Consider the following 131,445-nt stretch of genomic DNA (forward strand, 5'->3'; position numbering starts at 1 on the left):
GACTGTATTATTATCATCATGCGCGCTACGACTAAACTATTTTGTTGCTTGTCTTGAGAACAGTAATTAAAAGACAAATAATATTTTAGGTTTTAGTAGATAACGCTGAACAATTTAAAAGTAACATAAATAATCTGATGACAGTATATTATTATACTTTAAATCGACTCCTTATAGCGTTTCATCCTTACGTATATTCGTGTAGGCCGTCCGATCCGCTGCAGATTTACCATAATATTATACACACAAAAACTAGTGGCCGACAGCCCACCAAATATCATCCTAAACTCGTTTTCTACGTCATCAAATTTACAATGGCATCGGCATCTACGATTTTAATGCATAAATACATAATACAATACGTTCAATGTTCGTAGATCGTTTTATATTTTATTATTATTGTGATCTGTCGATGTTTTGTAGAAAAAGAGGTGATGGTCGTAGTGTTTTTTTTTTTTTTTAATTATTATTATTATCTTTTAAACGGACGTAAACGTATTTTGCGAGATATTTGACTATTTTACCCCGCTTAATTTATACTCGGAAATAGCATTAAAAAAATAATTACAATAAAAAATACAACAAAAAAAGTCAGTATTTATACACATTGTTTTGAGCTCTCGACAACCCAACACCGTCATATTGTTCTTATCGACGTTTCGCGACCTGTACAACTAACAGCAGTGGTTTTTTTTTTCAAGTAGATACGTGCGTACAATATGGTTATTATTATTATTTGCATTTACCAAGTTTACCTACGCAAAATATTACAGTATCATGTAAAAGTATCATAATTTTTGTTGTTGCTATTGTTGCTGACGTTTAGATACCACGTTTGTTGCCGTTGCATACCTATTATCCTTATTATCTCTTTGGTCACTTTGACGATGCGATCAAATGTGCATATATTATAAGTCGTACGTAATATACAATATGTATAGTGTACTCACTGGCATAACTTTATGAATCGTTTAGCGAGGGGAGTAAAGGGTTATTGTGATATGAGATAAACATCATCCCACACACCGATGACCATGTCATAAACATTTCATTCGGTTAGAAAAAAAAAGTAATTTATTATGTAAATAATAAACATTCAAGTCCCATATATCATACTATATCTTTGTAATTAACATTATGTACAATTTCCTGAACTCGACTGAAACAAACACAATTCAAATACATGTACACCAATAAAATTTGTTTTCTGAGTAATTAAAAAAAAAAAAAAAATACAAACAGCGGATGGGGGAAGGGGAAAGCTAGCAGTATTATTTCTATAACTTAAAAGTCAAAAGTGAAATACAACCATACATTAATAATTTTTTGTGCGCTGTCTTATTCAAACTCGATAAATTAGGTTAAACGTGATGGAATTCATAAAAACGTCTAATTATATACTTTATGTACATACTTTTGTAAAATAAATATAAGTATTTAAATATTTAATAAAAAAAAAATTGCTATAGTTGAATAAGTTTTATGGAAACCGTTTCAAAATTGAAACATTTTATAAGCTAGAAAACTTAAAAATAAAATTGTATAAAACTAGTCAAAAACTGTTTGAATAAATATCTTTATCAAAAACTATTTAAGCCACTTACAATATTATAACACATACATTTCAAATTAATTTAAAGGTTTTCAATAATAAGCATTGAGCTAATAAAATGTTGGTCACGTATTAAATTTGAAAAGTACTCGGTAAGTCACATAATTAATCAATGTCATAAGGCCCTTTTTAGATTTTGAAAATGGTTTCTATGAACGGAAGAAAAAAAAACAATTTTGGAAAAGTGTTTGGTCCACTTTCAAAATTGTTATTTCAACAATATTATGCTTTTATTATAGTTGTCAAATTCAGGAAACACTAACTTTTGATTACTTAAATTAAAGAGGTTACTCTCTTTAACCACGTATACATAATACAGTTTTTGTTATGAGTCATACTTATGACTTATGACTGTAGTACTATAAGCCGAAAGTATTATTGTTTATAACATATAATTAAATTGTTATACCTTAATAACTAGGTACAGTAAGAAACCCCTACGGGGTCTATTTCGTCACGGTGAATGAGTGACTTGCAGACCTATAACTAGATCCAAAACAAGGTGGTCACCAACCGGATTTGGTTATAATGAGCTGGGGTTGACAAAGTCTGGTCGACCTGTTAACAAAGCAAACAGACTGAGGAAGACCATCCCTAAAATCTCCACTATAGACTAACGATTGACCCCTTAGGACAATGTTCAGAAATCGCAGCGGAGATGAGCGTAATCCTTAAAAAAATACCTAATTAGAACAGATAATGAAACTCATGTTACAATTATAGGGGATTTGGAACCTCAGATTTGGTGGTGGACGTGAGTGTGGGGTTAGTCTCGGATGTCATAATTACCTCAAAGTATTGTCCTCTACATTGCAGATACTATAATAAAGAAGAATATTCGATTAATTGCTTTTCAATTCAAAGTACACGAATTTCTAAAAACTAGTAAAATTTCACTAGTTTAGAATAAAAAACCATCAGGTACCTATATTAATTATATTAGGTACTTACAATATAACGGAACGTAAAATATAAGAAAAAAATAATATAATGATGTTATGCGCCATATATTATGATAATTTTGTCAAATTGTTTTTCATATTTGAAAATCTTTTAAGTTATAAGTATAAGCAAGTATCACGAGAAATATTCACGGCGTAGTAATATTGAACGTCTGTTTTTGTTTTTAATAATTGAATAGTTTTTTTTTTTTTTTAATATTGTGTAAGCTGTTGACAGTGAATTTATGATTATAATTTTTTTTTTTTTTCAACAAGCTTATTACCAAGGCTAATATTGTTATGCAATAAAAAAAATTAAAATATGCATTTAAATGTTTATAAGATAAACACAAAAATATAGTTACAAAAAAAAAAAAATATTTATTTATTAAAATACATCAGTGATTGGCTGTTTTTCTTAATATAATAAAATTGAGAAATAAAATAAAATAAAATAATTTGGAAATAAAATTATAACTCGCATTGAATAGTTGAAAATTTGAAATACGTGTAATACATGTACCACAGCTACGACCATAGATTCTTTTAAATTTTTGAATATAAATGATAGGCTAATTGTGTTTATTTTACTCCGTGAAACTATACAATCTATTGTACCGTAAAATTGTAATTATAAAAATAAAATTTATGTTTCACAAAAAAACAAAGTTTTATACTTAATCAGTAGCGCTAGAATTAAATACGAAATATTAATATTAAATTATAAATATTAATTACAAAATATACTATAAAACATGCATTTTTCGCATTCTCACAATCGAAATATGCAATAATATTAATTTTATTCAACATATGAAATAATATGCATTTTATCCAAAATATGCAAAAACATGCAAAATAAAAATACCGACATTTATCTCATCATGAGGTGATTCGTAGACATGACTGACAAAATCAATAATCAGAAGTCGCAAAAACAAATATGCTTATTACATTTCAGTTATTTTTCTCGTAGTTAAATGTATGTGTTTTATTTATTCGGCTTACAAACAACTGTTAACGCATAACTCGAGAAACTGTAACAGCTTATATTATTTTACACCAATAAATCAATTGGTAGTTGGTACCTACCTACTTACAACTAATATAGCTTACTAAGATGAAGATTTTAATTGCACAAACAGGTTTAATAGCTTTTTAGTATAAATTGTACGTTGTTTCTCAGTTTCGTATCGATTAGATTTTAAACCAAGACATTTTGAAATGCTTCCAAATGTCAAACATCGATTTAAATAAATCAACATAAATGATTGTCTTTCTATATTTTAGGTTCATGGCGGGATTTTTTTAAAATTTTTTAAGAATAATATCATTGCTTTTTAGAGCAATATAAACGATTTAATAATATAATATAATTTTGAGGTTTTTGAATAAATATATACTTATTAGTTATTTAGTTATGTATTTATTTATTTTATTTATTAAAATATTATACTGGTTCGGATCCAATTATACATTTAATAAAATCGAAAAAAAAATTACAACTTTAACTACTTATCCAAACATTGATTTTAACAAAATTGATTTTCTTATTTTATTGTGATTTAATAACAAATGACAACAGAATATATAGATGGAATTTTGACTTGTTATTTAATGGTATTTGAAATTGTCTATAGTTTTCAGTAATTTTTCTTCAAATGATAACAAAAATATATCCACTTCGACAAAAAAAAAAAATAAAGATGATGATCATTTAATACATTTAAGGTTCGTCATAAGTAATGAAATTAAATAAAAAATTATGTAAATCCACAATAATTTTTAATTAGGGTTAATTTAGAATTTATAATCTAGGAAATTTAAAAAAAAAAATGTAGTTCAAAATTTATAAAACGTTTGATATTCATACCTACGATCTTAAAATTAAATACAAAGTTTATCCACATACATTTTTATTATATTGGAATTAAAAAAAAATTCAGCTTAATCCCAAAAATAGTTTTAAAAACGTCTCAATTCTAAATGTTGATGAAGTATAAATATTTAGTAGTAAAATAATGATTATTAATCAAATGGTTTTCTTATTTTGTTGTTATCTAAATACCAAACAGTTGATACCTTTTTTTCTATAAATATCATTAAAAAAAAGTATTAACTCTGCCTAAGTACTCATCAAAATATTCATTTAATACAAAGTCAAAAAACTTATTTAAATTTTAAATCATTACCATTTAATTACTTTTTTTTACTTTAATTATTATTTCCTTTAAATGTTGTATTTTTTTTAAAAATTTTAATCACGGTTTATGAGAAATTTCTGATTTGTAAAATAATTACATTGTTGTTTATACAATGTGTATATTTTGCATAAACTAATAAAAGTTTGAAAATAACAGATTTTTTGTTCAAATGTTTTAAATAATATTTATTTGTGACGTAATATTTTGTTCTGAAATATAATTACGTTTAAATTGTTGATTGGACAGAAAGTTTTAAGAAATAAAGTATTATTTTCTACAACAACAGAGAACAGATAAGTATTCATTGTAATTTATATTTCATAAAGCTCGTTCATTTAAAAAAATAAATAAAATATAGTGTTTTATTTATTCTTTTTTATTTAATATGGTCTCCTCCTTAACCAACTTCATGGACTATCGTCATTTCAGCAAATTATATTTTAGGACAATGGAGGAAACAGAAATATGAAAATAAGTGATCGGCGAAACATTAATTTAATTGGAATTTATTAATTGATTTACACAAAAACTGCAGTCGATTTCAAAATAATTAATTCACCGCGAGTTTTTATAATTGACTTTTGAACTTATCAGATGTCATCTGGAGAATTACATTTTTATATTTTTTTTCCACTCGATACATCCAATTGGATTTAATGGGGAGAAAAATTGTATTATAAAATATACCGGAACAAAAACAATCATAACGACGGTTATCTCCGTATCATTGTCGACGTGAACCGGCCGGTGGGAAAAATGCAATATGCGGCATCCCATTTTTTGTAATAATAGTATAGTATATAAAATAAAACTCCAGTGAATAGGTGTGTGTGTGTGTGTGCGTGTTTGTGTACAGATGATTAAATACTCGGGAGACTTTATTGCCTTCGTAACGTCGGAAAACATAATATACCTAATTATACCCACCAACCCGCAGTGACATTTATCGTGTAAATCCTATTTTGTCATAACCCATAAGTTTGGTTTAAGATGTTGGACGCTAAGTCTTGTGTATATTGCAGGTAGGTATATATATATATATATATATATATATATAGGTAATAAGAGTTACGAACAATGATGCAGAAAACCTGACTTTTCTGCGTTAATATCCGTCTCAAAAGAAGACGCCATTTGAGGGTTTACGAGTGGTGAATGGTCGAGGAATACTGCCCCCCCCCAACCCACCGGCGTCAAAATAATATGTTGAAAAATAATTTTTAATATTCTCATACGTGTAAGAGTCAAATAATTATCGTTACACTATAATTGCTGATAATAATATTATGATATTATTTTGTATTCTTATGTTCCAACACGAGAAAAATGTCGAATAATATACACCATTGTGTGGAGATGTATTATGTGCTTTCCAGCGCACAACTTTCGACCGTTTCGACAACACACAACGATTATCGGATAAATTAGTGTGTATATAATAGTTCTGGGCCGAATCAACGATGTATCATAAAATGTGCGTACGTTTCCGGATATTCATTGCCCGCAACGCATGCCTATTTTGCACAAACGTAAACAATGATCCCGTACCGTTGTATTATTGTTCACATCGCGGGAATGGCGGACGGCTAATAGAATTCGGACCGAAAGAACATTCCAAATTCAAATCGCGACCGAGCCGGTGGGTAATAATAATCACGACCGTCATCGAAGTTATTTACTACATTTATTATATTGCTTAACGTTTTGTGCGAAAAAAAATCTTATACCATATGTACAACTATTACCTACGTAATACTTATTATCGATGAGATTTGCACGAGTAAAAACCATATTTTTATAACCAAAAAATATTTTAGACAATTAAAGTAAAGTTAATGTAAAAAAAAAAAAAATGGTATTCAGACATAACGTCGAGAAAAATTCAATTAGGTACCTAATAGGTAATTTTAGAGTTGACTCGTCTTTAAATTAACTTAAGAAGGCGATGATGATGATAATATATTCACTGACACGAATCGTTGGCTATTTTAGAATATTTCCTATACGTTCAATATTTTATAGTAGTTTTTGATGTTAGTAAATTATAGAATATATATATTTTCAATAGTCAATAGAGGGAAAATTTTTGTTATATTTTTTTTTTTATGTTATCGAATATTATTTTAGCTACATTATTAAATTACTTAAAATGTTTACGTAAATGATTAACAAAATATTTAATAACTAAAATACGCGTTCGTAGTTGAAAAATGTATTGAAACTAAATCCAGTTTATACCATGTATACTTGCATTCCCCTTCGTTTTATATTTTTCTGAATAATATAATATCTCGGCGGTACCTACAGACGTTTGACCATTATTCAAATATTGCACTTCGATAATCACGGCGAAAGTCACCGTTGCATTATGTACGTATAATCGATCGAAGAGCATTGATAAATCGTCGAATTGAAAAGAAAAACGGTTCTATACAGCACAGCAGTCTCGTATACACAGATAATATACAGTATCATTACTAGTATGCTGCGTGTATAAGTCGTTTTTCAGCTGCTTTTTTTATATATGTGAAAAAAAAATAGTAAAAAAAGGGAAGGAAAAAGCGAATAACGATTTTCCAGTCTTTCGAAACTTTATTATTTTCTATTCTCGCCGTGTCTAGGCTTTAAAGGCGTATGTAATTTAGACGTCCCGTTTTCTCTCCGCACCTTTGTCACACTCATATACGGCATCGAGAGGCGTCAGACGTAGTCAATCGTGTCATGTATCACCGTTGAGAGTACGTCATAGATTATAATATGACGGGGTTAGTACGGCGTGTCAATATGTTACACTATGTTACCCTCTACCACCCTACATTGGTCGTGTTCTTACAAACCAAGTCTACCGCCGGTTCGTTTCAAGAACGCTCGTTAAGAGAACGATTCGCTGGTATTCGAATAAGTAAAAGAATTACATTCAAATCAGAAAAAAAAAAACTATTAAATATTTATTTACAGTTTTTTTTACACACGTTTTACTGCAGAAATGAATTCTCCTGGTTCTTATCTCCGTAATAGATGCGATTTTACATGAAAGTTTCTCACATATCCCATACATTTAGGGTTTTTGTTATAGCTGTAGTATATTCTTTGAAAAAAAGCAATCATCGACGCTTACATTTTTTAAACGATAGAAAAATGTATAATAGTATCATATGACTATATAAAAGACACATAATTGATATAATAATTTACTCATCGATGACCGAAGTTGGAATTATAACATTACAACGATCGATAGCAGTCCTCAGATCCAAAGTAAGAAAGCTATATTTCGTTTTAATTAATTGATTATTTCATCAACGAAGAAGATTACGCGTTTAAAGCAAAAAATACGGAACAACAGAGTGACATTTAGTAAGCACTAAGCATGACATAAGCATAAATTAAGATAAAGAAAATACGTTTAGTAATTAAACGTTATAATTTAAAACGAAACCGATTTTATAAAAATATCGGTTAAAAAACATTAGAAAGTAATAACAGCAGTAGGCACGTATACAAAAAAAATTTCGGGGGCTTATAAAATTTAGAAATACAAATTGTGCCGCAACAAAATAAAACAATTTTTTCCTCGTAACTCAAAAATATTTCGATGGGGGTTTCAACCGCAGCCATCCCTGAATACGTGCCTGAACAGCAGTATAAAGTAATTATATAGACTAATACAAGATATAGATCATATCTAATTGGCGAACTATGAAAACACTTATAGCACGTGTGCACCGGATAAAGTCAATAACCGTACAGATAATATAATATCGTTTGTTTCTCTCGTACAAATAGAGAAAAATGCAACAACTATAAATTCTGGTAGGTGCAGTGTAATGCAAAAATCGACAAGCGGTGAGATTATAATACAAGACTGTACACTTGATAAATAAACACTTCCACTCCCATTAAAAATAAAAACAAACAGCGTATCCCCCAGGCGTTTTAACGGAGAGACGGTCGCCTTTACTGTTATATCACGCGCGGTACGTAGGTCTGTCATCTGTCGTCTGTCGTCCGAACCGTTTCCAGCCTACCCTCGTCTCGTACATATTCGGCTGTAAATCATAATATGCTATAGGCGACAGTATAGCACCAGGTCGTTTACCCGAGTTATGTGCACTGTTATTATCAAACCTAACCAGGAAGTGACAAGGACTCGACGATACGTATATATATATATATATCACGTTACCCGAGAATACGCGATTTGAGGAGCTGAAGGCAATAAAGATATACAACCGCGTAAATAAGGCCATCGCGTACGATATCGACTAGAAAAAAAATATTATAACGAGAGTGGACATGATATTTTTTTTTTTCGTGAAGTGATAAATTTAGATAGAAAATAAATTGACGGGATAGTGAAAGAAAAAAATATTTTTTTTTTTTTCAAAGTATCATAATCATAGCACATTGATTTGTGAAAATAAATGGTTACATACTAATGTGATATTGTGCAATATATTTTGTATTATAGATTATTATAAAATGTTTAATCACATTGAAATTTAAAAATTAACAAATTTTATGTATAACTGGACGAGAACAAAAATATTAATTTTCTTGAAATATACCGATGTGCGATGGTGGTTATCTAACTGACTATATGTATTCAAATTTGTAAGTTGATCGGTCGAATATTATATTATTTTATTTAATATTAATATGAAAATGCCTAGACATCATCGTACGGATATATTGACGTATTTTAATTAGACACATAGTCTATCGATACGTGTACGTTATTAGGCGAGGTACCCTATACCCACGTCGTGTTATGGTTGATTAATGTTGTAATATACAGTTGGCGATGGGTTTCAGCTTCATGACGTCCTGGAAACTATTGATTTGAGTTTGTACATGGAAAAAAACAGGGATAGTGGTCGTTACCGTTTCACTTTCACGGTGTTTTATTAGACAAACGATTGTTTGGGGACACGCCGTGGTCTGTATTAAAAAGTATAATGCTTATGTACACGTATGTGTGTGTGAGTGAGTGTGTGTTTGTGTATTCGATCCGTTCGTCCGTACCGACATGGGTCATCGATCGCACCGAAATAAATTATGAAAAAGTCTTATGTGCTGGGTTGGATTGCGAATGTGACAAATCGGTCGTGCCGGAGGAAAACTTGCGTTCCACTAGTGAGAATAATTTTTCAAAAAAAAATAATCGCCGTCATAACAGACATTGGCACAACTCGCTACAGCTGACAGAGTCGCGTGATGAGGTTTACCACTTGAGCACGCACACTACGCTTATTTCGAACGTTTCGACGGACTGTGTGCGTACTATAACACGGGGAATGAAACCGCACCAATTGATTGCTCGTAAACGATGAAATGGCCAACTCTTGCAGGACTCGCCATATTATTGTAACATAATTTTATCATGGCCGCGACAAACGAAACAAAAAAAACCAAAAAGAATCGATGTAAAGCAGACGATATTTTAATCATCAAAACCGTACTAAAATATCACTCTGAAACACACAATATTATCGTACTGCGGCGTCAGCGGGGCGTACGTAATTCGCGCGTCCACGATAATATTTGCAACTCTACGGCGTTTTAACAATACGGCGATGAGGGTCTCTCTCGAAATTTTCGGAATTAGTTACTCAACATCTGATCATCTTAACGACAGCCGTCACAGTAAATAATTATTTAATAATCTTCGTCTAGTTATTTAAGACTTGGAATGGTTTTATATTATTCTGGGACTTGGATCATGCAACGTTTGAGTGACGTTATTCGTTTTGGTCTTGTAACTGACAAAGCCTCGGCATCCGAGCGATTGGCTGACAACCGTGCACTCACGTACATTGTATTATATTATTATTATTTGTTTTACATAATAATATACAATAAAACGATAGTCGTGTGTTTAAAAAATACAATTATGACAGAGGTGTTGGTCTCAGACGACTTTCATTAGGTCGGGTGTTTTTCATTAGCTAATAATAGTAGCGATATAGGATACGGCTGGTATATTATTACAGGCCTTAGAATAATTATGTCATAATATTTTCTATTCAAACTTTTTGCCTTTCCATCGATGTACGTATTAAATCATACACTTTGTTTTCCTATTGTAATTGCGATTATTCGCATAATCGTTTTGTACCAATTTATTTTCTGTGTTTATAATGCTTATGGAGCCTATGTACGCGCAAAGTCATAAGTTAATTTATTTTTAGCCGTTTTTTTGTTAGTTTATCTACTTTTTCATTCCCCTAAATACTGTTGGTCCCGGGCATCCGAGCAACAATGATGTTGTTTTTGCAGTTTTTTACTTCTAACATTACTTTTAATTTCAGGCCACTTTTGTTTTCGCTGTTGATTAAACTTATAACAGAGCTTAATGAATCTGAAAAAATTATGTAATTGTCGAGTTGTCTGCAGTTTTGTTTTTATGTGCTTTATTGCTAAATGTATTGCAGCCATTTCAACAGTGTGTACGATATTATTTATCAGTATTTTGTTAGATTGGAAACTGTATGCGATTCAATAACTGTCACAGTACCATTTTCGGTTTTCAACGAGTCACAGTGAATACGATTATTATAATTATTAGGAATTTCTTCGATAATGGAATTTCACATTTTATTATTCATGATCGAAGTTGACACACGGCGTTGTTTTCATAGTTTGTCAGCTTTGCATATCGGTTGTATAAATTTACTGTTATTGTTAGTGCACCATAAATAGAATAATGGTTTTTAGTAATATATTGAAATTGGTATGGATGATTTAAGTGAAAATTTGTTTCGTCTGTATTTTAATGAGAATTTTTCTACCAATTATCAGTTATAAGAGAATTCAGGCTAATTATGAAGGAACTTTTAAATAACCTTATTCCAGATTGTCGAATTTATTATTATCTCTAGCGTTTTAAGCTTATAGAAATTGTAGTTGAACCGTAAAGTATTGAACTGTATTCTATCACTGATCTAAAGGGTGCTTTATGAATAATTCTATAAGAGTATCTAAGTTCACTCTAATTTTGTGTTTGCTACTACTTTAATTAACTATGTTAAGTCTTTTGTATTTTGTTTTTGCATTTTGCATTATGTGTTTTTTCTATGCGAATATTTTTCCTGAATGTAACTCTTATATATATTCATGGTTCTGGTTAAATGCATTTTCTTGTGAATATTTACTTTAGTTTTTTTTACTGTACAAAATAACATTTCATAATGCAATTTGATAAATAACATTATATATTTTTGTCATTATTATCTATATAATAAAGTATTTAACATTTGCACGTCCAACCCAAACTACCATTAATCAACTTAATGGGTAATTGTTACAATATGTTTCGTTATCCTATATCTGTTTAATAATATCAAATTTCGATTAACAATAGTGTTGTGCGGTTTGGCGTTTCTTGAAATTATACATTTTTAAGTAAATATTAATTATTCGACGGATAGTAACTTTAAATCATCTGCTATTTATAAAATCATTTACTATAAGTAAATTATACTGTACGATAATTATTTTTATTTTTTTTTTTTTTTTAAATAAACGTTATCAAACCGATAACTCTAAGTCATCCGTATGTCGTATCAAATGCTATTTCAAATATTTTAAAGTGCATGTATACTCAGAAATAACATGACGCGTTTTTTACATGCAAATATATCGAATATATCAGTATATAACTCAATATTTCTATCACTAGTAGTATGACTTGCAGTGTTTTCGTAATACATTTTGTCCCTTCATTATAATATATTTTCGAAAATATAACATAGGTATTGACTTTGTACATGAAATATACTCATATATCTTTATACATCAGTGTCATTATTATTCGGACTTCTAATATTTTAATTGATTATTTATACTGTTATATGTAATCAGTTGTGTATTATGTATTGTATTTTACTATTTAATTATGGTTAATTCAAACAAAATATTTGTTCAACATGGAGTTTTGATTTAATTCGTTATTACTAATCGATCAAATACCAAAAAGCAGCTATCAATACTTTATTTATTTATTTTAAACTAAATATTATTATGCACACATTGAATACATCACGACAATCGAATACCATACAAATCACTGTATTCATTTAATTCCTAATGATAATAATCATTAATGATTAAATAGGTTACTTAAATATATATATATATATATATATATCAATTATATACTATTTTATACTATTTGTATTATAACTATATAAATACATGAACAATAAAAAACTATATTAAGTGGCAAATATATATTATTAATAATGCATAATGTTTTCAATTTTTAATTTGCTTATATTTAAAAAAAAAAACGAGTAGCGTATGTACATAATGTATTAATCGCACACAAAAGACGTGTATTACAAAAGAGTGTTAATAATATGTAATAACATTCAATACACATAAAAACGATAAACGCAATACAAATCCAATACTATAATTTTCAGTCACATTCAAAATTAACTTTATAAAGTGACTACAAAAAATTGGAATTCGTTATGACAATAATAGTTAAAATTCAAAATGCAATTTAAACTTATACAGCATAACATTATATGATTTGATCATCGAATCACTTAGTTTTGAAAAGCAGTGTATACGAAAATTTTGAGAGGGCTAAAAATAAACGATTTGACAATACTATTTTTGCGTAAGTACAATGCGTTGTTACTCCGAGAAAGATTGTGGTTATTGAAATGAAATAATATTTCAAATTATGATTATAAATAATAATAATATTATATTGTTGCAACTTAAAAAGACAATTTCTAATATTGGTTTTAACTTATAAGCTCCCTCTTTATGTATATATATATATATATAAAACGATTTTATACAAACTAAAAATATAAATAGCATCCATAATAATAACAAAATCTATCGTGTTTTGTGACGCAAATACGCGTTCTGCTGCTGTAGAAATCCTAATTGTTAATATCACTATTTACTAGATCGATTTCACTCGACTATTGGATAACTGTCGATAATGATTATTTTATGGTACAGAAATTTCACAGAAGTCAAATATTTGCCGGCCGTCGCAAAGCATTTTCCGCGCAGTGGCGTATTTAAGATATTATCTGGTAGGGGAAGTGATATGAAATTTGTCCAAACCTCACTGTAAATAGATTTGGGATGACCTATACTCTCGCAAATCAAATAGTTTTAAAATTGTGATAACATCATACAATAGTAATCACAGAATACGTTGAACAGATTACACTTACCTAATCCGTTAGACGAGAGGTCAAATATTTTTTTTTTTTTTTTTTTGACAAAACAAAAAGTTTAATAACTATTTCGCAATAGCATTATATTTAAATTATATAAACGCCCAAGAGCATGGAGTAAAATATAATAATTAGATTTTAAATTGAGAAACACAATCATAGATACAAAAATATAAATTAATACAAAGTTATCAATTACACGGAAATAAGCAATATAAGAGTATTATAAAATAGTAAGTATTATAACGTTATTAGAATATGCTGTTGTAATTTATACAGAATTCCATTACAAATCGGTATAATATTATACGCGTGTCATAGCATGATTGGTTATTACTTGGTCACATTATTTTAACAAAGTAAGTACAGTTATCGTAATCAATAAAACAGAATCCTATTTTATATTTTTTAAACTCCTCTCACCATTGATTCCATAATCTGGACATTTTCGTAAAAGTACTGCGCATCATATACATCGTTATACATTACAACTATAGAGTGGGCGCCTTAAATTTTACAAGATACAATATACTGTGTACATTTAGAATATGTATCCAATTTTTATATTCTCGAAATTAATATTGAGCATTTGGGTATTATAATAGTTATTTAATATTTGAATTTCGACTACAGTAAAGTGTCTACCGAATAACTAACGGTGGGTATATTTTCTGAACTATAAAAATACAATTCTAAAAAAAATATTTTCTTAGAACTGAAACAGTTGTAATAATAATAATAATAATAATAAAAAAGGCTGGCGGAAACCATATTTCTCCTGTAAATACGCCACTGTTTTCTACACATCATGCCACAAAGGATTGAAGTCCATTGCCGTCGTTACTACCTACTGCGCGTATCTTTTAAGTGTACGATTGCGCGGAATACTTTGATTTTTGGTACAATGTTGCCAAATTTATTAATACGATTCCGCAAGTTTTTTTTTCATCTTTTATCGTAATGTTGAGTAGCCTACCTATACGCATGCACTCTTACGTAAGTAAGTTAAGTTTAACATCGTGACTTCAATGAAATATGAAGCAAGATCTAAGATTCAGATTAAAATTATTAAGGTTCTATTTTTTTATTTTGATAAAAAATAAATTTACTCGTTACAAATGATTTTATAAATATTGGTAAAAAAGAGTGAACAATTAAAATAAACAAAAAAGACAGCTTTATGAATTAGAATCGTCCCAGAAAAATGTATACAACTACGAACAAAATTGGATACCTAACATGATTGTACAAACTATAGAAAATCACAACTATTCGGTATAGAACAATGTTAAGCTACAATAGGTATTTAATAAAGTAATTATTTTTATTTCATCCCCATTCCCCACAAACGTTTATTTTATTATTTAAGCCTTAAGATTAAATTTCAAGCGAAGAGCTTCTGAGCCCATTTATACAAGACCCTTAAAATTTGTTAGAACTAAACATAATTAAAATGTCATGCAAAAAAGTTGACGAAGACCATAAGAATAGCAATGGACGAGAATGTAGGAGATTTTTTCCCGAGTCGTTTCCAAGATCTTTAAATATCATATTTTAGTGGTTGAAAAAATTGAAAAATAATTCATTTAATTTGTATTGAATACAAATTTCGATAATATTTCGGATAAACTTGTGAGAATTTCAATTTTATAATGAATAACAAGTTGATAATTGCATTTAATATTTTGCTGATGAGACTTTTAATAATGTATCCACCGACATTTTTATTTTTTACAAATCCATACCATCCATAGTATAAAAATGGTTTAAATTTAGAGATGGCGTCGTATATTTTTATTATTATTATTATATTTTTATTAATAATACACATGAGGCAATATGGCAATTTTTAAATCATTTTACGTATTAAATGAATTCATCATTTTTAAATGTATGATATTAAGACTTGGACTTTGAGAAAGACACCAATGAATCACTTATCAGCAATGTCAGTAGTCACATTAGTTAATTAGTCGTCTTTTTCATCGTGGTTAATTATTATGGCATGAGGTAAGTTCATGATAATAATAATAAAAACATATTATTATAACTGAATATATAATAATCAATAATAATATTGTATAACTAATTATTATAATACATTACATAATAAACGATAAGGTGGTCATCCATTTTATTACCATTAATTATTATAAAATAATGATAAGATAAAAACTTAATTAATCCAATACGAATCTAATAAAATTGTGAATTTAAGGAGTCCTTCTAAAGAAGTGACCAAATTATATTCGTTCAGAAACCGTATACTGCAGTTATCTTATCAAAAATTATCTCATCTTTGTTTTTTTACAAATAAAAAGTCCTACCCCATATTACCAATCGCACTGACTGTCCTAATAATCAGATAAAACTTTCAAAATCATACTTAAATTCGTCATGAAGTTAACTCAAAAAGTACTTTCCACTTTTTTTCTAAATTAAATTCTCAAGCCTTTTGAAATTTTTATTAAATTTAAGTAAAGAAAAAAAACAATTTAAAAATGTAAGAAAGTTTTTTTTGTGTACATCTTATCGAATTATAAGTTACAATTGGCAAAAGTTAAAATATACTTATAAGTTATGATAAAAAGAAAAAACCAAAAATACCTAGTTAATATTCGTATAGTAGCTCATTATTTACATGTGCATTCACGTGCAGGAATACTACGCTATATTTTCTTTTATGCGGTCGCACACACTAAGGAATAAGGATCACTTACTATGCAGTATGTACATATTTACAGAACTTATACGGATACAATATTAGAAAATTTCTGAGAAATAACTGAGTGCCTCCTGAAATTATACATATTTAATGAACTGCCAATGGAAAATCCCTAAATTTATTGCTACAATGAGCTCCTTAAAATCGTTTTGTACCGGATACCCTTAAAACATGAAATATTTAATCACATAATCATTACATGTCTTAAAATGAATGGGCTAGTCAAGTGTAAAAATGTTTTTATTTTACATTTTTTATAAAATAACTTATAATACAAATAATATCCTAATTTATTAAATTTACCATTCATGAGGGTTATTGATGATTTTGGACAATTGATGAAAATGCTTTATGGGCTAATTTTCTTTCACTAAATTATATTGAGTGTGTTTGTGGAATTATACTTAACGTTTGTCGGGGTTTTCACAACTACGAAAATGAAACAATTTAAAAAAAAAAAAAGTTATTAATAAATAAGCTATGCGTAAGTTATACAAATAACAATACACCTATAAATTAATTAATATTTCAAGTAAATTCAGCCAGAATAATAAGACTATTTTTTTTTTTTTAATTTATTGTAACATTTTTCTTTTTAATATCATATACATAATATTACATATTTTATTAATCATTTAATTACAAAATATGATGGTATTATTTATTAATTATATTTTCGATATATTTATGTTATTTTATTATTTATAAATATTATAACTATTATTGAGTTCATATAATGTATCAATTATAGTGACTTATGCCATTTTATTTAATCTGATAAAATCGTGACGGTTTTTACTCACCACCATATATAATTTATCTCGTCCCAAATGTATGTTATTCTAATGTGTCTTCCCAAAACGTATGTACTCATATTATGAAAAATGTAATATATGGGCAATCGTACTATGCCGGCCAACCGTACATGACAGAACCGCAAAAATTCTAATCATCCATTTCTATATTATTCGTAATTTATATTCCGCATTATGATGCAACTAAATTATGAAATAAATTAAGTGGTAGAAATATTTAAGCGGTTCAAATTTTTCAACCCTAAATACCTAAATAATTTAAGGCTCACGGTTTTATTTTTGTTTCGCGTGGTCATAAACTTACTAGGCCGACTCCCAGTTTTTGTGACAGTTTTAACACAATGTCATTATATTCATTGGATTTCTATTTTTTAAACTAATAAGGCCCGTTAATAAACGCAGTGTATAGCGTTCATTTTATTCAGTTAGGACCGCGTCAATTATAATGTTATGGTTGCGTGTTGATAATATTATTATTTGTCGTAATAGAGGAAGTTGACGTTTTTTAGCTAATTAATAGAACGAAAAAAAAAATGTTTTCTCGTCGTAATAAAACCAATTCTTCAAACTCTCGCGACTATAATATTATTATACTACGCGCCACAGCGATTTTGTCATTAATTATACAGTTATTAATAATAATAATATGATGATGATGATGATGAATGATATTCTATGCGAAACTTCAAGAATAATGAACAGCGCTTTATATATTTTTTTCTTCAGATACATACTATAATAATGAAAGCAACATAACAATAATAATTGTACACGATATATTTTGCAAATAGCATGATTTGCTGCTTAGAAAGTATGAAGAGAACAAGTATTAAAAAAAATATACAAATGCGCTGAGTTGTGTATTTTCAAACCGAAAGATTTTAAACAATTGTTGCGAAAATCGCTTATATTGAAATTGGAAATGCGTTTAAAATAATTTAATCACAAATTGTTTAAATATTTAATAACATTATTATTTATTGTATTGGTAAAATGTTGGAATAATCAATTCTCGACAGTAGTGTACTTATTTTGCCTTTACAAAACGCCGTGTAAACAATAAATAGAGTTTAATAATAATATATAATATTATGAATCGAAAAATAAGACTTTGTCACGATTCTGGTTATCTGTATGCCTGCGCCCGTATTTACAAATGAAAACGTGCAATATCGATAATAATATGATATAATACATAAGATATTTAACATGGATTTAAGCGTTTTATTACAGTAAAATATAATTAGAATTTTTAATACAAATTCAACTTATCGTCAGTCGTTAAATCTTGTTTGATGTATTAAGTACATATTAGTAAAGCTGGTCTGGAATTATGAACGTACAAGCTTATAATTTAATAATATTATTATGTTATATAATTATAATTTTCCTTTTTATTATATCTATTTACAATAGGTAAAATACATTAGCAAAACGATGTTTTACAGTTAAATTATAATTTTGACTTTTAATCACTTCAATTATATTGTTAAAATTAGACTTTATAATTACTTTATTTGTACCATAGATTATAAATCATCTCAAAAACTGTACCAATGTGTGATAAATATTTTTTTTTACAATTTATTGAAAGAGTAGGTCTACAAATCAGAATTCGAAAAAGATGCGTTACTAAAGGAATGTATTGGGAACACCACTTGGTAAATCAGCCTGTATAATAATCAATTGTGATCTAAAGTGTGGGACGATCTGTCTAAATAGCGTTGAGCTTCACAGTATAATTTGGTCAAGATTAGGTCCCGAATACATTATTAACAATTTTTTCATTGGCTCCATTGCGTTTCTATATCTATTAATTGTGTACATAAACTTGGTTTAAGGACTGTTAAATGTAATACTGAAATGGTATAATAATTGTAAATTTAATTTCATAGAACTTGGTGGTTTACAAACATATTTAATAATATGATTCGGTCATTAAGGAATTTTTTCTCAATATTAGGAAATATAATATTATTGCATTTTATTCATTTTTTCGAAAATAATTATTTAAGATATTTAATTTAAATTTTAAATGAATAAGTATAAGTCAAGTGCAGATTAGGTTTTTATAAAATCAAAATTACGAAATGGTTTTCATTTGAGTCATTAATGAATTCCGTTATTTCTTAATTTGATCATAAAAACGCACACACGCACAGACACAAATACATACAGATACACATTATAAATTTACTCACAAAGAATGTAAAAGATAACTTCTCTTATGCTAGTTTGTATTTATGGTGAAATACTCGATTTTATAATTGTTAGTCTTATAACGGTTTTTATCGCATAGAATTCTGAGTATGTGTTATGAACAGGACTCGGACTTATAGCACTTAAAATCTTTAAAATAAGCGCTTAAAAACATCATTATAAGCACTCAAATAAGCATTTAAAAACTTAAATTTTAGCAAAGATATTAAATCAAAAAAAAACAAATAAAAAATAAAAATGTCTAAAACTAAATCTTTAATATTTTCAGCGTTCACGTGCATTTGAATTTTGATGCTATATTATGTCATCAGATGACGTACTAAAATTTAATTATTATTATTTTTTTTAATTTATCTATATTAATTGTATTAAAAAAAAAAAAACATATTTACCAATTTTTAAATTCAGTTTCCATGACAAAACAGATATATTTTACAAAATTTCGTTGCGTTTATTTTTTTTTAAGGTTACTTTATTGAATTGTTTGTGAACTTTTAAAGTATTTAACTGCGTTTAAAAGCAACGAACCCGCTGAAATGAAATTAGTTAATCTGGAATAATTATAAAGTAATAGTAATTGTTGTTGACCATTCGTCGGAATTCATTTCTGTCGAACTTTTCTGGTTTTCGCGAGTCGGCAGTACATTATAAGACTGTTGTGGTCGGCAATTCACAACAACACTTTAGGTATACAATGCAGTACCACTGTCGTATCATCGTTACCATTGCAATTTAATATTATTCCGTTATAATATATGTACGGCAAATGGATTATTCGTGTTCGGTGCAACGCGCAATGACGTGGAATATCATTTTATTAGATGGGGTACCGTTCAAACAGACCATTGGTTACTATATATACTATTATATTACTGTATATTATAGGCAGCGAGTAAGACTTTTAGTATACACACCCAAACTCCACAGAAATGTTGCACGGGGGGGGGGGAGGGGTCGCTAACCGCATAATATTACTGATGGCGAATGACCAACCTTTTTGTTTTTTTACTGTGCCTTCACATTAAACGAATACAAATAAAATATAGCGAAATGCAGTAAAATATATCTAATATAGAAATTTTATTTACCAGATCCATTTCATCCCGCCCGTGCTCTTTTCATAGGAAAAAAAAGCAAACAAAAACGTTAATAAGTGCGTTCAATCGCTCACTGATGATCAAAAAGTGTATGGAGAACTGCACGTTGAAACATTAACTAATTATTTTCATAAATAAAAATATTTATGCATTACAGGATTCGAAATATATACGCAGACATTTTCGGAAATGTAATATTATGATTCAGATTATGAAACTAAAAATAATGATTTCCATTTGAACGTATAAATCATAGCGTTTAAATACAATGAACCTGCAATTGCCAGCTATTATGTCGGTATACGAATACATTTCAAAGTTCACCGGAGGTTTATAATTTGATATCATGATATTGAGACAAAAGTAAGATATTTATGTCATGAATTTTGTTAAAATTGCTTTTTAGATAGAAAAGGTAGTAAAAGCTTATAACTAAAAAAAATATGGTGACAATAACCATAATATTTTCGATATTAAAAATCGGAAATACATGTTACCTGGTATAGGTACTGTACAGATAAAGGTATCGAGTATACCTCGTCTCTGAGGAATAAGTTATTGTAATGTATGTGTTCAATTCAAATTCGACGTTAAATCATTTCATATTAAACATTTCTACATATCTAAATATATTATTGTTGCTATTTTAAAGTGATCCATTAAACTATTAGTATATGACATCAAATGTCATTGTGTGTATACAATTTTAATATAATACATAAAAAGTTTCAAATGCCCGTCAACATTATTCTTAAATTTTTACAAATTTAAAAAAAAAATCATTATTTTTTTGTTTAAATATCTATTGTAGTCTAAATTTGAAATTAAAACGATTACTGATTCTTAAAAAACGTTTCCTGTAGAATCTAATAACACTCATTGATAAACTCTAAGATATCTCTTAACACCTCAAAACGTATTGACATAACTTAACCTAACGCATAAGACATTAATATTATTGTTTTTACAGAAGGAAAATGAAGTACAATATGTACATTAAAAAATATTACGTGTACAGCATTGGAATATTGAAGATTAAGATAATAATATATCATAGTCGAAGAGCCATATGACAATCACAGAATTAACAACACCCACAATGTCAACTATGGTGTAGTCTTTATAAATTATTAGAATTTATATATAATAATATGACAAAGTGTGATACGGCTATAAAATGATTATCAATAGCCTGATTAGTAAACATACTAAACGAAAATACCGTGTTTTAGCCACTATTGAACAAAATTATCATATAATGCGGCCAGTTACTGTTTTTTTAGCTTATTTTCATTCCTAATATATAAATACACATATGTTTAAGTATATTATTTATTACGAAACCTATTGCGTTAATGGTGTTTTTGTTAAGGAATCAAAAAATGTGCCTTAAAATAATGGACATTTTAATATAATAAATTTATTTTAAAAATATTGTTGTTTACCTTTAGGAGGCCAATGTGTGTAATATGTATGTAATTATACGTCATATTTAACCCAAAAAGAATCGAAATATTTTAAAAGTTCGGAAAATTTCATTGTGTACACTGTACAGTAAACGTTAATAATGAACATTTGGTAAAAATTTAAAGTATTTTGTTACATTAAAAAAAAATTGATTTTATCAAATACCAGTTATATTATGATTCGAACATTACTCTTTTTTTTTTTAGTCATTCAGATAATTTTTACTTTTGACTCCCTAAAATACGTTTTAAAAATTTTAATTTCGGTCAGGTTTTATCAGAAACCATTATTTTAAAATAAATCGTTGATACAGACGAAGTGTCAACCCTGATTTAACAATTTCAAATTAAAAGTCCTGGCAAATATGACATTTTCATTACAACCGAACGCGTGTACATTAGCATTTTTTTTTTTTTTTTTTTGAAATGGTTTATTTAAAAATGATTTCATCCGCAACAACCCCATAATACGTAGTTCGCCCACATCATTAAACCAGCCAATGCATTAGCCGAGTAGATCGGTAAGCATAATTGTATTATTATTTCGTCCGGTCGGGTTGAAAGCGTTATTATAATATTATCTAATATCATCATATCTCTGCTATCGACTCGGACGGTTCAGATCGGTCAATGGTGGAACTACACGGTATTGGTTTATAAACTACGGTAAGATAGACACACACAAGTCCTCGGATTCACGATGCAGATCGGACAGGAATGTTTTTTTTATTTACGTATCCTATTATATTGTGTGCAAATTGCGGAGTTATTTTTAATTTTTATCGCCGTGGCCTACTCTGCGGGCCGGTCTCTAAATCCGTCATAAAAAAATATATTTCTTTACTTTGTACACGCTTAATAAACCACCCGGAAGATTAGTCGACAACAGAATATGACGTTTTATGTACCAGCTCTCGACGATGATATCATAATAATTATATTATTTATATTATATTTTATTGTGTCCCGGACCGGTCGCGTTATACCCGCGTGTATTAATGCGGTGAGACGGGCTGCATGTGGCGAAACGACTGTAATTCCGAGGGTGTTTTTACCATATCACGATAACACATTACATATTGCGAGCATTCGGTTAACGGTGGACCACTAGCCGATCCGAAATTAAATTACGAGACTGCAGAGCGTTGTTGTAGTACGACGGGACGTTCCGCGGAGTCCGTACAACGGTAAATCGATAATCGATCCAATTATCCGGAGTCGGAGTCGAAGTCTGAGTTTGCGGAAACGCCGTGCGTTAAACGTCAAATCGTCCGCAGTGAATTCTGTGTATACGTGTGTTGTAATTTAGCTGTACATGGTTATAATATTATTGTATATAAATTATACCGGTCGAACGTTCTGTACATGGAGAACATATGTATTATCGTTCTGCGGGGAACAACAATAATAATAATAATAATAATATTGTACTTGACGATTTACTTTATTGTACTGATTTTTGGCCGTGTATTAATGAGTGATCACGAAAATCCGATTATTCGGGAGGGGAGAGGAATGGGTACCTATTTGTTGTTCTAAAAATCTCCACCCCGACCCTGACAAAAAATATACTTATGTTTGATCGGTAATAATATTCTTTATAAAACTTATGAAATATAATTATAATTAAATTAACTGTATGATACGAGAGATGTTATCAACTGCAGTAAATCAAAAACGATACGTTTTACTAAACCTAATTTGTTTTTTTTCATTTGAATTTCACTCAGGGTAATAGAAGACAATTTTTTTCTGGTACTTGTTGGTTTTTTATTGACAAAATGTATTATGACGTCATACACAGAAATATACAACTAACTTTTCAATTATGTTCACGATTGTCTTATAAATATGCAAAATATTTTAGCCGTTACAATTTTAGAAAATAGATTATCAACTCTAATTGTTTCTCATTATCGGCAAACATCGAATTACATCTTCGTCGTTGCCTTAGATTACTATAGCGTGTCATGATGCTTCATTTAATTATAATTATGTAGTTTGCTCGAGTATTCAAAGTTAATCACATCCATCTAAATTCCTTGTCCTGCCCCGCTTACCGTCTATCGTTGTGCTCTGACTTGGAGATGATATTATTGCCACCTATCGCTATAAATCTATTCATGTAGACATTGCTAATTAATAAAATGAATTATAATCTGAATTAATTGAGATTCAATACCGTTCAAAATAATAACGATTTTCGAAACTAAATAAAGCTCGAAATTAAAAATATAGTACAAAAAAAAATGAATTACGGTTTTAAATTGTCAACTTTGTTCTGTGCTTAGATAAAAAAATAATAAAAATAACAATTATTATTTTAATAAAATTATAAAGTATATCATGCTATTTTTCAATTTAATATCCTTTAATTGTTTATATGCATTGTTATGTGGGACAATATACCAGAATAATATATAAACAACCAGTTTTATCATTTATTTTCTAAATTATAATATCAATATAACAAATTTATTAAATCATTTCCCAAATTTTAATTTTAATTAATACTCCAAATACTTTCAAAGCACAAATAACCCGAATTAAAATATAGTTGGTAAGTGACCAAAAGTTTATCAATTTCAGTTTTTAGTACCCGTTTTCATTTTAAAATTCCAACACCATACTTAGAATTTCGACTGCAAAACACTAATCAATAATAATTACACTAGAAATGTATTAATTCATTGAACTGTGTTGAATCTATTTTTCAATACAATAGCATCATACAATATTCAATAGTAATACACAGTTTTTGGACTTACTTAATCACTAATAAGTTTTTACTTTAAATTAAAAGATCCATTAGTCATGTAACAAGCTTGTCTTAGTCTAATAACTGGATTTAAATCATTCAAGACTGAAGACAAATGTTTCGTTCGGATATTGATGGCAAATAAAACTTGAGTATACCTCGAGCAAGTGCACGTCAGATTTTCACCAATAAATTTTTAAAAAACCATATGTGTTAGGACAAATTGTTTGGTTACAGTATTGAAACGAAAAAGTAAATGTCGACGAAGATGATGATCTACAAATAAACAAAATATTACCTTAAAAATAGTTCATCTACTTATATTCGCGGTCTACCAATTATTTTTTATTTCTTCTACTTTTAAATAAAAATTGTATGACGAGACGAATACAATTTCAAATGTTTAACAGGCGCAAGATCAAATAATTGTCTTAACGATGCATATTGTTGAATATTTTTTAAAGGCGATTAATACAACAATAATATTGTGATAGCGATTAATACTTTATCATATTGAGAAACCAAAAGGCTGGAACATCAGAGAGGTGCCTATTATGAATATAAATAATAAAATGCATTATTTAGTCGTAAGATAACTGTGTTATAATTAAATATAAATATATGATTTAACTTTAGTAATGTAAATCAAAAATGTAAAATTAACGAAAACACAAATTTACTGATTACAATTATCAGTCAATTTGCTAATGAAAATAGTGACTCCACCACTTTTAGAAGAGAATTACTTCTCCCGATAAACGTTTTTCCGATGGAAAAAATGTACTTTGGAAAATGAGAAAAGTATAGTTAAACTGCAGGTAACAACCCCATTTCACTCACGCACCAGTCGACTCGTTTTCCTACTTTTACCGAGAATAGAACAGAATAATTAGTATAAATTCTTGACATGATAGGAGGGTTTGGAGAGAATGAAGCGAAATGCCTACTGTCCCCCAGAGACTACCCTGGTATAAATATATGCGCATTACGTTTATTGTGGACATGTAAATGGTTTAAATTTAACGTTTATTACTTACGCACATACAGTAAGTAAATACTAAATACAAAATTAACATTGACAAAAACTTTGAACGAAGTTGCCCTGAAATATTTTGAATATTATTTAAGTTAAATATTCAAACAAATAAACTCTTTTAAGACGAAATTTAATATTATAATATCAAATTGTAATCTACTAAAGAAAAACTATTTTAAATTTAAATGCTGTTTTAGTGTTTCTCATAATATATCAATTTGAATTAACATAGTAAATATAAATAATACCTAAGGCTTAGGTCCTGAGCACTTTAACTGAGCCTGTGCAGTACATTTATTCGTTAACAGTTGTTTTTTTAAATTGAACAAAGTTACTTATCTTATTGGACTATATATTTGGAATGACATATTTAATTATTATTTCAAAGAAAAACCACCAAGTCGTTTGGTTATTAGTTATTCGCAGGACGTGATCGAGCACGCTCTTCGGTTGAATAATTATATAATTATTAGTTGAATTTAATTGTTGTTGCAACAAGGCTATCACGACTACCCCGTGAACCGAATTTATATCCAACACTATCTTCACATTTTCGCCTCGCACATCTGGCTTATCGTGATTGCCGAGATATCGGAATTTATCAATATTAAAAATATTACTATTTTGGTTTTATTTTAAATTTGTATTGTATATACGAGTGGTTTTAAAAAATGGTATATTACTCACAAATTATTATATCAAATGAATCAGTAACCAGCCAATGAACTAACCAATGTCAAGACAACCAAATTTCAATGACTGCATAAGGAGATTTCAACGAAGAAAGCGGAGTTGTCGAGCATTTTCCTAGGTACGATGACCAATGATGAAAATTAGTTGATTTGTTTTAACCATATGGTCAAATTTATTAAATTGCATTTGTTTTTGCACAAAACTTACTTGTTTTTCTTTAAAAAAAAAAAACTTTTTACTCTTTTTTGAGTATTTAATCTTAAGTGTGTGTACTGAGGTGTTAATGGTAAAAAAAAACCTTTTGTAAAAAGTATACTAAGACACCGTTATACTCACTTTCTCTTCTAGTACTCGTTATAGTAGTCAGTTATTTGAGGAGTAAAGCGACCTTAGAGTTATATAGTGTAAATCCCGGGGGGCCTTGTTAAATTATCCTTTTGTGCAGTACTCGTTATCGTGGTCACCAAAAGGAGAATTAAATAAGCTTTTACCGAAGGTGTCAATATTGACTCGTTTGACGGTTTGGGAATCGGAAACCGAAAAATATCTCTTATATACGTCAAGCCTATTGCGACACGTTTATAAGTTTATAACAGCCAATAGATAGATATATTTAATAATTTCATCGGGAATAGTGGATATATAGAATAATTTGGTGTTACGCATAAACCGCCTTTTTAGTGGAGATTTCCGAAAAAAAAAATGAAACTCTTCTCACTGTAAAAAAAAAAATAATTTTAACGTTTTTTGTAATTGCTTATTCAAAAATAAAATATCAAAATTTACTACGCAAATCAATAATTTAGGATTAGTAATAACGATACAGTATTTAATTGTGCCCAACCACGGATCAGTGAATCACGTACTTCAATTATTGAGGATCACCTTTGAACATTGGACGACTGGTGAAAAATAGAAACAAAGAGGAACTGTATAATTTGTAATCTCACTATGTCGAACTACTCAAACTTACACGAAATAAAAATTACTATTTTTAAAGATTATCGTAAACATGCCACCATAAAACACGATTAAATATAATATTAAAATTTAAATTATTTATGCATTTTTTACAATTTAAATTATTTTGCAAATTGTTTTTAAATTTGTTTCAGGCTATCAACTGCATTTTTTCTTTTTTCTTTCGGGTTATTAAATAGTAATTTATTGAAATATTTTATGGATGAAAAAATATTAAATTGAATAGAAAAATAGGACTCACTGACAAGTGACAAGACGGTACCACCATATCGGCCGATTGCCCGACCGATTTCTCTCCGCTCAACACATACATTATTATGTTGAACAAAATCTTTTAAGCGAGAACCGACCAATTTTCGCATTGAATAAATAATGTGTATAATAGAAGACGTCACATTTTCATTATCAAATAGCATTAGAAATAAAAAAATTCGTTGATGTAGCGTTTTTATTTTTTCAATAACCGATATCAAACTTAGAAACTGCCGAACAAAATATGTTTACAGGTGATTGACTGTTTGGAAACCGTTTATTACGTTACCAGTGATAATATAAAAAGGCAACGTCACGGTTAAAGTTCCTTGTGTTTAGGATAAAAACGCTGTCGTTTTATTATAAATAACGAGTGGTGGTCGTGGTCGGCGCACATCGGGGTTCCGCGACGCTATAGAATTGCAAACGTAGGTACGACGAGAAATCCTCTTAAACATATTAACTAGTCATGTATAGACCGCTCTGTGCCCGCACCCACCTACTACAACACTCGTCTGGAGTTACAACACAAACAAGTCGCCCATCAGTTATACATATATACCTATTACTTATATTTATATAACTCGGCATATATATACGGCTCTGCTGCGCGCGTATACCTATTTCAAAAACAATATCGTATAATAACCTATATCTAGCCACCCGCTAGGTATATACGAGAATATTATGTTTCCCCGGAGTCGTGTGTATCAAATAAAAATATAAAACATGTCCGTTTAAAATATTCAAAGGTACGTGTTCCAAATACATTACGCGAACTCCGTAATGCGTATATTATATAATACACAAGTGCCCCCGTACGTATTCACATCGCTGCTACAACAGGTATGTATATGTTATATCAAAAATATGAAAATTCGGATTATCGGCCGACGCGGTAACTGCTTTCGGTTCATTGCGATACGCCTATAATATTATTTGCAATAGGCAGTTTTGTCGAATCCTCCAACATTTGAACCGTACAAAACTAATGTATAGAGGTCTCAGGTCAGCGAGGTATGTGTGTGTGTGTGTGTCGATTAACGCAATATTATCATTCATCGTGAAAAAACGAGGAAAAAATTTAAATTTAAAAATAATTATTAAAAACTGTATTATCGTGCTAATAATACTGTATGAAAGATTCACAGTATAAAATTATAATCTTTTTGTTTATTTACTATTAGTTATCGCGACAATTTCATTGTTTCATTATTATTATTATTATTATTATTGTTGTTGTTTTTAATAATTCAATATTTCCACTGTATCAGTCCAAAATCTATCTGAACTTCGTTGTGCGGCAAAACAAAATACGTTTTTGTCGTCAATAGAGTTCCATTAAAAGTTAAAATTAAAAACATAGTATTGTGTATATTTGTGTTCCGCCCAAGTTAACACGCAAGGTTATAAAATAACATCATGAATAATACATTTGTTATTTTTTTAAAGTAATAATATCATTTCTTCGTTGACTTAATAATAATGTTATGGAAAGTAATTCTGTAAGAGAGTAAAAAATAAAATAATCATTAACCAATGGCACTATAAGTAAACAGTTATTTATTTCTTGGAAAACGTAAAATATAAAAACTAAATAATAATAAAACCTAATTATAAAACCATTACCGTGACTATAAACAACAATTTCCATCAAATCGATAAAAAAAATGCGTCGATATTATCCGAAACGTTAAATCAAAATCCGTTTTATCGCGGCAATAGAGTAATATTGATAATTATTATTTGTAATTACCTATAAACGTTTGACGCTACCCGTTTGTAGCCGGCTCGGCAATATATCGTAATATCCAACCACCGGAGCACTACGACCTGACAAATTAAAATACAACAAACAAACCGACTCGGCGCCAACATTGTTGTATGACCTACTTTATCAGCTGTCGTGGTGCGATTGAATTAAAAAATATTATTACATCGTCATTGTTCACGATCGCATATACCCACATAATATTATACTAATATATCGAGAATGGATGATTTAAATGCTCTAAAAACAAGAAAAATGCCTTAAAAAATCCTATTTAATGCACTCATTGAAGACTTTTTTTTGTTTAAAAAATACTCTTAAAATTATTTTAAACATTGAAAAAATGTGTATGATTATATAAATTTTTATTCTTAGGTATTATTTATTCCTATAATTTTGATCATCTTCTAGTTCTCCAATCTTCTTTTTACTCTGAAAATTATTTCCAAAAAAAAAAATATACAATTTAGATATATACATTCGTTATACTTTTACCTTGTCATTCATAATAGCACTGTGTAATCAGGTGCTGCTTAATTTTTATCGAATTTAATCAATTTTTGTATAAAAATGACTTAAAAACATAAAAAAAAATGCACTAAAAATGTAGAAAAATGCAGAAAAAAAAACAAAAAAAAAGTTATATTTTTTAATTCCTTAATGTATGATGAAATGAACTTTATGCTTGGAAACAATGTTTTCGGAAAAAAATGCTATTTGCATTCATTTTAAATCCGTTCCCCACTAATATGTATGCGATCGGTGCCGAAGTGTGTGTGGTATGCGATTAGTGTAATCGGTATAAGAGACTCTAAATGGTATATTATAATATTATTTTAAATAGGTTACATGATGTATATTATTATGTAACTGGCTACCTGTAATAATATTCTACCCACCGGTTTTATCGCGACGGCCAGAACATTATTATTCGTTATGCACCACCTGTAATAAACCTCGAGTCATATGCAACGAGCGCCGGGCATACATATTTCATACGCTGAAACCGCGGCAAAATTCAATGTTATTATTATTTTATAAACCCACTACCTGTGATGACGACGACGACGACGACGATGATAATAATAATAGTAATGGTTTCCGTAGCGAGGCATAGTAGAAACTATAGATAGATATGAACGGATTCGAAAAAAAGTCGGCTGAACAATATTGCGACGACGCGAAAGCGTAAAACCCGAACATTCCGTCGTTGCCATAATGTGTCATAAGACGCATGTGTGGTAGGTATATAGGTACGAGAAAAAAATCAAATAAACTTGTTGTTCTTTGTCTACGGATAAATAATTATTCCATACAAATAAGTGTGTATAGTATTGTAATATTTTAAACTATAAAACACAATAATCGGTTGAAGTTCATTGATGGTTTAGGATCGTTATTCTTAGACGAGCGAATTTTATTTTTTATTTTATACTTACAGTTGCACATTACTTCGAAAATGCTGCAATTTTATAAATGCATTACATAAATAAATAATAATTAACAATAATAACATTTCATCACTTTTTAAGATCTGAACAACAACAATTTACTTTCAGATATTTGTATAATGCAGTTTGTTGCAGCAAATATTCCTTTGCATAAACCATGTATTCATATTGCAGTATAGAAATATTTTTTTTTAAAACACAAATAATAAACCAGATGAAAGCATTTTAATGGAATTAACATAACAGATATTTATAAAAATGTAATGGACAACGTGATATCGGAAATAACAATGAACGTTTGCAATGTTTACATAAATGTGAACGAAACGACTAATCCGAGGAATTTGTATACAATTTTTTTTCTCATATTTCAAATGCATTCATCATTAAATCAGATGAGTTGCATACAGTAAATGGTGTATCTAGTTGCGTGTAGAGCAATAAGAAGTTGCAGAGAACTAGAATTCACCGATTCTGAAATTATTTGTTAGTTTGTTAATTCTTCGTTGAAATTAATATATCCTCGAAAAAAAAGAATGCTGCACGTTGAAGCTGTAATCTACATGAACAAAACAGTAAAAACATTAAATATTTATAAATTGATTCATATAACATATAAATACCATATTAATTCTATCATAGCTCACGCAGTTAGTTTAATTATAGAAAAGGTTCGAGAACTTAATCCTGATATTAAATATTTCAAATATAAATACATTTGTATATTTTATATAACTTATTTTGATTATATCAGAAAAAAAAATCTTTCTAAAAGACTAAAAGTGCTAAATATACGAAATTAATTATTGATTAATTTATAACCACAAAACCTATTATTAAAAAATAAGCGACTTGGTTAAATTCTGCTCTTTTTTACGTAAATCATTTTGCGAAATTCAAATTGTGGTAGAAAGTTTAAAAGACAATACTACAGTGTACAGTGTTGAAAAGCTGTAACAGCTTGTACAAAATAATGAATTTGAATGTGCTTTAGCATTCATACAATTACGCTTGTCCAATGTGTTCACGAATCTTCTTGGAAGAAACGAATATTTTCGATTCAAATGAAAAACAAATTTAAGATGATAATTTTAATGTATATGTTATTTAAAAAGCTAAATATTGTATAACTTTTAAGTTATTCTAAGTCTCATAAACAGTTTTATCTTATATTATATTTAAATCCTACTTAATTAAATTTTTCGTAAATACGCACAACTAGTGTAATAGACTTAGTTCGTTGTTATTCTTTAAAAAAACATATTTTAAGGAATATAAGAAATGTTATTTTAAGAAAGATAATTTTGATATATATTTGATTATCAATTTTAATTTAAAAAACAACAATAAATTATCTTTTATTATATTATATCAATTATGTTATACGCCTATCGGAGAAATTGAACTTTATCTTATAACTTTTGCTTATTATAGTGCGATTTATTTTGAAATTTGTACGTATTTTATATTGTTACAATTTCAATATATTTTTTTTTCAATCGATTTAGATTCTACTGCCGCCATCCGTGATGCCGAGTGTGATATCTATATCTACTGTATTGATCTAATCTAATTAAAAACGTGACAATATATTTGTGCAGTCAATGTTTTTTGTTCACTAAATATTCATTTATTTTACTATCGTATCTAATAAAGTTATACATATACAAAAAAAAAAAAAAAAAACGGAATGATCAGTAAAAATAGTATTCAAATGCACTGCACACAATTATATAGGCACTACAGTTCGAAGTTTTAATGCAATCAAATTACATTTACGTAATTTGTTTTCAAGTTTATTCGGGTTCATTGCACTGTTAATTAATAAAAATTTAAAAACCAAACGTCAAAACTTTCAACCAGGTGTTGCTGATCGTTGAAACATGGCGGTATTGCGTGCGTATGCGCTGGCGCTCGTGCCAAACGACTAATAATGGGATTAAATCTTTGAAAGGTCCAAGCATGTTGTAATAAAGCACGTGAAACGGGCAGGGTGGATTTTACGTTGCAGGTGCCGGGCTAGGACCTCCATACTTCTTACCGCCCTATGCAAATTGCACTAATATCTCATGTAAAATTAATAACAACTTGCTTTAATTAAACACGTCGTAGAAAAAAATAACGTAAACTAAGTGTGCGTGTATATATATATATATATATATATATATTTATAATGTGTATAATAATTAATAATAATTAAAATATAAAATATTGTGTTAATAGTAATAATTTCTGTTTTTTTTCTTTAAAAAAGTACGTATATTATATTAAATAAATGTTAAACGGGCGCAGGTCAACACGGTGAAACTTTTACAGTGATGAAAACAGCGTTGATGGTAAAAATGCGATAACGTTAATTTTAATTTATCTGTATGTACTACCACGTTGTATAAAATTATCATATTCATCTAATGATGTTAAAAAAAAAAAAAAAAAAAAAAAAAAAACTATGAAAAGTTACGCACTTACGGTTTACGAATGATTGAATGTCCACAATATGGAAGGAAATAATTATTGAAGTTTAAGTGTTACAATCTATTAGGAATGAATCGATCAGCAAGGACTCTTCCAAGTACTGAACGTTAGTAATAACGAATGCACTGGAATCGAGAAAATTATCAGTAAAAACGAAGCAAAATATTTTCACTGCTCAAAAATTAACGGAAAACCATATTTTTAACACTTATAATTTGTGGTGTCTGGCAGGTGTTATCCCTGAAAATTACCGATTAAATCAAAATTAAATGGACTTTCATTTTATCTTAAGTTCAGCGATAATATAGAAAATATAGTTTTCAAATATTTTCGATCGAAGAAAATTTGGCGTTATTGGAAAATTCAACGTTATTATACACAATAAATCACAGGTCATACACGAACAATTTTTTTTTTTTAATTTAATATTTCTATTCAAATTTAAAGTTTTGATTATATTATGAACGATTTTGAATTCAGTAGTAATATGGTTCTATCAAAGTCAATATTCTCTGATGCACAAAAATTCTATCGTCCACAATATATTTAGAAAAAGTTTATTAATTTCGTTTGACTAAAAAATGTACGACAGTTTTACACATTTTCCATTCAAAATGCAAAAAATATTATTTGCCTTAAACAAAATTTCTTAACCGAACGTCAAAGTCATAACTGCATTTTAATAATTATTAAAATTGAGTTTCCACGTGAGAAATTACCAAATATTCCATAATTTTTTGGTTTATTTTGAAGAAACTTATTTGTTCAAACTTAAGTTTAAGTTGATGGAGATTGTCTACTTAAACGAAAAGTTAACTAAATTCAAAACATTTATAATGAAAGGGTTACCAAAATTCAAAGACAAACAATTCAATTGATGGAAATCCAATATTATTTATGAACTATTATAACGGTAGAACTCTGTTTAAATCATAACAAAATACTTTGTTAAAAAATAATTTTGAATCGCAAAATAATGTCACTCAATACAAATTTGGAGCGCTAACCGATTCACATTAAATTTTCAAATTTTATTCATTAATATTATTGTAAAAAATTATACTCGTATTTTTTTAAAGTCATACCATTTTTAAATACCATCCAACCCTTCGGAATTTATTAAAATAGAACGAAAAGCTAGTTGTAAATTTTTAAACGGTAAATTATATATGTACTTTATTCACTTTTTATGTATTATAATTTTCCTTTTGTGGCTATTGCGGTGAACGTTTTATTGATACCAATGAGAATATAATACGAGTAACCTATATAGGTATTTAATATTATTATTTAAAAATGTGTATTCGGAGAAAAAAATTATTCATATGTTATGTGCTTACTGCTTAATGCGTTTTATATTTCTCCGTACACGGTCGGATGAAAAAACCTTCGGTTTAAAAATAAATTGTACCTTTATGGTATAATACGCTATACGCAGTTATAACATTAAGATAAACGTCAATATAATGATTTTATACGTCATCTTACATACTTTTCGAGGGTCACGAATATTTTTTTTTCGTAGGTATTCAAAAAAATATTATACACTTAAAATTAAAACCCCTAGAAATGGTTCTTCTTCCGTTTGAATAATATACCGGTTATCATATGATACACATGACGTAAAGTAGCTGAAGCGTTTAAATTGATTTTAATGCGGTGAGATAATGTTTTTTTATTTATTTATTTAGGTTTACAAGAATTTGTTCTACTTTAAATCGTTGTATTTAGCTTATACAAATCGTCTAACTACGTTCTACTAAAAATTGAAATTTGGTTTTCTTGTAAGTATTATATTCATTTCTCATTGTTTTGAAGCGAAATTACAATGAATAATTTCTTACGATGATCACCTCATCTCACAACGAGCATACTTTAAGCAGATGCAGATTATATTTTAATCTTTGATAGATTTTTATTTTTGAAATTAACTAGTGTCTTGTTAATTTTCCAAAATATATCATAAATATTACTATATAATAATTATATTTTATTCTAGTATAATAATGATTATATTAATGCGTTTTGAAAATCAAAATATGTTGATCACACGGGGACATAGATAGGCAAAATAGGTGCATTCAAGCCGTGGTTACATATTTACAGTATCTCATCTCAATGAACAATGACGTGATAATATTCATTACATAAAATGCATTTTGGATTTCAATTTATATAATTGTACTAAAATACAATTTAAAACTAGCACTTAATAATGAAGCGTAAACAACGATATACCGCGCGTTCACCAATACATTTAGGGTACACTGAATTTCTCTGTTGGATTATATTGGAATAAATCGATTTTTTTGTTACGAGCTAGTGGTATATAAATATTAAATATACATATTTAATCCATTCCAAACGTGTAAAACAAAAATACATGAAAATATTCAAAAAGTAGCCAATAATAAATAAACAGTTTTATGCATTTTAATGAATCGTAAAAATGTATTATATATTATAAAATTGAAATGGCTATAATTCAGTCAATTGTGGTTTTAGAGCCATGGTTAATAGGTCAAAATTCCTTAAAAAAATCGATTTATCCAAACTTGGTATCTAAAAAATCGGTAGCCATTTAAAAAATACAAGTAATACATATATTGCGCATGCGTGTACCAAGAGGGTTAAAAATTTGAAATTGATCTGAAAATATATATATATATATACCATTAGCTTGTAAAAAAAAATTCGACTTCTTCCAATATAATCTAGCAGAGAAGGTCATTGTTTCTTAAATTAGTGAATGAAATTCATAGAAAATAATAACGATGACATAGTCGACAATAGAAATAGTATTAACATTTTAAAATAGTATTTTGACCTCTCATGACAAAATGGTGATTCAATTCATGAAATGTATTTTTATTTTTTATTTTAATGAGATGATTTTGACAAGGATATTATAATATTTCGATAATTATTAGGAACATATCATTTGCAAACAAGTATAATATACTATCTTAGTAAACTTACACTACTAAATTTGATGAAAGTTTAGGTGTCGTTCAATCAGTATATTTGTTTATAAATCGAAATTCAAACACAGACCAAATGGTCCGGCGTGAATTCGCAGATCATCTGACCATTGTTCCTTCTCCTTTACTTTACCGTTTTATTTGTTCTTAACTAATATACTATGCCAATTTTTTTTTTAACACTTAAAACTTTTTTTTGATAGCAGAAAACGATTTCATAACCCAGGTCATGTTTGTATTTTTTTTTTTTTTTGTCTTATTATCCTCGTTTTATGATATTCCAAACGTTATTTTCAATGTTTTCACAATTATTTAAATTTATATTTACTATTTTGTTATTACAATGTTGGTGTAAAACTATTCCCGATCAGAACACGGGCCATCGCCTCAAATAACGCAAGCACGTGAATACGGCGTTGGCGAACGGGGAATACACGAATCTATAATAACACGAAACCATTTTATTGCGATACTGTATGGATGAATACATAAGATCAGTGGTTCTCAAATTTGCACGACCACGGCCCAAATTTTTCCCTGAAAATCTATTGCAACCCACACGGTTTAACATTTACAGGACCAATAAGTTATACCGAAAAATCAATGTTAATTTTGTTCGTTAATTTTATTACTTATTGATTTATCCTATAAATTCCATAAGCTTATAATTTATATCATTTTACAGATGTATTTTTTATAATGAAGCGTACGCGAAGTGTATGCTTATTTTTCCCGCTGTGACTGATAACACAGCAGCTTATAATTTATACGGTATAAAACAATACACATATCTTAAAATCTATATAATTAAAAAAAATATCCCACGACCCGCCGAAAAATTGACTTACGAACCAAAGCTTGAGAAACGCTTCCTTAGACGTTGCGCAGTCTATAGCAATCGTTATGCTAACGATGACAATAAATCACGTTAATATTGGCGTATTTTCACGCGTTGTTCTCAGACGCAATAATATAAGTCGTTAATAATAGTATTGACCTACTTATGACAGGATCCGCGAAGTTGACCGCCCAATGTAAACATTTTTTCTCCAAATTTTGTGCTTACAAATACTTACAAATGATTTACAAATACGAGTAATTTACAAAATTTGGAGAAAAAAATTTCACATTGGGCGGCCAACTTCGCGGAGCTCCTATGACACGTTCAATTTACCTACACCAGATAGGCTAGACGGATGGTGGACCTATACGGCGTCGTCGTCGTCGTAATCGAACAATCGGATCGTCGGTCGATATGATGTCACACGTGCGAGTACAATAATATGGACGTGGACCGGATTAGTTGTCTGAAACGATATCCTTGCTACCGCTGTATCGGGTATCCGATATATATATATATATATATATATATATATATATATTTCTATTGAAATCCACGTCGGTGTATTCGAATTAATATTTTGACGGTTCTCTAGCCGCGGCGCGCGCAGTGCGCACACACGGTATTATACAAAAGTCACGAGTACGAGGAACGTCCGCGGAAAAATTGACATTATTTGTAGAACTCGATAATTAGCTTTTTGTACCGCATCAATGAAATATGTTTACAACGATTATATTGCATACTTAATTGCGTTCATAAACAGATGAAGGTATTATATATATATATGTGTGTACAGGTACTTCATTATTAATGGGAATGGGAATCGTATTTTTTTTTTTTTAACAGTATAATTATAATGCTACATGTATGTATACCGCTAATCGTCGATATATGGGTCATACGTGCACTGTCCGGACGGTTTATTGCGGATTTATCGTACACCGGTAGCCAATTTAACTTATTACACGATATACACGACTTAACATAACTTTAAAATGTTTTAAATATTAATTAATATTGTTTAACGTCCATCGTGCGCTTAGTTCAAACTTTAACGGCAAATTACATATTATGTAGTGTATGTGCCCAATACATTATTTTAGCGTTAAATGTTTTGTGTCCTGATAAGATAAATTTTATTTAGACAAATTGAAATGAAAGTACTCAGTACAATTAAAAACGTTGTATTTTATCTTCTGGATAATCTCTCTGTGTCTTCATGAATCGACCGTTGTTACTTCTTATAGTATACACGTGTTTATGTTTTTTATATAAGTACATAATATTTTTTTGTGTATGTAATATATTGTATACAATGAACAGCGACATTATTGATGACCAGACTATATAGTTATATGATTCACGTTTTACGACCGAATTGGACGTAATTATGTTAATCAGTTGTGTGAACACATATTTCTGTGTTTCGGTGTTGATGTTGTGTGATGAACTGCAGTAGACAAGTAATAAGTCAATCATTTTATTTTTATTAAGATGTCCGATTTTTTTATCTTATTTTGGTAAATGAAGGTTTTTTTATATAAATTATATCTAATCTAAATTTAATTATTTTAAGTTTAATTGTCCGAGTGCCCAATTGTACTAGTGATTAATTTTCCTAGAGTTTAAATGTTTGCGTATTTAATTGCCCATGCTCTCGATTTTCCACCAAAAAATGGTCGGTGATGAATTTTGCTACGCCCTATTGTCCTAGATCCGTTTATTGGTAAGGATCTTAAATTATTTAAATAATGAGGACTAAAATTAATTTGTTTTTAGGTTCCATTGCTTACTAAATACTTACAAACGATAATACTTACAAAGAAGGAACATTTAGTTTCACAATAGTAGGACGATGTACCATAGTAACACAAATACTACTAATATATGAAAAGTGTCTATTTCTATAAACTCTACAGTTAACTACTGTTTTTACATGGTGTGTGTTGCTAAAGTACCTTACAGTTTATTGTGTGTGATTATATTATTATTGTATAGTTTGTTATGCTAACATACCCAACTACAACCCTAACCATGGTCGTAATTTTATTTCTGTTATGTTTTTATTTTATTTCTTTACTCGACTTAGTTTTACTACCGTTAGCACGATAACCACGTCTTTTGATTTTTCAGGATTAAATGTTATTATAAAAGTATATTTTGTTCAAATTATCCATGTAGGCATTGAAAATAATTCATAATACCTATGATAACAAAACGAAGGGTTGAGTTACAGTAAAAATACTATAAAAACTAAAAGCTTTTTCACCAATAGCAAGAATATAAAATAATTTTTTTTTCAAATAACACTAACATTGAGATGATTGAAAAAATATTATTCAGTGATTATTGTTTAATAAAATTATTTTACAACATACGTCCTATTATGTAATACTTGATAAACTATAAGAGTTGTAGAGCAAAACTTAAGTATCTCTTACTCTTGGTTAGCAACCTTCAAAAAATATAATAATTTGTATACAACACGCATCAAGGCTTTTCAATATAATAGATACCACTGAATTAGTTCGTGTGCTGGATACGAAATCAATAGTATGGATTGAGTATTTAATCGATTGAATATTAAAATATTAAAATTATACCATTTTGTAATAAGGGAAAATAATTTAAATATTTTATTATAGGTACAGTTGTTGCTAGACACGCAATTTTTAATTAGAAAGTAAGCCTTGAAATCTTGAAATGAAACGCAGTTGTAAAAATATATATACAGCATCAGAAGCGCATATCATTAGCAAATTAGTTAAGTTTGTTTTAAAAGATTTATTATTTGGTAAAAGCAGTTCTTTTTGAAGCTTATAAAAAATTATACACAAGTTTTTTTTTTAAATATGAAGCGAGATGGAGTGGTAGTTAAAGGAATAAAGTTGTCATTAAATTTAAATCTAGTACCTACTATGTTTTGACCGACTGTTTTTATTTACTTTTTAATATTTTGTTTTTTTTTTTTACATATTTATAAAGCGATTATAGTGCTTTAGTATAAAAAGTTTTTTTTAAGTGGCATAAACTTTTTAAGAAATCTGTCTTCATTATCATGTTATTGTCTTTTATACTTATGTTGGGCATTTTCAGACTCTTTACAAGATGTGATGCTGTGTATGATTAATTAAGATTAGAATTATTGTGTATAGTTAATTAGAGCTTTAAGACTTGATAAATAATATTTTAGTTTGAGTATGAGCAGAAAATGTAACTTATCATACAATTATTCTGGAATTAAGAATTTATTATGTATTGTAATAATAACAATTATTTCTATGGTAGTAAGAAAAAAAAATGTTTGTATGATAATAATATTATGATTTATTAATTAACCATAGTAAATAATATTTTATGTCACTTAGATTTTAAATCTAGATAAGTCTTAGAGTACTTTGTAAGTTTATAAAAAAATTATATCATACCAAATAGGCAATAATAGTAACCGGTCGATGTATAAGTATATCATTAAAATAAAAAGTTGGCTTTGATCAAAGTTAATAGTTAACTATACATGTTATATTGTTGATATGATTATTCAAAATAAAATAAAAGTAATTTTAATTACCTACCTTTTATTTATGCATTGTTTGTTTTTAAAATTTTTAATTTTTATTATACTCGATGTAATATAATACACTGTATTGTAATATACTTTCTTAAAATTACTAGATAATAGCAACGGTCTTAAATTTTAATAATGATGATACCGTTTTTTTCTTAAAAGATCCTTAATTTACACTTCTATAGTATAATATAAAACATACTACACGCATACTTGATTGTTCCTTAATTTTTTTTTTTGTTTGTCACGTATAAATAAATTTTTACAAAGTATAAAATACTGATACACAATTTTTCATATAACTTGCAAACTTTTAAATTAACACCTAACTTGCTGCTCTTTCGGCTATTACTTCCCATACTATGTAATTTATATCAAATTAATATTTTTTGCCGTGTTTTACAAATGTGTCAGATCTTGTGGCATCACTAAAATACAAAAAATATGTTTTAAAGAGCATCAGCAAATATTTTAATATTGTCTCTTAATATAAGAGATAATATATTGTTATTAATATAGACAAGATTCATTTTGGAATATCATGTTTAGCTAGATCATAATATAATATTATAGTAATCGTGTACTGTTATACTTCTAGGGAATATGTTTTTGGAATTCTACAGGACCATGTTTTGTGCGCACGGTAGTCAACCGTGGTATTTACAAGTAGTTGTAATACATAGATTGACCAATAAATATGTCATTGATATACGCGACTTAGGTAGGTATATAGGTTTTAATAATATCGTACCGTTGTAAAACGTTTCGGAAAACTATAGCTATTACGACGGAAGTGACAAACCGTTGATAAATTTGTGATTATCGTGAAAAAATGTGACTATTTTTTGCGCAATTTCCACGTCTCGTTCCACTTATTTATCACTGCGTGTTTGTCAACGTAAACACCCTGACCTTCCAGCTCACTGCTACAGTAGCTAAGTAGCTACGTAGTTTTCTGTTCACCTCCTGCCTACACTTTATAACACGCATATAACTGTTTCAATATTAAATCAGAATAAATAATTCAAGTTGCAAAACATTGCGTAATAAGTTTAGTTTACTGTATGAAATGGCAATATCCATAACTATTAAATAAAAGTGAAAACATTTTTTTTTCTTTTTTTTTTTTTTTTTAGTTTAGTCAAACCTAATTAAAAGTTATTTATTCAATTAACTATGTGTTCATAATAATAAAGTAATCATTTTCCATTGTTATATTTCAAAAATATTTTGATTTCCATTGCTGTGGACGAAAATGCTGAAACTTCCGTCGACCAGTGTGTGTTGCAGTCAGACTTTGATTACATTTTACTAGTTAGTGTTGGATTTATTCTTACCACGTTCAGTGGACACTGAAAGTATTAATTTTTTTCAATTTTTATTAAAAACGTTCCGTAAATCCTAATAAGTGTCTATCCATTAGTTATTATTATTTTAATAATAGCTCAACCAATCGATAACGCTCAATTGATATTTAATAAGAAATTTATTATTGCCAATAAACTGTGCTATCTCTCAGATATCTCGTAGTATTATAAATTGTCCCCAGGGAATTTTCAATGCTTTCGCGACAGTACTACGAACAAGACGGTAAGTACTTAATACTTACAGTATAAGTATCATTAATCATAATTATTTTCGATTTAGTTTACTAAGATTAATATTGTAGGTTTTTATTTATATATATATATGTGTGTGTGTGTGTGTGTGTGTGTATTTTTTATAGTAAATTATATTTCATTATGTCCGACCACGATTGATTATTACATGATTGCAATAATGAATCATACACAATTTAAAGCAATTAAAAAAATACATTAAATCAATATTAAGACGTTTTAAATGTTATTCGCAAAACTATGATATATAATATATATATATATATATATATTTAATGTATAGAATGCGAAAACAGAAATATCTTTACATGATCACTGATCGGTAAATTTATTAATTTCTAGGATCTACTATGTAGTATTGATTACCGGTTGAGCTTGCTGGCTTCTATTAGTGATCGCTGGCCTTGAGTGTAACACACTTAGGTTGAAAAAACGGGGGGGGGAGGTTCTCGTTCCGGATACTAAACCTTTGTGAGCTATATTCGAGTACATATTTATATCGATGAGTGATGTTTTTTTTATTAACCATTAATGTAAGTGATAGTTGTAATAAAATACGCGTACAGTGTAAAAAATATATAATATTATGTGGGGAGGAGTATTCGGGAATTAGCTGATTGAAAAAACGATAAACACAGTACATAATAATATACTATCGAATATTATTGTTTGACGAATTAAGCGCCTAAACTCCTAAAACACTCGAATTCTGAAGCTGTTTCAAAATTGTGAATATTATAAAAAAAAGCTTTACGTAGATATGTACAAGAGCATCGCGCCAGAGATGTTCGGTATACTCATATCGTTTTGTGCGCATAATATTATTATTTCCTTCTCTCTCTATATATATATATATCACACGTACTTGCGTCATATCGAATACGTCGAGTACGCAATAATTTTGCTCTATGTAATTCATATAGAATTAATATTCTCACGATCTGCTCTGATGACGATCGCAGGCCTACTACGCGTAACCGAACATCCGAAACCCGCGGCGTCGCGGAAAATGATCGGTCGGAAGTCGTGCGGCCGACCAAAGTAGATGATGATGATGATAATAATAATATACAACAATACGCAATAATATTGCATTAACATGTATATATATATATATATATATTATGCTGGCGGTGCGGACGGGGTTTGTGGGTTCGGGGGGCGCATGACGCGGATGAAAGTCAAAACGACGGCGGCGGCGGTATCGATAATAATAATAATAATAATAATGTATTGGAACCTATTGCCGACCAATATACATATATATATATGTATACGTTGTAACAGAATAGGTATATTTGACATCGGGTCTGACGCGCGGTAAAAGACCGGAAAACGACCGTCCGCGAAATCCTATACGCTTTTATGCGTTCCACGTGTCAGCGCCGCCGCCGCCGTCCGTCACTCACTCGACTATACCGCCGCACGGCTACAATAATAATAATAATAATAACCGTCTACACGATGACTACGGCGAACGCCAATTTGTCGACAGATAAACCAATTGCGCGTCACGTCAAAACCGACGTCTGTCGCGCGCCGAATTATTAATAATTATATTATTATCGCGTTTTTCAATTATTATTTCTTTTCTTTTTTTTTATCTTTGCATAACTTGGAACGTTTTTAGAGTCTCGAAGTTTTTTATTTTTTATTTTAACGATATCTTTCAGATTTTTGAAATCCCCGAGTGTACAGAAAACAGAAATACTTGTTTTTTAACGCCTTCATGACGTGTTAGTAGGGTTATTGTAATAGAAACGTTATGCTTACAAGTGAAAATATTCAGCTAGTTGTATCCGAAGGAGAAATCGATATTTCCAACTAAATGTGTTTATAACATTGCGTCAGTGTGTGACGTGTTAATGATAACATTAAAATGTGACTGAATGTTTGAGAATAATCGGTAAATTTTATAGTCGGCAGTACGTACGAATGTTTTGTTTTTAGCGAGGACTTAAACGTCAAACAGTGGTCACTGTTTTCAAGCCATTGGAACCGATATATAAGGGTATGTTGTTGACCGACGAGACTTGAGCAGTTGGGATTGTCAGATTTTAATTTTGAAAACCAATGTAGACGACTAATAATCTATGAGAAAATTCAATTAAATTACCACTTGTTGTTGGATCATTACTGAACAAGGTCCAGTAACGATGATACAAACTTTTATTTTTCGAACGAAAATCTCCCCGTTTCACTACAAATCACAAAGCAAAAATGATGTTTTAAAAAAATTTAAATCCGTATACAACCGTCAAACGAATAAACTTTAAATTTGAAAATATAGTCGACCTCGCTGTAGAATCGTATTATCAAAATTTCTAAAAACATAATTTGAATAAATTATGCAGAAATTTAGCATAAAAATAGAGTGAGCAAAACTAGAAAATTTACCCTGCTGAAACGTAACGACCGGTACAACACGCACATATTATTATAATAATAATACAATATCATAACATAAAATAATGTGTACTACGAGTGTACGACCAACTGTGCAGGTATGTACCACTACCAACCCCACAACATGTATATATCTGTCTGTAATATACTCACGAAGTTTATCAATTATATCGTATTATTACTCGACCCGGCCCCTCAGCCGACGCAAAACTTAAACTCCCGTCTAACACGAATATCGGAATATCATAATAATAATATATAATGGGGCGCTGTGCATAATATTTTAATATGCATCAATGCATTATATTTCACACACGTACACTGCGTGTGCAGTAATAGTCTGCACAAATGCATCTGTCACGTGTACGCGCGCGGCGCCGCATGTAATAATAATATAATATTATAACTACTGTACATACGCCCGTACGACATAATAATATTATTATTCACGTGTACGGCTATGGGCAATAATATAGGTCGGTCTGTCTGTTTGCCTGTCGGCCTGTATAATGTACGCACGCGGCACGTCCCGCGTTCGAACAGCGACGTAAATAATGTCGTCCGCGTCGTATTTTCTGCATTTCGATAAAACCACGCGCATGACATTATAATATGTGTATTACGGTGTGCAAATGAACACGGTTTCTGCGGAGCGTGTCGAAACAGCAACGGCGAAAAAAACCGCACGTATTCGTGTATCTTTTCCCGAGTTTTTCGATACTCGAGCCACGGCTGCATTATAAGCTCGACGTACACTGCAATGGATCACCGCAATTAATTATGTTTTTGGAAGTCCAATATTAAGGAATTCAAAAAGTGTTTCGAAATAATTTTTAATTTTCAATATTATTTATCTCAGTAAATTATGAAAATAAAATAAAATGTATAAAATCTTCGTTTAATTAACAATAAAAATAATAATAATAATAATAATAATAATAATAATGATAATTTTAAAAATACAAATTATTCGTCTATGGGTAAGATACAATTTGTCCGTTGACTGCATGTGATTCACGATGGACCGAAATTTGGTGATATAATATGATCTATACTATAAAGGGAAACCGTATTTGAAAAATAAAATCTTATTTTTATTTACACCCACTTTAGGGGAACCATAGGGTTTCGTAACAACCCCCAAATACATTTTAGTATCCTCCCTTCATCCAACAAAATAGTTCCAAATCGTTAGGTTTGGTGAACTGTGAAAAAGATTTTTATTTAACTATTATCAAAGTTTTATTGATTTTAGTTTAAAATATAGCAGCCAAATTCCCAAACTATACAATTTTATAGAGAATAAATATTATTATGTTTGACAAAACGTTAAGCGTTGTACGAGCCCATATATATTATATATATAATGGTAAACACTAAAAAATAATCGTTTAATTTTATGAAAAGACATTTAAATGATATCTTCATCAGCACTATATTCGCTAAATGTTCTTGAAAAGTAAGCCATAAGTAAAATATAATATGCCAATCTTTATTTCCGTTGTTCTTGGGAGCGTAGATGATTTTTGCATTGTTAATTAAACTGTTTAACATAAACAAATAAATTCGTGTTTAATTCAAATTTTCAAAATATTACCTTATAAACAGTTTCTTTATATTATTATTCTAATTTATTTGTTTAAAACAACTATTAATAATACCGAAATTTGTAAGGCTATTGTTAAAAGTTGTGATACACTGGTAATAATACAGCCTTAATAAACGTTTTGTTATAATAATGTATACAATGTATGTAGGTATATTTTATATATTATATATTACATTGTATGATATGTTTAGTATGTATAAACTATATATTTGAATAACTTAATACTTGTGTCCTTACTAAGAAAAAAAAAAATATGTGAACAATCAATTTTGAAATATAAAAATTAATATTTGAATTATAAGATCAGTACATTTTGACTATTTAAATTTTATACTAGAATTATCAAGTAGATAATAAAAATTTCAATTTTATCCTAATCTTGTTTTCCAATAGAATTACGTAATATATAGTAAAACGGCTATTTGAATTTGAAAATAAACGTAATATACTATATATATATATATATAAAGTGCTTAAGTAAAATAAAATAAAAAATAATTAACTTTATGGTTACAAATTAATTAACTTATTTTAGCGATGTGAGATTTTAGATATTTACATAATTTTAAGACTAATCAACTAAACATATACCCTAAATAATTGTTACAAAGAGAGTACTCATATCGATTATTACGCGACTGCTTTAAGTTAATATACCAACTATATATCAATTTCTTAATTTACTGTATGAATATATATATATATATACATATTGCGGTGTATGTTCATAGTTGGCGAATGCTGACAGTCACCTGGTGAATGTCGACATAAACATCATAAATTAATCAATGTCGACATACACAACACAGTTTTGGTTAATGTTATATAGTGTAGACTATAGAATAGATAACATATAAAATACAACGTGTTCAATTCAATCAATGAATAATACATTATTATTATTAGATAATATATGTATTATTCATTTAAATTATGTTTGTTTTATTAAAAAAAACATTGTCGATCCCTTAGTACACCAGTGATTGATATTAAATTTACTTTGCACACTAAAAACTGATATTTGGCACGTAAAAGAAAATTATTTTAGTTGTTGTGCGAATCAATTATTGTACACAATGTATAACTGCGATGAATGACAATAGCATACTAAATGGCAGTATAACTAGCCCGAGCTAGGCCTTTGCCGAGATATAATAATATAAAATTTGTTGGGTAAAGTAATAAAATATCTTATCGAAAATATCAACTTGTACAATATTATCTAATATTTTATAGGTAGTTTGTATATTATAATATATTGTTATATCGTAACTTTCCCGTTATTATGAGATTAAATTTAAATAAAACATAATCTATATCATCGATATTCACCAATATCGCTATGTAAGTTTTATTATTCACTAGTAAATGCTTAGTACAAACAGTACTCGTTTAAACACACATAAACATTCACAGTAACACAATATATATTTTTCAATAATATATATAAATACCTACCTATACATTATTTAAATTATAAACTAAATAATTATGATAGTTGGTTCGTTACGAATATTAAAAAGAATCCTTTGAATGGTTAAATTATAATTAATATATACAATTTATTATTTTTAGCTTTAAGAAAAATTTAATTTTGGTATTATTTTATTAAAATATTTCAGAGATCTATAAAACTATGCATAATTCTCATAATCACTAGCTAATGGCATTTCAATTATGAGAATAAGACATAAAAATAACATTTCTACAATAATTAACAAGAAAATGTATTTTTAATTTTGATAAAAATATTCTAAAATATAAACATTATTTACCATAATGGCTACGAATATAAAAACATTCTGTCAATAGGACTAATTAAAATAACTTTTAAGATAATGATTATTTTTAACACAATAAAGTAATATAGAAACCAACAATTATTTTATAAACTTAGGAAATCAAATTTTTTATAAATAGTCCGTATATTATAGAGTTTAAAATAAAATAAAAAAAAATAACTATAATTATAATTGATGGCATTGCACACGCAATATTATATTAAGGATTTAATTTATTAAAATTAATTTGAAAAATAATAGCGCAGATAAAAATAAAACGTAGTAGTTGTGTGCTTTAATATACTAAATTCTTAATATAAATAATAATATTTTAAAATTCTTAATACTTATAAAGTTATAAGTATAAGTAGGTATAAAATTGTATGATTAATTAACCAACGAAAGAGTGGTATTGATTAAAATTAAAATATTCCTCGACTATAAATAAAAATAGTTTATAGTTTAACACGGCACTAAAACATATTGATAAGGTTTAAAACTTGGAATCGCTGAAGGATAGTACGCGCGAAAATATATGTCAGAAATTTAAAAAAATTGTATTCGAACCATTCGAACGAATAGTTTTTGAATTATTTGATTCTGTATGCGTAACTGTGCGAATGTCAACGAAATTATCGCGTTTTCCTTGGTAAAAAAATAAGCTGAATGAAACATTTTTGTGACGTGTTGTTTGCGACATATTGACTGTAGGTACCGACGGACGTGCGCAACAGAGTCTCTGCTAGCAAACCTTTAAGGGCCCTGGGAGGCTGGGACCGATACTTGATTGTGGACCTCCAACAATGTAAAAAAAACATACTCCTTATCCCTGTGTAAATACTATAAAATTTTCTGTAATCGTAGTGCACGTGAAGGTATGATAATAATTAACTATTAAGAAACAATGTTACCATTGATTAAATTTACTTATTACGTTGATTTAATTAATGATTGGGTCTCATATTAGGAACTAAAATTCTGTACCAAATCGAACAAAAAATACATGAATTCTATATTACTATATGACAATAAATTACTGCACAAATGAAACAAATTATAATAAAATCATTGTGTATAATATATAAACATATAAGTAACAAAAATAAATATAAAACATACTTAATTTATACTATAATAAATATTAAATGGATAAATAAAATGAAGTCTTCTTTCATAACCGCTCAAAGTCAAAGTTTTTAATAAATCATTTTCTATTGTTTGTATTAAAAATGTTATAATGTAGTATTTTCGTACAAAAAATCAATAAATAATTGTAAGTTAATAAACCCGCAAGCTCTCTTAATTTTTTCCTATATTCAACAGGGGTGTTCCCATAGGGTATACTACATATACGCCGTATACTCTCAAGATATTTTGTCAGAAATATGGGTATACTGCGTATACTCTCAAATTATATACAAAAAAAAACTGGTTTTGGTTACTCAGAAAATGCTACGAAAGTCAATTATTATTTATGACGCTGATAACGGAAATATGACACTTATATCTTACAACTATTATTAGATTCTCAGAAAACAAGAAACGAACTATCGCGTTAGATGATGGAAATGCGTCTGACTCTGAACACGATTAATTTAATCAGTACATCCGTTACCGCCGACTTGTAACATTTTATTATTTTTATAAATCGATTGTGCGTTGTGTGATCTACCGTTTGTGTTTACCGTGAATAAGTTCTTAATTCTTTTATTAATTATTATTTACTAACGTATTCATTTTATTTGAGCAGTTTTATTAATTTATTTAATTGAGTTTAATTAACTATCCTAATCTGTTTTACTGTATAAAGTGTTATTTAAATTTTTATCAAAATATGAGTTCGAATTTTAAACGTGAAAGCGGAACACTTGATAGTTTTTTTATGCCCCGAGAAAAAAAACCTAAAAATGCGACTAATACTGCCATTTGTGCTACTAGTTCACACGAGCTAGTGATGCCCAATGAAGATAATTTTGTTAGTGATAGTCAAATCGATAATCAAATACAAGATGTATGGGATACTTCCAAAATTTGGCCTGCATTATGGACAAAAGAACAGGTAATAGAGTTTCAAAAGAAAAACTCATGGTTAAGTAGCAAAAATGGGAAACTAGGATGTAATAATTGCATTCAAGCTAAAAATAGTATCAATTTTCAAAAATCTAACATCGATAGCAAAGTTCGAATTTCTTCTGAGTGGGTAGGCTTTGAAATCATAGCTGCTGGGTGTAATCGTACAAATCAACTGGCTTCATTAAGAAATAAAATTAAACAACATTCAGAAAGCAAAGCTCATGTGTTAGCTGAAAACATATTGAAAAAAAGCTCAGACAAAGTATTAGATAAAATGTTCGAACGTATATCTGAAGTAGAGATTGATTCCAATACGCGACTTTTTAGAACTGTATATTGCTTGGCAAAAAATCACCGTCCCTTTAAACAGTTTGAAGAACTTGTTCAATTACAACAAATCAATGGATTGGACATGGGATCTTCCTTACATAGCAGAATAACTGCCACTCGAATGGTAAACGTCATTGCAAAGGAGATGCGCAAACGACTTATTTTACGCCTTATACAGTCGAATTCGAAATTTACCATAATGATTGACGAATCAACAACGCTGAGTACCAAATGTACACTAATTTTGTATATTTCATCATATTTTGACGTAGAATCGCCGGTTGTAGCATTCTTAGACCTGATTGACTTAGATAGACAAGATGCTGAAACTATCGAAAAATCTATTTGGTTAAGTTTAGAATGTAATGGGATATCAACATCGTTTGCATTAAACAACTGGATTGCTTTTGCCAGTGACGGAGCAAGTGTAATGACGGGTAAGAAAGCTGGAGTTGCTACTAAACTACGCGAAAAAATTCCGAATCTATTTACCTGGCATTGTTTATGTCATCGCCTCGAACTCTCAGTACATGACGTAATAAAAGATTGTACTGGAGTCTCTCGTTTCCAAAGTCTAATGGACAAACTCTACGCTTACTATCATCAAAGTCCTAAAAATTCAATGGGTTTAGATAAATCTTGTGTTGAAGTAGGCATTGAAATGAAAAAAATAGGTCGTGTTTTGAATGTACGCTGGTCTGCAAGCAGTTTTCGAACTATAAAAGCCATATGGAATAATTATCCGGGAATATATTTACATGTTAGTAAAACACATGATGTGACATCAAATGGCATAAAAAAAAATTAGAATCCTCTTCTTTTTTGGAGGAACTTGGACTTTTTTACGATGTTCTTTCTGAGCTTGCAATGTTATCTTGTATATTACAGTCCAGAAAAACAACTCTAATGCGTGCCCAGTCGGAGATAAATAGAACGATTAGAATTTTAGAAAGTCTGAAAGCTGAACCTGGGGAAAAAGAAAAGGAAATTATAGAAGCTATTCAGAAAGGAATTAACAAAGGTGTCAATATTACAATGACAAAATCAGGAGGGATTAACAGGTTACAATTTTTGCAAAATTTAGTAGACAGAATGCGTCAACGCTTATTTGATGACTCAAAAAATAAAACAATGCTAGAAGACATTCAGGTAAAGAAAAAAACTATTATTTTGATAATTTATTTCAATATTTTGATTATTTAAACAGAATAAATGAATATTTAATAAATCGTCTTTTATTTTATAGGTAATTGATGAAGTGTTCAAAGTAGCAATTAATGATGCAAAGGGAGAAGATGAAGTTAAAAGAGTATCACGGACATTAGGTTTTTCTGAATTTGAAAGTGTAGTTGACTTCCGTTCAAGAAATGTTTTTTCTAGTTTCATGAAAGCATTAAATATACTCCCAACTTCAACAGCTGATTGTGAACGAGGGTTTTCCGATATGAATTTGACAATAACTGATTTAAGGACTAGCTTAAACATTGAAAATGTGTCAGATTTGATGTTCATCTCTATCAATGGCCCTTCAATTGCAGATTTTAATCCTAGACCTTATATTAAAATTTGGTTAAGAGATCACCGTTCTGCCGTTTCCACTCCTAGAGGTAAAGAAAGAAAAGAAATAGACGACGAAAATAAGATGCAGAAATTATTTTTTAACAATTTATTTAATTAAATTTTTTAGTATTTGTATATTTTCATATTTTATTGACTTATAAAGGTAATTTCAAGCTTTTTTTAAAAGTTTGATTTTTTTTTTCATATTTTTAACACATCCTTTATAATTATAGACCACAGTAAAAATATTTGTATATTATTAAATATTCATGTTTATTACTTTTATTTTAAAAAGATTTATGAGTATTTTTAAATACTTAAAAAAAGGTTCTATTTGTATCATTCTACCCTCCCTTGTTTAAATCATGGATCTTCACCTTGACTAGAGTCTTAGTATACTCTCAAAAAAAATATTGGGAACACCTCTGATATTCAATAGTAAATGAAAAAAAGTCTCAGACGAGAAACTTGAAACACGTGTGCGCCCAGAACGCCATTTTACATTTGCGGACGTTTGAGAAATGTTGTCGCCATACTGGCCAGTACGTGATTTTAATCTATAACCTGTATGATAAATTCGACGTTTATTATAATATTATAATTACATTCGTCGTATAATCGGAAATCTAACAAAATTAATTATATATACGCTCATTGGAGACGAAGATATTATGTGAATGTTATAGCCAATTGAAATATTGTATTATAATATTGTGCTATTGGCGATGAACTAAAAAAAAAAAAAAAATAAATAAATAATTTAAAATGTTTTTTTTTCGACTTACTTACTCGGGTATATCACAGTTGCTGTTCTTTAAGGTAATATAGTGCTATTGAATATCTATAGTACTGATTTGTACGCACCAATGTGCTATATGCGCTTTAAAAAATATTGTTAAGTATAAAATGTGCAAAGACCCAGAGCACAGTTCAAAACTGACATCAGTAAGTCGTCACAGGACACTCAAAAATAAAGATTTTTGAAAAGATAATATTAGGAATTAGGAATAATTACGTGAAAAAAAAAATAAAATAAAAATGCCAGGAAAAGTTAAATAAGAATAATTAGGGCAGTTCGTTCTCGGCGAATCGTGTGCGCCGAAGCTTTACCGAGGCATGTATAGTGGGTTTCGCAATAATTCCGATTTTAGCCGTGAAGAGAATATGCGATTACTATTCGCCGTAGTGGTAATTTGTGTACATTATATTTTCAAATCGAATTACCTACAAATCCACAACACTGTTCGGCGTATATAATACTACGGAATTGTCGTCTCATATTATACGCCACATAATGATAGTAACCACCAACGACTCCGCAATTAAACTCTATTGGATTGCTGTCACGGCCTATGTGACGGAACACCGTCGTGATAGTCGCTCGCCCGTGTCACGCTAAAAGTGCGCACATTGATTGCACGCCCGTATATCTACATTGTCACGTAATTCATCTTGTTTGCTACGAAATCTCGTCTCTCTCTCTCTCTATCGTAATATTATTATAAATCCTGCTTAAACACAACCGCTCGGTGTAATTGTACGCCGTAATTTACACGCAGTATTTTCGATGAGCTGAAATCGCCAAGAGACTATATTATTATAATATACTATTTCAGTGTGAAATTAAAGAGATACCATAATAATTATACCGCGTTATCGGAATCTTCTCGTCGTTCTAGCGAAAATAATCTGAATCCCTTATTGTACGGATAGACGATCTATAGTAGGATTTTTGCCGAAAGTAGGTACACCGCGTAACGACGTCGTTTGCAATATCACAGGAATCAAAGAAATAATACGGGAAAAACTGTTATTATGCATAATATTATATCGATAGCGTCGTGGATAGTGTTGAAAATCTTCGGCGGGCGGCTCGAATCGTCGTATACGCCGTATTACGATAATATGACGGTATACTCGTAGGTATACGACGATAATAATACGCGTATACATACGGCCGACCTTAGTATTATAATATAACAAATTTCGGTATACATGATTATCATGATAATATTATGCGTATGCCTCTGCCACGATCAGAATACAGAACGATAATAATAACAACAGCAATAATAGTATTGTAATCAGTCTGCGTTTGTCTTGAAGACGACACGTGACCAGACCTAAACGTGAAGCTTGTACGGTACAGTGCGGTGCAGTGGGACACGTCTCTCCCGGAGCACAGCTGGTTTTGCACGCGCCGACGTCATTGCGCCGCGTGTGCGGCCCGCAAACATCACTATAGTAACAGAGTCTAGTGGGTTTGTGAGTGCTCGCGGAGCAAGAAAACACACATCCGCACATACATATATATTACTGTTCCGAGTCATTTGACCGTTGCGCTCTTTGGGGGGGGGGGGGGGGGGTGAGTGGAGGGACTACGGTGGTATATAACGGTATAATCGAGTTATTCGGCGAGAAGGGAGTTTTCCACCACCGCTGTGGAGAGACTGCCGGAGAAGACGATATATTAATAAACGTGTGTTGCGTACAGGTGTGTGTGTGTGTGTGTGTGTGTATATATATATTATAAGTTACACTCGCCCGTGGGGAGTGCGCGAAGACGATTTTCGATCCCTATCCGATCGTGTGGGCAAGTGTATGTGATGGGTAATATATATATATATACGCGCTTGTGTGATACCGAAACGTCTGAAATCCGCCCCTGTCTGCTTACATACTACATTATGACGGTAGGTATATTATATACGAATACGGGTTGTGTATTATACGAGTATATTATGTTATATTATATTATATAGTCGGCGGCAGTCCTTGAAAACGTTATGCATGACAAGAAAACTATTGAAGAACGTAAACGTAGTTAAAACGGATGATAACGATAAACAAATAGATATAATAGAATTACACTTGAAAAAAAAAGGAAAAGAAATATATACATATTAAGGTATTATAAGGATCGTCGTTAAATAAAAAAAAAATTATGTCAGACGAAATAATAATATTCACTATGTATTAAAACCGTTTTGTTTCAATTTTACAACGCGATCTATTTAATGTAAGACGCTAATTATTTCAGAAAACACTAACGTATTATAGTAGTAGTACGCTACGTGATTTTGAGTCATAACGAAACAACGTTTTTGGAAAACAAAATTATATTTTTATCGATCTAAGTCGAAAAATTTGAGGGATGGTTTATGTCAGTAAATTAGATCTAATCGCTATTTTGGGTGTCAAAAGTTAAAAAAAAATCAGTGCTTTTCTTAATGATCGGAAACAAAAACAAAACAAATAAAGAAAATGGGAATTTTTTTCGACAAAATTGAAAATGACTGTACCAACTTGTTGACAAAGAGTTTATATTATTATTTTCTATACATGGTATAACGTTTAAAATACATTTTTAGGCAAATTAAATATTCGAGTTTTTTTTTCTTATTGTTAACAAACAATATTTTGTTCGGTAAATAGCTTCACTATTGCAATATAAGGTTCTTCTCGACATTTTCTATAAAATAATTTATTTTACATGATATGGTATAATATATAGTTTCAAATTGACATGAAATTATTTGTAGATGTTTTAAGAGCCTATTCAATTTTAAACGTCTTGATGAACTTTAAAAAAAAAATGAGAATATCAACTATCATTAATTTAAAATATAAACACTTCTTATGTTCTTTTCTGCAGTTTGATATATTTTATTTTGTGTGTATAACTTTAAAACAACATTTTAAAATAAGGAAAATATATATTATGTATTAAAGTAATCATAGGACAGGTAATTTTAATAATACCAAACGAGGTATACATTTCTCAATACGATTAATGCATAACAAGAATTTATAGCATAAAATTCCATTTGAATTGATATAAAGGTAAAAAAAAAGTTAACAAAATATTTTTCTTTATGGCGATGATCATCATTACTTTTTTGAAGTATCTATACTTATAATGAAATACTTATTTTACTTATCATCAAATACATACTCTTAAATACTTTCCATAATATAGGTGTATATAGTTTGATTGAGTCTGTACATTTAAAAAGTATATTTTTCAATACTATACTTAGTTCGTATATAGCATAAATATTAACCGCTGTACCTAATAATTCGTAACATAAATTTATTATACTTAATTAAAGAATATTATATCGTATATTATTATTTTAATTTACTTAAATGATAGTAACTTGTTACACGTCTTGCTGTAATTGAGAACTAAACACTAGTATAAACTTAATTATTAGCTTAATTTAAATGTCCATGACAAACTGAAAGTTTAACGCTGGTTTTGCTCTAAAATAGTTGTCCGTATTCCAATTTCCCAACATTATACCAATTTCTCTCGGATTAAAATCATATAATATGTCCCGTTAAAATCCCTAATCTACATATCAAGTGTATAATGATATTAAATCGGAACCCGTCTGCAGTGTATGCGGTGTACGGAATACACTTCATGTGTCGTAGAATGTCAAAATATGGAAAATTCAAAACGTCACGGCTGTGCGTGTGTGGATGTTCACGAGAGTCTGTAGCTCTAGTGGGCCTCGTTCTGAGATCAGACGAGTGGAGAAATGTGTCGACAATAATTATTATCATTATTACAATAACCTGAATCGCGAAAAAATTGTTGCGTTGTTATTTTGCACGAACTGCATTTTAAAAACCTTGACAAAATCTTGATCATTCTCGTCAAATTGAGCAGTCAACGGCTAAACAATTTTTTGGAAGATAAAAAAACTATTACTATCGCTCTCGACCAGTCACAGTATGATAATAATATTATACGCATAAAATCTATTACCCGTTGTTAAAAAATGGCTTCCTCGTGCCGTGGCTGAAGAGAACTAGCCCAAAGTCCGTCCAATTTCAGACGCCGTTTCCTGTCCGTATTGTTTTTACTTGCGTGCTCGGCTTTTCCTAATGATAGCGAGGTATGTACATCATATACAATATAATATTATGTTAATAATGGTAATAATTAAAAATAAAAACAATGTACTAATGATTGGTATACATATTTGTTATTTTAGTAGGCAAGTCTAACTTATACAATTACGATTGTTTTTGGGCGTGACTAAAAAAAAAAAAAAACATTAATTTTTCTTAAACGGCAATAATAATAAGGACGTCCATCCAACATTGACATCTTATATGGTATTATTATATATTGCGTATGAATAGTGAAAAATAAATCCTCATTAACCTCCGACATCGAACAAACATAATACTATATCGAGGAATACAAAAAATTAATGATATTTAAATACATTTAATATTTAATTCATATTATCTGGACTAAACTGAAATATTACTAAAATAATGTAAATAATTAAATTCACTTTAAATATTATTACTGAAATAATAATTAATGCACAGCGAATTACAAAAGTTACAAAATGACAATAACGTAGTGCATACGAAAATAATTAATATAATGTCAATAACGTCGGTCGCATTCAAATTTCGAAATATAATTTGTGCTTTGTGGTTACATTCGTCCACTAGCAATCAGACGAAAAACAAAATAGAAGAAACCGCTGCGGACCATCATAACCTATATTGTTGTATACAACTACAAATACATATTATATTATTGTCCGTGTGAAGAACAATAAATAAATAATCTATACCAACATGGTTATAATTTTTGTTTATCTGAAAATTAACTTAATCTACACAGATACACACCATTAAACCAATAAAAATCGATTTAAAAAAACGCATTGGAAAGTATGACAACTCCTCCACGAACACTGCCAATATACTTTTATGTTAAAATATCCTGATTTTTTGATCATATTATTTATAAATTTTTTTTATTTTTTGTTTGTTTTACTTTTGTGCGTATTTATTTTGGTATTTTATAGCTAATAAAATAATTTGAACTGTTATGAGATATATAATATATATTATCTATAGGCTATAATACTACCGGCTTACACTGTGCTAAGACATATATTGTATAGTGTACGGTAGGCTGTAATATTAATTTCCGTATATTATGATTACGAAACAGTCGTATCGTAAACCTTTTAAAAAATAACATTTTTTTCGCTTGGTAGTGTAACCACGTCCCATATTGTCACGTCTCGTATCACCATTCATACCTATTATACGGTAAAGAATATTTTCCATTATTATAATTTATTACTCAACTTGTCAACTTTCTTCTTGTTTATTTCTAAAAAAAATATATAGTATTATACACTTATATCACGAGACCCGAGGAGATTATCCGGACTGAACCATATCTATAATGACTAGACATCGAGATAGATAATTCAAAAATAAAAATAATCAGTAAATGGCAACTGCGATCGAAGGTGACTTTAGCCGGGAAGCCCATTACCTCGAGCGTACTTCGGCGATGCTCTTTGCCACCGTGTGGTAAAAATGTGTTATGTGGTAGCTGCAGTTTATTATTATTATATTACATTACACAGGCTGTTCAAAGTTGAATAGAATATTTAAGACGAAACGAGTATGACATGTTACGTTATCTCGTATGGTTTATACCAATATAATAATATCTTATTTACCGGTCAATATTTTTAGACACAGATTTTCTAAGCATTTTTTTTTCCATCGTTTCTGTATCAAAGTATTGAAGATTCAGGATATATTGCTTAAACTATGCTTATCGTTATTATAACATTACATTTTTTGAATTTGAACTAATAAACATGTATTATAATTATGAAAATATATAAACATGGCGTATTACATACAATATAGGTATAATGTGATCTACGTCTAACAAGGTAGACCGCATACGAGAGCAGCACCACAATATCGTAGCTCCTCGAAATGATATTAGTAACAATCATCATGATTTGGCGGCAATATTTCTCATTAATAAAAAAAATATGAAATTAAAAACATACTGTAGAACGCGTAATACAATAACGGCGTGACGAGGCACAGGCGTGGCTCCCGGGGAAGACGGAGGAAAGTAAACGTTTGGTTTTCGGAGAGAAAAATCCCGAGGAAGATTTTCGGACCGATATTGGACGAGGGAAAGAGGAGCGCAAAAAAAATAACGAGTAGGCCAATCTCTTCGGGAGAAATAAAATATTATGTCGAACACAATCGGGAGCCGCAGATTGCGGTGGGCCGGACACGCGCGGCGAAGCCACAGCAGATTTTTACGCATTGTATTTATGGAAGATAATCCAAAATAGAAAAGTGATCACTGCAATGTTAAGACGACCGGTAGTGCGTAAAAAACAAAATAAAAAAAAAATAAATTTATATTATATTCTAACCGTTAGACCTACCGCCGTTTGCACAAACTAGCGTATTACGTCGAATACCCCAAAAATGGGACGCAAAAAACGAAACCCGTTACGACGAGGAGGAGGAGGAGGAGGAGGAGGAGGAGGAGGAGTTATCGTGTTTTAATATTATGTATATACGACACGACGGCGATGTTTGTTCACTGCAGAAGGACAGTGGACGGTAAACACGGTAAGTATATACAGGCACCGTAATTTATCACGTTTAGATGTTTCGGGCACAATATTTAAGCAAATACAAACATTATGTGATATCACATTAATAACAATATCGTACACGTGCGGGCGTTTTCGCTCTGCCGCACCGTCGACCGCGGACGCTCGTTTTCGGGGGGGAGGGGCGGCCCCACCTGCCGCAAACGGTAGGTATAAGTGCCTATACTGCGCGCACGCGCACACGGCAAGTATAATAAATTTGTTGTTATTATACGTATTATGAACTGGAATAATATTCGACCGTCGTGGCGTTTTAAATTTTTTTCCGTTAGCCCCAGCGCCCTCCTCTCCTCCGCACGCGCCCGCGAAACGTTAACGCGCGCATATAACGATAAATTATTGCGAACATAATAATAATATCGCGACGAAGAAATTTCTATAATAACCGCACACACCGCCAATATTATTTTGTGCCGCGAAGACGCGCGAAAAAACGAGAGACGCGTTATACGATTACATTCTATATAGGTATATACGATATATTCTGTGTCTGAAATCCCTTAATGTGAGAAAAATGTCCACGCTCTGCTCGGCTTTCGCGTCACCCATAAGCCGTATTATTATTCTTCGATAAACGCGGGTATGAATAATTTTTTTTTTTCGAAAACGAAAGTCGAGCTTTTCGATTTGCGTCGAGCGATGGAATTTATATTTTAATGCTTCACGGGGCAGGCATTATATTTATAGCAGTCTTTGTGTATAGGAAAACCGCGTATTGTACTCCCGTGATAACCTCCGAACGGCCGAAAACATTATATAAGAACTTATATAAATAAATAAACGCGCCGCCACTCCGTATGTGTTTTAATACTATAATATTATATTTGTCGGATTCGCCGGAATCGATGATGGCATTAATGCATGTGATAAAAAATAAAAATGTGAAATCAATAAGCAACACAACATTCGTCTGTCGTCGGTGTGGCGTTTTATTATTGCGTGCACACACAAAACATGATAATATAATATTTTATTATAACAAATAACAATATAACACTGCATCGGCGTATCGGAGAAGTTATTTCGTTCTTCTTCTTCTTCTTCTTCTTTGATTTAAATTTTTTTTTTCTTGTTCTCGTGAAATACAATAAACAAATAATGTGGTAATACGTAAAATATAATAATATTATAGAAGATACAACAACGAAAGCCTATACAAACGCTTAGTCAGGTGTGTGTGTGTGTGTGTGTGTGAGTGATTTGTAATCTGTATTTGACCACGTACATTATATTATTTATTATAATTATGTAACTACAAAATAATATTGTTTCTGTGTTGAAGTCAACTACTATACAATATTATCGGTGCTATTTCACGTTTCGTACTAATAAAATAATGATAAAAATAATAATAATAACAATAACGATAATGATAATGATAATTGGCTATATATTTGGTCATCGTATAATATATTTTACGCGGGAAACAAAAAAAAAACAACAACAACATCTAGAGAGAACGAAAAAAAATCAAATGCACTATATTCACTAACAAAATATAATATTATACCGAAATAAAAGCCAATCGCCTTCGACTCGAGTCTTATATGATAATATATAATATAATATATTATAAGACATCGTCGTCGGGTTGTTCGACCTCATATCGTGTCACTACGTGTTATAATATAATAATAATAATAATAATAATAATAATAATAATAAATCGATTTATTGGGAAATAACGCCGTACAACAAACGTGGTGTTAGGTGTAAATATATATACAAACATATACATATATAACATTTATTATATAATAAATATATTTATATATGTATATGTATGTATATATTGTAATTTATAGTTTATAACATTGCCAAAAAGTGATTGAAACGATAATAAATAAACGCATCGGATACGTTTTCCGGACGAGACGTCCGGGTCCGCTCCGAACCGTCTCGTCCCGAAACGGCCGTTATAAAAATAATAATTATTAACGTTGACGCGCAATAACATTGATTTGTCACCGTCGAATTAACACAACATGTCATGTCTGAAAAAATATAATAAATGTATATTTCGTTTTCTATTTTCGTATGTGGCTCTGCGGAAGTGTCCAAGCCGTCCACCGCCGGCGTCGCGTCTAGGATGTCAGAAGTTTGAAAAACATCAACGCCAACGATATGTTGACGATCAATATGACCAACACCAACTGTTGCCTCGTGAACCAATCCTGTAACGAAACAAAACACAAGTTTAATGCTAAACATCGTAACGATAATAATATCATATCGCCGTCGTCGAAGTAGTAATAATAATTAGGTGTACCGCGTAGACGCGCACACACACTCGCGCGAGCTGACGTTCGAAGGACCTTTGAGGTGGGCGTTTGACGGTCGAGAAATTCCCCGGGGAGCAAAGGCTGACATTTTATTTTTTTCGACTCGGCGCCATAACAGTATAATATTATTATTATAGCGCAGTAGAGAGTTCGACAGCCACAAAGCGGTATTACAATTTTGAATATCACGATGACGACGAATACTTTATTATCGTGTAATGGCGGGTTCGTCATCAGGAGCTAGGGCACTCGGTGGTGTATTTGAGTGGCTAGTAGAATGGGTGTGGGGTCGAGTGAAGGGTTTATTCGTTTAGGTTTTTTTTTTTTTTTTTTTTTGATATTACCACTACTGTCGACTGTCGAGAACACGGTGATTTCTGATTTGCGCTGCCGGTTAAACTCATTACTGAATACAGTAGTTAGCGTTCGCTAAGTTTCGTCGTTGTTTGCGTTACTTATTCGTCGCACGACTCGCTGTATTATTGGATTGAAAAGTTTCCTAATATCTATTGGATGAGTGTACAAAGGATGATGATCAGTTCAGCATTTCTAAACATAATGTATATATCGCATAACGTAGAAAATATAAAAACACGAACTAATCACAGATAGATATATCGAAACGAAATTAATAATAATATATTTTACTGGTCGTTGTGCAAAAGTTTCTATTTATTATTATAATCATACGTAAAAGTAACTGCAAATGTTTTTATTTATATATTTGTATACGAGTAGATAGATAATTACACATAGTTATTATGTTTAATTTGATCTCAGAAGATAATAATTTGTTTAATGTCTGTATACCAAAAATGAATTGAAAAAGTTTAATATTTATGTACATAATTGTAATTGTATTGATTGTATTCTTCAAAAGCCATACGAAAGGATTCTATTCGTTTGCAGAGCAGAGAACTTGAAGATTTTATGCAGAAGTACCTTGCATAGAAACCATTTATTGTTTTGAAAAGAAACCAACAAGGAATAAATTATGCCTGTGAGGAAAATACCAATTAAAATTATAGAATATGTAATACTATTGACTACACGTGTAATTAATTGTATATTCATAATAATATTTTGTTACTAAATTTAAAAAAAAATCATGAATATGTACACTTCACAACTTAAATAAAACGTTTCATATTTATTATGAAATATAAATTATGTATAAAAAACAAAGCAATGAGTCTTATGTTAATTACGTATGTAAAAACGGTAAAATATCTAAATATAGGTAAGTATGAATAGTGTTGTTGCAATATTGTTTCTATATTATTAATTCTACTATGCTCAATGAAGCTGATGTGATATACGAATAAGTATTGGATAAATGTCACAATGATGTACTCAAAAAATATTAACACAATATTAAATCAAGAATTAAGTGGTCGCTGCTGAATATTTGAACGTAAAAGAAACATATTGCACTACGTGTACGAATAAATAATAAATTGGTGTGTATTATATAAGCACGACATTTAAAAGATTCGACAGTCATCGATACATCGTATCCAATACTATATATACGTAGTGATGTTTTAAATTGAATACAAAATAGTACACAATTAGTGACACGGCAAAATATAATAATAGTTGTTGGGTTATTGTACGGAAGTAGAGAATTCGGCATACTATATACGTATGCCTATACATTCGATATCGGTTCGATGGCACTCGGTCGTACAAATGATATTTACTCGATAATGTGCTTATTTGAGCAATAATTTTTTGCTCTCTTTGCTGTTTAAAAATTAAAGTATAAGTGTATCCCGCCGAAATCATTACAATCTTATGTTAATATCAATTATACTGTTGATGACGTCGAGAAGAAGTCGTCTGCTGTACCTTTATACAGCGTATGAAATCATACTCCCCCCTACCCTACTCTTTGGTCCTCGCTGGGTTACATTGAGTTGATATAGGACGTCGGCGTTTGAACGCGTATCATACGCTTTAAGTACCCATTATGATAATATGCTGTTTCAGCGTTCTTGTGAGACTTTTTTTTTTTATATTTTCGTTTAGTCGGTGGACGTCTCATGACCGCCGAAAAACATGTACCACAATAATAATAATAATAATAGCATAAAATTTGTATTTTATCGCATAAAATCTCCCCAGAAATGTAATGATATAGAAGTCGAGATTGCATTTACGTGTTGACACAGTACGTAGAAAATTACGTTATCGTGAACATTTGACGATATCAAAATACAAACTAGTGTTGGAAATTCAATACAATAAACAAAACGTATTCGTCAATATCAAAGACGTGATATTTACCGTATAGATTTGTTTTCCCCTATGGTTTCACGTCGTGATACGCAGCATTTGTGCCTTGTTTGGTTTGGTTCAGTAATATATGTATATATATATATATTTATATATACATAATATATAATATAAATAAATACACTGCGGAGCACGATTGTCTCCGCAGCATACGAAAAATGTATTTTTCGACGGTGCAAAGTCGTCGTCCAATTATTTTTTATTATTTTAATTTTTTTTGTTATTTTCAGATATCGATGATGGATGGGACTGTTGGCTTTGCAGTACGTGCCTTTTTATTTGATCTATTATTTATCGAAAGTCACTATTATAATATGTCAGGTAGTCTAAAAATATGTACACGTGCAGACGTTTCACGTGGTATGGCATCAATCGAATGGTAAACAAACTTCGAGGAGGTATAGCTTTAAAGGTTACGTATATACGAATACGTAAGTCTTAACATTTGTTCAACAATCGCTCGTTGTACAAGGTCGTTGAATAAGAATTATTTGTATTATGTCACCAAACAGACGTTTGTGCATAAATTATATTATAATAATGTTATGAATATTTATTACTAACAATTAATTATTTTTAATACAAAAAAATTAGCCAATAAAAATAGGATGTACAAAAATAGACATGAGTATAATACTGACAGTATATTAAACAAAAAGAAAATTGTCAAAGAAAAGCGGCTTAACGCTTGCTGTCTTAATGCGTTTACCCAAGTGTCATCAAATATTTGTTCATTACTGATTAGCGTTTCATCCGATCCGTATTAAATAAACAAAAACTGCAAATTGTAAATTTAAAATCTATATAAAATTATATATAACTGCAAACTACGTCTACAGGTAAGTACACTGCACAAGAAGCGAGGCTACGCAAAATAAAATAAAATAAAACGCTTATATTTATTTTTTAATCATACATTTATTCGTACATCATACGAAAGTTAAGTAGGTGTGTGTAGTAATAAAAAAATATAATAATTGTAGTGGCTAAAATAACGCACTGTATTTTAATACTAAACTTACAGTTACATTTTAGCGATAAAATATTATTGTAACTTACAACTCATGACTCGTACTTATTTAAAAACTAGATACACAAAAAATAATAATACAAAAAAACCTTGAAGAATATTATGAAATAGTAATATTCATATAATTTATTGATAACTTAATTTCTCGGCTACATTCTTGATTTTATAAAACAATTAAATAACCTATACTACAAGGAGGATTAACATCGTCTAATCTCTGTTATGAAAACTTAGGTACTTGGAACTTAACAGTTTTGATGTTAGCAGACACCTAATTATTTTATTTATATGATAATTATTAATAAAAACATGACTCAATAAAAAATTTAATTAAATTGAAATGAGTAAATGTATTAATAATTATTGATTCTCCAGTATTATTGCACTGAAAATGTTCGGAATATGGATGTAAATAATATACAATTAAAATGAACAAAAATATGCAGTTAAAATTATATTATGAACAAATCGTATTTATATGAAAATATGCTCTAATATGATGATAATAATTGTTAAAAATGCTTAATTTTGTCAAAAATGTATTATGCAGAGCGATTCTGATTTCGCCAACTATGCTATTTTGGTATAATAAATTTTGAAATATGCCGTTACCGTATTTAAGTTCTTGAGATTTTTTGTATTACTTAAGAAGTATTCTATACAGATATAAACTTTTATTTTTCAAATGACTGGTGACCTTTTCTGGCGTAAATAATTTACTGGAAAATTTCTTGAAAATGTTGACGTATCATTATTGAAATTCGAACGAGTAGTTTTTAAGTTATTTAACTTGTTATATACTAAGGATAATGGGTTTGAAAGAAATCGAGACTATGCTAATTTGAAAATGGATCAAGTATAATAAATACAAGATTCAATAATTGTCGATGATTTCGAAAATAATTTTTAAAGACTATTATCCTTTTTTATAAACACTTTTAAAAAGCTATTATTTTGAATTTTTAATTAGGTAATCAAAGTTTTTAAAAACATAATCTACTAAATAATTTAGAGTAAAAAGGGTATCTTATTTGAAAAAAAAATACTTTGTGGTGACACAAAAAACTCCTTAAATAATACAAAATATCTTAAGAGTTTAAAAATATAGTTTTTAAGTATATTTAAAAATTCTTTTTGGATAATGAAGTGAAAATAATAGTAATAATAAAAAAAAACGACTATAAATTGCTGTCGACGCAATTTAACACTGAACAGAATTTTTGATGAATATAAATAAGACTACAAATATCTGTCTACCTTTAATGTCTGTTCTGGCTGAGAGTACATTTTCTATCTACAACAGACTAAATAAATATTCAAGAGCTACTAATTAGTAATTACAATTAATGAGAAAAGGTTTGGCTGTTTGGATAAAATAAATAAAGATTATTTTGAGTTTGAAAATGTAGAATTACATCGTTTATAGCTTTTATAAACAAATCTTCAAAAACAATGACAATTTTAGATTGAACATTGCACACAATGATTTATAAATCCATACAAATAAATAAAATCGAAGTATCTATCTGCTTTGTCCGGATTAATCATCGAAACGGTTGAACTGATTATGATGATATTTTTACAGCAAGTAAACGATTTTAAAGAAGTGATCTAATGTAACCATTAATTCCGGAATTTACACAATCGAATTTTATTCTTCAAATACGAAAGTAAAATGTTTTTTTTTATTTCTGGTTGCCATTGGTTTGGTTACACAAAATATGACAACATATTATTATAGTTTTAATTATTTAAATTTATTAAAACGGTAAAGTCTCCTTTTAAAAATATCATGCTTGTATATAGTTATTTCTTTAAAGGTGGTAACGTTTAAATATATTAACTAAAAATAATAAATTTAATTGTTATTTCAGTAAAAATGTTCGTTAGCGATTAAATTTTGTTTTACATCTCCTCCGTTCATTTTCAGAAAACCTATATTATATTATTTGACACTATTAATATTATATAATATGATTTGGGATGCTTATTAAAGAAACCTATAACCATCACGTATCGGATCGTTTTTATTATACAGCTTCCTGAAGTTGTAGTCAATCGATCGCCCGAGGCAGGCACACGAGATAGTGGTGAGTGAACCGGCACTGATAACGTGCTGAACGTATAACCTACGAATATCACACCGCATAAAGTGTTTTTCATATTATAATATGTTCACAGGTAGGTGCACTTGGTACTGCGTTACACGGAAATTTCGTGTACACATAAAATAATAATAGAGATAATAATAATAATAATAATAATAATAATATGATAGTGGTACGGCGACCGTGGGGCTTGATTACACGACGTCTTGAACTCGGTTATTCCGCGGGACTACAGCCCATTATTTTAACGACGTCATTTTTTTTTTTTTTTTTGCTTTCCGCCGAAAATCCCGTTCCACACCCTCGACCTGCCCTCCCATTACCCCCCAACAACCACCATTGTCCACCAGCTGTGCGCTTGACGTCGCTTAAATTAAGCAATGGTGTGCGCGTGTGTGTGTGTGTGTGTGTGTGCGCGCGTGAGGGAGAGAGAGAACTGCATCTGGTAGACATTAAATTATTTAAGCATATATATATATATAATACGAATTAATGTAAAAAAAAATGAAATTTTTATAGAATGCTGCACCGCGTCACCGTCGGTCGCGGTCTTTATCCGCACAATATTATAATAATATTAAATATAATATTAATATTACGCACCACCGCAGACGCGAGAGGCCATTAGTCATATGGGCAGGAGGAGGGAGTCCACTTAAGCGCCCATCGAATTTTGTTTCGATAAAAAATTACGTGACTCGAGCATTGTTTGAGACAGGGATTGCCATTATAATAATCGTACACTCGGCTTGAGGTGCCCGCGAACGAATAATAATACACAGTTAAACCTAAATACTATGCATTTATACGCAAAAGAAAATTTAAGACGTGTACCTTTGTCGTACTATAATAAAAATGTTTTTTTTTTTCCATTTCGTCAATTGTTTATAGTCGTTTTACTTGTTTTCTGCTTTAATAATCGCGCAATCATGCGACGGAAACATATCATACGGCTGTGTATAATATACTTGTATAATATATTTTTAGTACTCGGCCACAGTTTTTCGGAAAACCGTTATTTATTATTATCGGTGGAGATCGGTCGTTTCAAGCGTTTTCAGCGGTCTTCCCGTGGGTCGATATCACATTATTATAACAATACGAGTGTCCAGACAATTTTGTCAGGTCATTATCGCAGCTCTGTATTACACGATAGCATTGCCCGGCAAACGGCGTGTCTCCTCGATGAAATATATTCAAGTATTACAATAGTGCTGCTGCAGCGTGCGTACAGGCGCGCCCCGAATCGTATCAAAAGTCAATGTATCCGACACTATTCATTGTCTGGAATAAAAATAAAAAAACAATAACAATTACCCTGTCGGACCGTTATTCTGGGTATTTCCGAATTTTTTATTCGTGTATCCTCTTATACGACCATAATGATATAAATAGACATCGATAACGTCCAATGTTTTCGAAATGGGTCGACTGTCAACTGTAAATCATTATTGTACCTATACGCTATAATACGTCTTATGATAAAGTAAAAATATACCTATAATAATAATATTTTAATCCTTAAAGCGTATACAATTACGTAAACATGTTCTTCATTATTATTCAAAAATGTATTTTAATAAGTGGTGATATTCTTGTAAAGGTACGGCTATATTACTATGAAAAATTTGAACGAGGCTCCTACCTCACTGCCTCAACCTGACAAACATTGGCGAATTTATAAATATTACTACTACAGTTAACTGCAATTTCCGGGCTACCATGCCGTGATAACTAGTTTAAGCTTCTTAAAATCCAATCATACAAAAAAAAACGTAGCTGACGTCCTGTCCGTTATTTTATGATATATAGCTGTAACCCCTCGGGAATTTTACAAACTAACCACCATCTGTGCCAGCTTTAACCAACTATACTTCAGGTATAATCGTATGGATTTTCAATCGTATACGATCTATTACTGTAATCTGTAAATTCGGATGAAAACACAATGTAACGAGCAATGCGCACTGAATACTTGGAAAATATTTTGAAAATGTCACGAAATGCTATAAAAAAGTTAGTGTTTTCAAATACGAGTTTTTGTTTTTATTTTTACTTTATACATCGAACATTAAAATAAATAATAATACAGTAAATTCCCGTTACAACGAATACCATTACAACGAAAAACCCCGTTATAACGAAAGTCAGGACTTAAAAAGAGCTCATTCGAATTTTCGTTACAACGAAATTTCCGTTATAACGAAAAAAAAAATTCGATCTACTGGAGTTCATTGTAACGGTATTTTACTTGTAATAATATTTCTCTGACCAAAAACACATTATTTTTTAATTAATTTATTTCAGAAAAATACTTTTCAATAATACGTTAATTTGTTGTGTCACACTGGACCGTTTGTAATAAGTTCCTACGTGTGACTAAATATATTTTTAAATTATTTAAGGTTTAATTACAAGATAAAATCAGAAAAACGAAAAACATAACAATGAAAGTATTTAAAAGTCGTTCGTATTTTTAAACAAACACAGATGATTTTTTTCAACGAAATTATTTCATCGTATTGAAAGTTTATAAAAACAATTAATTACATGTTTTACGGTCCCTATCACAATTTTATCAACATCGGATTGAGGATTATTTAAACTGGTAGAAGTTTCTGATACTCTGAGTGCTCGTTTAGCTCCAAATTATATGCAAGTTGACTACGCAGTTGTAGCGGCTTAAAGTTACTTATGTATAAAAACCGTTTTATGAATTATTATTTCATGATCAAGGGTCAGTAAGCGGCATTAAACCCGCTTCATTTATTTAATGAAAAATGTCAACAGAATAATAATATCGAAAACAGAATGACGTGCAGGTGAAAAATTAAAAAAAAAAAAAAACGGAATTCGGACGTTCTGGAAAAAAAATGTTTAAACATTTATTTGAAACAAGCGGGCGAGACCACGGGCCAGCTGCAGACCTCGGCTAGCGTTAAACGAGATTTATTTTTTCTCGAAAATTGTTGCGAGGAAATTCGTAAAAACGATCTATTTAAATTAAAAACGGCGGTGTTTGATTTCCAACACAATAAACGTCGCGGCAAATAGATATATACGACATAAGTTGAGACGCTCTTCGCGAAACGTTTCGTCCCTTTCGACCGGACTACAACAGTTGTAAAGAGGGTTTTCCGAAAAACACGCGCAGAAACGCCGCCGTAAAACCAATAACCCTCTGGCCAAACCGTGGAAACTGCGGCGTAATATCCTATGTCCGTGTAATTACGTAGTTCACGCTGCGGAGTGTTGTAAATAATAATAATAATAATAATAATAATAATAACGATAATGATAATAATTATACGCGAAAGCGGTGTCTAGAAACGTTTTGTTGTCGACGCGCACTGCGGTGGCACGCACAGGTGGATGGAAAGGTTTGCGGGAAGCGTAGGGGAGGGTATCACGCGAACGATTAAACGATTACAAATAAATTTAATTAAAGATTTTAATGATTCGGCGGCCGCATCTGCTCTCCCGCGAGCGCGTCGTTCGCAATATTTATTACGACGGATATAGCGTGTGATTGGCGCATTAAAATCAAATATTCTTGTCGTTGCGATAACATAATAACGTACGTCCGTTCTGCAGGCGGCGGCTGCTAAGGTTGTAGGTGAGTGGTGGGTGGGCGGGTAGGTGGATAGGGATGTCGTCACCGGGCTTTATTATATAGACACTTCGCAGTTCGTGCAACGCCCGTCAAGACAGTAGCGGTCCGTTGCAGTTTGGTGCGGTCTATCGAAATACATAGCTACGAACCGGAGGCATTGCGGTTCATAATTTAATATCATAGCAATGATATCGCACACGGCAGTATTGGTCGTATATTATTATAACAGTGATAGACTACGCCGTGTGGATTGCGCAGATTTTACATTTGACGTATCATAATAACTTTGTAGAATTCTGGAAGGCAAAGCCCGTTTTCTCAATCGAGTTTTGAAGAAAAAATAATTTAAATTCTAAATAACTGCAGCTATAGTATGTTATTTATACAAATTTTACTTAAGTGGTTGTTTTTTTGAAAATCCTCGCCAAAATATTGTTTTATTCTTGAAAATATTAACTTGTTTTAAATGTATGCCTAAAAATGACTATATTAACTGACACCAACGTAACCACTCCGCTTCCCTGGTCTCATAGATTTATGCAGAAACTAAATTTTCAAGAACTCTATTATATTTTTAGTATTTTAAATTACTGCATTCATTTATTGGTATTGTATAATTTAATATTGTACAATTAAAATTTTATTTAAACAACTCGTGAACTTTTACATTTACTTATGGATAAATTATTATTCAATAATATAATATAGCATTTTACACACAGCAAGCTAATAGTTTTGTTCAAATTAACTAAATTAAGAATTAAGTCAAACAGTTAAAAAATAAAAATAAACATCTTAATTAGTTAATGTCCATCTTTGAGGATAAAAATATATATTCGTGTTTTGTGATATGCATATCGAAACTAATTACATAGCATTGATTTTCCTTTGATACACTATATTATATACGGTAATTTTTATAGCTGCAGTCAAGGACAAATTGGATATTGTAAATATAAATATTTAGGCTGACGTATAGTTTGATTGTTAATAGTATGAATGTATTCAACGTCAATGTCCAAATTAACTGGCAATAATTGATATCTTTGACCGGGCAATTTCAAGTTTCAATTTAAACATTTAACAATTTTTAGGGAAACGATGAAACTCTATATTAAATAACGTCTTTTTCGTCATAATATAATATAATACAGTTATTCTCAATGTTTTTTAGTACTGCGGCCTAAATTTACCGCGAAAAAACTTTCGCGGCCCACATGGTTTCACTTTTCAAAAAGTAATAATAAAAAATAAAATTCGTATTATATAAATATGTATAAATTTGTAATATATATTTAGTATTTTATAGGTATTTATAATCAATTAATTTTTATAAATGTACTTTCAATAATGAGATGAATGCGAAATGTGTGCTTGTTTTCTGATATGGTTAATAATAGCATTGACATCATAATTAAAAAAATTGTTCGCGGCCCACACTTTGAGAAATGCTATATTATATTATAATGTATAGAAGCGGATAAGTACGCAGATACATTTAAATAACTCTAAGATAATGCATCCGGTTTATCGTTTTAGAAATACCGGACGACACGTACCAACGGGTATTTTTTTTCTTAACTTTAGGTGTCTATTATAATAATTACCCAAGAGAATAAGACCACACGGGTAATTTAAACGCAGCGATTTGCCCGTAACGCGACACATACAACACACCTACCCACCGAATATCAGGAATACCTCCGTCGCATGTGTACCGAGCTATCTGAGAGAACACGTGCTATCCATACAAGACGGTTTTCCGAGAATTATTGTGCATACATAATATACTTATTTACACACATACACAGACATATAATATATATATACATCGATGTGTGTGTCCTCGTTTTGTCGGCTCAACGTGTAATATAGAACAGTAAATATTCCATTAAACTTGGTGGCAATCAGTGTCAAAATCCCCCACGAGGATTTATCGCGTTTTCTTTCCCCTATCCTCGTGCCCTTCAACTTACACATCCGCGGTGAGTTTGACAAATGGCGGACGGGCGGGATTGCGCAAACTTTCCACTCGGATTTGTGTACAAACTTTACTCCGGCCGACCACTATACAATATACGCTGCGATATGACGCCCGTCTCACGTATTACGTATTATATTATAATATTAAACGCGTACGTATACATAATATAAAATGTGTGTTGAACTATATTATTATTATCACTATTAAATTGTTGTTTTGTATACTCGTGAAGTCGTAAGTAAATTACTTTCGATAATGTGCGATACGTGTCAGATACGTATGACACGACGTGCGACGGCGATGATAAGTAAAAGCAAAAAAAATATTACAACTTCGAGTCAGTGATGTTAACGTTATTACATCACTGACTCGAGTTGTTGTTTGTTTTTTTTTCGTACGAACTATTAAGTTCCGGGTTAGTGCTTGACAAATAATATTATTTTTAACTCTAAAAGTTTAAATTTGATATGCAGTTGTCAAATTAAGTCGACTTTGTCCTACACCAGCAGTAACAGTATTCGAACTATTGACTTATAATATTTAACTAGTAAATAATATTGTGAAGCGATATCAAAATATTTATCATAATAATATAATAGATGCGATTTATTTATATACCGATTGGTTTTACTAGTAAACAAATTACATAATAGAAATATTGGTTGACCGACTGTCTATCATGCTTAGAACTGTTTTTCGTATATACAATCATTTATCACTGAATTCAAATTTAAAACACCCATTGCATCGGTCTATTCAATGCTGGCGATGTACACCCGACACCTAACTACTATACAACAAAACGACTTCCTCGATGTTTACCCTTAATTTTCACCTGGGTCACACATTGTATTTGTTCAATTCGTTTAAAATAATTATAAACCGTTTTGCTAACTACATTCGTCCTAATACTTAATGCAAACTGTAGTGGTTAGGCAATTACATGTTTGAATAAAACATTTATCGGTTTAAATTTGATTAAAAACATTTTAGGAAAAGAGGATAAATCGTAGTAATTATAATAATGGTATATGCAGGATGATACGACGAAAAAAAAAAAATATATATATATATATATATATATTTTTTATTTGAAGTAAATAAAAATCCTAATTTGATTTTATATAATATATATAATACAAATAAAAAAGTTATATAAGTACTATTATATTATAAAGTCCATCAACTAATCGAATCCAACGTGTTATTCTTTTATGATTATAATAATGCATTATTATTATATAGGTATATTATATAATTTTAGTTTAGTAAGACTCTGTAATGTTTTTTTTCTTAACTTCTTAGTTCATGTATTTGATAAAATGTATTTTATTATTAAATTTAATGGATTTGTAAGAGGTTAAATCTTAAAAAAATATATTAAATTAAGTTTTAATCTTTTATCCACGTTTATGGATATTTATTTTGGTTGAATACACGATTTCAACGATAAGTGTCCATTATATTTTTTAATTAACCGGAAACATTTGAGCTATAGGATCGTTACATAAACTAGTGAAATCGCTAAATTAATTTGAAAATTAACTAACTAAAAGTTAAAAGTTTTAAAAACGATTAATATCCTTGGGGGGTATATATTTTAATATCACCAATAAAGTGGATGCTATCCGATAATTCGATACAGCTTGACGATATTAATAATATTATAATGTTTGCACATCGCGGTTACGATGATTAAATCTATGGCGAAATTTTAACGGCACCTACACGATACATATACCTATATTGCATACAGTTTGTAGGTACAAACTCGTATAATATAATATGGTCGGTTCTTTACGGCGACCCCACGGCGTCGGCGGTCGCAGTTAGTTTTTACTGATTGTAAATTTCCTCTCGACGTCCATGATCATAATAATAAAACATAACGGACAATGACGGTACAGTGTAATCCAATTAAATGGGATTCGTTCGTTGTAATATAAAATGTATATATATATATATATATATTATGTTGTAATCACGCGTGCCCGACGTCCACTCAACGGCGGCGCCAGACGAGAAAAAAGGAAAACTGTCTGCGACCAAAAAAAAAAATATAATATTATCAAATATTTTTTTGGACCAGTACCAAGTGACGATCATTCGTGTCAAGACTAGAACTTTTGAATTTTTTTTGTTCATACGCACCACCCTATATTAAATGACATGATTGTGTATACGAATGTCTGAATGAAGTATTTACTTGATATTTTTTTTTTACATATTTTATAAAGGGATATCAAAATACTATTGAAAATCGATTTATTTTTATTATTTATTAAGTTACATAATGGTGTATCAAATTAGAAATTGAAATATTGTCAATCGAAATATTAATAAATAATTGACTATAATTGTAAAAAAAAAAATAAGTTTTGATTGTATATATTTAAATGGTTTACTTGTTAAATAATACAAATTAAAGACACTGCAGAAATCAAAAAAAATGGAAGGAATATGACATGTATGTAAACTAGTAAACTAAAGATGTTAGTATGAAATATTATGTTAAAACGAGATAAAAAACAAATTCATGGATAATTTTTAATAACTGGCAAATTCTACACTCTTGTTGTGCTTATGTTATGATTTATCCCTACAACAGTTATCGTAACAGTTATTTTGTGGTTTTATAGTTAAACAGTGGATCAGTGCAACTTAATATACAATTTGAATACATACAAATATAAAATATATACTAATTAATAATAGGATAAAGTTAGGTTAGGTTAGGTTAGGTTTTAAAATTGTATTTTATGTTTCGTCGTACCGAATTTGCCTTTAAATATTTCCGTTATCCAGAATTGTCGTTTGTCAATTTAACGTCCACATTAATAATTTTATGTAAATATTATAATAAATTTACTATTTAATAATAATTATATTATTATATACTATTGCTTTTATATCCGTTTCAAAATTTGATTAATAATAATAAAACCATTTTCATATGATATTCACTTATTGTAATATTATTAACTAATAGTCAATAGTCGTCATCAACATGTTAATCCATTTGATCACTGTTAATATTGTACGTGAATTGATGTGAACTATTCTTATCAATTGTTTTTATACAGATTGGTTTAAAGTGTTTGTGTGCATATAAACGTACTATCTGAGAAGAGGTATCTACATATTTTGTCATTAAATTAATTAACCTTACGAATAATATTTAGGCTTTTAAACTTTATTGCATAGGTGTATCTGTAATAGGTATGAATTCGTGAACCACATTGAGCACTGAACTGTAATTTCGACAAGTCTTGGATTGAAGAATGTCACATTAAAACCCGTTGTTTTCGAATCGGTTTCTGTAGGCCAAAAACGTATTTCCTAACACTAATCCCGGAATTATTTGTACGGCGAACACCAGTATCTAAATTTGTTTCCCTCAAGATTATTCGTGAATAATAATAATACAACAAGACGATGAGTCGTTAGTCTAGGCTTCAAAGTTTGGAACTTTATAAGTATACCATTAGGAAACTCAGTGTCAGATATTTATTTAAATTCTGAAAACTGTTAACGCATAAACGGACATAATATTATTATTTGGTAAGTTTTTAGCAGCAAATATTTCTTTTTTTTTATTTTCCTTTTAGTGACAAACAAAGCACACGATGGAAAAATGAGGAATTAATTTTATGTTGTCTAACTTGAATGTAAATTTAACATTAAAATAAATACGTAATAAATATTTTCCGAATGAAAAAAGCTATAATTTTTCATAACTTGTGCAAAATTAAAGCATCTCAGCCCTTTATCGTACCAAAATTTAATTATTTTAATTGTTGTTGCATAATTCGTTTGAGTTTTTTAATGCGTATTTCACTGTTTTTTAAGCGAGCGCACATAGTTCTGAAACCTGATGATTTCTTTTTCACGAGTAGAATATATAATACTTATCAAGTTTAGCCATTTAACTACATTTTTGAATTACGACTTTGAGTTTTTCTTAGTAAAGTAAAAACCTTAATAAAAAATAACTAAATATAAAATTATAATTAACTTTATGTAAAAGGTGTTGGATATTCTTAAAAAAATTAGCACCTTTTCACTTTGCTCATTAATATTTATAAAATCCAATAATTATTTAGGTGTAAAATAAGAATGGTACCTAAATTAAGCTAAATATTAGACTAAATTCTCTATCATATCTTATTATTTAATTAACCGGGTTCTACTTTAGTTACATAGGTGCATGGTTAATTCAAGAGGCAAAAGCTTAATATGTCAAATTATAAACCAATTGTATACAACAATACTTTTTTTTTTAATCTATAATATTGATTTAAAATTTAAAATCAGTACCCATTAAATATGATATAAATAAATAATTTATTATCATAATTTTATAAACAACATGAAACGTGAAAATGTAATAATGATTCAAATTGTATAGAATTATTTAGAAAAGTTATACACGCAGCATCAAACTATGAAAATCAAATTTATAACTTAATTTCAAGTTACATTACAAGACGATTTGAATAATTATAATTAATATTACATTTAAAATCGATATTGGCCAAAATAAAATATTATGTATCATAGAGATTTTACTAAGTATTGGTACTTTTTACCATTTTTAGAATATCTTTATATTTTACTCATAAATTCTAAAAAGGACCTTGTTTGTCTCCAACATTTTGTTTTCAATTTATATTGTACATGGGCCACACACATGAAACTTTCATTCAACTAGCAAAGAAAAAACCGTTAAAAGTCCTAATAAAAAACAATTGTTTCCTCACTGCATTTCCAGTATAAAATAAAACTTTATTTTACAAATACGGGATTTGTATTTTTACATTTTTTTGTATTACTTGAAGCACCGTCTCATCGTTTCTGTCGGTCGGGAAACATATATAAAAGCTATATATATACATGAGTATAAATATAAAGTTTTCACAGACATCAGTATACATTTGATTAAGAATATAATAATATTATGTATATCCTACATGAGATATTATATTGTATGCAATTTATAAAATTATAGATCTTTGGATTTTTCACATATCCCAAACATGGCGGATGAACATCAAAAATAATGTTTATATGCGTTATACATTCTGGGTTTTTCGTGTAGCGTGTAGGTCATAGCGCGTAAAATAGAAAGCTGAGCATAATATTATACAATATGCGTCATACTTGCCCATACATTATTAAAGACAATATGAATCAAACGTCTATTGTAGTAATCACTATTATTTCACTGATAGACAAAATACGTCATAATATTATTTGGTACAATGCAAATATGTATGTATAGGTTATTAGATCCAATAAAAAAAATTAATTAAAAACGTAAGTATATCGTATTAAAGAGTCCGGATTTTTTCCGTGACGATAGCTCATAAAACGGATGACCTATCTTCAAGCCTGTGTGTATTATATTTTATCGATAAGCTTGTTAACATTTTAGGTGGCACTTAATTTTCACATAATATATATATATATATAATACACATGTATAAGTGTTAAAGTACATTACGTTAAGCAGAAAATAACTTTATTAACCATCAGATACATAGGTAATATAATAATAAAAATAAAACTGGCATGAATAAGTTCTATAATATAGAATCTATATCTTTAGATTATGCGAAAGTTTCAAAATAATTTAGTAACTATTAAAAATCTGTCAGATTGTCAGATGGAAAAATATTCAAAAATAAATGTATTTATCCTCGATTATATTATTATTTTTTTTTTTAATAATAATAATAAAAAAAAAAATTGTTTGTTGGAGATCGTGTAGGTGATGAATGTATTTTTATCATACCTTTACTAGCTTATACATTGGACAGCCCTAACTCAGTATTGTTGTTTATTGTTAACAGTTATTGGACCGAATGGATCTTTTCAGGGTTTACGTTCTTAAAATATATACAAGAAAATTTTGAAACTGACATCTGTTGTGTAATACGTTTTCAGTGTATGAAACTATGAATACTTTATCCGTAACACGTGACGTGTTAAATTTGATTTCAATGATAAATAATATAATGATTGTTTTATACGTTTATTTTTAAAATAAAACGACTCGTAATGGTGAACCACAGCACCGTATATTTCTAATGATAGTTTGCATTATAGTATAAAGTATAGTATTAAGCACAAGGCAACACAACAAATAATTGTCCAGCCTGACTTGTGTGGTGACTTTCACAAAAATTAACAAAGTTCAAGAAACTAAAAAAATATATCACAGATAGATTAAAGTTTTTAGCATTCATTGCAGATAGACAAATCCACAATATTATACGAGAACACCGCTTCAACAAAACTTGATTATAAATTTAAAATCCCGTTGAAAAATAATCATCTTAACATGAAGCAATCTAAATGAGACAGGTAATTACAACATAGAAAACAAAACAGAGAATATAAACGCTAACGACTTCAGAGCTGCTACTACTACAGTTTTTGGTAATTTTGACATAATTTTAATCGTCAACGTTTAAAAAAATAATGTGTGTTTATTAATTTTAAAATTTTATTTTATGTACATTTTATGAACATCAATCAAAATACAAAAAATACGTTTGAATATATTTAAAAAATATATATCATTATATCTATAAAATGCTAATATAAACCTTTGATTAAAATATAAATTTGGCATTTCTTTTTAATTATAAAAAATACAACATAATCAATTTTGTTGAAAACGGGCGTTACGTAAATATTCCCATTTAATCACCGTGTTTGGTTATTCATAATTATCAAGCAAAGTACTGAGACTATTGTTTTCATTGTTGATCCCCGAAGTGCAAATAGATCATAATATATTCTCTACCAGAAACCACACTCAATGTTGAATAATAATGTGTTATGAAGATTTCTATCTCTAAAACAGCGAAACGCACACAAAAATATAAAAGAAAAAACACATATCACTGTACACTCGCTCCACTTTGAATCTAAAATTATTCTTACAGTTCCAAATTAAAGAAGAGCTTTATACTTCACATCATTTTTATACGCTGCAGGTTTTTAGATGTGTTATCTGGATTATTTTTTGTATACTCGAATTATGTTAATTTTTAAAAAAAACTCCAAAAGTTCTATGCCCTTTTCTACCCTAAAATACTGATGAGGACACTCGGTGACATACGTAAAAAATATTCATAATAACCATTATTTCTTCTGAAAAATATAATTTATTATTTTTATGTTTTTAATACTTTATTATTTATAATGTGTTTTTATTTCATACAAACGTTTTTTAAGCGCATGTACGAATTATTATGGACCCTGTTGTTTTAAACCTGGTATTTTTCTCCATTGAGCTCACCCACCTTGAATCATAAACCAACAATATATTATCATTGTGAGATTATTATCATAGTGATATAAATAGTTATATCGTTCATAAAAAATCGCCGATACGCACGTATAACCGTGTAGATAAAAGGCAGGCTAGTCCTTAAAAAAAACACTTTAACATCCCAGTGACCCAACCCCCCTCAGAGAAAAAAGTAAAAATTCAGTTTTTTTTAATTAACCTGTGAGTATCTCGGAACTAACGAGTGCCGGTCCCTGAAGCCACTAGACTCTTAAAGTTAGTACCTATACTACATATCACCGGTTATAGCGTGACGATTATATCGACCGGCCGATGGTGAGATGGGCGGTTTCTTATTGATGTGGTAGTAATATAATTTTAAATAATTATAAAAGCGATTAAAGTAAACTTGCCGACGCAAGTACAAACAACGAAGGGCCCAAGGATGGACGCTCCAAACCACATATAATATTATATTACAGGATTATTCAAAGTGATTCATCCCACTTCAAATGCTTATAATATATTATCTAAGATTCTGAATGAAACGATGAATGTATTAATTTTATATCTACACGAGTATATATATATATATGTGTGTGTGTGTGTGTGGTTTATTTTGTGTTTTGATCTTTTGGTACAGTAAAATTGCTTTGATTTTCGACTTTAGAGGTAGTTTCTCATCAGAAAAATGAATCAAGTTGGTACTTTAGGAGGTCAAAGTAGAAGTTTTCCAGTATTTTTTCTGATAACCGGAAAAGAGATAAAATCAGGTAAACCGTAATATTCTCGGGGAACCAGTAGATTTAACAAAGTTGATTTCTTTAGTATATTTTAATTCAAAAGCGAATAACCGTAGCAACTTAAATTTCTACCATTATATTATAATATTCTATACATTGTATATATTTCAAAAAATCTTAACACAACTATTGATAGACATTTGAAATTTTTATATTTTTTTTTATGTTAAATTTTTAAAAAGCACAAACATTTCATACGGATTTCTACATAAGTACGTAAACAAAAAATTAAAGTTTTTGAGGTTTTTTTAATACTAAAAATCATTCTTTTGCTAGGTCAAAATGTTTTAACATAAAAATAAAGGTTCTTTATAAATTTTTCATATTTTATTAAATAATAAATTCATCAAAAATTCAAAAAAATACATTTTTTTTATAATTATTTGAAAAACAAAATTAAAAAAAAAAATGATCAAAATCACAACAATTTACATCCACGAGTGTTTTGTAATAAAAATGTTATAAAATGTTCAATTTGTATAGCCAAGGCTTGACAATTTGATAAAATGTTTTTTATAAATAGCCATTTGAAATTCAAATTTGGACGCGTAATCAGAAGTCTAAATTTGATTGACGATTTTAGTTTATTAGTTTTAATTTCTATTGACGGCAGCGGCCAGTCCACCACCGCAGCCGACTACGACGTACTCACGCGCGACCACACGTAGCAGTGGTATCGTCGTATTATTATTTTATGACGGATGGGCGTGTGATCCGTATCGACAATAGTCGTCTCGGAACAGTCGCATAAAATGTAAACAACGCGGGGCGGCACATCGCACCGTTCAGCTCGCACAAACACTACGGCCGAGCAGAATGATAAGACTACGCTTTATCGCATTGTAATGTAAACAAATAAAATCGCCCGACCGTATAATAATAATAATAGTCGTAGTGATATTATTATAATGTGTAACGTAAAGGACAGAGATGACGGTCGACTTCGGGACGTATTATTATAATAACAATAATAATAATATAACGACGACTATGACGACGACGATGACGACGACGACGACGACGACGATAATAATAGTAATAATACGCCCACGCGCCTACGCCCTATGCGTTTCTTTATTATCGCGCCGTGAACTTTTTACCCGTTCCGCTCCGACCTTAACGCCACCCCCTCCCTCCGTCGCACCGCTTAATTGTATCGCGACCGTAACGTTATATTATCATTATTATTATTATTATTATTATTACTATTATTTCGGTCCTCGGGGACACGACACGATTTTCCCGTCGGGCCCGTGGGGAGGCGGCGGCGGCGGCGGCGGATATACGCGTATAAGCAGGTAATTCGATCTCGACCTAAGCCCCGCGCGCGACTGTGTGCGTACATACACACTACACCTACCTACCGCACTCGGGGGCGGTGCACACGGTTTTCCCGCAATCCGAGTGTGGCGGCGCAACGATAATATTATTATTACCATTATATGATTATAACGCGTAGGTAGGTAGGTAGGTGGGTATATTACGGTTCTTATGTGTAACCGATAAATCACATTATCGTTCGTTTAAATGATATCTCGTGACAAGCGCCGGAGACGTACCTACTACGGCAACGGCCGTGCTCGCGGTGGTGGTGTTGGTGGTGGTGGTGGTGTTGGGGTGAGGGTGGTTGAACGGCGCGCATTACTCCTATAAATTAAAACAAGTCTAAACTGTGCTATTATACACATACGGCGGCGGTCGTACAATATTCATAATAATAATAATAATAATAGCATGTCGATTCGTGTGCAATATATAAACGACGGGCACAATAAATAATATATTACGATACATTATATTGTCGCGTTGGTTATTGGCTGTAATTGTCTGCGCACAAGCGCATAGAACAATGCTTATTATGGAGAGGACGCGTTTGCCGCCGAAGATTTTTTTTTAAGCACACATAGTATTATCAAATGTCGGTAAACGATTAGATTAAAAGACCTTTTCAGGCGTGTTAGTTAATATTTTTGAAGTTGTAGTTCTGAATCGGTATTTGAATAATATAATTATTATATTCTGTTACAATTTCGTTTAAACTTTCCCATAAAAATCACCTGTAGATCGTCAAAAAGTAAAATAAGCTTCAGTTAACGAAAATGGTATTTTATAATTACGCGCCTGTGCATTTGACTATACAGCCTTATTGCCCTTATACAAAATCACAGTAAATCCTGTGACATTATTGTGTACGGCACAAACAAAGTTTAAATTGCAAAATAATAAACTTAAAGAGATCAAACAGTCCATTCTACCGTATGGTTCTAACCATATCCATAAAAGACGATGCTATATAATCAAATGCCTTTGAACGGGACACACTAGCATCACACATGGATACCTCGTGGCTAATGAAGATCCACCTCTAAAAACAGTAAACACACTAACCTCCCCGCTTGCGGTATATTCATTACAGTCAAATATAGAATTTTCTCGCGATTACATATTATACCAAATTATGAAACAAAATATACAAATTTCAAGAAAGTCTACAAGAACTACCCGTAATCTCCAATAAATGATGTTTATAAAATAAATAGTTATAAAATTTATAAACGCAACTGATTTCTGACGAATACTGTAATAAAATCTTGAATAAAGTAGATACAAGTATAAAAATAATTTTACCAGATAATCTCTTTGTCGCTGATGCCTATAATGTAATAAATATTTATAAATATAAACTAGATAATTTTGTTTGAAGTTTTTTTTTACAGACACTTGAAATATTTTAATATTATTTTTCATATAATAAAAATGAATTTTTGATAAGATAATAGTTTTTCGGACAAAAAAAATGTTTAATTTATTCTTATAATGGTTGTATAGACAATTAAAAAAAATTATTTTTAGATTGAAAAAAATAATAAACATCTCATTAAACATTCAATATAATACTATATAAAATGGAAGTTTTATACAAGTATGAATAATAAATAATTATCAATTAAATTATAATATTATGATAATCAAACATCCGTATTTATATTTATATTTCAATATTATTGGGAACGTCAATAAATTTTAGTTTCTTTTTGTAAGTCTATTTTTATTATGAATAAATATAATACATTACGTAAAATTGAGCGCACACATATTAAACATAATAATCATAATATAAATATGTTATTACATAACATCTCCAGGATTATTATAAATTACAAGAATAAAATTTTTTAAGATATCATTAATAATAATTATTATTATTACATAATACGTCCAGAAATTGAATTATTATAATTTATATTGTACCTATATAATATAATATTAAATGAGTGTAATTCTGTGGCCGTATTTATTTTGATGTTTTATTATGTACCTACGTTTATATAATGATAGGTATATGTTGTTGATATGTTTTTTTTTATAGAATTGCTTATAAAAAATTAAAATGTTTAACTTGTCTGAAAAACTGTCCACTTAAACAGTATAAATATAATATAAAATAAATATTACAGCGTTGTCCGTGTAACTGGATATTATAATTTAATGTGATTTATACAACAAAGAATATAATATCTTACAAACGTCATTGAACGTATCCAAACCAGAGAACCAATCACTCCGACTGCAATTTTGCTGTGAGGCTGTTTTAATTCTCCACCCGCGTAATGTAAAGACAAAGTTGAACATTCTAAATGTACAAGTAATAGGTCCCCAGTGTCTTTTGTCCCCACGTCTTAGACTATACTCCAGAGCGATTTTTCTCATTGTCGGTTCATTACTATAGGTATAGCCGTATTAGTGGCTAAGTACTACCATAAATATTCTTGTGACAAAGTGTATCGAATCATAGGCGTGGTCATGATGGATAACCGAGGGTAGCTCAAGTCCTACACCGCCTCTATTGACGTCAGAAGTTGCTTTAAGAAAATACATTTTTGGTACATAGGTGTATTATTAATTATTATACATATACAATACAATGTATATTTCTTAACGAAATTTTTACAATATTTTCAATGGTTTTCATGTTATGTTTATAAGCAGTGACGTTTAAAGTATGTCGTTGTGTTACTTTTCCATTTGATTTGTGTAGGTATTTTCACTTTTTGGGTGGGAGATCCGCTCTTAACTTTAAAGCGGCTTTATATAATACAAGGTGTAAACCAGCAAAGATATTCGTTATTTTTCACATAGTTAATGCAATTTTTCAAACATTTGCGAGAAATTAAATTTGTTATCTATAATTAAGTATATTTAAAAAATACTGAAAACATGCATTGTTATTATTAAGGGACGAAGGAAATGCCTGAAAAGAATTTAGCATTAGTTATGTCAAAATCAGCACTTTTATTCCCGTAAAAGTGTGTTTTAGTATCTGTATAGTTAAATAATAAATATTATTAATATTACAAATCACTTTTTATTAACGTTAATTGCGAATGAATGATTAAAGTTTCTTGTATAAGTTTCTAACAGTTGAAACCGCAATCCTAATATAATAATTGAAGTTAATGATGTTTTTGATGTACTTATACTATATGAATAGTATAAATTAGTTTTGTATTGGTGAAATGTTATACTATGATATTTGGAAACTTATTAATAGCTGTTAGGGACGGAGATCAAACAGAAATGTCCCACACGATCCCCTTTGACCTATGCAAATACGACTGGAATTTCATCACCCCTTTCTAACATAATAATATGTATTATATTAACAAAACCACACTGGTTATTGACAATCATAAGCAATAATAACTCAAGAGGCTTTAAATCGTTACCGACTACTACGCTAATACTCTTGAATTTTTTCAAGAACTCTGGACTTTGTATGACATTTTAAAATGCCGTTATTTATTCATCGTGAATTTGAGTTGTATATTACGGGCTGTACTATTTAACGCGTAACACTCGTTATTTTAGAAAACACTAATGATAATATTTATTTTCTATACATTTAAGTCGTTACTTAACGATAACAAATAGAAAACATAATAATTTTATAAGAAAAAAATATATATTTTCAAATACTATTTACGTTTTTGAAAAATGAGTGTCTTACTCATTATCAATGGATCACTCAGTGTAATAAATGTATTTTGTGAGCTACTCTATTATTATAATTGCAATAAATTGTTGTTCGTCCACAACATTATTATTTCATTCGTAAAATAACACCTATACGAGTCGAATTCACGTGTAGAACCTAACCTATAAGTAAATCCAAATACATAAAATAGTTGTCGAGGCTGTGTAATTTATTATATGGTCTTTAAAAATATTGTTTGCTTATTTTTTTTTTTTTGGAAACAACTGTATAATGGACACTACCTATAAAATATGACTTGTACCACAGGAATCCGGAAAAGGCCATCGGATATCAAGTCCGACAACGATTGCCGTATGATTTCAAAATAATTAACCGTAGGCTTTATGCGAATAGCACGATGAAGAAAGTTGCTTTTTAAAATTAATTAAACGTTATCTACACCGCTCTGATGCTTAAGTTCGATTCGAAACAAAACGAGTTCGTTATTGAAAACGTACAAAACTGCGTACTATAATATAATGTTACCGACCTAAAAATAATTATAGAGCTCAGTGATGCGCGGTTGGAATCGAAATTGGTTCGTCAATTATAAGTCATAGGTATATGAAATTGAGTTAAGTTAAAAGTTAAACTGACGGGAACTTAGCGCAACTCGTCAAGTCGCCAGTCTAGTGAACGCTGACTGCTGAACTTTACAACAGCTGCGGTATGTGTATAGACACTCGCCTACAGAAATGCACACGCCTCGCGCAGGGTTACCGGTATATTATTGTATTATTTCGGCGGCACGTACCTTCATGTGCGGACTGACTAGGTAGAGCAGTGGGTTGGCTCTGAGCCGTTCGTTTTCTTCTTCCACCCTACGCATCTCTTCCCTCCTGGCCGAACTCAACACGGACACCTCTTCTCGGGTGATCGACGCCGGAGCGTTCAACGGCACTTGAACGTCTGGCAGACTCTTTTTGCGCTGCAGTGCCATCTGGACCGGAACTTCCTGCGCAACAAAAACAATAACGATATCGTTAGACGAGTGAAATCATGTTAAACAGTAAACTGCTATTATAATATTGGTGTTATAACGCCCGTTTTCGAGATTAGACCAAACGGTTCTGCAGGTTATGTTATGCATCATAATTATCATCAATATGTCGTTATTCCCGGAACAGATTACGTATATCAAATATAAATTCATTTCCGTCGAACCGATAGTATTACTTCGTGTCAGTGGCGTATATAGCAGGGAGGGGTTAGGGGTTCACACCCCTCCCAAAATGTATGGTTGGTACAGGCATTGATTTTGATTGTTTAATTAATTGGAATTTATGAATGGACATTTTTTCTTAACCCCCTCCCCCCCTGAAATTATTTTCTATTTACGCCACTGCTTCGTGTTATAGGGAAAATCAGAATACGTTAAAATACGTAATATTTCACATGTATTATAATATATTACTGTGTAATAAATCCCTTTATTGTCTATACTATATTTTAATTTCAAATTAAGCTACGAATGATGGTGATATTGAAAAAAGTATAGAATATTGTACCTACGGCTACGTAGCGTTTTGATTACAATGTTATCTTATTATTTCATACACATAGCTAGCACGAGAAAACAAAAGTGTGGGACTTCATACAATTTTCAGTTTCACGATGATATTTTATGGTTGTCTAAACATTTATTGTTTTTCTGTCTGATAAAAAAAATGAACTACAACTGTCGGGTGTTATATTAAATTTAAAAATCGTCTCCTGTTCGTCAAATAATTTATTTAAATATACGGAATAATATATTATTATTTCCATCGAATACACTCTGATAATGGTTCAGATACTTTCCTGCACACCAAACTTTTGATTTTTAGGACCGAATCATAATAAATATCTGTTGATTGCGGATAACAATAGAACCATAGAACCATAGAAGTTATATTTAAAATTAATTCACTGGCGGTATTTACGAAATTGCTCGGCGACCGGCCATATAAAAAAATGTAAATGTAAATTTCAATTTAAAAAAATAAAATAACGTTGAAAAGTGTGTTTGCCATGCAGACAGAATATGGTAATCTCGCAGCTTTGTTCATCTCGTCACAGCCCAGTTTTGTGTAATTATTTTAAATCTGAAAGAAATCACGAAAGCCTATTCTGTGCACACCTCGGTACTTACAAAGTGGGTAGGATTTTGTTAATAACAAGTTTACCGCAAATGTCACTGTTTTGAAAAATGATCTTTCTAAAGTAGGTACTGTTTGCGTTCAGTTTCCTGTATTCGAGACAGGGTTATAGCGATGAAAGTTTTGCAACAATTTTACCGTTTCACTAAGTGTTTTTCTAAAGAAAACTAAAATAAAACACAGCATTATAAAAACCAATAATACACTCGCCCTGCACAAAGCTTGAAATCAATCGCTAAATTTAAATGCGTATACTCAGAATCCTATAAATATAAAACTAAAGTATTGAAATGCTTTCTGACAAATAAATCTTACGGTAAAACTCCTGAATGGGGCGGGATAAAATCACTTCGGTGTATTTTTAATCGCACTGTATAATAAACTGCATACATTTCAACTTTGTCGCCTCGTATGCGTTATACCTCACCACGCGTTCTCAATTTAGAAAAAAAACTTATATTATCCATATACGCGATTCTGTTCAATTTATTTTCGTAATAACATTTTATAGTACAATTACATTCATTATAATAACTAATCTAATATATCTTGTCCGAAACTGATAACGTGTTGTCCGTATGTGGAAAAATAAAGTTTACCATTTCGTCACACGTGTATATTATATGCGTATGATATTATACTTTTATGCACTGACATACTATTATAGAAATAATAAACGATTCGAATACATAAGTCATTAAAAAAATAAATATAAATAAATAACTAATAATGTATGTTGTTATGAGGTACGTTCACATCATGAGATGCCCTATGCGTACAACCCCCTATAAACTGCTATAATTCGGATGCACTAGATGCCGCAGTATACCATAAACCTTATTACCGTAGTAGCAATAGGTATTATTGTTAACGAGCAATATGGCGGAATTAATACACAAACATAAACATACATAGAGACAACAGAACACAAATATTAAAGCTCAGCCGTTTGAAATAAGTAGTTTCACTGTCGAGTGGTTCTATATTTATATCATGTACACGTCGGACGGCAGACGAGACGTTCTCGACAATAATAATTGGGAAAGCGCTTAAAATCGATAAATATCGTACCGGGTCCATCTATTAGAGCTGTACTAGGCGAGTTTGTTTTTATTTTTCTCGCTCCTTAAAGATGTTTTATCGTTGCACCGCGCGCATTATCGGAGGTGGCCTTCCCTCGGCCGATATTTACTGCGAACGAGCGACTTAAAGTTTTCACATTTATAACGGAAACTATTAGTATCGCTGCAAACTCTGACCAACTTATTGTCTATGAATAACTATTTTAAAAATACGTTTACTCTCAACTAGAGTGACGCGCATCTATTTATAACTACGGCCCATGGAACACGGCTCATGATTAATTCATTTGTAAGGCCCGCGTTCGAATTCAATCGTTTTAGACTTTTAAAGTAGTACGGTCGTCTGCAAAATTAACGAGTAAATACATTAAACAACCGTCAATAAACTAAAATAAACACAAATATGACACAAGACGATTATACAGTAGGTACCTTCGAGCAAATTTAAGACATTATTAAGCATCGTATATTATATAATAATGTTATTATACAATGTTACCGTGTCTCATTACATTAAAACGCCATATAGACGAGAGTTTCGCCAATGAACGATTCTTTTCTCAAGACGGATAGGCGCGTCGATCGATTATTAATTATTATAACCAACCCACTGCACGTCTTACATCACGGTGTATGTCGTATTCAAATTATTGTTTAGCAAAAAACGTTCAGATTATGCGGTTTTGAAATCTTCGCAATAAAATTGGTAACAATATCCAGGTGGACGAGTCGTACGCGACATCATAATTTTACCGTCATCTATGATAATAATTATTACTCGTATTGTGGACTTATATATTTTTTTTACTATAATTATAATAAATACCATAAACGAGTAACCGATTCTGATCATTGGAGTGTACGTAAAACATAATATTATATTATTAAAATATTGTCCGTTTATGTATAGGTAATTTGATAATGTGTAAAATAATTATATTTTGGACGTGTGATGAGATTTTTTTCTAAAGAATATTTTTCTGATCACCCACTCCCTCCATTTTAAAACTAATTTGTTTTATCTTTCCCTGCGACTCAAGTGGTTTATAGCTGGTTTGTAATGCTTTGAAAAGTTTTTAATTTAATGACAAACTCGAATAATTTTTTTAGCGGATTTATTCGTATTTTATTTTCAAACAACTTTTAAATTATTTAAGGTATTACGTCATAGTATGTTTGCTGATTTTTTTTTCAAAATTGTCTGAGCTAAAATATCTTCTTATAAATCTATCCATTTTACTCTTATATAGTTATATTTATCAAAATGTATTTATTTTATTTATACGTTTATTACGACCACTGCAGGGATGGTAAATTGATACGCTAAGGTTATTTCACTGATACAAACGCAAATATGACTATTTTAGCAGAACTGTTTTGTTGTAGTCGTCTTAAATGTTTAAGCATACAATTGAAATATTATATTATAAATTATACGATACATAATGATTTGTAACTTTTGTGGTTTTATATTAATATGATTAATGAATATTAAGCTAACCAATTTATTATTGTAAATTAAAGATAAATATAAAAATACATCGTAGGCGGTGTTATCTCATCAGTTTTTGGCAATGCAGTAGAACCTCGATTATCCGAACTAATTGGGACTGCACCTAGTTCGGATATGCAAAAGTTCGGATATTGGAAATTAAAAAAAATTTATTTTTTAAACAGTTAAATATTTTATAATATGTACATACATATTTATTATTATTAATATTTTATTAGAATTACATACATTACATTATTTGAAATACATTACATATATATAAGATAATGTTTTTTATATTTGTTTGACAAAATTATCGATTTTTATTTGACGATGAGCTGCAACGCGCTTTTCTACAGCCAAGTTGCGGATACGAGTTTTAATGTTTGGATAACAGAACGTTCGGATACGCTAATTGCAGTTCGGATAATAAAGGGTTCGTATAACGGAGGTTCGGATAATCGAGGTTCTACTGTATATTGTTATCTAACCGTACAACGTTTTAAATGAGTTTTATACAAGTATTATTTCTCTAACTTATAGAGTTATAACAGATATTTGATTTGGAATTTAAACGTCGCAATAGCCACCGATAGAGTCATATTTTGATGTCACGATATATCTATTGTACATATTTATATGCCATCGGTTTACCAGTCATTTTTGGCCAGATAGCTATAGTTAGTAAAAATCACCATTTATATTATATATATATATATGAGTGATTTAGCGTGATGAGCTTTAAGTAAATGGTTTTAAAATAAAATACTGCATTTGGGCGGTTTCCCATAAATACATTTCCCTCTCATCTTAAAATTGTTGGACTACATATCAATTCCGTAGATTAAACGGTTAGGTACCATATAAACAAAGTTTGCAAACGAAATATATTGTTTATGTCATATTGTTGTATAAACATATATTTATTTTAAAATCCAAGTATACCTATTATCCGATCACTATTAATGTGTCTAATGGTCCAGCATAGCTGATATTTGTTAATTCATTAATACATTTATTGTGTAACCACAATTAAATCATAAATAGTAACCAATATATTGTCGGTACCGTATAATTAAAATCGATGAAACGATTTAATCATGCTTGCCCGAACACATTGCTTTTTTATGTTGGTAATAGACTACATCGTCCGATTTCCTTCATCAAAAAACAACGTTTCTATTTTCATATTATCACATTATTAAGCTTTTTCGTTGGTTTCGCAGTAGTTATTTTCATTATTTTCTTAAAGTGTTTTTAATCGATATTTAAGGAACCACACGCTTAAAAATTAGTGTTGTATTTTATGTTGAAAAGCTCTATACATAAAAACCCGTATGTGGTAGTTTATGGTTATAAATAATTATTAATGATTTGTTTATTAACAAATAACTGTTGATTATAAAAGATTATTTTCTTATCGCAACAGTACAGCATGGTTACAAGTTTATAACCAAAATGTATGTATGTACCATATATGTTTATGTACTATATATTTTGTAATACACATACATTCAAACGGTTCTAGCGGTGTTAAGCAAGAGAGGGGAGCTATAGAATTGCTCGACACAAAACTTTCATCATAGAATAAAATACTTTTAGTTTCGAAAAGAACTGATAACACATAATATAAAATATTGTCCCTTAAGTTAGGCCTTTGTTGTATTCACCACTGTACCAACAATATATGCTTAGTTGGATTTTAAAATCACAAGTTATTGTTTCAATCATGACAATTCTCATGATCATCTTTACGAATCATCGTACCTATTGTTACATATTATTATATAATATGTTATAATGCCTAGATTTGTTTATAATTATTGTTAGTATTTAAATACATAGTCCATAATATTATTTCTCGTGAATTTTTAACGAATTTGAGAAACTACTATTAAATTAATTTTCAATAAAACGTCATGTTCAAAAAAAAAAAATGAACGTTTCGGTGTATCTACAATCACAGCGAAACCCTTTCCACAGTTATTTTCTAATCGTTAAGTTTTAATGTTGTATACATATATAGGACGCTCGTACGATGCGTTCCGGAGTACACGGTAGACAACGCCACCATATGCACCCCAACCGGCGCAGTGTGCGTCAGAGCGCGGCGGCGTATACTTTTCAAAAAACCGATATGATAATATAATGCTGTACGTACACGGGTGTAAAATTCCGAAAAGCGTAAAGTCTGCGCCACGCGGACGAAGTTTGGGGAGGAGGGGCGAGTGGGGACGTTAAACTATACGACTGCTCGGCACTGTTTTCCGCCAAAGTTTTTCGGACAGATGATAAAGTACTTTGTTGTAATATTTGCGCGATCGAACTGTATCCTGCAACTAAGCGATTTCGAGTGACAGACCTATGCAACACCGGCCGCCCCTCCCCGCCGAGCACCGCGGGCACGGGCGAGAACGAAACGCGTAGGAAAAAAAACACGCGCGCGCAAAACCAACAAAACTTTTATCGAACCCCGTCATTTTCCAAACAATAGACTTTACACTCGTCGCAATAATAGCGGCTGCCATAGTCCTCCTCCGCCGCATTTTTCCGAGACAAACTTTTCGCGCGCGCACACACACACACGCACACGCAGAGACGCACGTGTAGAGAGTGTATTTATATATATATATATATATATATATATATGTGCACACCGTCGCACACGCGAATATAAGCGTTTATATATACACACACACACACACATATATATATATATATATGTATGTACGATACACGTAACTCGTATAGACGTGTAGTATGTGTAATACCTAACCGGCAGATGTCCGCGGTGAATTTTGCCAGAAATTTCGAGGCGATCGATTAACTCGTTTTCGGTGTTCAAACGGTTTTTTATTACGGTATGACGCGTGTACAAGCTGTACGACATTACGTCATATCGTCTCTTTTTAGACACAAATTACGATAAAGTTTAGCGAACACAATATTGTGTGTATAAAAATGTCATTTTTATATGAAAATTTGTGCAAAATATATAATACCTATAAGTATAATAATAACTCTTAATATCTACTGATTTTTCGAACTTACGATTTCAAACGTTCCCCGTGTATGACGAATAGGAAAAAAAATCATTCGACCTGTTTCGTAACATTTACATAATATTACGTATAGCAATCAATAGTTGTGTGCCAACGTCTATTTAATTTGCGCATAGCCGTGAAACTACGTTTGCCAGGTATCTATTAATCTATTATTTGGCCATGTCACTTGTAAAAGCTTAGATACCTAAGTTTAGAAATATGTTTTAAGTTTCTTTTTTTTTTTAAGCACAATCCAGTTTTATTTTTAGACGATTGTATAATATTTTTATTTTTGACGGTTATCTTCAATTGATCTAAAAAAATAAAATCAAATACTTTGATTCAGTAGTATATGATATCAAATTGACTTACAAAAAGATTAGATTTTCACCGCAATGTAATTATAATATCTGTCGCATTAACAAATTGTCTAGTATAGGTATTTACGGTTATTAATTATTTATGAATCACAATGAAAAAACAAAACCATTTTTTTTCTCGCCGTAAATATTACCTTTTATTCGTACAGTATTTTTTTTTTCATTTTTTCCCAGTACTTTTAAAAATAACTGCGAACATTTCATTTTTTGACTATCCTAAACACAAATTAAATCCAATTTTCTATCAGAAACGATCACCTTCAAAATGTTTCTATTTACTTATAATCTTTTAAGCTATTTGTTTAATAGTCGATATGCATGTACAAATTATTTTTAAGATAATATCTATTCTGTTTTTGGTTGTAAAGTTTATAACTTGAGTTTGCGTAAACCAAATAAAAAACCAAGCCATCGAATAAAAAAAATTTTAGAACATAAATTTGTTACTAAAAATGTACTGTGACAATAAAATTAGTCCATGAGTATAGCACAATTGCCTCCCTCCTCCACACAAGTTAAATTTAAATTTAAAATTAAAATGTCCGCTTAAAAATAATCCTAGTTACACGTCTGGAGCAGCTGCATACAATTGAAACAATCCGTATCTATATAATTACCTTATTTATTGGTATCGCGGTAAAGCTCGGATTGTGTTTTATATAGTGTGTAGTGTGTACAAAAAAATAAACCACGATCGGCGACCGGAAGTCTTATCACGGGTTTTTATTGTTATTTTTATTAGCGTTTTTCTTCTAACAAGTTCTGAGTCTACTTACAAGTGGACTCACACACATGTTCCTGGTAAAAAACGCAAACGAAACGACAAAAACTCATGTGTAATGATTATTGTACGTTTATGGTTTATCCAAAGTAAATATTATAAAACCTGTAATTATAATAATATATGGACACAAATTGTAAGATATGATGTATTATATTTTGTTTATATTTGTTTTTAAACGCACTAATAAGTTTATTGATACATTTTAAGTAGGTAAGTGAATAATAAACGAGATTCACATATATACAAAGTACGTATAAATAACTATTAGATGCATAATAATATTATAATATATTAGCATATCTGTTTTAAAGATAATATCATAAGAATAAGAATAACGTTCGGTAAACATATCTCAAATGTGGTTTAGTTACAACTGATTTCGAATTTATAATCATCTCAGTACCTTAAATTATACCAAAATACTGTATCAGATTTAATAGTTTACTTTGATCGTGGTTTTACTCAAATCCATTCAGACAATATGTTACCGTCAAAGTCCGTTTGTTCAGTAAAGCTAGGTTTTACTAGTTAATGCTAGGATTTAATATTTGTGCTCGGTTACTGAAAAATCATAAATTTTTTGGGCTTTAACTGAAATCGTTGCAAACATCCTATGATGTACATACCTATATTGTGTTATTAAAAACTGATTAATACAGAACAGAAAACAAATATAAAAATTAAATTATGATCAATAAGCTGTGTTATTGCTTTATTGGCCCGATTTGATTTTACGTGTTAATTAATGGATCGATTCGTATTGCAGTGTGTTATATGTTTATATATTTTTTTTAATTTCTTGGTATTTTTTTTTTTTATTATTATTATTTTATTCGAACGGCATAATTTAAAGGTTATATGTGATTTTAAATCCAATTATTAAAAATAATAATTCTAGTAATAATTTTTATTTAACATGAGAAATTTACAATACGTATTAACGAGAAGTGGAGGAAAGCAAAAAAAAAAGTGTCATTGGTTCTATAATAGTACATATGGTGAAAATTAATAATACATGACTCAATTTTTAAAATACCTTTGTCTTTTGCATAAATAATTTAGCATTTAATATGTTTCAATATTATAATATATAATTTTATAAAAAAATATTTATACATATTTCAACAAACAAGTGCATTGTTGAATTTATCATAGATAGATAGAACTTAGTTTAATTATTTTTATATTAACTACCAAATTAGTATTGATTTTTTTATAAATTTGACTTGAAATAAATATTTAATATTTTTCAAATATTCTATTGATTTTCTGTCGCGTATTAATCAGGTTTTAAAAGTGCAATTTGTACATTCTAGGATAGTAAATCCAAATGAAATTATGAGACTTTCAGCTTCAACTGAGTATAAATATTAAATTTTAACGTTAACTTTTAAAAAATAACTTTACCTAGTGAATGGGCTTTGGTGGTAACAGATACAAGGGATAATGTTATTAAAATAATGTACATTGAATTTCGGTATCTGGTCCAAAGTCAGAAAATACAACTTTGTGTACAAAACACGTTATCCACTTTTGCTTCACAATGATGAGGCTTTTGATGCATTCGTCTGATACGAAATGACAGCTCAAAATTATATAATACTTGCATTGATTTAGGGCGTGGTCGCTTTTGAGCGTTAAACCGTGCAGCATGTGTGAAGGCCGAAGGGCAAACGAGATTCAAACCGTCTATTGAAATCAAGTGATTTGAGATTTCTATCAGTTTTGTATTTTGTTCTTTTTAGTTTCTATAAAAATAAAAAAAAAAAACCGATTTGTGACATCAAAATCCTCGACCCCACACGTATAATTATTGATCTTATTCGCATCCCTTTATCATCGAAAATATCCCTCAGTCGACACGTGTCAACGAAATGTCTCATATAAAATATAATATTATAATGTTTTATTTTTATCGAATCGGAGTTTAGTTTCCAAAAAGAACGACTAGCTAGAGGCTACATGATATATTTATTTTTCGCCAGAAAACCACTTTCGAGACGGTATAAAATAAAATTAATACATCAAAAAGATTCTTGCTATATATGTATGTAGTTGTACACATAGATGAGTTTTACTTTTGAAATGTTATATTATTCAAATGTGTAGAAGAAATTCCAAAATGTAGATCGATTGTAAAAAACTAATTAACAACAATTCTCGCCAAAATCTCGACCGCTGTTTTTTTGATAAATGCAATTTTATTCACTCCCTAATTTTTTGACATATTTACTAAAATAATATTTAGATTCTATTATTCATGTACTATCATATCTGTAATACTTTTAAAACCTTGTAAATGTATATCAGCTATTTCGATGGTTTACTAAATCAGCATATACAATTATAAGTCAAATGTATGAGTTTTAAATGCTTAGATTATAATGAAATATATTAAATACACAACAATTTAAGCGCAGATAAGTGTGTAAATAAATTACAAGATATTTTTTTTAGTAGTTTTCAATATTTCTGATGAATACTACAGAATAATTACAGAAAACTTCCAAGAAGTATATAAGTGCAAAACTTTTATGGCTATACAATAAAACTTACATTGATGGATCTTAAAACAAATATGGAGTAAGCTAAACCATTATAGAAGAAACAGAAACCTTACAATTTAAATTGAAAGATAGTGCCAGTATTTTTACAGTAGAAAGTTCTGCAATCAAAGAAAGTACCCGCCACGCCAATACACTCGAAGCCGCAAACGGAGAAATAACAAGTGACTTATTAAATGCGTTTATTTTCCTATAAAAATTCTATCCAAACAAACGAAATAATAATAAATATCTAGCAAATACTTTCAAAATCTGATCACTTAAATAAATTAGGTAATTATATTCATCATTTGGATCTCGGAGAAATAAATAAAACCATTGTATAAAAACGGTTAAAGTCTATAGGGGAACCAACAGAACCAACTAATTCACTTTTAATTATAATCAAACCAAAGTGGATTAAAAAAATGTAAGACACCGAAAAATTAAAAAAGGAGTTGCAAAAACATTATATTAAGAGTAGCAGCTGCATGGATTAGACACGCATTTCTAATTGCAGTTTCGTATTTAATAATAACGAAAACAAAAGTATAAATCTAACAACCCCTGACTGCGAGTGAAACTCAACTCTAATCAACAATGCTATACTATTCAATAGTTAAGTGTTCGATTAAAATAAATATATTATTATGTAGATCACATTTTTTTAATATATATATATATTCGAGCAAAATATATCGATGGACAGATTATTCTGCGGCCGCGAAGCAATACGACGACAGCAGTATAGTACAATAATAATGGTATAATAATAATAATGTATTTATAGATATTATTATATTATATTTTATAGCGGGAGAGCAATGACGCGTTTAGTGCATACGCTTGAGCATAATACTCGTATTATACGCACAAGATTCGACTTCCGAACCGCGCGGAGAAATTATTATTATTATTTTTTTTTTTTGTTATGTCACCACAAAGCCCAATTTTTATGTCCCTTGGATTTCAAATATTATTATGTACTTGAACGCCCGTATTCTATAATTCATGTTATTGTATGTATAAACGGGTGTACAGATAAATACGATAATGCATTTTTATTGGTCACGAACAACCGACGACGACGAGCCGTATTCGCGATGATGGTTTTTTTCGTATGATGCACAGTATAATATACGCACGTTTATACGCATTATCGTGATCTCGTAAATTGAATATTTATAACAATATCGTGAGTCATGAAACATTACCAATAACAACAATAGTGATAATACTATTAAATAATACCATATAACGTATTTCTTATTAAAAAATTCGACCATTTCGACGGAGTGCGTTTTGTTTATTATTATCTCTTACGATTTCTGTTGGTGTTATTTGTATAAGTATACTATCGTTTGCGTAAATAACAATTTTAAATAAAATAAAAAAAAAACGCCCAACGCACATTTGAACCCCCGTGACCTTTAGAGATAATCTCGTCAAGGGGAGGGTGACCAAACATAATATTGTATAGGAACGTGTACGCCATACATACAAGTCTCCGGGGACTAAATCCGTTTCTGTGATTGGGTTTCATTGTTTGGAGCTTATTATGATTGTCTATTTTGATATTGTCAATTGATTATTTCAACAAAGAGCGAAGTGTCCTTCAAAAGCGGGATTTTTGTTTAAAAGCCCGTCAATTATACTACTGAAGTTATAAGATAGGTTTGGAAAAAAAAAATTAAGTTTTAAATACGAGTAAGACTGAGTATGACGAGCTGCATATTGTTTTTAAAATATTTTACCGAAAATGTCAATAATTTATGAATCAATGTTTACATTGAAATGCATATTTCCTTTAAACAAAATACTTACAATCATTGGGGAAAGTAAAAAATCGGTAGTAATTTTTATATTCAGACGATGTTATAGCATTAAACATCAACTATAAATGACCTAATAGATACATTTAGCACGCACGTTAAGTTGTAATGGTTGAATAAAAATTATAAGTAAAAAAAAAAAAAAAAACAAATAATAAGAAAAGGTTCAAATATAAATCACCTGTAGGTTAGGCTTATTGACGATGTTAGCGAATAAATTGTACAACCAATTGACTCTATAAAAATCGTAATCAACAATAAACGTTATTTATGTAATAAAAATTAAACTCGTTATTTGAATAATTATTAAATAATTATCGTTCAATTATTATTACGACAGTGCCTATTGAGATAAGACATTAATAAATACCTTTATGAGGTTTTGGACTATATGATAAAATATAAGAAAACTGCTATGACATTATAAGCAATAGTTGGGATGACTAAAAGACCCTGTTAGATATCGGCAATATCACACACGAAGTCGGCATTTTCGGCGAAGCTCGGACAAGTCAATCGTTTTCACGTAGTCACCCGCGGCAACGTATTACCTATTATTATTATTATTATTGTCATAATGCAATTATATAATAGGCATAATAATATTATGTCAAAGTCAGCATAATCAGCTGCAGCATATTACAGAGAAACGTTTGAGGTTCGGTAACGATTTGCGGAACCAGTCATCTCGCGGGAGGAAATAATTAATAGCTAGAACCGTGATTATAGAAAAATGGTCGAAAAATATTGTGATAAAAACTCTACGCCATTCATTCGATCCGTATGAGGTGACGCGTGTGTGATTCGTCTGCGGGGCTTCGTTCTCGGTCATCTCTATATAGAATAATAATAATAATAACAACATGATATTATAATACACACGACGTGCGTCGCGGTTATAGAAAATCGGACGTGCTAGAACCGCCGTAAGTGAGTGGAAGTATTGATCAGGCACGCACCACTTGACCGGGCGCGGCGGGGTCGCGGTGTCACGTAGTTAAATCGGTTAGCGATCATTATCGCGGAAACTATAATAATAATAATATAGCGCGTAATATTAATCGCGTCGAAATTCGAAACCGGTGATAGCCATGTACCTACATATTACATAGGTGTCCGGGACCCCGACGTTCTGTCTACGCCGAATCGCATCACACGAATCGCAGGGACGACGACGACGACGACGACTGATCGAACGAAAACGGCAGGCGTATTATAACGCAGTAATATACGAAGTACGCCGTCCGCCGACTTACCACAGCTCTGTCGAGATCGTTTGAGACAATACTAAAAAAATAATAATATTCTGCGGGACCGCCGCCGCCGCGCTGCGCTGCCGAATAAGGGCGATGTTGACTTTATCGGCGAACCGGAAACAATGTAATAAGCCGTTGCGACGGTCCGCGAGTCGAAATCGATCGGTCAATCGGTTTCACACACACACACACACACACACGTATATTATTGTGTGCATACGAATATCACAAAAATAAAGTTAAGGGCAATTTTAAGAGTGTCGTGTCATTATAGTATTATGTAAGTCGCGATTAGAACGTTAACCGCTCAAACGGTCGAGAGTTAGAATGTTTAACGCGATTGCATATTTTTTAACTGGTTAACGTTCGGATTTGTCGACGATAATATCTCGCGTACGATAAACGGCGACGAACAGTGAAAATCGAGACGTAATATTATGATAAAAATTGTTTAAAATATCACTTATGTGTATGTAATGCGCGAAAAAGGTACCCAATTCCTTTTTAATGTATGTATACTATAAAACAAACAAGTAAAACACAAAACAATATCCGCGTCTTATGCTGTGGTGTCTTGTATATTTTTAATTGAACGCATAATAATTGTACCGTAATAAATGATAATATAGTCAATAGCCATATTGTTTTACTCGGCTAACACATTCAAATTAGTATACTACAAGTGTTTTGTTATTGTTTAAATAATAATAAGACACAAAAGATAAAACAAAAACCCTCTTAAGATGACGTAATGAACACACACAATATAAGATTACTGCAGCATCCATACACATTCAATGTTCGCAGAAAATATAAACTCAGTGCTTAATACAACAATGAGATTTAATGTAAATCCCCGACTGAAACGAATAACAATGATAGAATTATTTTGATGTAATTATATATTGCGTTTTTTATTTTCGTCGTTTATTCCGATATATACATAATTCGAGTGACTACAAACGCATTAAGTTTGAGATAAAATGTCTTAACATCATTATTCGCGATCGAGATTGTAAAAATAAATGTCCAAAGTATCATTCAACAATGTTTAATATTATAATGAGAGTAATTATAAATATTATCAAAATTCAGTCTAAATGTCAATACTAAATTCTTTTTCTTTGTTTTCTACTGTTATCATGCCACAGTGGCTTAAGCAGGATTTTTCTTCGGTGGGGAGGGGGGCTGATCAATTTTTGTAAAATACAATTTAAGATTTTTGTTGTGATTTTCATAGACCATTAGAAATTAAAATAATTTTTAAATTTTCTTAATATTTCTAGGGGGGGCTGCAGCTCTCTCAGCCACCCCTTGGCTACGCCACTGTCATGTCTTAATCGTAATGCTTTTTTCGCTTCTACAAAGCGAACACGATTAGAATTTAATTTATATTCGTAATATTATTATTGTATCACTATATAATATAATATAGTATTGTACGTCAGTGTATCACTTACGCGAATATATTAATACAACTGTTGCAGGTGATATGTTATTTCAGATTTCGTATTTATTATACATATCACGAGAATGGCAGTATTATTCTCGGTAGTGTACACTCTCACTACCGGCCGTTAATTGGTTTTTCATGTAAATGAAATTCGTTTCATCATTTTGCGTTGGGCGACCAAATATGAGAGTGCGGTTCGATGAACGCACTCCGCCAATTACCAATTGTACACACACATACACATCAACACACCGTTATACGATATTTAATCCATATATTATAGATGTATACGATTAAAATAATAATGTTTTATACACAAGTTTGATTCTTAGTCCCACGAAAGAAGCAAATATAAACTAAACGTTTTATGTAGGTAATAGGTATATTATATTATTACATTATTTACATTAGACGGTTACGCAGATTTATAAATATAAAGTATTTCATCCATTTAGTGCTTGTACATTCCGTTTGCAGATGCTATAAACGGTGTACTTCTATAAAAAATAATCATTGTTTTAAAAAGTTACTAGCCATAAACTCGTGTAAAATAGAGTTTAAATAGGTACTGTCGTAGATACTAAATTATTGCACTTTTTTTTATATATTATAAATTGACATAACGTAAATAGGAAAGATATATCCTATTACTATTCCTTGGATTACGTCTTTACCAATAAAAAAAAAGTGCATTAGCTCTCATTGATTATTTCCTCCGTCTATCACCTCACGCAGTGTATACATTTTATCAATTCTTTTTATTTATTAGTCGGTACAAAGAATAAATTATCTTTTTATAAATAAACACTTTTGTCATTATTTGTATTCAATGTTTAAAAGTCGTCACCGCCGCCCGCGTGAGTTCATTTTTATCCGTCTAGTCGCATGCCAAACCTATAACGAACGACTATTCGTGTGTATGTAAAAAATGTATATTCGCAAAATGCATACCACTAATTAAACGAATACGTAAAGCTAGCACACATCGTGTATACGATGAAATTATTGTTATTCTGAAGTCGTAGTCATATTATTATTACGTACACGCGTCACATATACTGCCATTGAGTCATAGCAGCTAGATAGTGCATAATTATTTCTGTATCCGACGGTGTGTACATAAAAAGTATAAGTCACAAAGGATTCAAAGAAAAATCTTGAAAACGTATTTCCACGACCCATGCACAGGATAGGTGGTACTGTTGATTTATTACATTTGAAAAGAAAATAGAAAGATATAATTAATAAAAGGTAGGTATTATATTATTACCGCAATAAACGTAATAGCGTAAGCATTTTTAACATTGAAAAATAAAAATGATCTACCGGAATTCCTAAAACTCAGACGTCTGCACGATGCTCTATAGACTTCGCCTCACACATTCTACGATAATATTTTTCACTTTAAACGTCACGTCATGAGGATAAGATTCGATAATATTAGCGTCTGTTGCAAATTTAATATGTATTAGATTACAACCACGGACGTTGTGAAACATTTAGAACTTAAGCCGACATAATATGAGTGTATAAAGTGGTTATATAAGTCAAGGGATGATGTTCTCGGCTGACATTCGATTACCACGAATAAAACGTTTTACACCGCCGATTAAAATTCTACGAGACTCTTCACTCGTCGTCGGCAAATACGGTGGATTTTATTCCGGACCATGCGAGAAACGTATTAGTCTTACTGCAACGATGATGATGTATATTTATTTTGTGTCTAATACATTCATTTGGTATTTGGTCGTGAATATAGTGTTCATTTAATACACGGCTTATTATTCGATCGTCATAACAGCGCAAAAACGAAATATTGTTCAAATTTATTGATTTCGATTTTTTCGTCGTCGTAGTTTATAAAGTTGCTAATAAGCTAGATTGGTAGGTACTTGAAACATCACGCTCGACGATACCGTTCGACGTAGTTGAATTCAAATAGAACTGAAGTTTGGCCATATTTTGGGGTTCTGTGGGTGTTTTGAATAATTGGAAATATTGAAATGTTTCCCGGCGTTTTTTTTTTTGCCAGGAAACATTGCATTTATGGTTCAATCAACAAACAAACAATATGTGATGAAATTCAATTATCACAAAAAGGTTTAAGGAGAAAACCTTACCGAAGCCTATACGTTTTTTATATACAAATTTCGAGTTTTCTATAATAATATTGTGGAACAGTAGACCTTAATGTATTTATTGACTCTGTCTACCTTTACTAAAACGAATACACCTTCAGTGTTGTTCAGCATTTAGGTTAGCCTGCAGCATCGTGTATTATAGGTTCCGTGTTGTATATCGTTCACGAAACTGTGTAGTAGTTTAGTATATAATAAACAGAACAGCTGATTTCGAACACTGATCTGGCTAAGACAATTTTTCTAATTAAATCTTAATTAATATTCGTTCTCGTCGTAAAATAATGATTTTTCAAGGTTGTTCACCAATTTGATCACGCGTTTTTGAAACGTATAATAATTGATAAGAATTATCAGACTTGACCCGCAAAAATATAAATTATAGAATCGACAGTGTTACTATGATACAGCGGAAAAAATAATACGGTTAATATAGATCAAAATATGTATTATAATGCTGGTAGTGCTAAAACAAAAAACGAAAAAAAGTTCACATGCACCTCGTTTACGGTCGAAAATGAGGAATCGCATTTGTCTGATTATAGACCCAACAAGATAAATTCAAGCTGTTTAATAATAAATTATATTTTTTATGTATTAAACAATAATTAAACATTTGAAATTTTGAAAAAAATTAGTGGGCTAATGCTCCCTCTTTTACTATAAGTTCTTAAAAAAATGCAAATTTAAAGCTACCAAAACGCTCATCTACTCAATCGTAAAAATAAAAATAAAACTGGTCAAGTTTTATGGGTGCTGAGTTGTTATGTGTTCCCCGTTTCGTCGAAATTGTAGCCTCTGGCGCAAACAATTCGCGTTTGATACTTAAATAATAAATAGAGGTTAATGTATGCCAAATCACTTCAAGTAATAAAATAAAGTCGCTGACAATTTATCAAATATTCAAAGTATCAGAAAATGATTCAACGTTGTCAAACAATAATAACAATCGAGTGATACGTCAAAATAGTGGTATTTTGATTGACTGATCGATGTGTCGCATAGAGACTGTTATTGACACGTTTTTCGATTCTTATTAATTTTTGACGATGTATAACACATCTTTTCATTTACTTTTTCGGGGCACGCTCTGGCTTGTGAGGAACTTTATTTAGAGGGGAGGGGCTATTATAATGTACTGCCGTATCGGCATTACTGGGCATTACTGTTTAACGTAAAAGAATAAACATTCATATCCACGATTTCCGAATGCACTGGTTCCAGTGTTCAGTTGATGGGATGTTGGAAAATAATTGGGACCCGGTGGTAATAGGCGTAGTGTAAGGGTATAGGTAAAAACGACGTGGCCATGTGTGAGGGTATTCGGATACGCAAACGGAGGCAACCGTTTATCATTATAATCCCGACACTTTCATCGTTTCAACGTTTAGCGCGCCACCGCCGCCGGAAAGAGCACTTAAGTAATCCTCTTAACATATTAATATTATCATCGAAAGTCGGTCCATAGAGGCGAGCGCCGGCGCCCCGTGAGTGTACCACCGTGTCTAACCGCCCTTTTGGCGACGTGTTCGACAAAAATTATTATAATACCGCGGTCTGAATATTGAAAAACCCTTTTGCCTCCACCGCCGATGCATCACGTAAATCACGGTCTATGAGTATTTTCACTCACTCTGCAGTATTTTTAACTCCACGCCAATCTATTTTTTTTCCACATCATAGTCGATTCACGGATCGGCCCTGTATAATGCGTACAATGCTCAATCGTTCAAGCCGTTACGTGTGAATCACGTGGAATCGATCCAGACGTGCTATCTCAAAACATTGAATTGTTCAAAAGATCTATTTTAAAGAATAAATATTAACTGCAGACATAAAAATAATAATATACGACCTCTATAATATTATATAACCGACTCGCCATATAACACGAATAGCTCTGACGACGTACGCGGCTTCCCCTATTTGTCAGGCCAGTACAATGCTTACATAAAATGACACGACAACGTTCGCGTTGATAACATTACTTTTATGTTGATAATAGGTAGCGGTCAATATTCGATGTATATATTATTTTAATAACGATCCATAAGAACTGTATAAAACTTACACTATCACTTTGCCTGCGATAAGCCGTAGGTATACCTTTTATACTATAAACATTTCCAGTGTGACGAAATGCGGCAATGCAACAGATATGAAATCGAGTCGGCTATCTAATTGTTTTATATGTCTGCGAGAGACAAATAACGAGACAATATGTTTTTTCACTCGGAAATGTGTGTCGTTTTTAGTTAAATGCATATTTCTTGGTAAACAAAATTCAGTTAAACGAAATATGATAATATCGTGTCGCTATATTTGCACTAAAATAATATGATGGTATTATTATTTATAGAGCGTTTTATTCGGTTGATTAAAGTACAATAATTAATAATATTGTACTCAATATTATCTTATTGTTATTGTATGGTCGATACAATTCATATGAACTAGTCATTTTTAATTATAATGCGTAGAAAGAACCTATTTTATTTTAACACTACCTAATGTCAAGAATCGAAAGATCAGGTTTATTTTGATCAAAATGTATTAAATGACAAATGTGATGTAAACTATGATGGTTTATAGTTCTTGATAACTCTTTAAATAATGTACCTAATGAATAATAATGAACAAATCTATTAAATCATATTTCCTTTTAATTAAAAGTCGTCTACAGTTATTGTCATACAGTCGCTATTATATTGACCGCTGTAATTAATATGCCGTTGTAAGGTCCTATTATTTCGTCCGTCTTTACTATTAGTAGTGAGGAATTTTAATATACTGTTGTCACTATGATTGATTATTTTTAATTCAAAGACAATAAAATAACATAATTGTTAAGTTTTAAATATGATTGACAATAAATTATGGAATTAATATGATTACTATGATTACATTTATATTCATATAATATTATTTCTCATATTACGTTAAAACCAAGTTCATCTTGTTTAAAAATTGATTTTTGAAATAAATTTAGAAAACAATTATATAATATATATGAGTATCATATCTTATAAGTGCCTTATACGAATATACATACAATACATATTATTATAACATTATATAATAATATTGTTATTATTACATTTATCACTATTTTCTGAATCCAAAACTTTTTTTACTTAGCATAATATTTAAGTTGTTGATTCGTTTCGAAAAATGCATGTGTAGTTTTCATTTCATCCCTCTTTATGAAATAAATAAATAGACATTTAAAACGTTTTTAAAAAGATTAAGTCTCACTATAAATTGTTGAGTGGTTTAATATTATACTTAGGTATAATATGATACAATTTAAATACAAGAATTTATATTAAAAGTGGTCTTATGGTTGATGGATGTTGTATAATAATGAAATAATATAAAAATTAATTTAAATATGTTAATGCACGTCAACTATTACTGCACATAATATGATTTTAATACCAAAATACTTCTCATAAAAATGAAAGGTAATAAACATTTTCAGCTGCGGCAACTCATATTTTATTTTAGATTCTTAGCGGAGCAATGAATATATTGATTTTATTATGATGGTTTTTTTTCGTAGATGAGTACACGATAAGTTTTCGATCAATTGCTTCGATTTTAAAATTAAGTGCTTTTAGATATAAAACTGAATCTAGTTTATGGTTTGTAAAAGTCTAATTTAAAAATCCCTAGTACTTATTTTAATAATTGGGAAAAACAAACAAAAAATTAAGGAAAAATGGGAATTTTTACAGAAATCCAATTTTTGACTCGAAAACGAATAACCGTAGAAATACAATATTTTTTATAATAATTAAATACTAATGAAAAATAAGTACTAAATGTAATATTTTCTGATAATATTTTATCATCCTACTATAATAATAAAATTAAAATAATTTAATTTAATATTTTTATTAAATAAACATATCACTTTTAGTGATATAGGCTCGTTTCCACGCAAAATCGTTTTTAATACCTATTATACGATAATAATAATATATCATTGAATTCAAATTTAACACACCCATAATAGTGACCTACTTGACACCTAAATATGTACATCAGAATGGTACTCATTTAATTATCTTTTTTTTTTTGACTTTAGTCTCAATATAGGTACCTATTTTTTTTTCAAGTTACTATCACAATATTCAAAATATAATATTACATGCCATTTTAGATGTTATAACATACGTTTTCTAATACATTACTTAAATTGGATGAGAAAAAAAATAAATACCTCGTCTATAAGTATAGTCTTTTTTCTGTACGATTTGGTAGGTCTTAGTTGTCTATTATGAAAATATTTTGAGGTAAGCATGGTTTTAGTATTGATTTGGAGGTTAGTCTTACATTTAGTTTTTTATATTACCTTTTTTTTAATATTTGCAATGAAATCCTTTTTAAAAACATATATGAAACAAATCCCAATATTTTGTCATTTTTAATTTTAATAATGTTTATTTTATCCTTATTATAGTGATTTGTTGCTATAATACTTACGAGTATGGTTAAACGTGTTCAAGTACTAATTTTTGAGGACTACGTCTTATCGTCTTATAATTTTCACAAAGATAAATAAGACGTGAGAAATTGAGTTTTCCGATAATTAATTAATAGTTTAATTAAGTAGGATTTTCTTATGGTAATAATATTTCCTATTAAACTAGTTAATAATTAAGCAACAAAATAAGATTAGAAATTAAACATGAAACCCTTTTCTAAACGAATAAATTATCTATAGGAATTGTCGTATCAAATTGTGCTGAATACCATTGATATATTAAGTAATTGAGTAACCGAATCTGAATATTACTCTCTCTATATATTTTTTTTTATTAAGAAATGTGTTTACAACACAAGGTGTGGTTTAGTTTTAGGTGTTTTTTATAATTATTATTATTTTTATTATAAAATAATATGTCTGCAATCTACACACAGGTAGAAAGGACAAACAATACAATGCGTAAAAGTTATATTAGATTTTGGACACCATTTGAAATTTCAGAACTCATTATAATTATATGTGTTTTTTTTATTTAAAACTTTTTATACTATTTATTTAAGAGGTTTCTTCGACAGTTGCGTTTTAGACAGTGTCAGGGAATGATAGGATTAAATAGTGATTGGTATGATTGTAAATAAATGGATTTGGGTATTTTTTGTGGTGGCGTTATGGAGATTTTTTTGTTGTATTGAGAGGTTACTTTAGGGAGTTTTGGCATTTTTAAGTAGTTGTGTAGAGAGTTATCGCTATCGCACCAATGCTCACGTATGATAATGCGTAAACGTATTGATCAGAAGGGTTGATGGATATTTATATTTGACTTTTGGCTATACCCAAAAGTTGGATACCATACGTCATGAATGGTTTTATAATGTATTTACTGTTTATACATATCAGGATTTCAGTTCTTAGTAGCACTTTAAATCATAGAAGATTTCTCAAAGTATAAGGACATAAATTTAGTGATTTTTGTTTTGTTTCTATGTGTTATTCCCGATTAAGTTTTTTTCTCTATATATCGTAAGCTATAAGTTTTAGGTTGTTACAATAGTATAAAGTCGGTGCTGCAGTCAGATACGGTGGTCAATTATTTATTGTACGCACTCTCTGCCCTCAACGGCCCAAAATATACTGATACACCGATATACGGCCACCATATTATATATTGCGATGCAATCCAGATTGGCTACAAGAAATTTTGATTTGCTGTTTTGAATAAATGAAAATACAAAATGGGTATACACGATGGCATTCAAATATTATGTTACGAAACTGTACAAACACATAAATATTATTGATTTCGCGACGATATAATAATAATTATTATTAAATGCCTATGTATTACGTATATTATAATAAATTTAAAGACTTTATTTTTTTAAACACATCCGAAATAATATTAAATATTATTGAAAACGAATTAATGAATCACATAATAATTCGATATAAATAAATATATTCAGTATATTTTTATAAATTTTGCTCGCGATGTTTTATATAATAATTGATAATAATATTATAACATACTACTAAGTATTCTATTTAACCCTTTCATTACTATGGACGCACATACGCGTCCTATCATTTAAAAATCAACAAAAGGTGTTATCGATAATGTGATAATATCATTAAATGGTAAATAATTAGGCGAATCCAAAGAGACAATAAAAAAAAATATATGATAAATATTAAAAAAGTTATAAGCAAAATGATTTATTTGATTTTCCAGGGTTCCCAAATTGTTATTAAAGATAAACTGAAATAATAGTTCATTATCGACTATTTGGGAGCCAATCACTAACTTAATTAACTAATATCTGCTAAAAAAGTTTCTAGACAATTTTTATTTTTATTGATAGTTATTATTTGAACTATAACAATATTTAAAACAATATGAAAAAAAAATATTTAAAAATAAAATTTAGTCCCAGCATAGTGCTGTGAACTGGGAAAAAATAATTCAGCAGGGAAAGGGTTAAATAATAATAACTATCAGCTTTTATTTTAAATTATAATTTACTAACAACATTTATAATTTTAGAATATTAATGTTAGGATGCATGTCTTTTTTTTATAACTTTCATACCAAATAATATTTATTTAAAAAAAAATATCAAAAACAATTCAGTAGAATCTATACATGAAAAGCTTATTTTTATTTAATAACTTTGTCTAAAACGATATATGAATTTTTTAAATGATTTGTTTTCTTTGGTCGTGATATGAACAGTCTAACCGTACTTTAGTAATAATTATATATGCACATTATTGGCAGCAGCCGTAGTCACAATCCTTTTTTTTTTTTAATACGTTATAGTGATTTACATAAATTATAAATTATAATATACAGCACGTAAACTTCTAAAATCAAAACATTTAAATAATTTAGATTTTTTTTTTGAATAATTTATAAAACTTTAAATTTTGCATAAATCCCGAAATTCTCTGTTCCCATTTTTATGCTTGAATTAAATAAACTTTTGATCTTTAAGTTTTAACCTATGATAACAATATAATATACCTTCTTATTTATATTTTAAACCAAATTTTAGTGAATTTTAAAGTTTTGACAAATCACGCTTATAACTAAAAATTGTTTTGTAAAATAAATTGAATGCGATAGTTCGATTCACGTTTAAATAAAAGCACTATATAATTTACACGAGTGTACAATGATAGAATCGGACGTATAATAAGTTATGTAAACTCTGTGTGTGGACAAAATCAAAAGCTATAACAAACCGCGGCTAATAGTGAAAAAAAAAACATTGAACACGATCAATACAAGATTTCCTTAAAATACATATTTTATACTTTTTCGACAACCTATGGATCGGGGTGCGTGTAATATATTAATTATGAAAGCGATTATAATAATATTGTTACGTTGTAAAAACGGTTTTCAGCAAAGTTGTTCAGTCAAGTTTTTCTAAATTGATGAAAAACAAAATTGTTTGCTAATTAGTTTTTTCGGCGGAAATTATATAAAGCTATTTCAAACTTTACACAGTACCTCAGCACAATTTAATATATTAATTATTATTATGTGATTAATAATAATATTAATATTAGTAATTTAGTATTAATAGTGGTTTATCAGTCGAGTCACAATAGAAATATATTCATAATATATTGTTGGTTTTTGCGTGCGTCCCATTTCATTTAAATAAATTCACCAATGACGATATTATACAATATTACGAATGATGAGTTTTAGAGGAGTAGAAATAACGCTATGCAAATTTATAGAGGTGTTATGAGTTTCGCATAGTGTGCGACACAGACAAAACGTATATGTGATAAAATATCACAAAAGGTGTATGACGATGTCAAGTATTTGAAACTGAAATAGCAACTGTGCCATAACATACAGAAAATCAAAGCAAACTATCCTATTTCACACTTTAAAATATAATATTATATTTTTTGTCGCTATGCAAAAGTTTCGTAAATCTATAAGATTTAAAATATTCGTGTAAATCGTATACTATACCATTACATTTCGACTTTGATACCGCGTGTTTGCAATAATTGTTTGAAATTCGCTAGACATAAATCTCTCGATTTTTGCCCGACTCGTACATTTTAAGTAGGTACATAACACACAGTTATACGTTTTACATAATATTTTCCTATCATAAGACTTTGGATGGTTCAGTAAAAACTCACACAAGCGCCACTGCTTACTGATACAAAAATTGTACTATTTTTTTATTTTTTCGATCAGCAGCCAACACCCATTTGGCCACCGTGTCAGGTCTCCTTGTGCATAAGTTATAATATACCTCTACCGAACATAATATTATTATTGTATCATAAAATGTGTAAAAATAATAATGAAATAATTGGAAATTTAATAGGTGCTTTGTATACTTGTAGTACTTACTCGTTAAGTTATATTGTTTATTCTGACGTTAATAATATTATATTACCTAGACATATGATAATATTTTATAAACCTACTCAGCCGTACAAAATGTAACTCATATGCGGATACATATTGGTTAGCAATTCACTTAATTAATCTATGGCGTGTTTTAACGATGTTCATGTTTTGTCCATCACATCTACCTACTGTAATATCAGGCTGTCGATATAAATATAAAATGTATAAAAAAATGCGATACATTTTATTTAATGCGTCGGGACGTTTCACGCCTTTGAGGAAAGACCTAACTGCAGTTAGATCACAACACACCGTAATTACGAGTACATATTATTATTATTCATCGCTGCATTTAACAAATCGTAATTAATTTTTCCCGAGGACATCGGATTTGGTTTTATTAGATTTACAAGGGTTCGGATGTAAATAAGTCAATCGGTATTGATTGTTTAACCCTTTCAAAACACAGTGATTTACTGTAAAAGTTATATTTTTTTTTCAAACAAATATTCAATCAAAATGAGACGACCTCTACATTATAATATTGTTATTTTTTAACCTAATGAAAACCCTTTGCAATAAATGACTAATTTAAAAGGGAAACCTCAACATTTAATTTTAAACTACGTCTAGACAAAAAAAGGACAACTCGATTAAGTAAAAAAGTTTGTACCACTAAACAACATCGATAAATAATAATAATAATAATATTCTCGCATAATTCGGAAATAATATATTTTTATAATCTACTAAAAATACAAACAAACACACCTAATCGCATTGTCTGTAATAATTGTGACATCGAATAAACCATATCGTGGATAATCAGGGAATCTTATTTTTCCAATAATTATTATTAGTGGTGTATAGATTTGGAATTTTATGTTCGAAGCAAAAATGTGGGACAGCGGCGTGACGCCGCCGATATACGTAGGTATAATAAATTAATTCGTTTTGTCCTGAGTTTGCTCCGCCAAAGAGCAAAATCTAGGAGTTAAAAGTTTTAAGTTTTTATATACTTATTTTGTGTCGCATATTATATTTATTACGTGATTCGATTTTTATCGGGTCGCCGAAAGAATGTTTAGCTTGTCGTCAAGTCCATTAGCCACAAAATATGAGTATATTTATCAAATTCGATACGTCCCGTGAAAATAGCTTAACCGCAATGGATATATTGGATATAATAATACGATCTTATATTTCATAATATCGATGGTGGAAATGCAAAAGGTCGTGAACGAAATTTTCCGAATATTTTTAATTGTTCGAGAAAAGCGAAAAACGAAATCATTAACATATCGTTTATGACGGCGTTTAGACCAAATTTTCAAATGATAATAAACTGCTGTTAAATTATCATAGAAAAAACAGCGCTAGTTGTACCAATAGATACAGAATTCTGCCCTCTATACGAAAAATATCAAATTTCGTTTATGACCTTTTACCTTTCCATCATCGATATGTGTAACAGGTTATGTTTTCGCCGAAGCAACGTATACTATATGTATTATATCATATTATTATAGATAATATACTTGAACACCGTATTTTTCAGTTTACGTGATATTTATAAATCTCATTGTGTTTGTCATCCAAGAGTTGATTTTTAAATGTGCGCATTAGGTTGTCGTTCGTTACAATCGTTTCAGAGGAAATAAAAACGGTTTAATGCAATATTTTATCTTGCCAGTAAAATACAATGACTCATACGTATTATCTTCGTTCTATTGAGAGGACATCGTGGTTATAGCAAAAATAACAAACTACGTAGCTACATTATATGATATTCTTTAATAGAAAAAATAATAATAATAGTGGACATATATATATATATATAATGTACGCACTCGGATACTTTAACGGTTAAACTAATAATAAATTACAAATAATAATAATATTATCTACACACATGATGATATTATTATATCGTCATGTTCATCTATCGGCGGGATTTTTTTTTTATTTTGATTTTTTTCCTTCGAGTGGTGTTTTGAGAATGTACCCGTGTATAATAATATAATAAATCTTATCCATGCTTTACATTTCTCCGAGGTCCTTCGATTACGAGACGTCTAGATCATGCACTGTATGGGGAAGGAATTTCAGACGAGAAACGAAATTGATAAAAAAATATAATTTAGCGTATTACGTCGTCGACGTAACATATGCAAATAAAATTTTTCCGTTTAAACGCAATAATATAACAGTATACATATTTCCGGCAAGCACGATTTTTCTGTAAACGTATAGTAGCCGGTGGAATATGTTATAAATTGCAAATTCTTTCCGCACTATCTAGGGCTCATAAGTATTGGAAAAGAAAAAAAGGCTCATTGGTAGTGAGTATGATCAACAAATCATCCCGTACATTAAATATATATATATATATCGCAATTTATAATAGGTAACTCCAGACTGGTTATAATATTATAATACCTAGTAAAATTTAGATCGTGGGAAGTGAACGATATATTATTTGATAAACAGATGAAATGACTGGTCTTATTACTGAGCGCGTACGATTTTCGCGCACTTCGTTTCCTTGCAGCAGAACAATGCTGCAGTATAATACTCATAAGTAGTAAGCTGCCTCCGTGTTACAGTATCACAAGTACGAGACAAAACGAGAGACGCGAATAATGGTTACGGTGTGTAATATAGATATATATTTATATATATAGGTACCCATACGGGTAATGATATTTTATAGTAGTATAGTATAATACAATATCTTTGTTATACACAGACCCCGGTGGCGATGACGTGGCAAAGGGATTCGAGAGGCAATCACCTCCGAGTTATTATTGTTTGTTGTAGAATTCTAATCCCGAGTACAGAGGAGTTGTATTTTTTTGTTTCTGTGAGTATAATATAATTGGTGGATAATCGAGTCGGTGGACAGAAAAACTTAGACTCCTGACAATCGTTGTGTTTATAAAACAACGGCATATTGAATAACCAGACGTGCTATTTATTTATATATATATATATGTTATATGAATATAGATTGCTAAACAATAATAATGATTTCATTCAGCCAGACTATACGCCGGTTAATATTAGATGGGAATAGGTATATTGCGTAATACGATAAGCGCACTTGATAATAGGTAATAATAAAGAGAATAATATGAAGAAGTTGATGGTATAACATCGTAATTAACAATATACCTTTATAATAATATTATAATGAATTCTGCTTGTCGTCATTTAAGCAAACAGCAGCGGGGAGGCTCTACTGGCTCAGGCCAACCCAGAACTACTTTAGAAACAATTAATGAAAATATGTAAAAAAATAAATAAAAACTAAAAACGATTACCTACTGCGGTAGTGAGCTCGTAACGAGAGAACATTTTTTTTTTTTTTTTTATTAATAAATAGAATGATATTGACACTAGTCAGCATTTCAAACGGTTCATTAATTAATAAATTACCTATAGATATTGTACATAGCATATTCACCAAGAACGATCACTTCTATTCATTAATACATTTATTTAAGTTTGATTTTTGGAATGTTAAAATATGTACCTATATACACTTAAAGGCCATTTTCAAATTTTTAAGATTTTTCGTACTATTTAAAAAGTGTCCTGTGACAATACAAATATCTGTTTTTCAAACAAGAACCCCTTACCTTATTTTGATATTTATTGATATTTTTTTTAAACGTTGATATAATTTATGTTATTTAAAATGTATAGATAACTTTATGTTATTATATTTAAGATAATAATCCTAATTAAAGGTTTTACAATAATGTATAATATGCGTTAGATCTTAGATATATTGGGCCTTATGTGTATAATAAATGCATCATGAACAATTTTTACAAATAATAAATGTTAATGGATTGATATTAACTAATATCTTTTAAATTTATTTTCATAAGCATAATATTCTTAGAACACAAAGTTTAAAAACTCGAAAATACTGAAAATAATAGTTGTTTTGATACATTAAAGTTTTCAGAAAGATGATTTATTAAATAATATACAATAGAAAGGGCGGGGAGGTTTCTAATTTATAAACAGAAGTTTCATCTTCACATAATATGACACTCCTTAAATTTAAGTAGTACAAAATAATCATAAATTTGAAAATAAATCTTTAAGTATAATTTTAAAGAAAACAAGGGGTGAACATGCACAGTGAATCACCCTGTATATATATATATATATATATTGCATAATATATTACGTGCTATAGCAGTAACTGGTAATATTATAACGTATTTATGTAGTATCATGTCGATAAACAACCTTATAAACCCTGTATGCCGTAATATATATTATGATATAAACTTTATTATTTAGTTTTTTGACAAAAATATATTTACTCATAAAATATAGCAATGCTAATCCAATTGAAGCGAGAACATTTTTAAAGTCCATGTTATTTTTATGATATATCGGATTGGACTCAATCCTCACTACCCTTCCCAACCAACCAAAAAAAAAAAAAATAATAATAAAATAAATAAACGCTATTTACGCCAATGAAATCGACCATTGTCCGTCTGGCTGATTTCAAATTTATTCCATATGCGTACAACACTTAAAACCATAGCTAAGAGTACAAAAAATTGTTTTCCGCTGCTTAAACCAATAATAATAATATTAAATATTAATACTCAGCCATTGGATTACAGAATTATAATATTGTATAATGCATTTATGCGATACGGCTTTTTGTGAATAAATTAATATCATTGAAACGACGATGATAACCACTAGACGGTTGTCAGTGTTGGTTAATGAATATTAATAATTAACACCCTCTTCCGAATATTTGGACAAGATTCGCACAACGGGCAAAAATTCCATAATCATGACACTAATACAACAGTGATGTAAGCGCCTAAGAGAAATCCCATTATAAATATTAAGAAACCTAAATGTAATGATATTATATTTTATTTGATAATAATAGGCGCGTACTTATCATATTATCATTGCGTAAAAAATATTAATGTTTACTTAACAATCTGTTTCTATACTGCAAATACTTTCTGGGTTGAGGCATCACAACTCTGTCATAAGAAAACAAACAGTTGAAACATTTTATTTTCAAAATTTTAAACTTTTGTTGAATTAAAATTTAAGTTAACCCTAATCGTATTTGTTGATAAAATAAATAATATTACATCAGACGTATACCATTTAAATATAGAGCTCTGTAAATGTTAATATAACATTTGTTTAGGACCTTCTTCTGTGTACACCTCAAAATCATATCTGATGAATGTAATTGCGGTAAATGATGTACAATATTAGATAATATTAGTATATACTCGAAGTTAATTATTTTTTGGTGTTCAGAAATGTTGGTCTATGAAGTAGGTGCTATGAAGCGAATTAAATTACTTAGAGAAAGTTTAAGTTTAAAATAGTACCGTAAGACTGCGTGCCATAAACATAATATTTTCTCAAAATTGGTCATCCAAAATACCTTTGATACCAATACAAATTTCTGATAGTGTAAATAATTTTAAAAAGTTATTATTTATTAAATTAAATTAATTTATCTATTATTGTATCTATTAATTAATAATAAAAATTAATATAATTGTTTTTATATTTATTATTATGTGGCAACTGCAGTAATAGAGAATATTTACAAAATATGGTTAAAATGAACAACCTGATCTGTGGAGTGTTAAAAAAATTTTAAGTAGCATGAATGTTCAATATTATACAGATGTAATTGAAAATCATGATACATATTATATTTTATTGTCCTATTAATTTTTAATGTAAAATTATATAAATACTATGCAGGTAGTAGGTGCCTATAATATCAATGATTATACATAAAGGTCCAACGAGAATAATATATGCAATATAGCAACAGTAAAAATATTAGAAATTATTGAAAGCTTTAGATAATATCGAAAACATTGTAATTTTTGTCATTAGATAATTTTTGAACAAGAGTTAAAGATCATCGCTGTCACTTTCCGACGATGGTTCAAATAACAATGATTGAGAAGTAAAACCACAATGGACTATTATAGTTGACCGGATTTCAGTTTTAAGTGTAATAATGTTTGCAATAATTGGTAATACCGATAGGTCTGGAAAAAAAGTAAGATTTTCAGATGGTATTCATTATTGGAAATGTACAATTTACTATTAAACTTATAGCCTAAAAATAGAATCAGATTTTCAAGAATTTTCCGTTCGGGACGCTTACGCGGAGGTTTCGCGTTTATTAGACTTTAATAGTTTCTGCGTGTAAGTGTTTGTACGAACCGTGTTGATTCGTGCGAAACCGTAATATATACTATCGGACGACAAAAACGTACGCAATGACGATCGAAATGAGCGCGTACGACTGTCTACGTATACCTGCCTGCACGTTAAACGCCGGCCAAAAGTTCTAAAAACCGACCGAGGTCCCGCCGGACGTCCGCATAATACATTATTATATTACATCGTCCAAAGACGCCCGCGACAATATTTCGACGGTACGATGACGGCTGTCGGGGCTATTAATATTATCGTCGATAGAAAAAAAAAATTTAAAAATAAAAACATAGTTTCGAAAAAAAATCTTTTTTAAAGATACCTCTATTGGCGGTGTATCGATCCAACTCTCACTGGCCCTCCGGGCCATGAGCGCGGGGCTAAAGAGCAAGTTTTCGTCTTCCTCGTCATCGTCGGCCGAAAAAAACCAAGACATGATGATTGCCGGCGATGAAATACTATGCGATGTCCCGCGCGCGGCTATCTACTACGACGTAACGTTATTATGCCACTTATTGCAATCTATTGTACTTTTGAGATGGTAATGCCTCGACGACGTTGTATATATATAAATTTATAATATGATATAATATTCTACGGTGTTATTATCGCGTGGGTAGAGCTGCAGGTCGCCAGCGCGAGACCGACGCTCTCGGGTATCTCGTCCGGGAGAAGGAAAAATAAATTTACCACCACCGCCGCCGCCGCCCCCGATCGAAATTCGACGCACCCACAACACTCGAGGTTTGCCCGTACCGTATTATACGTATATATATATTATTATTATCTACTACGCTATACTGTAATATAACGACGGCATTCGGCTAACCGTGCAACGTTATACGTTTTAATATTATTATCGTCGTGACGTTTCGATAAATAATATATTGACCGTTCGCGGTTTTCGTATTTCGATTTTTTATATTTTATTATTTTTGAGTTACAGCGGACACGGTCGTGTTTTATTATTATTATTATTTTATTGAACACAATCCGCAAAACAATAATAATATTACGGCACGGCGACCGCGACGACAAACGACCGCGTGTGACGTATAACTGCGGGAACTTTGTGGCACGGCGTACGTACCTAATATTTTAATATTGTATCATAATACGTATTTTATTTGAATATTATCTGCCTCTTGGCAGACTCGCCGTTGCGCTGTGTCGTCTCACCTGGACGAAATCCAAATTTATATTTAGCTGAGTGCCCGGCGGCCCACGCGCGTTCACCGTACAAAATCGGTTGATCTATAAAGACAGTTTTGAGCAAGGTCCCCTCTCTCGCGTAGCCGTCCAGCGATTTTCGACGGTCGCCTCGAGACGAAGAAGTAAAGAAGAAGGGTGTTGAAAAATCGACCGCAATAAAAAATAAAAAAAAAAAATATTATCCAGTATGGTGCTATGCACTATGTGGTGTTCACCGGAAAATTTGCGATTTTTTCCATATCCATGTACAGTGTTTGTGTATCTATCTTTGCAAGAAATAAAATTATCGTATGTAATTGGGTCTTACCGAAATAGTTTACCATAATAATAAAAAACATTATTCGTGTAACTTATATAATATACAAACCGTGCGAATAATAAAAAATTAGAAAACTATTTGACCGTCCTCAAATATATTTCGTTTTGAATATATTATTTAGTGTTCAATTATAAACGCATGCTTTTTTTGAAGTTTTATAGAACATGATCCCATAAATTAATAATTGTTATAAACAATATAGCTCATATTTTGCACTTAATGAAAACAGAATATAATATTAAAATTAAAAAAATATATATGCATAGTTTATAATAGTTATTTATTTAATAATGCGATTTTTTTTTTTTTTTTAATGTCTTCAATATTTCTGAATTATTTTTTTTTATCTCTAATATTATACTAAACAGAAATAACTTTAAATATTATTTGTATATGTACAACCCGCTACTCACTACCAGCTGTATTTGGAAAAGCCCACATAATTCACTAGCATAGTGGCCACTGCGAGGCGAGTCGGCTTTAATAGAAATTAAATGCATATTTTTTATTTTTTTTTTTATTAAAAGGAATATTTATAATCTATATAGCAAACATAGAATAAGTAATACATATAATATACTTTAACAGGGCTTGAAATGAATGTTTTACAAAAATATATAAATTGCCAATAAAAATTATCATACTTTTATGCTTTGACATTATTTAAAATTTAAACGTGGCTATTGCGTTTCATTTATTAATAAGGTACTTACATAGAATGTGTCAATTTTTTATAAATGTTCAAAATATGTCTAAAAGTGTGATCCAAACTTTCAAAAATCATTTAATTAGTAACTTTATTACATAGAAATAATATGGAATTTTGTTTACTATTTTTTTTATTTTTTCATTTTATAATTCTTTATTATTACGAGTATATGTAAAGCAATACAATTAAATACAAATATTTTCTAGTGCCGTTAAAATTCAGCCTACGTGCCAACTTTGGCATGCGTTACATATGTTTACCATCTCTGAGTTATTATATTATTATATAATACCGTTTAGCGTTATACTTTTTTTAATATTTGTTTTTCCATTCTACATTTCACTATTTTTTCAATTTTAATTTCAAATAGTCACTGATTTCCAGAATTTCCTTCAATTTAATTTCATTTAAAAATACATATTCATAAATATTCGTCTTCGAATTTTTAATCACAAACATTTTTACGGTACTTCTTTGTTGAATACAAAATTCGCGAATGACCAAAAATGCTGTATTGTTAAAATATAATAATTAATAAGTTCAAATATATTTGTTGACTGCGGATATTAAAATCACTTTCCATTAGGTATCAAAAATAAAACCATGTTGATACATCTATCACGTCATATAATAAATCTTAATTTATATTTCCCTACAATATTCCAAGTAAGTATATGTTTTTTTTTTTAATTATATTTTTTTTCATTATATATAATATAATGAAAAATATATTATATATACTATATAATAATTATATTCTTTTTTTTTCGTTTTCCGTTTTAAATGTTAATCTTATTTTTTCTAAAATAAATATAATGTAGTAATTATTACATTTACCGAGCCTTGATTTTTACTAAAGTTCAACATGACGTATGGGCTTAAAATAATAAGTAACAACATAAATTTACTGCTTCCAACTACGATATTATTTTATAATATTAAATTAATCCGATTATAATAACGATAACAGAATATTGATTGGTAATCCTACGAAATACGCTTTAAAAGTAGCACAGTTTGTTGATATAATATTATAAAGGTACCCTATATAGTTATATAAATGTGTATAGAATGGACTTTTATTATAAGTTTTGTGTGTGTGTTATTTTAAGTACAACCTTTTTTAAAAAATAAATCCTATTTTATAACACGATAATAAAATCAATAATTTTAGTGTATTTATACTTTGATATTACGAATAGATATTAGACACTCGAATTACTTTTATCGTATCGAATTATTAAAAATAGTTTTTGGTTATGAACAAAAAAGTGTCAATTATATTATTCATAATAATGTACATATTATAATTATAAATTACAATAAGACAAAATAATTTATAACCATAATCATTAATTTAATTATAATTTATGATTATAAAAATTAATAGTGTACAATATAAAAACAAATCTTAATGAGAAGGAGGAATCTATTGTGTTGTCATTAATAATTAGCTTTTCGATGGGTGCCATAATGTACACGTGACTTGCAACAACAAAAATATCTTCGAAAGATTAACGCCCCGTTTCTCTTTATCCAATGACCCCCCTCCCCAAAATAGCTGTAGACGTGATTTTGGGTAAACTCACAATGATTGGGGTTGCCCCTTGATGGTTTTAACTCACCAAAGATGGAAATTTCTCCAACTTTGGGACATGGTGTAGTAAGCATATAATACAGAAAATAAAAGTAGAAGGCTTGTCTAATAATCCAATTTAACTAAGTTTATCATTGATCCGTATAATATAAACCAATATGCAATTCATTTTTTATTGAAATCGATACAGTATGATAAATAATTGTCAGAAGAATGTATATAACATATAATATTTATATTGTACACTAATATCACTGGCATGGGAATTAAACGGCTAAACTATTTTTTTATAAAACTTCTTTTAAGAGCAAGTTAATTTTTATATCAAAGGGTGTGCTAAATGTTAACTTTTCAATGCGTGTTGGGGAAGTAAAAATCAATATCTGAGTGTCATTTTAATAATATTTATATCTATATCCCCCAATGTAATAATAGATTATTGAGTGGGCTCGTCATATTGGTTATAACCTGCACCCCTCCCCATAAGTAACGTTTTCCGTCTTACAGCAACAATGATTAAACACATAGTGTCATATTAAATTATTAACTCGCATACCTACGTCTTGTTCGTTCTTTGTAGGTATATTATAGAGATAATAGGTACAACAATCGCTCGCAAATATAGAGGATACATATACAAACAATAATCGATTGCGGTAAAAGTTCTTTTGGGCCCAATATGTGTAAAAAAAAAACATTTAGATTGAACAAAGAATGTTCTCCGAACGGAAAAGGTATAATAATGTAGTCGGGACATATTGTTGTCGTAATATTTGTATAAGCTAAATCGAGTTCGCCAAGACTAAAAAAAAAAAAAAACCAACAGCATCATGCGAGAAAAGAGGTTTTTTTATGCTCCAAAAGTCCGTTACTACTGTCACCTGTTCCTCGCCTCCTCGCCACTTGATATTATAGAAACAATAGTAGTTGTTTTAATAACGGAAACCTTCAATATTAAGAAATTAAAAAAAGCCCCTCTTTTTTTGTGTTTTCAATATGTCTACGATATTATGTGCACACAAAAGCTATATGGTGATATTATTACGGACAAAACCGACTACGTGGGCCCCGTACTTCTTCTGTCGGTAGTAGTCCGCTGTAGCATGTACAATGCTACGATATAAGGTTTAGCAATAAAATATTTATTGCCATAATTTCGATTTCGACGGCCGATAAAACAAGTCGCAAGGAACGCATAAAAACGTCGCACGCCCGTCGAGGCGCCGCCGCCGGATCGAAACGTACAAAAAAGTTATAAAATTTGAAGATATATTTTAGAAATAAAACAACGCTTATGGGTGGGTTTTACGATACATGACATATAGACATTAAACATACGAATGCGGTAGTGTCTGCAGTCGTCGTCATCGTCATCGTATACAGTACGATTCATCATTTATGTACCGTGTGATCGACGAATACTAAGCGTAGCTCTATCAGCCTTCCGATAATAACACGATAAGTAACTTGGACGATATTTTTTATCGGTCTATTTACAACGTCTAGATTTTGAATTTTAAACAATGCGTAAGTAATAATTCGTTCACCCTCTATTAAAACGAAATAAACGTTTTTTTTTTAGGTATTTTTAGGTAGGTGTTCACTATTTTCGAAAGCTGATGTTAATTATCATTAATCGTGTCTTTTTTAATAAACCTGAAAACGCCCAAATAACTACCTAGTTTTTTGTTAGAACGAGAATCGTAACACTGACAATTTTAGCTCTAATACTAAAATATAGTAGTGCACTAACTGGTGCCTATTATTAGTATTAATTATTATTACCAATCACGTATTTGTACGAACGCGTCAAAACGTATCATGCAGCATGATTCATGCTACACGATAATAATGTTATTATCTCTGTCTAACCAATTCCGATATAAGACTATTGGCCATTGACATAATGGCATGACTGACATATAGTCACACGAATCTCCAACTCGGCTCTGCATCTTCATTATTTGCATCGCAGACAATTAATAATAATACGATATTAATAATACCTACCTATTTATACAATATAGTGAAACGAAATGTTATTAAACGGCCTCGACGTGTAGTTTTATTACAACACATGTTTTTGTTAGAAGTCGTTTTTTTTGTTTTTTTTTTTTTTTGCAAAAAGTTAAATTCCACTGGCAAATTATTATCTGTCTTGCGACCGACAAGTTATTTGTTTACTCGCTTTATATTATTTTAACGTACAAACCGTTGGCTGAGTGAACTCGAAAATATACGCTTTAAGCCAGTTATCTTTGGCCCGTAGCCACGCGGGTGAGCGTTTGCGCGTGCGTGCGCGTATGTATTATTGTCTATGCACCGCTTTAGCTGCAGGGGACGGCGCGGTAGCCGTTATTTTCGCGAACAAACTTTTACCCGAGATACATGACGATCCGAAACGACAATGGGAACAGTGAATATAATATATACGATAAAATATGTATTAAAAAAAAAAAAAACGATAAAGGAAACGAAAGAGTCGTTTTGGGTGCATTATGGTAATATACAATAAATTTACCAAAAATACTATATTTATTAATATTACATGTTTATTTGTATACCACACCTATGTAACACAAATTTATTGGACTCGAAGACGTATTCTGATAGGATTAGGTTTTTTTCTATAATAGACTGCGATCAGCATGAATATTAAATTTATCTAAAAGTTGTAGTTGAGTAGTGAACAACCGAGTGTCGGAAGGCATATCTTAAAACTCAAAACTCTGCTGACAATTATTTAGACGTAGATACTGACAGATAGTATCCAAGTACAGCATACAGCATACAGTACTTTTGATTGTGTCGACACGATTGATATGATGGTTAAATATGGACATAAGTTTATGACCATTATAATATTATGTAGTCGGTGGAGAGAAACTTGTGGCTTCTGAAAATAATATTACAAAGTTGCTTTCTAGAGTTCTAAAGTATTTGATATCGATCGAAATGTGATGACCGATACCAGGCTTAATGATCACACGCATAATGACGTAGTTAATCGGAGACACGAATACAATGTTCTGCGGGGACGGTGTATAAATAAATCTTTGAACATTTAATGGCATTTGGGTGGCACATAGTAGTCGGATCGTTCCAAGGACGAGCGGATATTTGGATGGATGGACTTTGGTACAGACGGACTACTAACAGTAAGGGGTGAGCGGACGGCCGGATATCGATATATATCATGTACTTCGCAGAAAGAAATATTATCGAGAAAACCTAACATTGTAGTATATTATATTATAGCATGATATTATTATACGCATTGTACTAAAAATGTTCGTCGTCGTCACAGTCTGAGAGATAGAGAGAGAGATGTAGAGATAGACAAAATGGTCCAAGAGAGGAAGATAGGTAGAGTGAGAGAGTGAGAGAGAGAGAGAGAGAAAACGGATAAATAGCCCAAGCTCTAAACCGTGGTCAATTCTTCGTATTCGTTCGAATCGTGTCCTTCCCTTATTTTGTACATATTATGTATCGTACGTATATGTTAAAGTGTTTTAATAACGATACGATGACGTAATCGGCGTTTTTAATTGAATAATATTGCAAAACACTAAAGTTCAGGTGTTTTTGGCGTTCGGAGTATAATATGTATATAAAAACGTCGTTTGTACCAATAAAGATCTCCTCAAATATTGAAAATATTTCGAAAACATTAATTGGGAAAACGCAACGTTTTCGATTATCGGCTGTATAGAATACCTAGTAAAATTAACAGGGTCGCGCATAAAATAATAACATAACATATTATTTTATATACCTAGGTACACCACGGTTCGAGCGGTTCCAGCACCACGTACATAGAGGGTTTTCCAAGTTTTTCGACATTCACCTTGTGGATAACGGTTTAATATTTATGTACGCGATCGACTCGACTCTCCGCATCGCATACACCCATCGTACGCACGACCGTTCTTTTCGATTGCCGTTTCGGCCGGAGGGGCACGCGCGCGACACGCGTACTAATAACTATAATAATACAATAAATTTTGTATACTCCGGTCGTGGTACATATTATTATTGTATACCGCGAGAGCTGAACGGGATGGCATAATACTATGTCTCCCGATGTGTACTTACTTGTATCAATGTCTTTTCGCCACGACGGTAGGGGTGGGGGGATGGACGAGACAGAGGGTAACGCGGCGGCGACATCGACCGACCCTCTGTGCTCGTGTGTACGACAAATCTATTACCCGCTGTATTTTATATGTTTCGGTTTTACGTTCGTCCGGGAGGGGTGAGCGCGAGTGCGTTCCGCGTGTGGTGGCGGAGTGCGGCAGAGTGGCATAAAATCCTGGGGATTATTTTAACGAGGGTTTTACGGGCATCAGTCGACCCAAAAACTAGCCAGATTTGTATCCAGCAAGACGCCCAGACAAGCGGCGGAGCTCGCGTAAACCGCCACCGCCACCACTTTCGCTGTACACCGTACGCTGCGATTGTATAATAAATTTACGACGATCGAACGGTAATATACACACGACACACGACACACGACACACACACACACACGCATCATAATATAGTGTTTCATTTAAGAATTCCGAGCGTGTCCGCAAAAAAGGCCACTCACGCCCAATAGATGTAATACACGATATTATTACATTATTACTGTGAAAACATACTTCGTGGACGTGATATTTATTTTCGTCGTTGCTGCGAGAGCACGGTTTTCAAAGTAACGTCGTCCCCGCAGAGGCGTATCCGAGAACATTTATCGAGGGTGGTTGGAATGAGTAGTTTTCCAATACCTTAGCAACGTGCGGGACTCCGAACATCCTTATACTTATAATTATAAAATCACTTGACAATAAAACGTCTGATGAAACTAATTATCGTGCTATCCGAAATCATTCATTAGCTCTACGTATACAATATAGTCGATCGATAAACATTTACAATCGTGATGTTTTCATTGTTCGTCAAGATACTAAAGAACTCACACATTTATGGTATTCGTATTTTTTTTTTGCACCTACTTATATTTAAATATACTTTTTCGATTTTACAGACCAATTTTTTTTCAATGCAAACCATCCATATACATTAATACTTTTTTTTAAATATGTTTCACTGAATTTAAAACCAAATAGATAAAAATAAAAATGGCTAAATCATAACGTTTTGAATTTTATATATTGTTTGAAGCGCTGCAACGTTTGAAAATTTTTTTATTAATCAGATAATTTTGATTTTTGGATCTAAAAGAAATAGACGGGTCTCTTACTAATAATTTGGACATTTCACATTGACATTACAAGTTTCCGGAGTAATGAATTAATATCATCCAAATGAGTAACAACTTATAACGGTTACCGTAATCTACAGCCAACTATGTACCATATATGCACTACTATAATATATTCCCTTCCCCCAATTTCAGAGTATACACGCACTACACAATATTATTATTATTATATTATCTTGTATTTGTAATGTCTAATAACTAAACGTTAAACAATATATAAGCGCATCTGTTATGGATACAATTAGAAAAAAATATTTTCCAATTTGCGTATAACTATACAACGTATTGTGTAATTTGTAAATTGTATTTTAATAGTATAATTTTAGTAGGCGGTGAAATTGAAAATTTAACGTAGATGACATTTGTTTGATAAAAATTATTATACCAAAAATCTCCGATCAAAAGTAGACGTCGAAATAACATTCGATATACTAATACTATGTTTCACTTGAATAATTGAAAATGGAATAAAGGACTCTAAAGTGCAATACGAACAGTTAACGATTATACAATCCACGAAATCTCAGAGGAGTAAAATATTTGCTTAATTCTAATTACGTAGAATAACCCGATTGAAGTGACTCGGTATTGGTAATATAACAGAAGACAACGACCATTCCGACCGTCGATATTCTGGACGAGGTTGTATAATTTTAACTATTAAGATTTCGGATGGTAAGCACGTATACAAGTCATCTGCTTCAGTAGACCATAACTATTGTCCGTTCACAACATGACATATTACCGGATCAGAGCCGTTTAAGCTTAAGAATCGATATATATATAATAATATATTTTATAACGGTAAACGGATACACGATAACAACACGAAACGTAAATATACCAATTTTCGCTATGATATTATCACTACCATTACTGTTATATTATACTCATAGGTGGTAATGATACGGCGGAGGCGGAAACGCTATTTGCGTACAAAAATAATTTTCCAACGGACACAAACGTTGGTCGTCGTCCGGCCGTGTGCTAGCGTGAGCAAACAAACGCGTGGTCTATTCGCACTTGCGCAGCCATATAATATTATATTTTTCCTATATAACACTCGTAACAGCACTATACGATTATACGTATATAATGGCACAGTAAATTAGTAGTAAAGTATTATTATTACGTAGGTATATTATACGAAACGGACGTGGGCCGCACGCACCAGTCGCTGCTGCAATTTGCTCGCGAACGATTTCATATAACGTTTGAACCTATAATAATGATAGGTAATAAAACTGTAGATTATTGCATATTCGTATATTATAATATTATAATAGTCACCTGCAGACAGCAATGCACACCACGGCGGTGGGAGTGGTAGCAATTTACCATGGAATAATAATAATAATAATACCTATTGCGGTTGTGTGTCACGCGAGCGTGGAGGGGTAGCAGGCTATCACCAGCTGCAGACGCCGGCCGGACCGGAAGAGCCGGCGAACGGTCGTATCGCCCGACAAAAGCGTGCCGGTATACTCGGTATCTAGGAAGGAAAATCCGATAATCGGCCAGAGCTTCGATAGAACGAGGTGAAAAAAAAAATCAACAACAACAATAGTAATAATAATCACGAAAATCGCATATGCAAGCCTTTCGCGTGCACCACTCGGACCGAATAACGTTGTAAGCGAATAAAAAAAAATTGCGTATTATTCAGTTTATGCTCGATGCGCATAAGCCGGTATGAAATTAATTTGTTATCGCTGTGTGCGTCGAAACACATAACGGCGGTGGCGTAGGGGTAATAATAATAATAATAATAATAATGCACTGGACATATTAAATATTAATAACTTATATTTCGTATGCATGTGTCATAACTCATAATGGTTGAAACCGTTGTATATAATAATATAATAGTAGCATTTACACTATATACAGTAACTACGCGATGGCGACGTTTGGTCGCAGGAAATTGAAATGCGAACTACCTACGAACGATTCTTATCGCGAGACGATGATAACACATACCTATATTGTAATATTGAAACATTTGAAACTTTGCAGCAGTAGTACTACACAATATGTATAGGTATAATTATTATCGTGTTTTCAATTATTCACGAACAATAATGAAATTATTATTATTATTATTATTATTATTATTGTTATGAAATGTATTTGTTGAGTACGTTGATAAATATGTAATAGGTACTGGGTAGGTAAAGTCATAAGTGTGCGCACGCGGGAAGTAGCGGAGACAGCTGGCTCTAACTACGAGGTTTTCAGCTCCGGCCGAGAAATTCTGTAAAAGTGTTTAATAACTATGTTTTTTTTTTAATTATTTGCAATACGCACTACGTGAACGTATTATATTTTCTAATGCTAAGACAAATTCAGCAATAGTTACTGGTTCGATATGTGAAATAATAGTTGCGAAATAGTGTTAAAAATACACACCACACCTTACGGTGCGACGACCTCAAACCTGATAATGCAATTTAAACGTCTGTAAATGTTTGTTGATATATTTTTTATTTTTAAAAAACATTTGTCTTGTTGAAAACTGTGGAATATTTTTATTTTTAATCCTATAGCCGTATAAATCAACATAATATAATATGGTTCAATATAACCACATTTGTGATTTTCTGTGAGAATTGATTTCAAAGAACGTTGTTTCACCTCAAGGCATTAGTTTGAAAAATATGTCAAAAGAAGTTCGAACCCCTTGAGTCCGAAGTTATTGCAGTAAATTGTCTTCCCTGTAATAGACCTGCACACATTTACACTAGGGAGTAGTGGGTATAATTAAGGCGGTTACATAATATCAATTTGTAATACATACGAACATCGCGTACTGGGCCACCAGACTTAACAGCAATGGTTTGTCCCAGTCATTCATAGATGATAGATTGTACTCGGTACGCGAGAGACAGTGAAAATAATGTAACAAAATATAATAATTTATCGGAGACTTTATTATGACGAAGTACTTCTACTCTCGATGTGGCTTATTAAGAGTCGAATGTGTCATAAAAACTGTTAACAGATTTGCAGCACAAATTTAATATCGACACTTCTAGAAATTCATAGAGAAAGTATAAAAATTGAAAATAACTAATCGCTTGTGTAATTCATGTTTAATGTAAATGTACAAGATCTCAGAAAAAATTACTTGAGGTTTAGATTTAAATTTTA

General features: G+C 30.2%; 3 protein-coding genes across 3 annotated transcripts; 2 read left to right on the forward strand and 1 right to left on the reverse strand.

Annotated features, from left to right (window-relative positions):
• Nucleotides 1-50,348: 50,348 nt before the first annotated feature.
• Nucleotides 50,349-51,725, forward strand: LOC113559761 (E3 SUMO-protein ligase KIAA1586-like). The gene has a single exon (XM_026965511.1). The coding sequence runs from the start codon at nucleotides 50,349-50,351 to the stop codon at nucleotides 51,723-51,725; it is 1,377 nt and encodes a 458-aa protein (XP_026821312.1).
• Nucleotides 51,726-51,749: 24 nt separating this feature from the next.
• Nucleotides 51,750-52,687, forward strand: LOC113559908 (E3 SUMO-protein ligase KIAA1586-like). Its single transcript, XM_026965688.1, has 2 exons — nucleotides 51,750-52,066; nucleotides 52,164-52,687. Exons 1-2 carry the CDS (start codon nucleotides 51,785-51,787, stop codon nucleotides 52,593-52,595), a joined length of 714 nt encoding a protein of 237 aa, XP_026821489.1. The 5' UTR covers nucleotides 51,750-51,784; the 3' UTR covers nucleotides 52,596-52,687.
• Nucleotides 52,688-61,355: 8,668 nt separating this feature from the next.
• LOC113560237 lies at nucleotides 61,356-120,238 on the reverse strand. Its single transcript, XM_026965999.1, has 3 exons — nucleotides 119,515-120,238; nucleotides 87,172-87,372; nucleotides 61,356-62,138 (listed from the first exon to the last, which is right to left on the reverse strand). Exons 1-3 carry the CDS (start codon nucleotides 119,626-119,628, stop codon nucleotides 62,049-62,051), a joined length of 405 nt encoding a protein of 134 aa, XP_026821800.1. The 5' UTR covers nucleotides 119,629-120,238; the 3' UTR covers nucleotides 61,356-62,048.
• Between the last annotated feature and the right edge of the window lie 11,207 nt (nucleotides 120,239-131,445).

This window comes from Rhopalosiphum maidis, chromosome 3, assembly GCF_003676215.2.
Source record: "Rhopalosiphum maidis isolate BTI-1 chromosome 3, ASM367621v3, whole genome shotgun sequence".
NCBI classification, from domain to species: domain Eukaryota; kingdom Metazoa; phylum Arthropoda; class Insecta; order Hemiptera; family Aphididae; genus Rhopalosiphum; species Rhopalosiphum maidis.

Excerpts from the sequence above, each read along its gene's own strand:
- LOC113559761 (XM_026965511.1), top strand. The coding sequence starts at position 50,349 with ATGAGTTCGAATTTTAAACGTGAAAGCGGAACACTTGATAGTTTTTTT.
- LOC113559908 (XM_026965688.1), top strand. The coding sequence starts at position 51,785 with ATGTTATCTTGTATATTACAGTCCAGAAAAACAACTCTAATGCGTGCC. Across the intron at positions 52,067-52,163 it reads CAATGCTAGAAGACATTCAG|GTAATTGATGAAGTGTTCAA; the intron begins GTAAAGAAAAAA and ends TTTATTTTATAG.
- LOC113560237 (XM_026965999.1), bottom strand. The coding sequence starts at position 119,628 with ATGTCTTGGTTTTTTTCGGCCGACGATGACGAGGAAGACGAAAACTTG. Across the intron at positions 87,373-119,514 it reads TCGATACACCGCCAATAGAG|GAAGTTCCGGTCCAGATGGC; the intron begins GTATCTTTAAAA and ends TTTGTTGCGCAG. Across the intron at positions 62,139-87,171 it reads TAGTCAGTCCGCACATGAAG|GATTGGTTCACGAGGCAACA; the intron begins GTACGTGCCGCC and ends GTTTCGTTACAG.